Below are 144,179 nucleotides of genomic sequence, written 5' to 3'. Positions count from 1 at the left end.
ATGAAACTAAGAGATGGCGTTGGGTGGTGATGGTTCGGTGGTCATAGTGGGTAGCCCTGGGTAAGATCTCTATAGCTGGTACTTGATTATTGGGTGGCGAGAGTGGTGGTGGTAGTGGGTGGTTGAGTGGGTAGGTGGCAGGTCGTTTTGGTCTTGGGCGAATGGGTGGTGATGGGTGGTGATGGTGGAATGGGTGCATGTTTGTGATTACCAGAGAGGATATACCGATGCAAGCAACTACAGTACCAGGGGGGAATGGAGGCCTTGAGGGAAGCATTGATGCATGGGTCTACCAATAATATATATTTGAAAGGAAACTGCTTTAAATTGTAATGCAACATTTGCAAATGTTCCGCAGACTATTTCTCTCGGCCTTGCAGGACTTCTTGTGGTGCACAGACCATGGGTTGTGATCCACTGCTCGAGAGGGAAGCACTGAAACACGAGTCATTCCGTGTATCGATACACATCGATGCATATTGGCTTCTGGAGGGAAGCGCTGATGCATGGGACCTCTGGTGGGAATTAATGATGCAATAAGAAGCCACGAGAAATAAATAATACGTGGGTCCTCAGCCACGTTTTAAATATTTACACGAATTAACTTTGTTTAAGATTTATTTACGTAATACACACACGCATGCACCATGTTGTGTCTTATTGTCTGTGGCCAATGTTCACTCGCTTGAAAACGAATCAAGCCGTAATTACATGCTGGAGATGTTTTAAATGGTAGACTTTCTTTGTTCATATTTTTTTCAATCAATGTTCACTCCAATAGGCCATTACCAATTTAATCATAATTTTAAAAATGGGCAAAAACTCCAATCCGCCCTCGTAGAGGCAGAATCCGAAGACATTTCAGCAACACATCTCCAGTTTGACCCGTGTGAGCATACATGGTCAAATAATCCCGGTGACTAATGCGGCTTGAAGATGGCTTTGTCCAGGAGTCGTTTGGAAAAGATCTCTCAAGCATTCGTTACTTTTATTGTCCCGATGGGATAAGTATAGCGCCTCAGGTGGACATGCACATGGTGATCCATTAATAGATGTGCCAATGATTTGTAATGACCCTAGACCTTCTCAACAGGTGACTGCAAAGTATTAAAGGGATGTCTTCATAGCTTATGGGGGAAGAGGAATCAAATATGTAATGAGTGCCTTGAGATTGGTGAAATGCAATGCAGCGGCTTTAAACTAAAAAAAAGATTCCATATTGTTTGTGGGGCACCGAAAAATATATCACCCGTTGAAAACATGAGCATCGAATTGGCAGCAACCTGCAAAATGTAATTATCCAAATGCTGCATCAGCATTCATCATCCAACCTGTCTCACCTCTCGTTGAGTGTGCGGAGAGTCTGCCGCTCCGTCTCTCGGGTCATCATCGGTGGTATGGCTCTCCCTCCTCCCAGGGAGCCCACGGTGCCGCGCATCCCACCCGACACCACGGAGCGTCCCACCTGGAACGAGGCGCTATTTCCGATGTTGCCACCTCCAAACCCGAGCCCACCGCCGCCTCCTCCTCCTCCCAACCCGTAGCCTCCAAACCCGAGCCCACCGCCGCCTCCTCCTCCTCCCAAACCGTATCCTCCAAACCCGAGGCCACCGCCACCTCCTCCCAGAGACAAGCTGCCCAGCCCCAAGCCTCCACCGCCCAGTGCTGCTCCACCTCCGTAGCCGTAGCCTCCTCCACCACCCAGGGCCGCTCCACCTCCACAGCTGAACCCTCCACCGAAGCTGCTGGAGGAGCGCGACATCCCGCCGCCACCTCCGCCTCCGCCCGAGCGCACGCCGCCCAGCCTGGAAACGGTGCTGTAGGTCGTGACGTGCGGGCCCTGGCTCAAGTTGAGACGCGACGCCGTGAATGGCGTGGACGTGGAATGCTCCACGAAGCTCGAATGTACCTTGCTGGTCGACATCGCAATCTATAAGCCCACGCTGCCAATGAGAACTATAAAGATGATGAAGATTACGCTAAGGATGAGACGGCGGAAGACTTGGTACCGTGGAGAGGTCGGTGCTCTCTGGCACGCAGGGTGTGCCTTTTATGCGCGGCTGGATGCGCCGCGGTTGGTGGGTGGAGGAGGAGGAACGATATTTGGCACCGGATTGATGGAAATTTAGGAGGGTGGATGCCGTTTGTAGTTGACAGGCGGGCGGGGTCCGTGTTCTGTGGTGAGGACGACCCGTTCACGAGGAACGATAAATCTGTCATTCCTTCCACGTCCCCCGCAGAAAAAATATACAGAACTTTCACGGCCCAGGTATGAGTGCGCGTGCGAGCATGCTGGTATGCCCTACACCCGGTACCATCAACCCTAACATCGCAGGGATTTACCCAAGCATCACTACTTTGTTTAGCTGTTTATACAAAACTTAAATGTCAATTTCCGCAAACCGTTTAAACTTGCGTGAGACAAAGGTACTTGCGTGCGACAAAGGTACATGCGCACCCTTGTATGTAAAAAGTAAATCGATATATTAAAAAAATCCCACAAGAAGTGCGAAGGCCCTCATTCCACAATGGATTTACAAACGGGCTGTACAAGTGCATATGCCAGTAAACAAATCATCTGGTCTTTATTTACCCGTTTGTCCATCTTCAAATAAAATTCTCATTTTTTATGGGAATATTGTATTATTCAAACAATAATTGCTATGAAGTTAAATAGTTTACACTTAATGTCAGTAAACTAACGTTTGAGCAACCCCATAAAATCTCATAAGCGATTAACAGAATAAATAAGCAAATGACAGACCTCCTCCCTATCGGTCTCTCCACATAAAAAATAAACATTTGCTGAATTATTTACATTCTGTGGGTGCTTTTTCCCCCCAACAAAATTGGTTTATGCGAACAAGCTCTGGAGTTGGTTTCAGAACCAATTCTGCTCAAACTTCACAAACATCGCATCCATTTCATTCCAATAAAAACCGGATTAGAGTCGAGCTATACACGCACGTGGGTGTCGTGGGACCGAAGGAGGATATTCATAGACGAGACAGTCAGAATAGCAATACATCCTCCAGTATAATTTGTGTATACACATATTGATAGTAGTATCACACTTGTTAACCCAGCCTCAGTGAGTTTCAGAAGTCTCCTGTTAGGTTTTCGCAGTAGGGGGGGGGGGGTGAAGTTACTTTGTGTAATCCAGAATTTAGTGAATTGCAGGTATTTTTCAGCATTGCAATACTTAGCAAACACCAGTTACTGTTTTAACTATGGGAGGAAAGTCATGCAGAACAGCGGGAGAACAAATAAACTCCATCACCATACAGAAAGGCACGCAAGAAGGGAATCGAACCCAGGTACTTCTTGTTGTAAGATAAAAGTGTTCCCACTGCGCCACCATTTCGCCCATAATGAACCCATTATTTATATATTTTTGTTGCACGCAAAGACTTTACCGTAAACTTCCAATGCCCGTGTGGAATCAGGCCCCGTGGCAAGGGTGAAATAAACCCTTCACATGTCAAGCGCAATGCAAACAAAACCGCAAATATGCAGGGTCCATTATGGATCGAAACACTCTCCTCCTATGTGGCGCCTGTGGAAACGCAAACGCTGTCGGTGACTGAGTGTAGCCTCCAGCGTAGTTGTGTTGCATTTATTGTGCCGGTTATGCAGCCGCACCCGGGGCCCACGGGTCTAAGGGACCCAGACGCCGGCCTACAGAGAGTAGTGGGGGTGGGATAATTGAACAGGGGGGCCCAACTCAGGGCCCATGCCAACCACGCACGCTACGCCACTGCTGTAGTGATATACGAATGAGAAACGCATGCGGATAGGTCAGCAACCTAATTTATCTACTGCCAAAAACTGACCATCTCATGGTCCTTAAGGTTGGGAGTCTCGCAGCACGTGATGTTTTACTCGATCCACCAAGCATGCATTGAAAGCGTATGGCATATGGCACGTTACATAGTGCTATATTATAGCAACACCTAATATACAGGAAAGCCTCACATCACTGTGAAACTTACATTACTAGTGCAGCCCACATTATCCAATATAAGTATATCCAGTATAAATCTAAATAAGGGCCCATCCCAACTCTACATAAACATGACTGCATCTCAGCATGACATCTAGGGGACATTCCGCATGAACCTGCGATGTGCTTCATTCATTTTGCTTGCTTACACTCCGGTGCAATTCTTACATCGAGGGTAGGGTGCAGTACGATGTCTAAGTGGGGAAAAGTAAAAAAATTTTGTCCTGGTACTAACGAAGTGATGTGATAAGTTCGAGGGGCAGATTGGCACCCTCCACTAGAGGCACTTGCTGCTTGCGTTTGCAGTTCAACAAAGCGACCACGTGTGAGCACAAGGATAAAAAAGCTTTTAGCTCACGTAAGCCTCTTACCCAACTCGACTATAAATAGTGTTTGATTTCTTATGAATGTATACTGTGCGAGTTATAGATTTTTATGTTGACATCTGTGCGATTCCGTATTTGCGATGTATGTGTCACTTGACACCCTGGACACCCTTGCAAACGAGATGTTACGTTAAATGGGATTTTTCCAGGAAACAAAATGCAATTAGTTACTATTAACTCGGCATCGCTGTATCTGAAACATCGCAGTGAAACTCACATCACTGTTCTACAGTTCACACCGGCCACCAAGGCCGTAGCCATGGAGTCAACATTGGGGGGGACCAAATCTATTTTATAGCAATATATTGGGGGGGGACATTTTGAGCATATTTGAATATTGGGGAGGGGATGTGTCCCCCCTCAATATATATTATAATTACGGCCTTGGCGGCCACATAAACTGTCACACCACTCCCAAAACACATTCTCCGGCTCAGCCCAGCCTTGCGTCTCATTCTTTGAACTTGTCCGGACAGCATTTCTTTCTGTTTTTTTTTAATAAATACAGCCGCTACTCCACCTAACCACACAAAATGTCAGAATGCGACATCACTCTGCCTTCTCCATGGCATCGTCCGATGAAACTGTCAAACTACCCGGCCAACGCCCCCTCAATGAGCCAGAAACAGTTCAGCACACATTGTCGTATTCCCCTAATAATAATTATCTTATTATAATAAGATGCATTTTGCCCCCTGTATTTTAAAGCAAAAGTCAGCATTGCGTATTGTCGTTCGGTCGGTGTATGTGTGTGTCTTTGCGACTAGAGTTGTATAACTTGATTAACACAACACAAGTTTGGGGTACGTCTTACTTCCTGGAGCCCCTTGTAAGAGTTCACATTTGTTTATAATGGCATGATTTTTTTTTACATTTAAGAGATTCTTGAAGCGGCCTAGTGGCTCAGCAATCAGAGATAAAAGTGCTGAGTTGGTCCCCCAAGATCCTAAGTTAAAATTTGGACATAAAGAATAGTTGATGGTCTTAGCTCGGTCACAAATACCTGTACAAAAAACATTATTCAATGTTATGTTGCACTTAATTTGGTTAAATTAAGTTTTGAGAATTGCAATCTGTTGATTGTCATGCGATGAACATGTTTCCCTTTAGCAGGACGTGAGGTGAAGCGCTTTCTGCTTGCGTGAATAAGGAGTATCTTGAATATAACACAGAAGCAAGCTCTGTGAAATCGCTTTTGCAGACAGTTCTCTAACACGGGGTCCCGCACTGCTCTGAGATTTCCTAATGGATTCTTCCATCTCATCACGTGACGCCGATGGCATAATTGAGATAGACATTGTGGAAATACATTTCTTTTACACCAAACGCATTCTTAAATGCGAGGTTTGGGGTGATCACAATTTAACTATCATGCGATTGCTCTAGACGTGGAATTGGCAAGCAAGTGGTGGGAGACACGTGAGTTTTCTAAGCCACATTAGTGAACCTGATTAATTGAAAACCATCGATACTGAGCACACGCCCAAAAGGCCAAAAACGCCAAGCATCCAGAAACAAACAACACTATTTAATGTGTAACGATTAGGTAATGTGCTTCTTGCAATGAGCAAGATTATAAGAAATTGTAAAAAAAATTGAAAAGTGCGAAGAAAAAAGTGGCCAGAATGGCCACATTTTTATTGGTGAGACAAAACGGTCAGTTTATTACACCGATCTCTCCACATCAGTGGATGTCTACTACCTCGCCTGGTATGCAGAAGGTCGTGGGTTTGATCCGGATCCTTTGTTTCGTGTTTTTTTGTCATCCTCCCGCACCTCCGATTAGCACGGTTGGCTCCATATGGTGCGAAATAAGTTATACATACAGACCCTGATGCCTGGCGTGGATTTTTCTATAGGTTCTCCCATTTTTCCCTCCACGTTTAGAAACGTGCGTTTCGAGTATTTGACTGCTATACATTTCCACATGATAAGCCACTTCGTTGAGCTATATCATTTGGGGCCGGGTCGCTTCTGAAAAAGAGCTGTATAATTCAGTGAGCCGTACCTAGTGAAATAACCATTTTTATATCCGTATTAGTGAAGTTCACGGGGAACAGAAACCATAATAGTAGCGATAGATGAGCGATGAGGAACCGACTGGCTCTCGGTGAGCGAGCGAGTGTTAAGTGAATCTGTGAGCGCGTGAACACTGCGGCGCCGTGTCGACATAGCTCATGGCCAGGCCCGCCCTGCACGCAGTCGCACCAACAGGCACTCGCAAACACTCTACCCCTGCCTTCACGTAAGCCACACCGTAGCCGGCAGGCAGACGCTACTCACTATCAGACGGGGAGTGGGGAGATCTTGAGTTGTTTTACGCCCGGTTCGAAGGTAGAGATAGAGCGCGCAACGCAATGCAATCCCATCACGCAGCTGCATTGACACTATCCGTGCATGTTTGTGTGCATACGTGCAGATATGTACATACATAGTTACCAACATGCGTGCTTACATCCATGACGACATACGAGACCTGGATAGCTAGTTATATACGGATACATCCACACACATGCACAGACACATACGCATATATGTATACAAACTTGGTTACAAACATACATGTATAGATATTTGGATGCATAATCGATTTTCTGTGGTGTTTCATTTGTTGTCCTTCCCCCGAACCTCCAATTAGCACGGTTGGCTGCATACGGTGCGAAAGAAGTTCAACATACATTTATTCACACATATACATAACTGCATACGTTATTTACTTAATGTACTGTGCGTGCATAGTTACATACGTGCGTGGTAACATATACAGTATTAATTTTTACTTCCATAGATACAACTTGTGAACTTTCGGATCAAGTGCGGTAAGGGGCCATCCATTCAGTAAGTACGCATGGAGGGGAGAGGGGGGGTTAACCCAAATGCGTACGCTTGCGTATGGGGGTCTACTGACAATGTGCGTACGCATAGGAAACGGGGGGGGATGAAGCCTCGAAAATAATTTGTCTACATTGGCGTTAAAATGAGTTATCGGCGGTGGACTATCTGTTTGCTTAAACACGTTAATATTATTAATCCTTGATTGTCTCTGCGTGGATTAAATATCGGCCGTTCTTTAGGATTCGGGGGGGGGGGAGTGCGTCAATCGTCCGTACGCAGGTGGGGGTAAAAAGTACGCGTGCGTACAGGGAGGAGAAGAGGGGTCAAGTTTTGACAGATTTTTGCGTACGTACTCAATGGATGATCCCTAATAGCGTCGGTGCGTGTTGCAGTGGCTACAGCACCACGTCCAGCTGCCATTGTCACGTCTCTCTCAACGAAAATGTACAGCGTATTCCCAATCATGCATGAATACAAATATCCCACCCGCATATCCTTAGCAGACTGTTGAGGTAAGAGCCATGAGCAAGCACCTGTGAAGGTACACCCAGTAAGGCACACGATAGGCAGTAGTGTTGACACCAGAACCACGCACAGCCGCCTTTGTCTTCCCAGTGCGGATGTTTACACTCTGCACCAGGAACGTCGCACACACACATATACTCACGTGCGCATACACACGTTATAAAACCCAGAATATCCCGAGTCTGGGTTTTTTAACGTTGTGTGACCTCTCGAGGCTCAACCGAGCTCGGCACTATTAGCGAGCACCTATTGAGGCCGCCACAGCGCGTGGCTGGGTGGTGTGGCCAGCACCACGCCTGTTTGCCTTTGTCTCCTTAGTGCTGATGTTTATACAATGTACCAGGTAATTATTTGCAGTTTTGTCGGCACGGGTGAGACCTGGAATCAGATTATGACGTTATCCGTGGCCCGGAATCGAGCTCAGGTCCCATGGTTCATTGCACATTGGGTGTCCCACTTAATGCACGGCAGCTCCCCCACATTCAGTATACGCGCAAGGGTGCTGCAAACCCTCACATGCACCCTTGACAGACTGTTGGGGCAAGTGCTGTGAACAACCACCTATGAAGGTCGGCAAGCCACACGAGCAGATGAGTGGCCAGCACCACGCCCCTACATATTTGTCTCCCAAGTGGCGATGTTTACACAACGCACCAGGTACTCATTTTTAGGCTGAGTCGACCTGGATGAAGCCCATGACCGGTTCAGATAATCGCCACTCATGTTGGTGGCTTGAGTGCGACTCGAACTCGAGTCACCCGAGTGTATAGCACAGATACACGAGTGTGCATACATACATGTATGCACACGGGTGTGTGCGCCGTGCAGACACCCAAGGGCACCGCACATCGACCGCATGCCTCTCTCGGACCCACCCTGAAATAAAGGCATTCTTGTAAAACCACACACATACACCCATGGGCACATGCAGCGGCATGCATTGCAGACCCATATCCTTCATCAACACCTAGTACAGCAAACGTGGACTTGCAGCACCTGCACACAACGTCAATCAATGTCTTCACCATCATCATCAACCATCATCAATCAATCCACTGATGGTTGCAAGTATCCCTAAGCTGCCGCCACCCCCTCAGGAATCCCCCCTAGCACCGTGCACACAAGTGTATTTAATCGCTCCATCTCCTCTGTGGAACATCTCGGACGCGTCACATTCTTGGCTGCCACTCCATTATTATTCTTGAACATCGGCCAACGCCATCGCTTCTAGCGACGCGTCGTGCCCTAGCCACTTTTATTTTGTTTACAGTTTTTTTTATGATGCCCTTTAACATTCGCATGTTCTGATCCAAGTGCTCGTGTTTGTGTCTCTCAATGTAATGCCAAGCATGAACGCCGATGTACGGAGGATGATAGAACAGCTCCACCCGTTCAGCTCGCCCACACCGGCTCATCGCCCACTGCACACAATCTGACGACGACGATTATGAAGAATTACGCTATAGCAGCCGCAACGCCGAATCGACGAGGGACTGTATCAGAAACTGAATATCTATTTACACTGGAGGAATCCGACGAGCTTTCAAGCTCTTTTTCACAGATGCCCAGTAGGGCCGTGTAAGAACATTACAACAATAAACAGTACAAAAACATGATAGTTGTACAAAGTACAATAAAGATAAACAAATCATATTCTTAGATTTTTTAGGTAAAGTCACGTAGGTAAAACATCAACATTAATAAAAAAATAAAATAAAATAAAAATCACGACGTTTCGGAGGCAACACAAGTCTCCATCATCAGGTGGGTCCCACCATCATCAGGTGGGTCCCACCTGATGACGGAGACTTGTGTTGCCTCCGAAACGTCGTGATTTTTATTTTATTGTTTTAATTAATTTTGATGTTTTACCTACGTGACTTTACCGAAAAAACCTAAGAATATGAATCCTTGCAGTCACGAAAGCTTCAAATCTAGAAATAAACAAATCACCCAATCATAAATACAGCTAAACCATCTCCGTCCTACCAGGCAAAGCCCACTGAGGTATTAACTTATTATTCCAAAGCGACCTGGCCACAAATGACAGCTCAAAAAAGTATCCTATCAATTGGACCTTTATAGCACCAAAATAATCTAAAACATCTCAATCCATGTTTCTAAATGTAGAGGGGAGAACCGGAGGACCCGTAGAAAAAAATCCACACGACCACGGGGAGAACATGCAAACTCCAAATATGCAACAGGCGTCAGGGTCGGGATGGAACCCCCGACCTCCTGCATACCAGGCGAGGAAGATAACATCTCGCCACCGTGGGGCTTCTTTAATAAATAGATAAAGTATATAAGTTCAAATTGCATCGTCAAATGAGCCACGTACGACCAAGGTATGGAACGCGTCCGAGAGTCCGTATACAATACCGAGAAGATGGGGGTGGTGAGATCAGCTCATGTATAATAAGGTGCTAGAGGGAATTATTAAAGTCGCAGGATCGTGAGAGATGGCGCCAGCCTTGGGGTGACCTTCATCCAGTAGTGGAGTGATCCTGGCCGATGGTGATTCTGCGTGCTCACAATTCGTTCGCAATTTATCGTTGACTGCATTTGCACACGGCGGCCAATAGCCACATGCACGCACAACACCCACATGTTTAAGATATAAAACGCACACGAGAAGACACAATAACACCCGCACACCACTACAACATGTAGATGTACAGTGCAAGCCTTTTGGTCGATCCACTGCTGGATGAGAGCATCGCCACACCGTGCAGGTCATGGAGGTACATTTGACCATACTTTATAACGCTCGTCAGTGCGGGCCGGTGAAGGTGGGGAGCTTAGACGTGTGAGCATAGAAAGCACATTACTGTACAGTACAACGATTTATTTTGCTGCATTTGTCCCCTACTGGCTACCACGTAGCAGCAGCAGACATACACAACAACCTGACGGTGACAACCCATCATCCGAGACCTCTCGAGGCTCAACCGAGCTTAGTACAACACCTCTATCCAGACATACACCACCCCTCACCTTCAGACACACTAAGTACATTTCGATTTAAAGCTTTCGTGACTGCAGGGATTCATCTTCTTGGTTCTTTCTACGTGACTTTACCGAAAGAACCAAGAAGATGAACACTAAGTACACTTTACGACACAAAACCCGAACCCTGACACACCCAAAACCACGGAATTAATAGCCAACGCCTTTACTATCCACCAACCACAGCACATTTCAAGCGCGGCATGAAACCACATGGACCGTGCTACCCTCTTTTTCTCTCTCTCTCTCGCCACACGTCTCACGCCCATCTCTCTCCCACAAAAAGGGCCCCATTGTGAGCCCTCCTTGCCCCGAGGGTGGTGACCGTGTGGGTGCAGGAGTGACAAGGCTGTCATGCCGAGACGTCTCCAGACACGCACGGTGCAGAATTATGCCTCTGAAGACGAAGCATCATTATCACCGTCAAAAGCCTCGAAGCGACACGTTCCGAGCCCAGCTTTGTTTGGCGTGCGTGCAAGTCTGTAGGACAGTGGTTCTTAACCTTTACTGCAGCCTTTTAATCCTTTTGGTTCTCAATCGTTAAAAATGTACAATGTTAATATATACATAGGTTTGATGAAACCAAGGAGTTGTACTAATTTGTATTTTCCATTATTTACCTTCTAAACAAATCTGGCCATGTTTCGCACCCCCAGAAAGGGCATCTCGCACCCCCAGGGGTGCGTGCATCCCGGGTTAAGAACCACTTCTGTAGGAGGTGGTGAGGAGCGGGTGAGAGACGCGAGGCACAGAGGCGTAGCTAGGAAATTTTGTGCCCGGGGACGAACTATAAAATTGGCGCCCCCCCCCCCCCCCCGTTTAATCAAATTTTCCTATTACATCGAATAAGGAATAACAATTTTAATTTTAATGAAACATTGTATTTAAAGAAGCAAATTTATATAAATTATATTACATGGCTCACTCAGTCACTGTCGTAGACTGGTTGACATAGTCTACAAAAGATACATTTTTCTTGATTTCACTGTCGCAAACTGGTCAATCATGTAATCAAAATCTGTTTTTCCAATGTTTCTCTTTCAACGCTAAGAAGAGCAAGATCGCTGAGACGATCTTGTCCCATTGAAGCACGCAAATACGACAAAATAAGTTTCAATTTGCTGAACGACCGCTCACAGCTTGCAATTGAAACTGCTATTGTTAATACAATTTGCAGTGAAATTCGCAAATTCGGAAATATGTCGTCTCCATAAAACACAATAAAACCAAGAAGATCCAAAGGAGTTTCTGGTAGAACTTCATTCCGGTTGTCTGAGCAGCATTTTGCAATTTCCAATTTCTGTGAAAAGTTCGTGGCCATTGATGTCGGTGTCATAGGAATTTCTAAAATCTGTGCAATTTCGACGAATTGCATCGACATCTGTGTCGGATAGAAGAGTTTTGACGTCCAGCAGAAATCCAAATTTTGTGTTCAGGTCTTGTAGTCGTAAAAACCGTGTTGACATCTCCTGTTGAAGTCGATAAAATACGCTCTTCATAACGCGCCCAATTTCTTCTTCTGCTGAAAGTCCTGCATCTCTTGCCAGTTCTCCTAGCATCTTCCGACGTCGCCTAATTCTTTTGTCCACATCGATCCCCCAGGCTGTGCATCTTGTTTTGGCGTTTTCTACAGCAACTTGGCTCAAATCATCACGAAGCTTGACAAATTCATGCTCCAAAGATTCAAGATCAGTTGCTGCTTCCTTGAAATTCATAGTAGGATCCTGTAAGCGCTTCTGAACACGATCAATTTTTCCAAGAATGACATTCCAGAAATGTAATAAAACTATGAAGTTAAAATTTAATACGCCTGCCTGTAACTGTTCTGCATCACTTCTGGTTTCAGGCGTCATAGTTATGTCCTCCGATAATTTGTCTAGCAGCCCTACTAGTTCATCCAGTCCTTCATAGATAGCTTTAACAGCTTCTGATCGTGCACTCAAGCGTGTTTCAGGCCGTCGTAGTTTCCGCCACCAAAAAACAGGCCAGTGACTGTACCAAAATGTAATTACATGACATGTAGGCTGTGTGTGGCGGGATATATAAACTTTTAGGTTGAGGTGTAGATTTGTGCAGTAGTTTCAGGCTGCCGCGCCCGCCGCAATAAGTTATAATGTAACGTTGTAAGCCTCATTTTGGCGCCCCTTTACCTTGGCGCCCGGAGACAGATGTACTCCCCTGCCCCCCCCCCCCTAGCTACGCCTCTGTTACGCGATCTAACCCAAAAACCCATATTATGGATGATATTGGTCGCGAAAGCCTACGTGTTAAACTAACATAACAGAAGTGAAGCATTGTTTCGCTGAAGGACTACTAAACCCAACTTTATTATAATACCTTCTCCTAGATCAAGTTGACATCACGGCCAAAGCCACTGGTGCTGCTGCCATAATTTCGTCATCGCTTTCGGCCCTTTGCAAGATCCCGCCAGCTGCAATGTTATACACACCCATACATATATTTCTGTAGAAGACTAGTAATCAAATTCAACAATTACCATCTTATATAAACTGCAGCTCACGTGTTGATACTCGTTTGTGCAATTATAAATACACACTTTATGATACGAAAATTATCCGTGATTCAAATTTAATGGGCTGTCATTAAATCGTAACATTGATTTATGATATCAATCTTACGTCGCCCGATAGCGTATAATTAGCAGGCATATTGATGAATAAGGACGTTTGTTCTTTGCAAAGCCATCAGCTGCAATCACCCGGTGACGATATTGCAGCTATTGCGGGGTTTGGCTCGCAATAGCCACATCCCGCAATGAGTTACGTTAAAATGTACCTCTCGACTTAAAGCTTTCGTGACTGCAGGAATTCATATTCTTTGGGTATTTCGGTAAAGTCACGTTGATAGAAAAACTAATAACAATAAAATAAAGTTAATAAAAATAAAAATAAAGTTAATAAAAATAATAAAAAATATCACGACGTTTCGATCGCAACACAAGCAATCATCATCAGGAGAAAAAAGAGGGGGAAAGCTGCTGAGGCAGGCTGTTTTAAAGGTTTGAAATGGGTGTAGCCCAAGGGTTTTAAATGAAGTGGGCGGGGTTAGTTATGTTAAAGTGAGAAATTTGCATGTCAATGTAAGATCGGAGAGCTACCTCCACGACGAGGGCGTGGTGGTGGCCATTGTATTGTGAGAGATTAGCATGTCAATGTAATATCGCAGAGCCGCCGCCACATAGAGAACACGGGCCATGGCGGCTGTGTTAGTGTGAGACATTTAACCTGTTAATATGAAATCAGAGGATGGCAAGTTACCATTCTTGGATGTTTAAATCGAAAAGAGACCAGATGGCTCAATGGGACACTGTTTACAGGAAAGCCACCCATACGGATGCCTACCTAAAGCTTGACTCCCACCACCATCCATCCCAGAAGAATTCCCTCATCAAAGCTCTACACCATAGAGCTCGATGTATTTCCGACCATCACCACCTAGCCAGTGAGCTGGAACACATACACAAAGCACTCGATATGAATGGATATTCAGACTACACAATCCCTAAAGCTATCACCCCAACCGTTGGGAAATAACCATCTGAGGACCCAATCAAAACCATCACCTTGCCATACATAGCAGGGGTCACCAAAATCATGAGCAAACACAAGATCTGATCCCATTTGTGAAGGATCTGATCCCTGACATGTAATACCCCGGCGTCTACAAACTAAGCTGTGTCTGCGGCAGTAGTTACATGAGGGAAACTAAGCGACATGTCTCGGACCATGTTCGTGAACATAAGGCAGATCTGAAACACGCTAGGACCAATACCTCGGCCGTGGCTGATCATTGTATTAATGCGGTGGGCTCACGCGAAATTGATTTCAACAAGACGAAGGTACTCTGCAAACCCACTGGCTTTCAACAAAGATTCGTTCATGAAGCCATCCAGATATTTCGACACAGACACAATTTCAACCGAGAAGATGGGTACAAACTGAGCAATCATTGGAAGGACGTTATTAACCAGTTTAATTCATAACTGGCTGTCATGTTTCCATCCTACCTTCCGATGTTAGCAGTTATTTTCAACTCTCTGATTTTACATTAACAGGTTCACACTAACACAGCCGCCATTGTTCGTGCCCTCTATGCGGCGGCGGCTCTGCGATATTACATTGACATGCTAATCTCTCACAATACAATGGCCACCTCCACGCCCTCGTCGTGGAGGTAGCTCTCTGATCTTACATTGACATGCAAATTTCTCACTTTAACATCACTAGCCCCGCCCACTTCGTTTATGACTCTTGGGCTACACCCATTTCAAACCTTTAAAACAGCCTGCCTCAGCAGCTTTCCCCCTCTTTTTTCTCCTGATGATGATTTCTTGTGTTGCGATCGAAACGTCGTGCTATTTTTATTATTTGTATTCACTTTATTTTCATTTTTATTATTTTATTATTGTTACATTTTCTATCTATGTGACTTTACCGAAAGACCCAAAGAATAACGTACCTCTCATCACGTCCCATAGTGTCAAAGTAAAGATAGAGTGGATAAGAGTCTCCAAATCTTATCCACTCTATCTCTCTGACCTGTTATATGAAGGATCATTGCCCGAAGCGTCGGCAATTGTATACTTCTGTCCATTAAGGCAGTGCTAACGACGAATGTGATGAATAAATATTGTTTGCCCTTGTGCACCACCAAATAATTGGGTTGAATTGTTGGGAGGCTGGTGCACGTGTAACACGAGAGCAATCTGGTCGGTTTTCAATTGCTGAGTAGTTTCTTCCAATGACGGGTAGAGAGAAGTGGAAAGACCGACCACTGCAAGGATATTGCCATGTAGGAAACAGCAATGTCCCAACGGCTCAAAATTCCAACAGACTAAAATAACATGTTTCTCATTGAAATACATTGATGTTCGGTCGGATTAAATATATGTTATGTATAAACCCATATCCTTGGCCCCCAAAGTAATTATTTGCGTTGATGTGGAGAATATAAATAACATAGATTTGAAGTTTTCGTGACTACAGGGATCCATACTCTTTGGTTTTTTCGGTAAAGTCACGTAGATATAAAACATCACATGATGACGGACGCTTGTGTTGCGCCCGAAACGTCGTGATTTAATTTATTTTGTTTTATACCTACGTGACTTTTCCGAAAGAACCAAAGAGGATAAATAACATAAATAAGCTAACAATATCGCTCTTTCATATATCTGTCTCTCTATATGAAAACAACAAAGAACATATTATCCACAATAGAGGTTTTTTTTTGGGTTAGATCGCGTAAATATAAATGTGTCATTAAACCCGCCTCCACCCGACACAGACAATTAGTAAGGTTTGTCACGTAAACAAAACATGCCAATTCGTTATGAGTACATCACACCGGTGTGTTGGAGCATAAACCCACAACATTTCAATTCGAGTACTGTACTACATTACTCAATTAATTACAACTAGTATCATCAGCCGACAACCAGATTTGTGGAGAAATCCTCCTGTTTCGTTCTTAAATAGAGGGATAAATGTGATGTCGTCACTTGTGAGCCAATCTGGTGAGTAGGCCAGATGGGGGGCGGGGGTTAATGAATGCAAAAAAAATACAATGGATATCATTACCGGTCGGGTTATTCATAGGGTAATCAACATACATTGTGCGTACACAATATGCGAAGTTTTATTTTATTTTACAAGATAGCGATGTACAAATCATTATTTTAGGCTAATATGACCAAAGTACACAATCTTCCATGGGACAGCGCCACCTCGTGGTAGCGTGTGAGTGCACAACACCAGCGCGGCAAGACATGCGCTTGCCTATAACCCATCAATTCCACCACTCATATCATTCATAATATATAATAACTATATTAATAAAACGATGAAAATCAACGTCAGCGTATTTCAGAACCGTGAGTCGCTAAGCCGCCCATACTGGACATCTCTGAAAAGTTTCATAGCTCATCGGATTCTTCCAGAATAAATAAAGATTCTGATTCTGAAGTTGCCCTAGTCACACTAGAGCATGTTTAGGGATGCTGCTAAATCAGTGTAAACGCTAAACGCCCCACAAGCCAAACTGTCGTAACTCATAGAAGTTCCTAAGTTCTCTGGGAGCTACCCACAACTTATCTCTGTCACAAAGCTTGATAATCCACTCCCGCTGACGTCGCCGTGAGCACTCTCAAAAGTACAGCATATTTATCCAAGTACCACTGCCATGTTTATACAATGCGCATAAAGTCAACATTCTAATTGAATCCATCGTCAATCCATTTGTCTTGAGTTTAAAAATACTCCTTCCAGACTAGTATATCTCTTCCTTGGAAAGATAGTATTAAATTAATCTCTTTGTACAAAACTCTTTATCCATTTCATAAACAATCATTATATGAAACTACCATTCGCGCCTCATGACCTTGCCTACCAGTCTGACACCGACTCGGTGTTTATTGAATGTGTCGGTGCTGTTCGTGTATGCACCTATGCCGGTGTATGTACTCTTACATCAATCAACTTCATGATACATACCTGCTCAAAGCTTCCAGAAAATAAAAGAAAAAGTTATTTCCAAATAAAAATACCTTTCCAATAAGAATGCGATTTACTTAATTTGAGACTGTAAGATTCAGGTGAACTAAGGTTATGCAATAACTCTGTGTCATCAGCTCACTCTGCCATACCATATTGCCTGACTTAATGGGCTTGGTAATGGCCTCCAAGCCTGACGGATATTCTGTTTCAGATATTCACACACATTGTACATTTGGTCTTGCGGATCGAAAACCTGGATCTTGACAAATTCGCGGGCCGCCTCCGCACGGCTTTTTTATTTTATTTAATCACTTATGGAACCCTAAAAGTACCTGACATAGTAAAATACACGGCATGTATTCATGCAGACCAGGGTGTTTCATACTTAAGAATCTAAAAGTAAACAGTTTGTATATTGTAGATTCGTACCCAGGATATGTTCCTAGTTGCCGAACACAAATATGAAACTTTGTTATGGGAAATATATATAAGGTGACTCTAATCACTATGATTGCACTCCTGTGACTTAAATTCCAGGTTACATTGCAATGGGTAACTGTAGGCACGAAACTCGAGCTGTGACAGCACGCCTGACTGATATTAAAATCTGTGTTCTCACTAATGAAGCTTCACACTCGTGTCGGACATCCCGCGATGGCACAGCCCATGTGTGTTATCTACAAGATAATAATAACTGTTGGTTTGGGGTCTTCCTTTACAGGTTCCAGTAGGAACATGCAGTAGTGCATTGTACCTGCGATATGTGGTGATGTCACGAGACATGCAGGACATGGTAGGACACACGTGTATTTTGTTGTCGATAATTCACTCTTGGCATGGTCACAATCTGCACGCACTCTTATGATGCATTATTGATTTTCTTTTGGGTCAGATCGCGTAAATCAAATGTGATGTTAACATTGAACTGTGTCGTATTACCTTTGAATCCATATATCTCTTGAGGAACGCCAATGAAGACATTAGTTTCACGTTTTATTCCAATTTTCTGGTTTTGAGAAAAGTAACCTCCCCATAGAGGTTTGTAAATTCAACACGTTAATTAAATCGCGCGTGTAAATTTATACTCACGGGATTTGTGTGATCCAAATATCAATTACCATAGTAATGGTCAATAAAGTTTGCGTGTTAAATGTAGGCTCTCTTCTTGTGATTAATTTATTAATTCTAAAGGGTTGGAATTTGTTTATCAGCTTCATCAACCAAATTGTCATGGCTGGACGTTTACCCCGAGCGATGCAATGAATTGTCACGATTTATGTTATCAATTTCATTCAATGATATACAGTATTTTATTGATTTTGTTTTACTCATCTCATTTGTAATTGTCTCGTATGTTTTCTCTAGTGCTGTTTAGTTTAATCATGAGCATGAATTTCAGCGTATAATTATCATGAAGCTGGCGTACACTGTAAATAGTTTATTTTGGACGCATGCTTCCATGAATAAGTGGATATGGTGTGAGTGTGAAGACGTTTTCGATTGATTACAGTATTGATAGTTAGGTGCATAGCAATGCCGACCCGGGAGTGGAGACCAGACTGAGCTGGGTGGTCACGCGTTGCAGCACCACGGATAGCGCTGACACACAATAAACACAAACTCAACACAGGAAAAACAAAACACATTACAGGCAACGTTTCGGGCAATGACCCTTCTTAATAGCACATAGATGTGTACGATGTAGAAAGGTCAATTCCCGAAAGGTCGAATGCTATATCTTTTTATGCAATCTTATTAACGAACGTTGAGTATTCCTTTATTACTAGCCTTTTGCCCGTCCTAGGACGGAAGCTGTAATATTTACGAAAAAATTGAGCAGAGTATAATTGCATCTTGTGTAAATTTAATGGCAGTGAATCTTACACAAAATAATATCATCAAACACTACACTGCATTTCACTGTACTACTGTATTAATGGCAGTGATGCTTGCGCAAAACGATATCAAACACCTCACTTCATGTAACTGTAGCACTGCATTTAACTCACCTTTAATTAGTTCGATATCACTGCTCTGATACTTTATTTTCTTCTGCTTTCGCTCGCTGGGGTTGTAATCAATTTGAATTCGATACAATGTCTGGAAAATCACGGAGAAATGGAAACATTTTATAACAATTTAGAAGCCAAATTTTGACTTACCTTTTGTTTCAAGTGCTGAAGAAATTAATAAAGACACCAAATACACTTTGTTGCTGCGTATAATTATTTATTTGATTAACTTTCAATAAAGAAACGTCAAATTTAAAGCGAATTTGCGTAAAACAATTTCTTTCCGCTTGACCTGCGGGAGTGTAAAAATACACCTGCTCATGATTATTAATGAAGGGGGGGGGGGGGGGCTCATTTCCAATGACGTCACGTACGAATGTAGCACTGTGCTGCGTAGATTGATTTTTAACCGTCACTTTCTGTAAAGAAACGTTGCGTAGAATAATGTATTTGATTAACTTTCAATAAAGAAACGTCAAATTTAAAGCGAATTTGCGTTTTTTTAAATCCTTTATATTAAGTTCGCGTGCTTGCTTGCTTGCTTGCGTGCTTGCTTGCTTGCTTAGGACCGTGCAAATCTTTCGGTCGTTTTTTAACCCACTTCCCGTGATCCAATCGAGCTGACATTTTCCACACAGACTCGTTGTGCCAGACAATTATTGTTCGTGAAAAAAAATTCCCAAAATTTTACACTTTTAGGCAAAAAAAATAATTTTACATATATTCAAATAGAACGCATTCATGGCTTTGGCTGAACGTCAGAGTGTAAGAGCCCAGAGCGTAACCCCTCCACAGGCCGTGGCGGAGTAGCGCAGTTGGTAGCGCCCTTGCTTCCCATGCCAAAGGTCGCAGGATCGATCCGCGCGTCCACCACAGGCGAATATATTTTTAAATCCTTTATATTAAGTTCGCTTGCTTGCTTGCTTGCGTGCTTGCGTGCTTGCTTGCTTACGACCGTGCAAATCTTTCGGTCGTTTTTTAACCCACTTCCCGTGATCCAATCGAGCTGACATTTTCCACACAGACGCGTTGTGCGAGACAATTAATGTTCGTGAAAAAAAATTCCCAAAATTTTACACTTTTTAGGCAAAAAAAAATATTATACATATATTCAAATAGAACGCATTCATGGCTTTGGCTGAACGTCACAGTGTAAGAGGCCAGAGCGTAACCCCTCCACAGGCCGTGGCGGAGTAGCGCAGTTGGTAGCACCCTTGCTTCCCATGCCAAAGGTCGCAGGATCGATCCCCGCGTCCTCCACAGGCGAATAGATTTTTTAATCCTTTTTATTAAGTTCGCTTGCTTGCTTGCTTGCGTGCTTGCGTGCTTGCTTGCTTACGACCGTGCAAATCTTTCGGTCGTTTTTTAACCCACTTCCCGTGATCCAATCGAGCTGACATTTTCCACACAGACTCGTTGTGCGAGACAATTAATGTTCGTGAAAAAAAATTCCCAAAATTTTACACTTTTTAGGCAAGAAAAAATTATTTTACATATATTCAAATAGAACTCATTCGTGGCTTTGGCTGAACGTCACAGTGTAAGAGGCCAGAGCGTAACCCCTCCACAGGCCGTGGCGGAGTAGCGCAGTTGGTAGCGCCCTTGCTTCCCATGCCAAAGGTCGCAGGATCGATCCCCGCGTCCTCCACAGGCGAATACATTTTAAAATCCTTTATATTAAGTTCGCTGCCACGCATATAAAGGATTTATAGTGAAAAACTTTGTTTTTACGGGTTTACTTGTTTTATTTCTGCTCGACCTTGCGGGAGTGTTAAAATCCACCCGCTCATCTAACCTATATAATTCATTTTTTGTCTGTCTGTCTATCTGTCTGTCTGTCTATCTGTCTGTCTATCTATCTGTCTGTCTGTCCGTCCGTCTGCGTACGCTCCCTTGCGGGGGATGTAGCTCTCGGACCGTGGGGTTCGCCGAGATTAAATTTTGCAGGTGGGCACGCCCCCAGCCCGCGGTAAACTTAGGCATTTCCGATTTTTCGTCTCTAAACTTTAAATCGGCCCGATTATCGATTTAGTGCGATTTCTCTTTAGTTATTTATTTAAAGCTTTATTTATTTAATATCGCCGACCGGCGCGGACCACGGCGGTTGCCCCTGGCAACGGGTAGCAACAACTTCGCTGCGGGGTGGACGCCATTTTTAATTCCCGTTAAAAATATGCGCATGCATTAACACGCGACTCTGAGGTAAATTCATCAAAGTTTCACGTCCTCTTCACTCCCCTTCCACCCCAATGTGTGCAATTACTATTATAGGGTCGGTAGATAATAAAATTATAGCGATTAGACAGTATTATTGTAGCGCGGGGGGGGGGGTTAACGGCCCCAGCACCCAGCCTCAGCCGGGTGGGCAATCTAGGCGAGGCCGGAGGCTATGCACGGTACTAGGCCTCGACACGCAACTCTGTCAGGCGACGACTTTGTGGTATAAACTCGATATACCCAGCGTTGCCCGGGGGAAAAATACATTTAAAATCTTCTGAAAACTTTAAAACATAACATACCAATGAAAATACAACTGTGTAATTAAAATTCTAAACCCGACCGCGCCAAGAATCGATTCTCTGAATCGCGAAAAGGAATAGACGGTTGTAGATTCATTTAGAATCGCCTTATTTCCGTTTAATATAAGTTGGTTATAGAGTTGATATAAACTGCTACGAATGGGAAATATCCGGCGTTGACCGGGGCTAAAATATCATTAAAAACTCCTGAAAACTTTAAAACATAACATACGAATGAAAATAAAACTCTGTGATTAAAAATGGAAACCTCCTATGCGCCAGGAATCGATTCTTTGAATCGCGCAAAGGAATCATCGAAGGTTGTAGATTCCTTTAGGATCGCCCTTAACATGTGGTGAGGGGGAGAGTGGTGAGGGGGAGAGTGGTGAGGGGGAGAGTGGTGAGGGGGAGAGTGGTGAGGGGGAGAGTGGTGAGGGGGAGAGTGGTGGTGGTGTGGGTGAGTGGTGAGGGTGAGGTTGAGTGGTGAGGGTGAGTGGTGATTGGTGAGGGTGAGGGTGAGTGGGGAGGGTGAGTGGCGGTTGTTAGTGGTGATTAGTGAGGGGTGAGTGGTGAGGGTTAGTGGTGAGCATGAGTGGTGAGGGTGAGTGTTGAGCGTGAGTGGTGAGGGTGAGTGGTGATTGTTGAGGGTGTGATTGGTGAGGATGAGTGGTGAATAGTGAGGGTGAGTGGTGAGGGTGAGTGGTGAGTGGTGAGGGTGAGTGGCGGTTGTGAGTGGTGATTAGTGAGGGGTGAGTGGTGAGGGTGAGCGTGAGTGGTTAGGGTGAGTGGTGAGGGTGAGCAGTGAGGGTGAGCAGTGAGGGTGAGTGGTGATTGGTGAGGGTGTGATTGGTGAGGATGAGTGGTGAGTGGTCAGGGTGAGTGGTGAGGGTGAGTGGTGAGCGGTGAGGGTGAGTGTTGAGGGTGAGTGGTGAGTGGTTAGGGTGAGTAGTGAGGGTGAGTGGGGAGCGTGAGTGGTGAGTGGTGAGCGTGACTGGTGAGGGAGAGTGGTGAGGGAGAGTGGTGAGGGAGAGTGGTGAGGGAGAGTGGTGAGGGAGAGTGGTGAGGGAGAGTGGTGAGGGTGAGTAGTGAGCAGTGAGGGTGAGTGGTGATTGGTGAGGGTGTGATTGGTGAGGATGAGTGGTGAGGGTGAGTAGTGAGGGTGAGTGGTTGTTGTGAGGGTGAGTGGTTGTTGTGAGGGTGCGTGGTGAGGGTGAGTGGTAAGAGTGAGTGGTGAGGGTGAGTGACGGTTGTGAGAGGTGATTAGTGAGTGGTGAGGGTGAGTGGTGAGGGTTAGTGGTGAGGGTGAGTGGCGGTTGTGAGTGGTGATTAGTGAGGGGTGAGTGGTGAGGGTGAGCGTGAGTGGTGAGGGTGAGTGGTGAGGGTGAGCGGTGAGCAGTGAGGGTGAGTGGTGATTGGTGAGGATGTGATTGGTGAAGATGAGTGGTGAGTGGTCAGGGTGAGTGGTGAGCGGTGAGGGTGAGTGTTGAGGGTGAGTGGTGAGCGGTGAGGGTGAGTGTTGAGGGTGAGTGGTGAGTAGTGAGGGTGAGTGGTGAGCGTGACTGGTGAGTGGTGAGGGTGAGTGGTGAGGGAAAGTGGTGAGGGTGAATGGTGAGGGTGAGTGGTGAGGGTGAATGGTGAGGGTGAGTGGTGAGGGTGAGTGGTGATTGGTGAGGGTGAGTGGTGAGAGTGAGTGGGGAGGGTGAGTGGCAGTTGTGAGTGGTGATTAGTGAGAGGTGAGTGGTGAGGGTGAGCGTGAGCGGTGAGGGTGAGGTTGAGTGGTGAGCGGTGAGGGTGAGCAGTGAGGGTGAGTGGTGATTGGTGAGGGTGCGATTGGTGAGGATGAGTAGTGAGGGTGAGTGGTTGTTGTGAGGGTGAGTGGTGAGGGTGAGTGATGAGGGTGAGTGGTAAGAGTGAGTGGTGAGGGTGAGTGACGGTTGTGAGAGGTGATTAGTGAGTGGTGAGGGTGAGTGGTGAGGGTTAGTGGTGAGCATGAGTGGTGAGGGTGAGTGTTGAGCGTGAGTGGTGAGGGTGAGTGGTGATTGTTGAGGGTGTGATTGGTGAGGATGAGTGGTGAGTGGTCAGGGTGAGTGGTGAGGGAGAGTGGTGAGTGAGAGTGGTGAGGGTGAGTGTTGAGGGTGAGTGGTGAGTAGTGAGGGTGAGTGGTGAGCGTGACTGGTGAGTGGTGAGGGAGAGTGGTGAGGGAGAGTGGTGAGGGTGAATGGTGAGGGTGAGTGGTGAGTGGTGAGGGTGAGTGGCAAGTGGTGAGGGTGAGTGGTGATTGGTGAGGGTGTGATTGGTGAGGATTAGTGGTGAGGGTGAGTAGTGAGTGCTGAGCGGTGAGGGTGAGTGGTTGTTGTGAGGGTGAGTGGTGAGTGGTGAGGGTGAGTTGTGAGGGTGAGTGGTGATTGTTGAGGGTGTGATTGGTGAGGATGAGTGGTGAGTAGTGAGGGTGAGTGGTGACGGTGAGTGGTGAGGGTGAGTGTTGAGGGTGAGTGGTGAGGGTGAGTGGCGGTTATGAGTGGTGATTAGTGAGGGGTGAGTGGTGAGGGTGAGCGTGAGTGGTGAGGGTGAGCAGTGCGGGTGAGTGGTGATTGGTGAGGGTGTGATTGGTGAGGATGAGTGGTGAGTGGTCAGGGTGAGTGGTGAGGGTGAGTGGTTGTTGTGAGGGTGAGTGGTGAGGATGAGTGGTGAGGGTGAGTGGCGGTTGTGAGTGGTGATGGGTGAGTGGTGAGCGGTGAGGGGTGAGTGGTGAGGGTGAGTGGTGAGGGTGAGTGGTGAGGGTGAGTGCTGAGTGGTGAGGGTGAGTGGTGAGAGAATGGTTAGTTTTGAGGGTGAGTGGTGAGGTTGAGTGGTGAGGGTTAGTGGAGAGTGGTGAGTGGTGATTGGTCAGTGGTGATTGGTGAGGATGAATGGTGAGTAGTGAGGGTGAAGTTGAGTGGTGAGGGTGAGTGGTGGTTGTGACGGTGAGTGGTGAGGGTGAGTGGTGAGGGTGAGTGGTGAGGCTGAATGGTGAGGGTGAATGGTGAGAGTGAGTGGTGAGTGGTGAGGGAGAGTGGTGAGTGAGAGTGGTGAGGGTTAGTGGTGAGGGTTAGTGGTGAGAATGAGTGGTGAGGGTGAGTGGTGATTGGTGAGTGGTGAGGGTGAGTGGTGAGGGTGAGTGGTGAGGGTGAGTGGTGAGGGAGATTGGTGAGGGAGGTTGGTGAGTGGTGAGTTGTGAGAGTGAATGGTGAATAGTGAGTGGGAGTGGTGAGTGGTGAGGATGAGTGGTAAGGGTGAGTTGTGAGTGGTGAATGGTGAGGGTGAATGATGAGTACAGTCAATATGCACTGCTGGTATCATACCAGGTACCACCACCACAATATGTACTCCTCTCATCATAGCAGATACCACCACAGCAGTATGCACTGCTGTAATCATAGCAGATTCCACCACAATATGCACTGCTGTCATCATAACAGGTACCAACACAGCAGTATGCACTGCTGTAGTGATAGCAGGTACGACCTCAGTCGGTATACACTGCTGTAGCGATAGTAGATACTGCTATTGAGTTGGTAGATACCGCTATAGTAAATACTAAAACAGTCAGTATATACCGCTACAGTCAGTCAATACTGCTACAGTCAGTATATACTACTATACAGTCAGTACATACTACCACGGTGAGTAGCTACTAGAGTCAGTAGATACTATTATAGAGTGAGTAGATACTGCTATAGATGTTGTAGTTACTACTATAGTCAGTGGATACAACTATAGAGTCAGCAGATACTATACAGTTAGTCGTTACGAGTATATAGTCGGTAGATACTACTGTAGTCCCAGTAAATACTACTATCGTCAGTAGTTATTACAGTCACTAAATACTACTACACAGTCAGTAGCTACTACTGGCTCAGTAGATACTACGGTACAGTCAGTAGATACTACTACAGAGTCAATAGATACCACTTCCTCTGTTGTATGTAAGGTGTTGTTAGTATATATACCTACGAGGGGTAAAGATATTTTTTGAGGGGGGGGGGGAGACCGCAATTTTCGGAAACCTTTTGACATCAACTATTTACCCCACACTTTCTACAACTTTTTGGACTTGTGAAAGCCTCTTATATATTTGTTGGTGGAGAAATGTACAAACAGCCCACCGGGCTTTGACAATACCTTAGTATCTGTGTATATATATGTAAGGTTTTTAAGAAATATATTTTTCACCCGGGCAAAGCCGGGTACTTCCGCTAGTGATTAATAATGAGGGTGGGGGGGGGCTCTTTTGCAGTGACGTCACGTACGGATGAAGCACTGTGCTGCGTAGCTTTATTTTTGACCGTCACTTTCTGTAAAGAAACGCTCATGATTATTTTATTATTAATGACGGGGGGGGGGTGCGGCATGTGGAGTGACGTCACGCGCGTTACACACATTTCTGGGCTATTATAGTAGTAATTAATTGGACTTATGCGCCACTGCCTACGCAGTATAATGCAAAATAGCTCCGATGCAACGTAACGATTTTACGCTCACGGTATATGCATTGCACCGTTGATATGAATATATAATTTTCGATGCGTAAAAAACCGTATTTTCCCGCATATAGCCCGCATATGCATATAACCCACAGACGCATATACCCCACACAAATTGCGTTTTCTGTAAAACAAATTGCAGATAGCCCGCACCTCCATATACCCGCATGCATTCATATCTTTAACGTCGTTACCGCAGCTTAATTCCATCATATTAATACAAAGTTTACATTTGTAATACATTCCACTATCAATTGTTAACATTTAAATCATAACATGCACAAAGAAAACAAATTACCGTAACCGGAAACGAGTGAACTTAAAACAGTAAATAAGCAACAAAAGTAAATATCCAATAAATAAGCAACACATAACTGGTAGATAAGTAAGTAAGTGTACTGTTAGACTTACCAGCATTCGACCTCATCATATTACAGCTACTAGACCGGTAGTTACCCCTGTACAGTTTTAGCACTGCTAGATTGCGCACTGCGCAGACAATAGCGGCACTACGGTAACGCCATTGCCTCCTGGCAACAAAGCCATTGGAAGTTTGAAACAAAGCTCATGGTCGCGACTGTATAGTGTTCAGCCAATAGCAGCGGCCTAAGGGACTCAGCAATTATGATTGTGCGTCTGGTAGACGCTTGTTAAGGCCCTTCCCATTGTGCAATCCATAGCCTCAAGTTAAACTTTCGCACCCCCCTACAGCCACTGAAAGTATTAAGTTAAACAAAGTGCGCCCACTTCAAACATTGTCGTTTCGTTGTACAAACAATTCGAATCATTTAAAACGTGATAACATGTGCAATTTGTGTGAGTGGTTTATTCAGCAGTGCTTTAGCCAAAGGTAAGTGTTGCAGAGTGGATAGTCCTACCATGAAAAAATTTAACGAGTTATGACATGTCACACGTGTAAAATATTTTAGGGATAGCCCGCACCTCCATATACCCCGCAGGGTCTTGTTTTGTTTGTAAAAAGTGGTCTACCCCGTGGGTTATATGCGGGAAAATACGGTAGTTGTAATTGGTCTGCATAAACCCTAGGGCCTCTACATCGACCACAATGGTAACACAATGTTCAGCGAATCGTTCCGTGCCTGTTTACTTTGTGAATTTTTATACAGACTGATTGATTTTGACGGGTCAGATTGCCCACTAGGTGCGCAAAGGGGGGCAGAGGGGGGCAGAGCAGGAGGAGATGGGTGAGGAAAGGAATACGGAAGAGGAAGATAATACTGGTAGGAACCCACTGGTTCCACCAGCCCACAGGGGATTATTGTGTCCGTCTGTCTGTCGTGCAGGAAGGGGCTGGTGGGGAGGGGAGGGTGGGGAGGGACTGGGTGGGGAGGGTGGGGCTGGGTGTGGAGGGGAGAGTGGGGAAGGGATGGGTGGGGAGGAGCTGGGTGGGGAGGGTGGGGAGGGGCTGGGTGGGGGGTGGGAGGGGTGGGGCTGGGTGGGGAAGAGCTGGTCACCCCGTGGTGCCCTTATAAAACTCAACGTTTAACCTACTCACGTCGGCTTGTGCCCGCCCTCACAGTCGGGCATATTTGCGGAATACACCACGCCGCCGTTGACCCTGGCCATTGACCGAGCAACCCGACGTTCGTACCAGCTCCCTCCGTAGGAATGTGTTGTGGTGGTGGGGATGGTGGTGCAGGGGAAGCAGACAAAGGAAAAGCGAGGGTGCATGACTCACGTGGGGAAAAGCAATCCGCTCGATACTCCTCCGCATGCTGCTGTGTGGTGGCTGGTAGTGTGCGAGTTGTGGATTCGAGAGTTTCGCATATTCAAGAGTTACTAAATGTACACTAATTCCCTATTCGCGACCAGCCGGACTCCAGTATTCGCGAGTGTATGTGCCAGACCACCGACACTGGGGAGGTGCGCTCATAATTTTAAATTTGAAGCTGTTTGTGGAGATTAGGCACGTATTGTCATCAAATCATCATTGTTCTTTATGTATTTTTATTGCAGTAATTGTTATTAAACATGTACCAATTACCACCATATGTTCACTCGAAAAGGAACGTAGCCCCATTTTACCTTTTGGAACAAGGTGTCTGCAATTCGCGAATTCTGTATTTGTGAGCGGTTTAAAGAACGTAACCCTTGTGGATAGAGCGTTTAGTGTCCAGGAGACCCGTCCCTGGAAAATGCCGCGAAATCCAAAATCGCAATATTTAATACTTAAGCCTTATCTAAATAATGGGGTTAGGTACACGACAACCAAAATTATACAAATGACAATTGCAATAAGTACTGTATGCGAAATAAACTAAAAACTAAACAATTGAAATAAACGTGCAAAAACCCTATACAAAACATATTCCTGGACAATAAATAGTAGCATAAATACCGTTGATAATCCAAAGCGGGTGGGGATATCTTTATCTTTGCCCGTGAGTGGAGAGCGGTAGTGTAGAGGTCAGCGCGCTGCGCTACGAACCCAGCGACCCGAGTTCGATTCCCGTTCACGGCCAACACCAGTAACTGGTCATTAGCCTCCCCTAGGTCGACTTGGCTTAAAATGAGTACCTGGTGCGAAATGTAAATGTCGCCACTAGGGAGGCAAATGCGGCCTGGCGCGGTGCTGCAAATAGCACTTGCCCCAACGGTCTGTTAAAGCTATACGGGGGGTCTTTGTCTTTGTTCGTGAGATACTTGCACGGTTGAGGTGTCACTTTTAGGGTACGTTTTACCTGCGAAAGGCCACGATAGCTAAATTGGTATACAAAGAGGTTGCCCGCGATATGTCAAACCGCGAACGATCAACCAGCGATATTGAAGGGTCTCCCGTACTGTACAGTACAATATAATCTACGAGTTTCACCAAAATGTCATAAATTCTCGATTACAATAGAATATTATGCCCCACGGAAGAGCGTTGAATCACGCGACAGGAATGCATTATGCTCCTTTCCACGTGTATTTTATGTGAATAGTTTACACCTACAAGTATACATTCGTGCATTCACATTTTTTTTTATCTCTACTGCAATCGGCTCGTGACCTCGGTTCGTTATAGTTCATTGAATCTAGTAAAATAATACCGTGAACAAATAATAAGGCTTAGACAGGAGTCGACAACCAAAATAATGCGCCATTTTTTTCGGTAAAAAAACGATATTTAAAATCCGCAATGCATGTGAATACGAGACGGTCCTTAATAAATAAAGTCCTTAATGAGCCGCATGCAGCTACGGAACCACAGGTTCTCGAGCCCTACCCATGGTGAACTGGATTTCAATGGTGCAAGCATCGCGTCGTTATATGCTGTATGGTCTGTTCTGGATTAACACGGTCGCACACTGGACAGTTTTTATTTTTATTTTTCATTTGTGCATCAGGTATCCACATCTATTGCCATGGTTTGTGCGGAAGCGGTTTAGGGTGGACGGTGATGATAGATCGTGAATAATCATGTTGATGGTTCTTGCACTGCGCAGCCGATTTCCATGTCAGGATCCAGGGACGATGGCAAGCAATCTTCATCCGTGGGTAATTTGTCGATGCAGTAAGTACTGTAGTGACCCATCGAGTTAGAGACTAAACCCACTATTTTCACGCTCACGTTACATGCGTCGGATCGCTCGTGTGAAAATTTATTCCAGATACTGTAATTTGCCATTTGTATATACTCAACAGCACTGGATTATCTTCTTGGTTCTTTCGGTAAAGTCACGTAGAAGGGAAGTAATAAAATAATAAAAATAAAACATAATAAAACAATTCTCACGACGTTTCGGCCACAACGCAAGCAGCCGTCCTCAGGTGAAAACCAGGTCTGTCGAGGCGACAGCGTCTGAATGAAACAGCACACGTGCTTGGAGCATATATATAAGCTGGGTTGGAATGGGGGAAAAGAGCGCCTTGACAAAAGAATGTTTCATTTTTATTATTTTATTACTTCCCTTCTACGTGACTTTACCGAAAGAACCAAGAAGATGAATCCCTGCAGTCACGAAAGCTTTAAATCGAAAAGCACTGGATTAATTGCTTAATATGACCCATGCAGCCAATAGAGGCGCTAGATGCCCCAAATGAACAGATAACACTGTAACACATGTTTTTGTTCCTGGGTAGTAAATGTTATTTCCGAATTGCTTATGCCTCAAAAGTACATCAAATGGCTATTATTCCCCACAAACTTTGCTTTTGTGACCAGGACAGTGATATTTTGAAATTTACCTATTTTGCAGAACATTTCAGATAGATTCAGTGCTGAGTAAACTTGGACTAACTTCTAGAACATTCAATAACTTTCCAGTAATATAAATAGTATAAATACAGGGGCCTTAAGCCCACCAGTTCAGTTTAGTTCCAGCTGCCTCAGTGGATGCATATTTGCATTTTTCTGAAATGGCATCAAGAGGCTGCAAGCATCCGGCAGACGCATTTTTCTATGTCTGCGGCCAATTTATCAAGACAAGAGCGAAAAAGTACTCTGTGGAAGCATCTGCTAAGATGTGTGAGGCCTACAAAGCTTATTTCGGCATGCCTGTCGGGGGTCAAGACAAACCCTGGGAACATCATTTCACCTGCGAGCAATGCAAAAAAAACTCTGGAAGATAAGATGTACAATTGTTGCTCAGAATTTTATGTTATAAAATTAGTTTCAATTTTTTAATTGTTAGATGTTTTACATTTTTTGTATGTTATTGAAAACATATATCATACGTGAAAAATGTTGCGAGAATCTCTTACACATTAGTCATGGGTGAAATACATGTATTTTTGTAGGATGGTACAGAGGGGAAAAGAGAGCCATGAAGGTTGCTATCCCAAGAATTTGGCGGGAACCCACTGACCACTCAAGCAACTGCTACTTCTGCATGGTGGACCCTTCCAAACGTCGGACTGGCAAGAATGCACCTGCTATCACGTATCTGGACCTTCCTTTATCCATCGCCCAGGTGCCACACTGCCATGAGCTCCCCGTACCCACTCCTCTGGAGAGAGAGCAGCCATCGTAAGAAGAGAGTATCAAGTCCGAGCGAGGAAGATGTTGTAGATCCAGATGACAATATCATAGGTGGAGCTGAGGAAAGAAACCCATACTACCCTAACCAAAAAGACCTCAACGACTTGATCATAGATCTTGGTCTCACCAAGTCCAATGCCGAGCTTTTGATGTCCAGGCTCAAGCAGTGGAACTTGTTGGATTAAAGTGTGCAAGTCGCAGATCAGAGGAAGCATCTCCAACCTTTTTAGATCCTTTATATGAAGTTCGCTTGCTTGCTTGCGTGCTTGCTTGCTTGCGTGCTTGCTTGCTTGCTTGCGTGCTTGCTTGCTTACGACCGTGCAAATCTTTCGGTCGTTTTTAACCCACTTCCCGTGATCCAATCGAGCTGACATTTTCCACACAGACTCGTTGTGCGAGACAATTAATGTTCGTGAAAAAAAATTCCCCAAATTTTACACTTTTTAGGCAAATTTTTTTTATTTTACATATATTCAAATAGAACTCATTCATGGCTTTGGCTGAACGTCACAGTGTAAGAGCCCAGAGCGTAACCCCTCCACAGGCCGTGGCGGAGTAGCGCAGTTGGTAGCGCCCTCGCTTCCCATGCCAACGGTCGCGGGATCGATCCCCGCGTCTTCCACAGGCGAATATATTTTTAAATCCTTTATATTAAGTTCGCTTGCTTGTTTAGGACCGTGCAAATCTTTCGCTCGTTTTTTAACCCACTTCCCGTGATCCAATCGAGCTGACATTTTCCACACAGACTCGTTGTGTGTGACAATTAATTTTCCTGAAAAAAAATTCCAAAATTTTACACTGTTTAGGGAAAACAAATTAAATATTTAATTACCAATTGCTTAATGGTGGCAGACAATCATCTGACCCATAGGTGGCAGCCATCTCAAGCCAGAGGACGAGAGGACTCTAGCCGCCACGCATATGAAGGATTTATAGTGAAAAACTTTGTTTTTACGGGTTTACTTGTTTCAGCTTCTTCACCCATCAAGATGGGCTCTGCTTCTGCCACAATATGACCAGTCTGTTCGAGGCAATCGGAATCGCCTGTAACCAGAATGAGTGGCGCCTCTTCATTGAAAGCTCATCCAGGAGCATCAAAGCCGTGATGCTCCATAATGGTAACAAGTACCCGTCTCTTCCCCTGGCTCACTCGGTGCACCTCAAAGAGGATTACAACAGCATCAAGACCTTGCTGGACGCCTTGAAGTATGATTAGTATGGTTGGGAGGTCATCGGAGACTTCAAAATTGTGGCATTCGTGATGGGTCTCCAAGGCGGTTTTACCAAATTTCCCTGCTATATTTGCCTTTGGGACAGCAGGGACACCAAGGCGCACTACCACAGGCGGGAATGGCCACAGCAGGCAAGAAGCTCACTAGTAATGAGAAAGCGGCTTGGAACAGCTTTGTCGCAGTGGTTCGTGGCTTCCTGGGCAATCACAAGGTCGAAAACTATGTGGAGAACATGGGAGCGTACTCGGAGGGGCAAGGCGAGCGCTTCCACCAGAATATACTGGACTTTGAACGCTGCTGCCAAGGACAGCATAACGAGAACATGATGGGAGACTACATTTGGGTGCTGATTCGTGAAAGTGATTTACAGTATCATCGTAAATCTCGAAAAACTACTCACTTATACTTATTTAGTAGTCATTTTGGAGTACTTTAGTATAAATACATGTTAATTTTGATTCATATGTTTTTTTCTGACTTTATGTGAACGAAAATACAAAAATTCGCCTGTTTTCTCATTTAAAATAGTTAAATTTAAAAATATCACTGTCCTGGTCGAAAAAGAAAAGTTTGTGGGGAATAATAGCCATTTTCTATGCTGTGTAGGCATAAGCAATTACGAAATAACACTTACTACCCAGGAACAAAAATTGTCTTACATAGTGTAATCAAATGTTAGATCAAATCGGGACTCCAATCGTGCTCATTCATCGAATAAGACGGTGGAAGGATGGGATGACGATGATTCTTCATCTTGATCAAGCAGCTATGATCGAATCAACCGCTGGATGAACGCCTACTCCAGCTGCCGACATCTCTAACGGTCCTGCTGTGATGCACCGATGTGTCCAGAAGGCGAGACACGGTGAATAATTTACAGACGGTACAACCCATAGACAGCCGTACCGAATGCTGTGAGCGTTCGGTATAAATAACAGCTGCCACCGATCTGAACACTCACAATATATGGAATGTGTGCAAAGCGGCTCCCACATCTGGATTTACTCGCCCGATGAATGCAATTTACGTTCAACACACGTCGGCTCTCCTCCGGTGCACAGCTCGCGTCAGCAGAGCAGCCAATGCAAGAACGCGCACACGCACAGTCATTGCGTTTCCGGTGCTGTCACACATCTGATCTCTCCCCCACACATCCGCCGCAAATGCTGCAAGCCTCCGGGAAGTCGTGTCTTCTCATTGATCTGGACCTCGGTAACGTCCCTCGTCATCGCTTGAAGTCACGCAAGCCCTTTTGGACCTATGCGCGTAACCTTAAACAATGGAAATTCAACCGCGACGAAGCTTGGAGTGCTGTATGGAGTTAAAATAACTCATAAACAAACACCTTGTGAAAGACCCAACGCATAAAATCCCTGGGTTTGAATTTTCATGAAACCGCCCAGAGTTTGTTATTTTTTAGTTATTTTTTTTTAACCTATCTACGTGACGTTACCGAAATACCCAAATAATATGAATTCCTGCAGTCACGAAAACTTTAAGTCAAGATTTCAGCGCATGGTCCTTCATAAATGGCATCCACACAAACCATAGCAGATGCGGATACATGAGGCACAAATGGAAAATATAAAATTCTCCGGTGTGCGACTGTGGTCATCTAAAACAGAACGTACAACGTATAACGACGCATTGCCCGTTCCACAAAATAAGCTGCTCCTGACACGGTTGTCTGCATTGACCACCTGAATGTGAAATTGTAGTTGCTGCTCTGCATCCACATCAGCCGTATGAAAGAGGAAGGTTAGGCGTTAGGAAACCGGCCCAGAGTTTGCTTACTGGCTTACTTGTGTAATGCGGGCGTAAGCGACCTTCCGGATGTGACGTCACGGGGGGTGGAGTCATGTGACGTGGGTGGAAGGTTCGGGTCCTTAAGCGGGTAAACCGGAAGGGGAAGTCAGTCGGGGTGTGAGCGGAAAAGAGTGAGGCCACGCGGGCGAGTGAGAAGAGGGGGGGCACCGACGGCCATCGGGAGCCAACCCCGAAGAGAAGAGGAAGCTGCGGAGTGGTGTGCAGCTGCAGAGGAGACAGCCAGAAGGGCTGCGTGTTAGAGGCAGCGGTGTGGCTGCCAGGAGGAGCTGCGGAGAGAGAGAGAGACAGCACGAGGCTGTCAGAGCTGCGGAGGGAGAGAGGGAGACAGCACGAGGCTGTCAGAGCTGTGGAGAGAGAGGAGTTGCAGCGAGTACAGCCAAGGAGGGCTGTGTGAGAGAAACAGCAGCGGGGCTGCTGTTGTGGATCGGGCCGACATTGGAGTCAGCACCGTGGAGAAGCTACAGAGTAAAGACAGCCGTGTGGGTGTACAGCACGAACCGAATAAAGGACACTGAGCCAGACATCGTGGTCCAGTCGTTTATTACACTGGTGTCGGAAGTGCAACGGCATGTCGAAACAAGTGAGGAAGAAAGTTAATCCGGCGCCTGCATCGACTTCTTCGTCCGACGACGACGAACTCCCTCCAACCACGGATCCTGTTGGGGTGGTGGAGGAGAGCCCGGCTGAGGCGACCACGGGAACGGGAGTGGAGGATGTTGGCGCGGTGGCGGGTCCGTCGACATCATCAGACGCGGATCAACGATGGCAAGCGATGGCGGTACAACTGGAGGCACTTAAGGACGTCCTGGCGCATCTATGCCATCTCGTCGCGCCAGGGACGATGGATGGTGCAATTGGTGCTCCGCGGGCCGCCACGTTGCCTGTCCTGCCGCCGCCATTGCCCACGCGGCAAGAGGCCGCCATTTTGCGCGCTCCGTGGCGCCAAACCGCCATCTTGGCCACGCCGCGGGCCGACGCCATTTTGAATTTGCCATCACAACCACCACCATTGGAAGACGGCGGGAAGAGGAGTCGGAGTCGCCACCTTACAACGGTTAAAGAATTTTCCGTCGGTGGGGACTGGAGCGCGTTCGCCTGCCGCTTCTTGGCGGCGGTACGCACAGCAAGATGGACCGATGCGGAGGCTTTGGAGGTGTTGCCGACTCTCCTGGACGACGAATCTGTCCGATTCTTCCGTTCCATAACGACCGATAAGAAGGCAACTTTATGTGGTGTTTTTCAAGAAATGGCCGATGCTTATGAGCCACCAGATGATGCGCATCGGCGATTCGCTCAACGACAACGAGCACCAGAGGAGTCGCCCGTGGCGTTCAGGGGTGCGGTGCTGGAGCTGGCCATGGCAGCTTATCCTGAGACGCCACAGGACCTGCTCGAGCCTCTCATATTAGGGAAAATGTTGGAGCTGTCTCGGGATCTAGGGATCCCCATGCCTGTGTGTGGGCATGAGAAGCTAACTTCCCGGACGGCTGCTAAGTGTCTCGATGCGCAATTCAACCTCCGTCGCTGGAAACAAGTGACGGCGTGGACGGGGGGGCCCGTCAAAGAAGGGGATGCGCTGGGGTGGAACCCTGCGCAGGCTGTCTATGTTCCGGATGACCGGGGCCCTCAACAACTGACGGCCGCCTCCGCTCCATGGACGGGACGCGGCGGGCCGAGACCGCGCGCGGCGCTACCAGAACGGGGCCGTCAGGAGGCGAGGCCTGCGCTTCGGCGCAACGAGGCCGAATGTTTCCGCTGCGGGCGTAGGGGCCACTACGCCAGAGACTGCTGGGCCTGCTTCCCGGCTCCGCCGCAGCAGGAGGCCTCGGCACCGGTCAAGTCGGCTAAAGATCCTCCGAAACAGGCATGTCGGCACGCACCAGACACTCGGCAAGGCTTTACACCTCACCCATCACCGTCGTTGCGCCATCCTAACGTTGTGGTTAAAGCATGCCCTTCGACGGGGCCTTGTCGCTCGGTCACGCAGTGGCGCAAGTTGGCACGGAGAGTCGTCGTGGCCGCTACGGGCTCGTCCACTGTACCGGGGTCTATACAAGGGGTGGACGTACGCATTTTGGTCGACTCCGGCGCGTCTGCGACTATTATTTCGGATGTCATTTTCCATCTGTTGGGCATCCCGCCGGGGGCTGTGCGTCCGGTTTATGGGTCGTGCGTCGCTGCGAACGGGGGTAGCATGGGTATCGTGGGTCAGGTGGATGCTAAGATATCTATTGGGGATGTGTCGGCCTCGGGTGTTGTGTTGATATCGAGATCTTTGGCGGTTCCTTGTTTGTTAGGCACCGATTTTTTGGCTAAGATGCCCATTTTGATCAAAATCAATGAGAATTGTATTGAACTGCCGGGGGGCCGTCAAATCTCGTTTCTGCCGTCGCCCTGGGGGCGACCTGCTTCGGCCGTACAAGTGCAGGCGCTGTCCGTCGCATCTGTGGACATCCCACCTGGTACACAGATGCTTATACCCTTGCGGTATCGGAAGCCCCTGCCTGATCGGCTAGGAGCAGTAGGGGTCTTGTTGTCACCGTCCGCCACGATAACAACCGGGTTGGCGTTAGTGGGGGCACAGACCATCGTCCGGCCGGATCAATTGCCGTTTTTACAGGTGCTTAATGCGGGGGGAGAAAACGTCCGTGTCCCGGCCGGTACGGTTGTGGCACATGCCACTACGGCGTTTGCGACCCATGATTGTCCACATAGCCGGGGAGTTGTTGCTGGGGTTTCCGAGCCAAGGAGTTCGGATGATCGTTGGGTTGCTCATTTATGTGACGGAAATTCTTCCCTGTCCATGGAGCAACGTGGTGCGCTGCGTAAATTGTTGTTGACATATTCCGATGTGTTCAGCTCCGATGATTTGGATTTGGGCCGCACTTCGTTGCTTTACCATCACATTGAGACGGGCGATGCTGCCCCTATTCGATTAAATTCGCATCGGATGAGTCCTGCGGAGCGAGAACACGTACGGGGGGCAGTGGAAGACATGTTGGCTGCGGACATTATATCGCCATCTAACAGCCCATGGGGCGCTCCAGTCGTCTTGGTTAAGAAGAAGGATGGCAAATTGCGATTTTGTGTTGATTTCCGCAAATTGAATAAGATATCGGTGGCAGATGCGTACCCCCTGCCGCGTATGGATGACTCCCTTGACGCATTGTCGGGGGCTAAGTTCTTTTCCACACTGGACCTCTCTTCGGGATTTTGGCAGCTTCCCCTTGACGAGTCCTCACGGGAGAAAACCGCATTCCGTACGCCGCAGGGGTTATTTCAATTCAACTGTCTCCCGATGGGATTGAATGCGGCCCCTGCTACATTTCAAAGATTGATGGAGCTCGTTTTGACGGGGTTGCAGTGGGAGACGTGTCTTATATATTTGGACGATATTATTGTCTTCAGCCGCACATTTGATGAACATTTGACGCGGCTGGAGACAGTGTTCACGAGGATGCGTTCTGCCAAATTGAAATTCAAACCAAAGAAATGTCACCTACTGCAACGGTCCGTCCGCTATTTGGGGCACATTGTGAGTGCTGAGGGAGTGTCCACGGATCCGGACAAGACGGCGTGCGTCCGGGATTGGCCGACTCCGGCCACCGTGGGGGATGTTCGGCGGTTTTTGGGATTTGCCTCGTATTACCGAAGATTTGTGCCGGGTTTTGCGACGATTGCGAGGCCCTTGCATCTCCTTACGGGTAAAGGACGGAAGTTTGTTTGGGGACAGCCGGAGGAGGCGGCCTTTCGGAGTCTGCGTGATCTATTGGCCACGGCCCCAACATTGGATTATCCCGATTTCGATCACCCATTCATTCTTGATACGGACGCGAGTGACACAGGTATTGGGGCGGTGTTATCACAGTCTAAAGGGGGTGTAGAGCGTGTCGTGGCGTATGGTAGCCGAGTCTTGTCTCCTGCGGAAACCCGCTACTGTGTCACTCGCAGAGAACTATTGGCGGTTGTTTTTTTCCTACGGCAATTTCGACCATACCTCTACGGTCGTTCTTTTATTGTGCGTACGGATCATGCGGCCTTGCAATATGCCCTTAAAATTGACCAGCCATCCGGACAGTTGGCACGTTGGTTGGACACGCTACAGGAATTTTCCTTCCAAATTCAACATCGGAAGGGAGTGCGCCATGCGAACGCTGACGCACTTTCCAGATTACCGCGGCGCGCCCCTTGTAAATGTGAGTCGGGGACGCATAGGTGTTCGCCGATTCCAAACCCCCCTCAGCCGCTTACGTTGGCCGTCGAGAAGTCGGACACTCCGATGGAACCGGGACCGGCTGACGGGGTTTTGAATCTGCCGCGGTCTGTCTGGATCCGGGAACAGATGATGGATGAGTCATTGGTGTCCTTGCGGAAGCGGTCTGCTAGGGACAATGGGAGTCCGAGTACGGCTATGGGGCCGCAAACCGCTCTCCGAGATGGTCTGCTTATGTGGCGGGAGGGGTTCCATGAACGTTGGCGCCTGGTGGTACCAACGTCCTTGCGATTCGAGTTGATTAGAACCCTCCATTGTGACACTCTCTTACATTTAGGGGTGCAGAAGACCTTGTTGACGTTGCAACGTCATTATTTTTGGCACGGCATGGCGACAGATGTCGTAGGGCACGTGCGCGCGTGCCCTGCGTGTGCACGACGTAAGCCGCCGAAACATCCTTACGTGCCGCCTCTCCAGTCGATTCAGGTGTCTCGAGTCAATGAATTGGTGGCACTGGACATATTGGGACCTTTTCCACCATCGGCGAGGGGTAATAAATATTTGCTGGTAGGGGTTGAGTACCTCTCCCGTTGGCCGATGGCCTGGCCGTTGCCCGATCAGTCGGCCGCGGCCATTACCGACGCCTTTTTGTTTGGGTATATTATGGATAAGGGGGCGCCTGAGAGACTCCTCACGGACCAGGGCAGGAATTTCTCTTCTAAATTATTGGCGGAAGTGTGCGCGGGCCTTGGGACTAAGAAAATACGGACATCCCCATACCATCCGCAGACGGATGGTATGGTTGAACGGCTGAACAGGACATTGTCTGCCATGCTTTGCCATACCGTGAGTGAACAACAATCAGATTGGGATCTGCACATCCCCGGGGTGCTTTCAGCGTACAGGATGACGCCTCATGCGGCTACAGGATATTCGCCGTTTTACCTTATGTATGGTCGGGAAAACGTGCCGCCGGTGGATGTGCAATTGGGAACTGGGGTGAAGGGACCTCGTAAACCACTTCCTGAATACATTCAGGACACGGTTCGCCGAGTCACGGAGGCGCGGGAGAATGCCCGCGTGGCTACGGCCAAAGCCCAGGCCCGGAACGAGCGATATGCGCGACGGTCTGAGGGGGAGTGCCCTTGGAAGGTTGGGGACCTAGCCTGGCTTCATTGTCCACAGGTACGTCCGGGGACCTCGCCGAAATTGCACAAACCCTGGCATGGTCCCGTACGCCTCATTGCGGTTCCCAACCCACAGTCAGCACGCGTCCAGATTGGGTCTCGTCGCTGGGTTGTGCATACGTCGCGCTTGAAACCATATGTTGCTCCCTTACATGATGCGTCATCCCCCAATGTTGCCTTGCCGGGGTCTGTTGCTGCTGACTCTCCCCTGCCTGCGTCCATTGATCTTGCTAGAGCGCCTGTCTTACCTGTTCCAGACAGGCCGGCCGTGACATTGCGGGGGACGAGGGGCCCTGCTCGGAGGACGCCTGCCAGGTCTGCGGGACCTTCGAGCCCTGCAGCCCTTCCGACCCAGCTGCGGGCACGGTCACAGGACAAGCCCAAGACTAACTCTTTAGGGACACGGGACGTCGGTGGACTTCCAGCTGCGACAGGGGGATTACCCCCTGTCATTCCTCGACTTTCATCGCGTTCCCGTTCTGCGAGTGGGCCGCCGACCGTCCGGGACGGGCCGGCGACCCGCACACGTTCCAAATCGCTTACGTTTCGTTGATTGTTGCTGTCTTGTTATTTTTTTTTTTCTTACAGTTGTATTTATTGCATGCTTTTTGTACGTTCGTTGATGTTAATTGCGTTGTTGTTGTTGTTCTTGCTGTTACATTGTATGCTTAGTGTCCTTTAGGGGGGGAAGCTCGGTTCGCCGCATTACGATTTGCTATTGGTCAGCCGAGGTCGGCTGGGATTTTTCTACGGGGGAGGGTGGTGTAATGCGGGCGTAAGCGACCTTCCGGATGTGACGTCACGGGGGGTGGAGTCATGTGACGTGGGTGGAAGGTTCGGGTCCTTAAGCGGGTAAACCGGAAGGGGAAGTCAGTCGGGGTGTGAGCGGAAAAGAGTGAGGCCACGCGGGCGAGTGAGAAGAGGGGGGGCACCGACGGCCATCGGGAGCCAACCCCGAAGAGAAGAGGAAGCTGCGGAGTGGTGTGCAGCTGCAGAGGAGACAGCCAGAAGGGCTGCGTGTTAGAGGCAGCGGTGTGGCTGCCAGGAGGAGCTGCGGAGAGAGAGAGAGACAGCACGAGGCTGTCAGAGCTGCGGAGGGAGAGAGGGAGACAGCACGAGGCTGTCAGAGCTGTGGAGAGAGAGGAGTTGCAGCGAGTACAGCCAAGGAGGGCTGTGTGAGAGAAACAGCAGCGGGGCTGCTGTTGTGGATCGGGCCGACATTGGAGTCAGCACCGTGGAGAAGCTACAGAGTAAAGACAGCCGTGTGGGTGTACAGCACGAACCGAATAAAGGACACTGAGCCAGACATCGTGGTCCAGTCGTTTATTACACTTGTATAAGCATATGCTGCTGGACAATATTGGTATGGAGAGCCAGTAGGCAAATGGATTAAAAACAGCATTGTATACGTATGTGGAGTCAGAACGCAGGGAGGTCTGCCTGCATTTGTAAATGCATGAGGCGACTAACAGTTCACCAAACCCCATCGATCCGATCATTTGTCACGATTATGGGAATTATAAAAAATGTATATTTTTTTTCTTGTAGACATTGCATCTATTGTATTTAGTTTGGTCTGTCTCATTTCTACTTTTATTGGCACCGTTATTACCTTTACGTAACACATATAAGTGACTTAAACGAATCGTAAAATAATCAATTACACTATGTAACACAATTTTTGTTCCTGGGTAGTGTTATTTCCTAATTGCTTATGCCTAAAAGTATAGAAAATGGCTATTATTCCCCACAAACTTTGCTTTTGTGACCAGGACTGTGATATTTTGAAATTTATCATATTTTCAATGAAAAAACAGGCGAATTTGTGTATTTTCTTTCACATAAAGTCAGAAAAACAACAAAATATGAATGTAAATTAACATGTATTTATATTAAAGTAACACAAAAATGACTACAAAAGATTTAGAAGTGAGTAGTTTTTCGAGATTTACGATTATACTGTAAATCACTTTCACGAATCAGCCCCCAAATGTAGTCTCCCATCATGTTCTCGTTATACTTTCCTTGGTAGCGGCGTTCAAAGTTCAGTATATCCTGGTGGAAGCGCTCGCCTTGCTCCTCCAAGTACGCTCCCATGTTCTCCTTGCATTTATCAAGATGTTACACAGTGTAATTATTACAAGCATGGTTATAAATGCATGAATCGTGAGAGAGGGAGGTCTATTTTAATGAATACATCGTTACATGCCCACTAAGTAACACTGTGTAACTGGGAGTAGTCTGTATGTCCCAAGTAACAACGCATTAATTCAACGATTAAAATAGATTTTTCATGCTCACAGTGCACCAGATAATGCATACATCGGATAGTCTAACAATATGATTTCACCAGCCTATGCCAAGAATACACTGCGAGGTGAAGGCCTCCCCATGCAGTGTCAGCGTGAGGGCTATCTGATTGGTGGTCATACTTCATCACCCTTCTCGGGAATCAAACTCAGATGGCTAGGTTTATATAGCACAGGGGGCTAACCACTGTGCTACCATTACACACTCATACAAACACACACTAAACAACTCCAAGTATTCAATAACCTGGGCGTGTTCTGAGCGCTTGTTTAATACACGCGTATGCAATAATCTGCTTTCATTTGCGATACATACAAAAAAATGGGGTGGAGTGGTGGGGCAATGGTTTTCGCACTGCGCTACGAAAATATTATGTTGGCTCAGGGGCCATCCATTTAGTACGCACGCATGGAGGGGGGAGGGGGGTTAACCCAAATGCATACGCTTGCATTTGAGGGGTCTACTGACAATGTACTGACGCATAGGAAACGGGTGGGGGGGTGAAACCTCGATAATAATTTGTCTACATTGGCCTTCAAATGAGTTAAGATAGTGCGGCGGTGGACTATCTGTTTGCTTAAACACGTTAATATTATTAATTCTTGAATGTTTCTGCGTGGATTAAATATCGACCGTTCTATAGGATTCGGGGGGCGGGTGTGTCAAGCATACGGACTTAGGTGGGGGGGGGGGTGTAAAAAGTACGCATGCGTACAGGGAGGGTGCCACGACTACGGAGCAACTCCGTAAATGGCGCGATCCTCTCCCGGCCCCCGCACTAAACACACGCCTGCACGCAGCGCACCCACGTAGTGTCATGGCGGGGGATTGCCTGGTACATCAGGTTTTAATCCGAAGGGCCCCTAGAGGGAGAGTCCCATGGTTTCCCGGTGCCAGGAGATTGGCCGACCCTCACAGGACAGGTTACATTGCGGTACCCCTAAATTGGCTTAAAAATGTATGGGCGCAGGAAGGTTCCCTGGGCCAACAGCAATGAGGTACAACTCGGAGGGGAGAACGGAGGACGGAACATTGAGCGGGAAAAGCGTGGGAGCCCTTCCAGATAAAGGGGCAACGGGGGGTCGTTGCCGCCCGCCGGCCGCAGCCACCTCCGCAGCACTCGAAGGGGGACAGCGGGCTGGCACGTAGACAATGGGTCGAGGCGTAATGGAAAATAACGCTCCAGGTGAGGGCGGGGCATCAGTTTAAAATTGAAAGGTAGGCGCGTGATTGGCTGCATGGCGTGACGTCCCCCTGGGCCTTTGAAGTTTAGAGCATAAAAAGAGGAACCAGAGAACGATTTAGTCAGTTGTCTACAACCACCTGCCTCTTCAAGCCGCTCTCAGCATCCGTGGGACGCCGCGAGTCCAGCTTCGAGGTACGTGGTAGGACATTTGTGTAACTGGGTTCATAGGCAGAGTTAGGCTAGGCTCTCCTCGCAAAATATTTCTCCTCCAGGTAGTGTGTATTGGCGCCATTAATAAACTTTAGTTCAGAATATCGGTGCAGTGTGATTTCTGTGTGTGTGGGTAGAACCTCGACGTGGTTTCTGCGATTTGTGTGTGGTGCGACTGCGCGGGGAGACAGTGTGGCGAGAGAGCGAGCGCTGGGCCCCAGCGTCGGCGCGGTGTTGATAATTTGAGAGTGTGTGTGGGGGCGCGTGTATTGCAACATATACGGCCACCGTCGTGTTTATGCGCGCGTGTGTGTGGAAAACGCGCGCCTGCAGCGCCGCGTGAGTAATTGGGGCAGGGTGCGATCAACCCGTTCGCCGGCGGTCACGCGCGTTTACACAGCGTGTTTGCACAGCGAATTAAGGCTTAACCACTGGGGGTATGCGTGCATATTCATATCTGACGCTGCTTCTTTCTCTTTAGCGCAGGTACGCACATATTTATACTGCCGCCATTTCTTTTGTTCAGCGCCAGCCTTTGTGAAGGAAATACGTTCCTGCAGGGGCGCGCGCGTACACGCCTCCGCGTTCGTTTTTGTGGTGGTGTAATTTGAGCGCGCGTGAGATATCCTTGATGTACAGTACCTCATTTGGCCACACGTTTCGGACTGTGAGCAAAGACTTAATGAAACATTGTGTTTATCTATTTTTTTTAGTGTGGGGAAACAGGGGTGGAAGTGTTATCTGTTAACATGCCATCCAAAAAATGTGAACTATGGTAAATTATTACTTTCCGAGAGGTGTTTTAAATTCCTTCTGCTGTAATAATTCCTGCTGTGCACCTGCAGATCGTCAATTGGTCCCCTCCTGTGTTGGTGATAGCGTGAGCAGCATTTTCAAATTTAAGCCACACAGTTACTCACATATAAGTCACTCTTTAAACTGTCAGAGCATTGGTCATTCACTCTGAACAATACAAATGCTAAATCTGGTTTAATGCAGCTCTCGGAGTTACCCCAAACGTCGGTTCGACTTTCTTTAGGTCAAATGTAAAAAAATTACTTTCTCGTTCACCCATGTAAAACGCTCTAGTGACCGCATGCTCTTTGAGTTCGCACTCCAAACACATTCGGGTGCGTTTCAGGATCTTGTTGCTAAGTAACTGGACAATGTCGCATAACTTTACGTGCGAATATAAATAACCGCTCACGTCTGCTTACTCGATAGAAAATTGTGATTTTGTCCCCGGTTTAAAATATTCTGGCCACATACTCGACCCAACATGCGAGCAAAGGGTGGGGCTACCCAAGCAGTGGGCGGTGCTGGCAGAGGAGTAGGCGGGGGCCTATGAGCAGTTGCGGGGCCGAATTCATCAAGAGCCAATCAACTCACTGTGAGCGGAGATAGTAGTTCAGTAGGTGTGCCGATGTTACTCACAATTACACTCATAAATATTATCATACAATAACAAATATTCTACATATAGCATTTTACAAACATTTGGGGGAAGTGCTGTTAACAAGCAGTTATTCAGCTGGCACAGTGACCGAAGTTACTGTGGTGGGTTAGCCAACACGATGCTCAACCGCCTTTGTTTCCTCAACACTGTTCTTCACACATGGCACCAGGCACCTAAGGCTGAACTGACCTAAGGGAGGCCCAGGACAGGTTCAGATACTGCTTGCTGCTGATTTTAGTAATGGCTGGCACAATCATACATGTATATGCATCAGTCACGCAAGTGTTTACATCACGGTGCCCCTTCCTTCTTCTGCCTGGAAAAATATTCACCATATCCTTCAGGCGTGGGAGAGTTTACAGAACAAAGAACGGGTTGTAGAACAGATGTATTCGACCAGAGTCCTATTCTCATGGCCCACAATGGCTCACTTCCACCATTAATCAATATTGTAGACATTTTTAAAGCGTTTACAGTCAAAGATGTTTTTATGGTGACCGGAAATATTTTTTTTTATGTTTAGCTTCTGTCATTTTGATTGACATCCACATGCACAAATATTTTTTTCAAACAAGTTAGGCAATTACAATGTTCATTAAATAAGCACCAGAGCCAGAGGACATACAAAACATCATCACCACCACCATCAGCCAAGATATATCCACTGCTGGATGAAAGTATCTCTATACTGACACCATCCCCGAGTCTTCCGATTACCTAATGCATCCTGCTCAGACCAGTGGTGGTTCCAGTGGGGTGGGGGCGATGGGCGCAATGAGATCCCGAAAATTGGTATATTTTTTATATTCATTTATGTTCACCGATCAATATTGTTTTGATAAATCGATAATTCTCTGCGAAAGCAATAATATATGACGTTATATAATATATTACCAGAGATTATAAATTGAATGTTTTATTTTCATGTTGGGTCTTTTTAAAGAGCTTGACATTTGGGAACAGCCCCTACTCCCTTTGGGAAAGTTTCTAGATCCTCTTCTGGCTCCGACACATGAACAGATTTCATAACGCCATCTCCGTAGTGGTCATTCTCTTGGAGGTGTTGTAAACACTTAACAGTCAACACTGTTTCTAATTTGCATTTATTTGCCAATGTGCTCCTCCTGTCTCTTCAAGTAATTCCAAACATGCACGCTTCAGACACGCATAATTATATAAACTGTTTGCGAAGATCATAGAGAACTGTATGATGTGCAGTGTAGGGACAAACCAACCACATGAGAAAACTGGATTTAGAAAAAGTTTTTCCACAGTGGACCACATACCGACAATCAATTTTTCGGATAAAACACAAATGGGTGTCAAGATACCATGGAAGCAGTTATCAAAGCTCTCAGAAACCTGAATAATACAAAGACGGCCTTGGACGGGACACAACACAAGCAGGGACGAGATTACTAGCGGAAGGGAAGCCAAAGGAGACAACGTGTCTGAGAGAACACCGAGAGAACGGTGACTACAGAAGGCATATTCAAGCGCTCGTAGAAATAATACATTCCCAAGCCCATTTAAATGCTGGGACATTACTCTCCAACAGGCAGGTGGTGCTGTCAAAGCAGTCGTAAATTTGGCCAAGTTTTATCCACACAACACTTTTATTTATTGCCTGTGTCGGGTGGGGCAGGGTTTACTACACATTTGTATGCAATATAACCAACAATAAACTAATTACGACTCAATATTGGTTGTGAAAACCTATGCATAAAATTATCATGACTATTTACAAAGGTGCAAGAATTGCCCTGATATTACATAAAGTAACAAACTACAAAACATAAGTCCGTATAGGATATACAAGGGGAACATACAGTGCAGTAAGCTCTTATTTTCATCTCATATAGCGTAATGATTCAGCCTTTTCCATATCTTCTGCAGTAATCCCTCGCTAACCACGAATTTACTGACCACGAGACGCGAGCCACATCTGGGTCTCTCAGCTGCCCCCAGTCCTCTTCTCCACGTTGCTCTACCTCCGCGATCGGTCAGACTCACGCTCTGTCTCACGAAAAAATGTTATGGATGCGATTTGCGTATTACCGTTTTGTGCTTAAATATCACATACCGTACTAATATTGCATGCCACTCAGTGATATAATTTCCCCCCGTAAATATGTTGTTTTAATAAGTTAATATAGTTTTCAAGTATAGCCCCTAAGCGTATGAGCAAGAGTGTTGGTGATGGAAGTGCCTCATCATCATCATCAAAGGTAAATGCGATTTTATTTGCTGTACTTTTCTTAATTAAACGTGTCTTAAATGTCACTGAAATTATCTTTATTTAGTGTGCTTTGTTCATTTGTTAATTTTATTGAACGTAAAAAACATTTATACGGGATTTCATAGGTTCACTCGCGAACTCGGTCCTCCTAACCCTCTTTTCCCCCATACGGTATTTAAGCTTACCAATCATGAATTTACCAACCTGAGGGTTTGCTAGGAACCTAGCCCTCGCAGTTGGCAAGGGATCACTGTACACAGCGGCTGTCAAAAAATGAAAAACAAGAACTGCACGCGCTTGCCAACTGGTAAACAAGGCGAGTTAGATCACAGAGGAAGTGGCCATAACTCGGAGGCATTTTTTAAAATATAAATAATTTAATATCCTAAGCTGCCAAAGAAAAGGGTTGCTCACGAGGTCACATCTTAATTTCCATAGCATATTTTAAAAAAAATTTAATTGTGCGAGGAAACAGCAATACACGTTGTCGAGGACATGTCGTCATGCAACTGCGCTTCGAATCTATGACGAATTAACGTACAACCCTTTGTCAAACTAACGCTGGATGAAGGCCTCCCCACACCATTTCGGTCATGGCTGTTTTACTGTACTTCAATACACTCGTCAGTGTGTGTTGGTGAAGAGGAGGGGAGGCGTTGGGCAGGACTGATTCAGATATCACTAACTACTGACGTCAGTCATGCTCTGGGAATCTGTCCATCTTCCTGTGACATTTAAAGTCCTGGTGTTTGCCAGTTGGGTAATAATGCACCACTCAATGCAGTTTCTCAAATCATGCAATTCTATTCTATTTCCTTTATTGTCAGATATTCTCCTTTCCATTATATGTCCCGTCGGTGTTTTTTTTTACCTCACAGGTGGCAACCCAGCGACCATGGCTGGGAATGAACCTCGGATCTATGGGTTTGGAGCACAGAGCATGAAGCATTGATGACATGGATATATACATTGTATGGACAATTATAAAAATGTTTGAGGAGAAACATTAATCAAATCCCCACTTCATTCTTGATGCCTTGAGTCAGTCATGCTCAGTGGATATCTACGGGGCCACCATAACCCATACATGCAGACAGGGGGCTTTTGTGATAAGCTAAGTGCTCATAAATCATCCCAAAACAAACAAACCTTCCTATATCAAAAGCTGCATCTTTTGAAGTAAGAAGGTAAACACAGCCTTGCTGAACCATCTTGCCCCAAAAGTAGTTTACGAATGTCTAGTAAACAACTGTATTTTAGAAATATACGACCTGTCTTCTCTGCAGCTAAGAAAATAACAAATGATGATGCTAACGTTTTTGCCAAGGGACAAATTTTTCAAAATTAGGCCAGCTGACTGCCAAATTAATTGTGTGTCATGCCAGGCCACTTTAACAGGGACTTTAATAGTGCACCTAGCCTAGCGCGATGACCACAGTCAAATGACTTCCACTTATTCGTGAATTGTGGCTATTGTTATTGTGGCTCTCCGATGTGTTTTCGGGCTGAACCCCGTTGTTGTTAGCTAGGTTGTCTGACGTTTTGTGTTGCTTCTTCATTGAACTTGATTTAAGTTATTCCTATTGTTATTTTGCTGACCCAGGTTACTCTTTCCAACTAAGACTATTCGTGTCTTTTGGGTTCTCACCACCTGGTTAAACAAACTTGAACTTTTCCTTGCTGGTAGTTTCTTCAGGAGCTAAGTTATTCAGTTTCGAACATATCAGAAAGCTATGCAGCACAAACCAAGGTTGAGATGTTGTGTCGAGAGAATTGGTTAACACCAAGCACATGCCAACCATTTATCTGCAACATACTCTCAATCTTTGGCGTGTGACCCACTGTGGACATATGATCTACAAGATATATGGATTTCCCACAATCTAAGCCACCACTCGCAACACGTTGGTTAATTAACTGTAACATACCATTTTGCTGCTGGGTTGAGCAGTAGAATGCATGGTTAGCGCATTACTCTATGAGCCCAATGAGAGAAGTTTGATATTCTGCCACACGACTAACACCAGTGTCAAGTAATATCTGAACTGGTTTTAGGCACCCCATTCACTAACTTACGCTGATCAGCATGGTGAAGTTTGCTCAAACAACCTCCAAGACCAAAAATGTATGTGGGAAGGCCTTCCTCCATCCATCCAGCAGTGGAGGTAATAAGGGGCTGTTTTACATTACTTTACCCGTGTTACCTCTGGGTGGAGGTAGGGAAGCAATGGTGCAAGCTATTAACATAGTCACAGCTCCCAGTCCTCATTTCTCGTTTTTTGTTTCCTGTACGATCTTTAACGCCACTCTCTCCAGATTCTGAAACGAGAATTTGAGGTTGAGAGCAGAGCGCTGGGCGCAGCTGACTGTGTTTACACGTGCTACAGGTTTGTTTAGACAGGCACTATACGAGTGCTGTCAAACGGCTAAAGCTACGCTATTCGTATTGGGTGGACATGTATTGTGGGGTCAGGCTCTTGAGCAGCACGGGTCAGTAGAATAACCGACTGCGTGAAATGGTACAACACCGCAGTTGAGCTCCCACCGTAACATGGAGAGATGCACAGACGAACAGATTAATTTGGCGCAGCAGTTTATATCAATAATACCAATAAGTACGCTTTACAAATACAATGCATTGTATGCAATAAATAAAAACCGATTCATATCAAAAAGCAAAAATAAAATATTGATATATACAAAGCATATGTTTCTATCTCTGATAGGTTAAAACACATACATCAAAGTCCTAATGAAAAGGAGTACAGAACAGCTCCCTTTGATATGTGTGTATGAGGCATACATAGAAGTGACAGCCAACACATGAATGATGATGAGGTAGGGGATAAGCCAATACAAAACACAAACAGATGAGTGCGAGAGGGTTATTAAACATCGTAAAGATGTAAATGTGTGTAAGGAACATACAGTACTGTGCATACATAACACATCACCAGGCCGGGCGGCATTGTGCAGGTTCGTAACAAAAAGGATGCAATTGAAATCCCAGTCAGTGGCTGATTGAACAAATCCTTACTCTGTGGTCGACAGTGATTGTTTTCTGCAAATAATGGGAAATTTCCATGTCTGCCTCATGGCCTTTCACTGAAGACGGGTGCTGCCAAAATGCGAAAATAAGGACATAGACACCCTGACTTTGACTTAGAATATATACAGATATACGCATACATTCACACATGGGTGGAGTAATATATAAATGATATGTACTTCAAAATAAATACATACATTCTTAAATACATTTATGGATAACAACAGCTGCCAATCACGACTAAGTGGCGGTGACGTTACCACATCGCTTGTGCCAGGTTAGGTGCTCTTTGAGGCCATGTAACGTGTCAAAGGCTTTCTGGAAGGAGGTCAGGAGACAGACCCAAGTGTTACGGGTGAAATAAGATATCTAGCATATTCACCACCTGTGCTCCACACTGCGCCAACTTGTTTAGCTTCCCAGCGCTCTGCTCGTTGTTCTGAACGTCGCACTTGCACCCTCATTTGTAACTGGAGGGCAGCTGACTCCAATTGTCCACTAGCATCTTTATCCAGCCTCCTCCACACAGTCCGATCTTGGCATCGCTGCTACCATCAACGGCACCTATGTCAATATGTATATATGCACAAATACATACATGGACCCAACCACAAAAAATAATCCCCCATTTAGCACATCGGAGACCGGCACGGCACATGAGGAGTGGGTGAGGCCTGCACCACGCTTGGCCGCTTTTGTCCTCCCAATGTTGATGTTTACACACTGCAATAGGTACTCGGTTATCGTTGAGTCAACCTAGGGGAGGCCCAGAACCCGCTCAACTAATTACCACTGAAGCTAGCTTTAGCCGGGAATTGAATTTAGGTTGTCGGGTTCGTACTGTAGTGTTCTCACTACGACGTCACCACTCAAAGACAAAGATTCACCCTCTAGCCGTAACAGACTGTTGGGGCAAGTGCTGTTAAAGAGCACCTATGTATGCCAACGCAGCGCATAATGGTGTGGCCAGCACCACGCCTGGCTGCCTTTGTCTCTCCAATGTTTATATATACACACCAGGTACAGATTTAAGGAATGAATTGATCTAGGGGATGCCCAGGACCGGTTCAGATATTCATCAGCGAGGTTATCCGTGAACTTGAATTGAATTCAGGTCATCGAGTTTGTAGCGCAGTGCGCTCACCAATACACTTCTGCTCCCCACTAATACATAGAAGTGACAGTCAAATACACACACACACGCGTACTCGACACAGCCACACTAACCCTGATCTAATCACACGCACTACAGGTTTAATCTGCACCCTCCATCTCCTCCACACACTGCTGGACACCACTGCTGTTGGTGGTTGGCGTTGATCTGGCCTTCGCGCTGTCCTCAAGCTGGCCTCGACAGAAAGGGCAGCACGAACCCCACGGCATTGCAGAGGAAGAGGAGAAGGTGGTGGCAGCGGTGGCGTCCGCAACATCAGGTGGTGCCGAGGCAGTGGATGGCACCACCGGGCGGGCACAACGGCGGATGCCGCACGAGAGCAGACGAAGCAACGACCGCTTGTACCTCCGGCGGCCTGAGATGAGGATGAGTGGCACCAGTGCCGAGGCCGTGTACGCCAGGCTCATGAGGACGATGAGCACCTCGGTGTGACGCTCCACGCCCTCCTGCTTGCCAGACCTAAAAGGTCAAATCCAGTTTATTTGTTTAACCAGGTAAGAGCTCAAGAGACCAGGATAGTCTCATTTGCAAGTGACCTGGATCACCAAAACGACAAAAGCAAAATAAATACATCCAACTACATGATTGAAACAGATAGAAATAAGTGCAAAAATAACTGCAATCGCTTGCTTAACCCACTGGTGGCAGAGGGTTTCCACAAGGGTGATTTCAAGAGAACCCCTCTAAGGGGTGATTGGCCTACTCTTCCACGAATAACTTCCTGGAAGATGTGGGAGTATCAACAAACAGTATCTCATCCCAACACTCGCAACCTGCTAATCAACTCACTGTCCTAAACCCATTTTGCTAAAATTATGCAGTTTTCAGCAACCTGTGATTAAACTAGGCATTCAAGTCTAGCGAACTGATGATGATAGCCTGGTCATACATATGTAGGCCATTGTATTAAATATGGATCTTCACTTGCAATTGTGAACATTAAAATATTAGTTTGACTGCCATACGATGAACATATATCTTTGCTAAGGTGGCTGGAAAAATACAGCAGCTGTCGTGTTTAGTTTCCCAAGTAAAAAATACGTGGTCACATCTGGCTGTATAAAGGACATACAGTATAAGGCAAACAAAACTCAAGAGGCTTGCATTGACGGTTGTGTATAAACATATCCTGAAAACACTAAATCACCACTGCTATTAACAGCTAAAACGTTAGACTTAAAAAAATCACAAGCTAATGTCTCTGTCACTGACCCTCCTCTATACTCTGAATAGAAGGTATTTTTCCATGACATTCAAAGTAATAATAGTTACTGCGTTATGTAGGGTTGTCTACACAAAGGTACAAAGAACTGGGGTATCATTGTAAAATGAATACAGTATCTCCCAATGCCCGAAGAGGGGAGAGCTACGTATAACAGGATTGTCATGAGTGGTGTATTATTATGCAACTGACAAAATCAGAGACTTTTAATGTATTAGGAAGACTTCGAAACTTTGACCTCAAACATAGACGTGACCTCATACATAGGATGAGCCTGGGAAATTCAGGAGATGGGGCAACCTTAGTTTTACATGCCAAACGAGAGTGGTGCAACACTCATTTTAAATAAGGCTTCTGAGTCAGTCGTGGGAATTCTATATTTCTATGATGAGGGCTGACATAATCCACTGGACAGCCATTGCTGACATGATACCCATTTTTTTACCACAGCGATAACTGGCTAGGCCAATCCCTAACCAATATTTAACTTTGCAATGCTCATATTGTGAGCTGAGCACTGTCAACTACAATGCAACCAAAAACTGAACCCGAAACATTCACAAATTATGAAAGGTGAAATAATCTTATCCAGCCCTGTTATCTGCTACTCCTCGTGTCAACTCTGACATTTATTCATACATCCCCAGCTCCACCTCTGATCTCGAATCCTGATGGGGTTCAACAATGATGACGTTATCCTGCACTATTTAAGACCGGAAGCAAGTGGATGGCTTCACTATTCAGGCAAATCGCCCGAAGATGCTGGATGTAATTTCCAGCGATACGTCGTACTCAAATTGTAATTGTTGTGGATCCACTCTTCAACACACCGGTGGGCTAAAGTAGTGAACTATTTGTCTTTTGTCAACGTGACACATTTTTTACTGATTGGCCATGTCGGGTGGTGGAGGGTTGCGACACATTTATAAATAACTCGATCTAACCCAAAAAACCTTTATGATGAATAATACTGGTCTCGAAAGCCTACATGTTAATCTGACATTTATTGTTACGTGCGGATTGATTCCATCATCTGTATTTTTCACGGATAACAACAATCGCCTGGATATGGACTCAAGGAAGTGCAAAATTAATGCTATTATCCGTGTGTTTTGTTCTGGATAAAAGGAGAGATCTAGAAATGGCTGCAGATTTAGCCCATTATCCACATTTATCTTTGTGCGAGTCTATCTGAGTGGACCACCCAGACTAATATGTCCATAATATGTCCATGCACACCACATCCCATTATAGAGGTTTTTTGGGTTAGATCGCGTAATATAAAAGTTTCATTAAACCGGCCACCATCCGACACAGCCAATTAGTAAGGTTTGTAACATAATCAATACATGCCAATTCGTTACTAGTTCAGCACACCGTTGTGCTTGGAGAGTTAACCCACAACATTAACAACTCGAGGGGGGGGAAATCCCATTGTCGTTTGGTAATTTAATCTCTGACCTTGCGCTCAGGCTCATGAAGAAGGAAGTCTGCACGAACACCAGGTAGGGCAGCCAGCATGCGCAGAACGCAGTCGAGGACAACACGAGGCTGCGAATCTGTCGCGCCCGCGCACGCCGCGCGCCCTCGGGCAGCTGCCCCGCGTTGGCCGAGCGCTGCAGGCGGCCGATGTTGCGGACGTGGTGCCGGGCGATGCACAGGACCCGGGCCGACAGGACCGCCATGGCCAGCACGCCAGGCACGATGAGCCCGTATATCTCCAGGTAGATGTAGGCGGGCAGAAAGTGAAGCTTGAAGCAGCATATGTGCTCGCTGCCATTCCCGGGTGGCCAGTTGTTCCAGCCCAGGGCCGGGAGAGAAGCGTACGTTAGTGGCACCACCCAAGCCGTGACGATCAGCAGTGGGCAGAGCCTGGCATGCCACGCACAGAGATTTGCAGTGGGTTTGAGAGGGCAGTGCGCAGCCATGGTGTCCAGTGCTGTGTGGGTCAATCTGCCTAACTTGTGTTTTTGTTAAAATGTATTGTTTACTGGACAAATAGATTATAGCATAGGGCTTGCGGGCAGTGGAGGGCAGTGCAGCAAACTTAAGTGTTGTACGATACATCTATGCTTGTAGGTCTATGCCCCCCGCCTTCAACTAACACTGACCAGCGTATAGCATAGTCAAACCCACACATTCGACATGACGTGGGGCTGAGGGCCTCTCCATCCCGTGTTTATGTACAAGGTGATTGTGTTGGAAGTTCTACAAATGAGGTAATATCAAAATAAAAATTTACAACTCATACTAATAATGGGGTGTAATTTTTGCATCGTTTTTGTGCTGTTTTTAGAAAATGTGGCATAAGTAAATTGTTTCACGCACACGGACCCGAGCGTGGCATGGCCCATTCGGTACACAGGCCTCGCTGACGCACAGGTCATTATGTGTGTGCTGATGAATGATGATTATAATAATTACTATTATAATGATGGTCACCACTATAATGACAAGGCTGATCATGGTGACAACCATCCTGACCACATGATCATCATCACGCTGATCGTCACACACCTGCGCATGCGGGAGCTTCTATTGGGCATGATATGGTGATCATGATTGTCATAATGATGAAAATCTAGACCGTGTTGACTATAATGATGTGTTATGCTGACAACTCCATAGGTTACACATTAGAATGCCGTTTTGCTCATGATGATAATTAATAATCATGACGAATATTGTTAATACAGATGACAGAGAGATCAGAGCGCTTTTGGAAAGCAAAACTTGGTCATGAAAAGTAGCATATCGATACAGCAAAATAATAAATTATTAAATCAGTGCGTACTACCTGAACAGGGTTCAGAAACGTGGTTATTAACAAAGGAGCAACAACTAAAAAGTGCAAAGCATGGGAAGCATGCTTGGAATCGCAGGTCGCGCTTCCAAAAGCAGCAATGTTTCATGAGTTTCAATGGATTGATTTAATCTTCCGGTTAAAAATGAAAGCATGGATTAGAGAACATGTGTCGTATAATCGCATTATTCAGTCCATTCAGGAAAGTAAGTGGGCTTGGACGGGACACGCCGCGAGCAGGCAAGATAGTACATGGCTGATAGCAAGGCGTAATTATAATATATATTGGGGGGGGGACACATCCCCCCCCCCCAATATTCAAAATGCTCAAAATGTCCGCCCTAATATATTGCTATAAAATAGATTTCTGTTTATATGATTGTGGTTATGGTTGTACTTTATACATCCCTAATCTCTGCCATTACATACAATGAAACAAAAAAAGGTAAAAAAGAAAAAAACAGAGCAATGTAATACAATACACTATTAGACATTATTGTAAAAAATAAATAAAAACCCATCCTATGTGTTATTGCATTTTAAAATATTTTATGCAGGAAATTCGCTTTCAAATTTAGATTTTTTTTTCTGGAAGGGGACTCCCTGACCCCTTGGACGATTTTGTCCCCCCCAATGTTGACTCCATGGCTACGGCCTTGGCTGATAGTACAATAATGAAGGTAGTGGCAATGATTGGAACACATCCGAGAGTACGACCACCAGGGAAACAGCTGTGAATTCATCTCCTGTGATAGGTGGACTATTATATCGCAGGATCGTGAGAGATGGCGGCGGTTTGGATAAGCCTTCATCCAGCAGTGAATTGTCCATCGCTGATAATGATCATGATCACAAGAAGAACGATGATGATCACGCTGATGTAGCTACTGCTGATAATGATGATGACAGTGATGATGCAAATCACAATGGTCATGGAAATAATGCTAAATTACCCAAAAATTGCTCAAATGAAATATATATGCAGCAATCATTGCTCCCCACTAAGATAACGTGGCATGACCATCATCGAAAAAGTGTTATGAGACTTAGTGAGGATTTCCTGGGTAAACAAGCATAATTTTACAATAAATGCTGCTGATGATAGCGATCATCACCTATTAAGGCTGACACTGCATTCGACGGGGTGGGTGGCCGCCACCTTTGCTTCCCCCGTGACATCTGTGAAAAGGAACTTCATGGCTCATCGGATTCCCCCAGGTTCAGATAATCCTCACTGGTGTTGGCGAAACAACAAACAACTACCGTTCACCACGAAGTGACGGCGACGTCACCATAACGCTTGTGCCAGGCCAGGTGCACTTTGAGGCCAGGTGAAGTGTCGAAGGCTCGCTGCTGGCAGGAGGTCACGGGACAGACCCAGGTGCCATGGGTCGACTCAGATGACTGGCAGATGGATGCACCCACACATGCCACACACCGACTGACCTGCGGATGCGCGAGTCGCCGTGGCGGAACGACCTCGCCACGCTCAGGAACCTCTCGGCGTGCACCGCCACGAGGTTCGCGAGCAGGGACAGCGCCGCGAAGTTGGGCAGCAGCTGCTGCAGCACGCACAGCGTGCGCTCGCTGCGACCGACACCCATGCGGGGAAACGTGGACAGGGTGCCACCAAGCATCAGATCGGCCACGGCCAGGCTCAGCAGTAGCAGGGAGCTAGGAGCCGGCGAAGCCCGTGAGCGACGGAGGGACGCGGCGATGCCGACCACCGTCACCAAGTTGCCGAGGAGGATGAGCGCGCTGAGCGGAGCGCAGAGCGCAACCGTGAGCACGAGAAGCCGTCGCGGGTCCCGCGTGCGGCATGGGCTCGTGTCGTCGGTCTCTGGCTGGTCCTCCTGCTGCTGCTGTTGTGGTTGCCAAGAGGGAGATGTTGCGTTGTCTGCGAGCCAGCTGTACATGGTTCTGTGGAGTTGACGGTGGTGGCGGTGGAGGCACCGTCGGGTTCTTGTTATGATGATGGTGGTGGTTGGTTGTGATGATGAAGCCGTGGGTGGGTGGGGTGAAGTCTGCTACTTTTTTATTATATGAACACGTGGAGAATTCGTCGGTGAGAAGTGGCTGCCGCCGCCAGATGAAAACGTTCAAATATAACTTTTCTACACCGTGCGTTTAGATGTGTATTTGAAGGTAACCAGTGTTTAACTTGTGACGTTGTCTGTGCATCCATACTCGAGACTTTCCTCATTTCCTCCTTTGCCTATGTATGACTTGTCATGCTCCTCCGTACAGTATCGAAACATTCACATCCGCCGTTTCTGTACAGGGTGCTCACGGGGCACCTTTGGTGAAAGATGATGTCTGTCGGGGTACGAAGGGGATATCTGTGGGGATGCGAAGGGAATACCCATGGAGGCAGTCAGAGCATACCTGTGCGGTCACAAGAAGACAAATGAATCAAATTCGTTTATTTGTATTTTATTGTATGTTCGATACGCACAAATGTATTGTGTGTGAGCTGTGTTTCTCGCTCTTCGGAATAACAAAGCTTAGTCATCTAGAGGAGGGGGGGGCGCCGTGGTTAGCGCACTGCGATATGAAGCCACCCGAGGTCGATTCCAGGTCACGGCGAACATCATTGGCGATTTGAACGCGTTGCGGCTGCACATGCACACCGGGTATGGGCAGTTGCGTGTTGAGCATTTATTCCCTTTAGATTCAGTCACGCATTTCAGTGCCGAGAAGTGTTTTTTTGTCAACTTCTGAAGATGCCCGCCAGAAGAAAGCTTGAGAGAAAAGATTATCAACACTCCTCCGAGCCCGGAGTGATGGCGAGTGGTCATTCTCCCACCCACACTGACCAGCGTGGTGAAGTATGGTCAAACACCCATGATCAGGGGCTAATCGTTACACGAATATGGGGCCGTCCATAAATGACGTCACGCAATTTTGGACGAATTTTGACCCCCCACCCCCTTCGTCATACGGCGTCACAAAATGTCAGACCCCCCACCCCTTAAATATGACGTCACAAAGCTCTGCCCCCCCCCCCCAAAATAAAACATGCTTCAAATCGCTTTAAACTATTGTCATTGTAGTGCGTATTTTGTGGCGCTACACTCTGATGTTGTAGGGAAAAAAACATGTATTAAAAAGTCTATTTAATTAAGTAGAATGTGTTGTCTATATTTATTAAAGTTGCGCATTTTGATGTGACGTCACATTTCTCAACCCCCCCCCCCCCATCGTTACACATCGTAACAAATGTCTGACCCCCCCCTAGGTACGTGACGTCATTTATGGACGGCCCCTATTAACTAAATTAATACTAACTAAATTATCTGATTACGACCTCCAAAGTGGTCTGAATCGGCGCTACATCAACTGCTTGATGCGATGTAGCCTAGCGGTAGCGCGCTCGCCAGCTTGTTGCAAAAGTTCACGGTTCCACACCGCCCTCAATAATACTGCGTCTTTCGCATGAGCAAGCCATTGCGTTCTGGCGTCATGGTCCAAATAAATAAATAAATATCCTACCCATGAACTACTCAATTGGGATAGCCCCACCTACTGGTTGACCAAATAAACTTGGGTAATTAGACATGACACACCTACTTCACATTCTCATAATGTATCGCTCCATAATTCACGGACTCATTCTAGCGCCTTCCAGCTTGTCTATAGTTTCTTGCCCAAAGGACTTAAACGGACCGAATGGCCCCCTCTCGTTAGGAACCTTCCTGAAAATTATCATGAACATTTTATGGGTTTTATTTATTGTAAGTCCAATTTTGCTTAAACCTTATTTCCCCATATTTTAAATCGAGTACCAGTGTATATGGGAGTACATCGTTGAAAAATAAATGTCACCACATTTTAATCACTGGGATTTACAGTATAACTATTTGTCAGAAAATTCCAGAGCCAGATATTTTAGGTTCTGGGAAATGCAACTGCAAAGAGCAGTGAGGCGCAGTGGGTTTGATCCCGACCCTGATGCCTGCTGTATATTTGGTGTTTGCATGTCTCTCTCCCCGTGGCCGTGTGGATTTTCCTCCGGCTCCTCCCGTTTTTCCTTCCACATTTAGAGTATTTAGCTGCTATAACTGACTACATGATACGCCACATCGTTAAAATATCTTTTGAGGCCAGGTTGATTCTGAAAAAGAGCTATATAGCTAAGTGGGCTTTACTGGTAAACTAAAAAAAGTTTCGTTTTAGTTCTATTGAGGTGTAATGTTGCGTACAAAATTGCATAGAACACGACAAAAGCACCACTATCGAGTGGTTCTAACATGCAATTTATAGTTTAATGTACGATATACATTTAATTACGTGTTTAAAGTGTATAATCAACCATTAATAATCCACTGCTGGATAAAGGCATCCACAAGCCACTGCCACCTCTAATGATCATGCGATGTAATGAGCCACATAGCACAGGACACACGAGCTCATTCCATTGATCCATCTCCTTGGTGAATGGATGTCTTGTGTGTATACAAACATACTTTATTCGAAGTACTGGTATGATATTGAACCTTTTTGAGTTTTTCCTTTAGCCTTAGTGTAAAATTAAATGATTCGAATAATAGTTATACATTTCGATTTAAAGCTTTCGTGACTGCATGGATTCATATTCTTGGTTCTTTCGGTAAAGTCACGTAGAAGGAAAATAATACAATAATAAAAATTAAACATTTTAACACGTAGGCTTTCGCGACCAATGTTATTCATAATCAACGTTTTTGGGTTTAGATCGCGTTATTTATAAATGTGTCGTAACCCTCCACCACCCGACACGGCCAATCAGTAAAAATGTGTCACGTTGACAAAAGACAAATAGTTCACTGCTTTAGCCCACCGGTGTGTTGACGCCACAACATTTACAATTTGAGTACGCCGTTTCGCTGGTAATTGCATCCAGCATCATCGGGCAATTCGCCAGAATGGTGAGGCTCTGCTGTGTCTCCCGTTCTTATATAGAGCAGCAGCAGGGTGACGTCATCATTAACTCATTAACTCATCAGGTGCAAAGATTCAAGGGGGGAGTGATTGTAATTATATACTAGATTAGTAATCAGGCTATTGTTACGATGCGAGTTGTAGATTAGTAATCATTTGGAATGTGTTTTATTGTGATTATGCTACATTAGTAATCAGTTAGTGTTTGTTTCCCTTATAAGGAATTGTAATGTATCTTATTTAATAATACACTTCCAGGCCGCACTAACGTTTCGGCCACAAAGCAAGCAGCCGTCCTCAGGTGAAGAACAGGGCTGTCGGAAAGACAGCGTCCTAATGAACACTGCTAAGCTTGGTAGCGTATTTTTAAGCTGGGTCGGAGGAGAGAGTCTTGACAAAGGAGTTTACATATCAACAGAGGAATTTAGCATATTGATGACATGCAGATATGGGATTAGTCACTACTTGTGGAATGTGTAGGTGGTGGGGGGTCTTAAAGTCATTATGTAGGATTAGCAGTAATAAAGGGAGGGAAATAGGATTAGCATTAATAAAGGGAGGTAAATTTAATAGTAAAGAGCTGCAGCAGCCAAACCACCTTCCACAAGTAGTGACTAATCCCATATTTGCATTTGTCATCAATATCAATAACGTCGTGAGAATTTTTCCTTATGTTTATTTTATTTTATTATTTCCCTTCTACGTGACTTTACCGAAAGAACCAAGAATATGAATAGTTATACAAGTGTGCTGGCGTACGGTCCAAAGGTGAACAATAAACGTACTTGCAATCTACTAAATTGGGGAAACAAAACATCAACATCGCATCCCTACTGATCAACTTAACAGAGCAACCTCAGAAAATGAGTCAAGCTTCCGTGGGTTAAGCCTTGCTCCCTTACAAACAGGACCCTGCGGGGTGGGCTGGTAGGAAGGAATAACCAAAGAATATAAACATAATGTATTATTACACTTGTTTAGCCAGGAAAGCCTCACTGAGTCTAAAGGTTTTTGTAGGGTCCTGCCAAGTGTTTGCAGTAGGGGGCGATGTTGCTACACCGAATCGGACGATACGAAGGGAGAGTGTGAGGCCTAGTTCTAGGCTTTAGGCCTAGCTGTAGGCGTTAGGCCGCTGTGAGTTAATTTGTAATTAAAATGTTAATTATTTATGTAAAAGCTTTAAATGTAAATGTTTCTATTTAAAAACATGAGGGAATGTAACATTGTAAAACATTAACTCCCTTTCACACACGCGGGGGTACGATACGAAGGGAGAGGTTGAGGCCTAATTCTAGGCTTTAGGCCTAGCTGTAGGCTTTAGGCCGCCGTGAGTTAATTTTAAAATTAAATGTTTTTATTATTTACGTAAAAGCTTTAAATTTAAATGTTTCTATTTAAAAGCATCAGGGAATGTAACATTGTTAAACATTAACTCCCTTGCACACATGCGGGGGTACGATACGAAGGGAGAGTGATAGGCGTAGTACGAGGCTTTAGGCCTAGCTGTAGGCTTTAGGGCGCTGTGAGTAAAATTTTAATTTAAAAGTTTTAATAAAAGCTATCTCAGGGAATTATAAGGGAATGTTACACTTGTTTAGCCAGGAAAGCCTCATTAATTTAAATGTTTTAATTAAAAGCTATCTGAGGGAATTATAAGGGAATGTTACACTTGTTTAGCCAGGAAAGCCTCACTGAGTCTAAAGGTTTTTGTAGGGTCATGCCAAGTGTTTGCAGTAGGGGGCGATGTTGCTACACCGAATCGGACGATACGAAGGGAGAGTGTGAGGCCTAGTTCTAGGCTTTAGGCCTAGCTGTAGGCGTTAGGCCGCTGTGAGTTAATTTGTAATTAAAATGTTAATTATTTATGTAAAAGCTTTAAATGTAAATGTTTCTATTTAAAAACATGAGGGAATGTAACATTGTAAAACATTAACTCCCTTTCACACACGCGGGGGTACGATACGAAGGGAGAGGTTGAGGCCTAGTTCTAGGCTTTAGACCTAGCTGTAGGCTTTAGGCCGCCGTGAGTTAATTTTAAAATTAAATGTTTTTATTATTTACGTAAAAGCTTTAAATTTAAATGTTTCTATTTAAAAGCATCAGGGAATGTAACATTGTTAAACATTAACTCCCTTGCACACACGCGGGGGTACGATACGAAGGGAGAGTGATAGGCGTAGTTCGAGGCTTTAGGCCTAGCTGTAGGCTTTAGGGTGCTGTGATAGCCAGATGGCTTGCAGAGAACCTCTGTCTTGGAGAAGTCAATGTCATGTGAGCCCACTGAGTTGTAACACTGATCTGCCACGGCTGAGGTGTTTGTCCTACCGTGTTTCAGGTCAGCTTTATGTTCACGGATGCGGTCCGAGACATGTCGTTTGGTTTCCCCAATGTAACTGCTACCACAGAGGCAACTTAGTTTGTAGACACCAGGGTACTGTATGTCTGGAACCACATCTTTTACAGACGGTACCAGATCACGGATTTTATGTACTGTATTGAATCGGACCTGGATCTTGTGTTTAATCAGGATTTTGGAGATTTTTTTTTTGTGACCCCAGCAATGTAGGGTAAGGTGATGGTCTTGAAAGGCTCCTCAACAGGATCCTTCTTGATGGTTGGAGTGATGGCTTTGCGGATTGTGTAGTCGGAGTAACCATTAGCCTTAAGAGCTTGGCGTACGTGTTTGAGTTCACTGGAAATGTGTTCATGGTCGGAGATGCATTGGGCTCTATGATATAGAGTCTTGATGAGAGAATTCTTCTGGGATGGATGGTGGTGGGAATCCGGTTTTAGATAAGCATCCGTATGGGTGGTTTTCCTGTAGACAGAGTGGCTCATTGAACCATCAGGTCTCCTTTTGATTAGGACATCCAAAAAGGGTAGCTTGCCATCATTTTCGACTTCCATGGTGAATCTGATGGCTGGGTGTATGGAATTGATGTGGTCGAGAAATTGGTCTAGAGCAGGCCGGCCATGTGGCCAGATGACAAAAGTGTCGTCTACGTACCTCTTCCATAAGGTCGGACGTAGAGTGGCAGTCTGGATGGCGTCCGTCTCAAATTTCTCCATGAAGATGTTGGCTACAACCGGAGATAGGGGGGAGCCCATTGGGGTGCCCTCAATTTGCTTGTAGAAAGTTTCATTCCAAGTGAAGTATGTATTGGTTAAGCAGTGTCTCACCAGGGGGGGTACCCCAGCATTCAGTCCTTGATGAACCAAGTCTTCAATGATTGCGATGGTGTCAGGTACAGGAACCTTGGTGAATAAGGAAACCACATCAAAACTGACAAGCAGGTCGTCTGGGGACAGGGCAATCCCCTTGATTGTCGATACCAGGTCAGTAGAGTTTAGTACTGCAGAGGTGGTTTTTCCAGTGAAAGGCCGTAGAATTTCAGACAAAAAACGAGCCAATTTATAGGTGGGGGAGTTGATAGTAGAAACAATGGGACGAAGAGGTGTATCTTCTTTATGTATCTTTGGCAAGCCGTATAATCTTGGTGGCCTGGCTGCAGAAGGTTTCAACGAGAACAGTTTGGTCTGATCAAATAATGCGGTTGAATCAGAAATGATTTTGTTGGTTTTAGTGACGAGGCTGTTGGTAGGGTCTCTTTTTATTTTTGTATAGCTGCCATCGTTGAGTAGTTCTTGAATTTTGTTGTTGTATTCTATTTTGTCCATGATGACAGTGGCATTGCCTTTGTCGGCTGAGAGGATGACAATGTCATCCCTCTTTTTTAATTGAGCTAATTCAAAACGCTCATCTTTGCTGATGTTGCTAGCTGGCATCTTAGCGTCTTTGAGGGTTGCAGAGATTTCGGATCTTGCTACGTCTGCAGCGATGTGACTCAAGCCCTTGAGAGCTACATCTACTCGAGCAATTATATCATTAACTGGTATGTGTCTAGGTGTGACTGCAAAGTTTAGTCCTTTAGCTAAAACGGATTTCAAACCTTCAGAAATAGAACTGTTACTGCGATTAATTACGACTTTGTTAACATCTAGCTTTTCAATGTGTGGGTCCGGTTTCTTGTTTGAGAGGCGGTTGAATTTGGAAATCAAGTTGTCCTTACATTCCATCACCTTACCCTACATTGCTGGGGTCACAAAAAAAAATCTCCAAAATCCTGATTAAACACAAGATCCAGGTCCGATTCAATACAGTACATAAAATCCGTGATCTGGTACCGTCTGTAAAAGATGTGGTTCCAGACATACAGTACCCTGGTGTCTACAAACTAAGTTGCCTCTGTGGTAGCAGTAACATTGGGGAAACCAAACGACATGTCTCGGACCGCATCCGTGAACATAAAGCTGACCTGAAACACGGTAGGACAAACACCTCAGCCGTGGCAGATCACTGTTACAACTCAGTGGGCTCACATGACATTGACTTCTCCAAGACAGAGGTTCTCTGCAAGCCATCTGGCTATCATGACAGATTCGTTCATGAGGCGATCCACATATACAAACACAGAGACAATTTTAACCGAGAAGATGGATTCTGGCTTAGCAATCATTGGAAGGACGTAATAAACCATTTCGATACACATTAGGGTGGGTAGAATAATACATAGTGTTATGTTGAAATGTATAAGGTATAGGGTGGTTTATAGTAATACAGTATATAATTTAATGTTGGGTTTATCTATGGCAGTATATAGCAGAGGTGGGACAAAGTCATTGTTATGCAAGTCCAAGTCGAGTCGCAAGTCATCAAATTCATGACTCGAGTCTGACTCGAGTCCAAGTCACATGACTCGAGTCCACATCTCATAGGTGGGACAAAGTCATTGTTATGCAAGTCCAAGTCGAGTCGCAAGTCATCAAATTCATGACTCGAGTCTGACTCGAGTCCAAGTCACATGACTCGAGTCCACACCTCTGGTATATAGTACGGTATATGCTCGTGTGATGTAAGATAATAAAGTTTAGATGGAAGCATATTATATAATTTTTACGACGTAGAATTGTAATGTATTACTTGCTGTTAGTAACTCAGCTTATTGTAGAGTATAGTAAGTATACTGATGGTGCTATGCAGTTTATACTTTAGTTTTTTATGTAGTTTATACTTTAGTTTTCTACGTGGTTGTTTAGTAACTGCAGCTACATATCAATAACATTCCTTTCCTTTGTTAATGCTACTCCCTGCACCCCCCCTTGGTGCTGTTGATCCTGCATAATGCATGGGCATAATATGCCTTTGAAACCCCCCCCCGCCCACCTCCTACGCATTTTCCATGAATATGCTAAATTCCTCTTCATATGCACATTCTTTTTTGTTAAGGCGCTCTTCCACCTCCAACCCAGTTTATATATAAGCTCCTAGCTTGGTAGTGTCTCATTCTTCACCTGAAGACGGCTGCTTGCGTTGTAGCCGAAACGTCGTGAGAATTATTTCATTTTATTATGTTTTATTTTTATTATTTTATTACTTCCCTTCTACGTGACTTTACCGAAAGAACCAAGAAAATGTTACACTTGTTTAGCCAGGAAAGCCTCATTAATTTAAATGTTTTAATTAAAAGCTATCTGAGGGAATTATAAGGGAATGTTACACTTGTTTAGCCAGGAAAGCCTCACTGAGTCTAAAGGTTTTTGTAGGGTCATGCCAAGTGTTTGCAGTAGGGGGCGATGTTGCTACACGGTCGGACGGACGGTCGGACGGACGATATAATCTATTGTAGGCTGGTCCACTTCGTTCCTACCAGTATAACCCCCACTCCTAACACTTAACTAAACTCCTAATCCTGGCACTGGCTCCGTTCCTTCTAACGTTGACGCCGCAGTCAATGGAGACACTGCCTGGGCGCGCAGGCGAAACCACGTTGCGGGCAGCTCCCGAGACCGGAACCAAATCCCTGGGTGCGGAACGCGAACGCCGCGTTTCCTCCCGGAAGCCACGAAACGCGGGACCGGAAGAGTGGCGCGCGCGCGGGCCGCGATCAGCTGAGCGGCGCGTGGAACCGCTGCTCCGGTCAACAACAACAACACAACTACAACAACACAACTCCTGTCACGATCAAAGTAATAGAACCGTGGGGAAATCAACAGCAGCTAAGGCAACATCAGCGGCTAAATAGTAACAATACGAATTATCGGCTACAGCGGCATCAGCAAACAATCACGGCGACTATAACAGCTGCTTCTATTACAGCAGCAAGGACAACAGATGAAATAGCCGCAGCAATAGCAACGGCGGCGGATATAGCATCAGCGCAGATAGCTGCAATAGCAGCTACACCACATACAACAGCGGTAGCGGCTGTCATATCAACACAGCAGCATTAACATTTAAGACGTCAGAAGCTGCTACATCAGCGGCACTGCTGTCAGCTGTTGCAGCGATTCGCAAAGGCGGCGGCGGCGCAGCGTTCATTTGACGCCGCCGGGGTGTCTTGTCTCTCGACTCGAGTCGCCGTCTCGCTGCTCATTCAACCCCTGCTGCTGCCGCTCTGCTGTCGTCGCTGCGAACGACTCCGCGGTTAAAAAGGTGGACGAGTCGGTCGTGTGCTTGCTATTTTGTAATCGCAGAAAAGGCCGAGCTTCGTGCCCGGGACGCCCCTTTCATGCGGGGTCGGGCGAGAACGCGGGGCAGGTTCACAATGGCCGACGATTTCGAGGACGACATTGTGCACTTCAGCGTGGACGACCTCGCTGTCAAGGGCTTCGGCGTCATGGAAGAGATCCGGCGGCAGGGGAAGCTATGCGACGTCACCCTCAGGGTGAGGTGACCGGGGCGAGTGGTGCGGGTGTTTAAAGAGTGTCACACGTGGTGACGGGTGGGGGTGTGTGTGTTACGCGAAATGAGGTGTGCCTGTGCCAAACGGGGTCAGGTATGTGTGTGTTTCACCTGGACCAAGGTGTGTATTTCAGATAATTTACATTCATTTGTAAGGCGCCTTCCACTAATGTATCCAAGGGGTTGAAGTATGTGTATGTGCCACGCGGGTGGGATGCGCCCGGGACGAGGTGTCTGTGGCACACGAGGTGAGGTTCGTGTCAATGTCACCCAAAGTGTGTATTAATAAGTCAATGTTCACTGTTTATCCAGCAACCTCTCATTGAGTATTAAGACACAGGAGGGTCCTCCAATGGGATATTTGGCCCATTATATTAATACGCGCTTTTGTTCGTGTGGGAGGAAAATTATCAGTCATATGGTGCAGTGTGTGTCACTGCTACACGTCGTGAGGGGTGTCACTGTCATAGTGGGCCAGATGTATACATCACGCTGAGTTAGGTGTCACATGGGGTGATATATCATTGTCACCCAGGGTGAGGTGTTTTAGTGGTTGAGGTGTGTGCATCATTCACGGTAAGGGAAATGTGCTTGTGTATTTTGTAGTGAAGGGTTTTTTCAGGCGGGTGTGTGTGCACTGGAGGGTTGAGGGGTGTTTCTTGTCAGGCCCGTGCCTGTCCATCGCAAGTGATGCCCGTGACTTACTGGTACCACGCCACTTGTGATGAGCGTGTTTAGTTGGGTTATTCCACTCAGTAGGGGACGTGAAGGGTAGGGTGGATTAGCGTTGAGAAACAACAGTGAATGGTGCACGAAGGTCAAATGGAGAGGATAATGGTTGCAAATACTGCACCAGTATTTTACCCTCATCCCGCAACCCTCCTTTGTCAAACAAAAACATCGTGTGTGCAAGATATTTGCTGGATATCTTCTGGATCTAATGGGATGGATTAACTCACACATACACTTCTCACTTACAACCCACATATGTTTACAGTCTAAAAACTGTAATGCCTGTTCCCTTACCAATTAGACCAAGTATTCCAGCACCTAATGTGGGTAATTTATTGCTATCGAATAATAATTACAGCGGATAAAGCAAACACTGATCTGTTTTTAGTGTTGATATTGATCCAAATGCTCACGTTTTTTTTTCACAACTGGTCAATCAACCACTTATACTGGCTATACGACACCGCTACTTGTTTCGCGATCACCATTAGAGCTACTCAAAATCTGCGATGGGAATGTTTAGTAGTTATGTGCTCATAGAGCCAGTTCGTGGCCAGTGTGGTTAGGTTTGGACCCGATTGAACAGCGGTCATAATAAGGCAGCTCTCGCCCTAGCGAGCTGGCTGTTGAGATGGAAAAAACTTTGTGGAAAAATTTACAGCTAAGCTTCTTAACCCTGAATGGCAACCAAAAACATGCCCTGAATCATGACCCTTTGTTTACAGCAAAAACAAACTGAAGGGGTGATGGAACGCAGATTACTTTTACGGTAGCTGACAGTGAAAATAATTATGAGATAGAGAACTAGTGCATTGATGGCCTTGCACGACGTTAGCAGGTGCTTCCACTTGCCACTTGAGTTATTTATTTAAGCTTATAAAGTTTTGCAGGCATTGACATCAATGGCAATTAACATTTACTATAATTAAATGATAACTTACGTTTTCTCTTGCAAAATCATGTCTATATGTTCACACTTATGTAGCTTAACCATCACATGGTGGCATTTGTTTTTCTGAATTCAAGTGTTTTTTTTTGTATATTAAGGAGTTCATAAATGTTTTTTTGGGTTAGATCGGGTAATTATAAATGTGTCGTAACCCTCCACCACCCGACACAGCCAGTAAGGTTTGTTATGTTAACAACTCGCCAATTAGTTACTACTTCAGCCCACCGGTGTGTTGGAGAGTAAATCCACATTTACAATTTGAATACGACGTTTCGCTGTAATTTCATCCAGTATCATCGGGCGATTCTGTATTTTCTCTCCAATACACTGGTGGGCTGAAGTAGTAACTAATTGGCGAGTTGTTTACATAACAAACCTTACTGGCTGTGTCGGGTGGTGGAGGGTTACGACACATTTATACTTACGCGATCTAACCCAAAAACCTTTATTATGACTAATATAGGTCACGAAAGTCTACGTGTTAAACTAATATAAAAATGTTTATTTCTCTTGAAAGCATTAGTTTTAAATCATGTTGGAATTTAGAAAAAAAGGACTTGCACAGTAGACCAGATGTGATTGTTTTTGCAAAAGGTTTTAGGTCAATAAAAAAGCATTTAAACGTGCATTTTAAAAGAACTGCAGATGTGCTGGAGTAATTGGACTTCAAAAGAACAAATACAAATGAAACTGATACTGTTTTACAAAAATAGACCTTGCAGAACACTGATAATTATGTAGAGCCCATGTCTTCCAGTCTATCCATATATTGTATGCTTGTACATACATCTTCAGTGTAAAATACACACTTTAATCCAGCAGTATGTGTGACTGGGTATTTATTCTACAATGTTTAAAACCATAGATGTTTAAATTCAACCCTTATATCAAGGCAGGGTCGGAAATATTACTATAATTGAGATATATGTTTCCAACATAACCTGTATGTGGCATTGTCTTGGAACGTTATTAAACATTTTAAAGTTAGTAAGCTTTTATTAAGACAACATATGTGATGCATCAAAGATATTCCAAGTGGTTCCAGTCATGGAACGAACAAACTGGCTCAGGGAAAGTTTAAATGACTCGCAGCATTCTATGCAGTTTAGTCATTAGTGTAATTTATAATCTTCCAACCACGCATAGATGCTTCACATGGAGAAGTTAATTAAAATGCAAATACTCTCTTTAACATTCAACCAAGTGGTTTTCAAACAATACACAATAGTTTGTATATTCACAGGTCGTGTTTTGTGGGGCAGCGTTTGGGTACTCATCTCTATCGAGACGTCTGGCCAGTGTGGAGGAATATACTAAAACACTCTCCAGAGGAGCTCTCTAGAGCTTTCTCTAGTGGAGGCCCTTCCAACAGCAATGGTGTGAGCAAGAAATTGCAGGGCTGCACCTTTACCTACTGCGTGTGTCCTGTGTCGCTTGCAGGTTGGGGAGCACAAGTACAGCGCTCACCGCGTGGTTCTGGCTGCCTCCATCCCCTACTTCCATGCGATGTTCACCACTGACATGGCTGAAAGCAAGCGCGAAGAGATCGTCATGCAGGGCACGGACCCCAGGTGCGGGGGCTCACGTGCCCCATCATATTACCCCACACACAGCCCATGTTCACAATCACCATTTAACTGCAATCGTTAAGCATGTCGACATTAGGGCTGCCACGATATAATGTAATATTTAATTTCCACAATGATTGTCATGATATCAGTATTTCATAACATTGTAACCAAATGTCACAACTGTATCATTTCGTTTTTGTGCTTTGCTCTACTGCCAGTACAAATAATGGCTCCTTAAATGCTCTTCAACTTCAGTCAACATAAGCCTGCCATAAGTCTTTAGTAATTGCAGCCTTAAAATTTACATTGTTTATAACACAATGTCATCAGGTACACAATATGTAATTGCAGTAAATAATTAACAAAACTACTGAAGAGGCAGGCAGGAGTGAGTCCATGAAGAATCTTAAAGATGGTGAGTGTGATGAGCATATATTGCAGGAGCAGTGGTTGACACCGACTTATGGGATAAGTGCACGTCGGTGGAGCTGGGCTGAATCTCTGCCATTGTGTGGACTGCAGTGCACTCGAAGCCCTGATTAACTTCGCTTACAATGGGCGTGTGGCCATCGACCAACACAATGTGCAGGCCCTGCTGATGGCGGCCTCCTTCCTGCAACTTCATGCCGTAAAGGATGCTTGCTGTCACTTCCTAAAGGAGAGGTGAGGGGTGCTGAGGAACGGGGATGCTATGGGGATCTGGTCCGGGACACAGTATGGGCGAGTTTGGTGTAGCACAGGTGGTCGGCAAGTGTGTTAAAGCAGTATGGTGGTAGATTGCTCTCAGTTGGTAATGATCTCCTAGCCGAGTTGTGGAGGACATTATGACTGAGTTTAAATTGTTGTATGCATGGCCATGTGGCAAGATCGCCACAAGTATGCAGATCCCAATACACTGAGGGAATTTAGCGGGGTGGTACAGATTGAATGTCGCTTTTAGAGGGAGTAAGGTCAACAGGGTTCTACGCTTTTTAGATACAGAGGACTGGCTGTTTATTTCGCTGCTGCCATCTCCTGCTGCAGGTTGCACCCAAAGAACGTTCTGGGCGTGCGCTCGTTCGCGGAGGCAATGATGTGTCCTGCGCTCTACGACACGGCCAACTCATTCCTGCAGCAGCACTTTGTGGAGGCGTCCACGGGCGAGGAGTTCCTGGGCCTCCCTGGGGAGGAGCTGCTGGAGCTGGCGGCACGAGACGAGCTGCACGTAGAGGGAGAGGAACAGGTGGGGGGTGCGCGCGCGCACGGTACCTGATGGTTCCGTGTGCAGGGGAAAAGAGGATGAGCGGGAGGTGGCGACGGCGGGGTATGGGTCCGGCAGACCTTGCCATGGTCAAACTGTGCAATCTGACCTGTCGTAGTTTACTCGAGCTCATGTCATGTGCATGTCGTGGGTTTGTGTTTGTGTGTAACTTATACGCATCATGTTTCTCAGAAGAGCCTTTTGCCAATCCAATTCTGGATAAAGGCCTACCCATGCCATGGGAGTCATGCGGGTGTTTGACCATGCTTTTCCATATCGGTCAGTGAAGGTTGTTGAAGACAGGGAGCATAGGTGTGGGAGAATTCAATTAAAGTGCAACAATGGTTATTGATGTACTACACTGCTGTCCACAACGCAGCCACCTATAACAACCAGGCATGTATGTTGGTCAGTTAACTGGGCTCTTGTTTATAGCTTCTGAGATTTGCCGAGTTGGGGTGCATTCCAGGTGATTTGGTCAAAGGTATTTGTACACACACACCGATGCATGATTGACTCTGTGTGCATATGTGGTTCATGGGTGTGTGCGCCGTGCATATTGTTTGCTGCTGGCGCGCGCAGGTGTTTGAGGCGATGCTGGCGTGGGTGCGGAGGGACCGCGAGGGCCGTGCGCCGCTACTCCCGGACCTGCTCACATGCGTGCGCCTCCCGTTGTGCCGCCCCCACTTTCTGACCGACCGTGTGCAGCAGGACGAGCTCATACGTGCCTGCCACAAGTGCAGGTACCGTGACCTTCCGCCCCCATCCCCCCCCGCGCTCGCTAAATCAGGCAACATTGCACTAATACAGCAGTGGGTCTGGGTGTTATCGCTTTACTGGCCCTCAAATCCCTTTTTTAAGAATAACAATGGAGAATCAATACCTTTCAAATTAAAGCCATCCAGATAATTATTAATATTTCTCATGAAGGGCAAACAATTATAAGCCTGGAAAATATTAGACAGAGAATCGGGGGTTCTTCGGCAGGTTAAGTACAGGAACCTACAGTATATTCAGAAACATGACCAGGATGAATGGTCACTGACTGCAAAGGGTAGTGACTTGAAGGTATTAGGTGAAAAATAACACCACAGTGATTGGATGCCAAAGTGTGGATGGGTTGGAATCTGTCTTCACTTGCAAATCGCAGGAACAGACAGAGAGAAGTGGAAAGACCACTGCAAGGAGATATCGGTCAAGTTAACAGCCATTCTCCAAAGGCCACAAGACAAAGGGAATAAAATAAAAAGACTCAGGTTACAAGCCAAATAACCTTGCTGTAGCTCCAGCTTAATTTCTTACTGAATCTTTTCCGGGTCGCTGTTAGACCGGAGTAGGCATGTGACAAGTAGCCACATCTATTTAACAAGAGGTGGGTCCAGAAATATCTCCTTGTTTTCTGACTCTATATACAGTGAGGGAAAAAAGTATTTGATCCCCTGCTGATTTTGTACGTTTGCCCACTGACAAATAAATGATCAGTCAATAATTGTAATGGTAGGTTTATTTGAACAGTGAGAGACAGAATAACAACAAAATCCAGAAAAACGCATGTCAAAAATGTTATAAATTGATTGGCATTTTAATGAGGGAAATGAGTATTTGACCCCCTCTCAATCAGAGAGATTTCTGGCTCCCAGGTGTCTTTTATACAGGTAACGAGCTGAGATTAGGAGCACACTCTTAAAGGGAGTCAAAGTTTTGAATAGCCGCCTCCCGCGCCTCAGCCAACTTGAGGATATTAAATTTAACATGGTCAGCCAATTTGGACTTAGCGTGTGGTGTGGAAATTCTCAGCTGGGTCGCGACAGGCGGGTCAACTTCGCGGCCATACATAAAAAAAAAATGGCGAGAATCCGGTCGCCGCGTGAGGAGCCATCCTGTAAGCTGCCAGAACTCCCGGGATCTGAAGATCCCAATCGGTTTGGGACTCAGATACCTGGTGTGATAGCATGGACGTAATAGTCCTATGCAGGCGTTCTACCATCCCATCTGTTTGTGGGTGGTAAGGGGAAGTACGAATTTTCTTCGTACCGAGAAGCTCACACACCTCGTGTAAAAGGGAACTAGTGAAGTTCTTTCCCTGATCGGTCAACAACCGTTCCGGAGCGCCCTTGTCGAGGACATAGCCCTGGACAAAAGCCTCCGCAACGGCTGCTGCCGACTGGTTGGCGAGGGGCCAAGCCATAGGCCATCGTGTGAAATATTCCACGCCAACCAGTAGGTACTTATTACCCCTAGGCGTGGAAGGAAACGGCCCCAAAATATCAAGAGCGACAAGCTCATTAACCCGGGAGACCGAAATAGACTGGAGCGGTGGGCTGGCTCCCCTTGCTGGCGGCTTCCGTTGAGCACACTGGGTACAAGACTGCAAGAGATCGTCCACATCCCTTGCCATGCCCGGCCAAAAGAAATTAATCTGGAGCATGGCAAGGGTTTTGTGGGTGCCCAGGTGCAGGAGCCGCTCATGAGCAGCCCATACGGCCCTACCCCTCAACGTGGAAGGCACCACCAGCCTGTGGCGGCGGATCGTCCCGTCCCAATGCATGAGGAGGCCCTGGCACAACCCCCATGAGTCAACGCCCGACCTCCCCTGACCGGATCCTCCCGCGCGACGCCGTAGCGCCAGGAGGGAAGTATCCTCCATTTGGAGGCGCCCCCACTCCGCACCTGACAACCCCAGTAGGGAATCCTTCCCTCCCATTTCAATAGGGCCAACGCCCGAAGGAGCCTCAACGGCGGCCGCAAGGACCCGATCCTGGCCGTCGCTCGCAGATTTGCAACGCCCCGAGCCCAAGAAACAAGTGCAATTTGAAGTGGCCGGCAGGCGCGACGGCATCGGCATTAGTGTGGCGAATCCCCTTGCGATATGTTGTTTCGAAATCGAAATCCTGAATGATCTCCAGCCATCGGGATAATTGCCCCGATGGCTGGTGAATACGCAGGGCATACTGCAATGCCGCATGATCTGTATGGACGGTGAAATGCCGGCCGTACAGATATGGCCGGTACTGTTGAATAAAGAAAACAATAGCCAACAGTTCACGGCGGGTGACGCAGTATCTTTGCTCGGCAGGAGACAATACTCTACTACCGTAAGCCACAACGCGCTCCACGCCACCAACAACTTGGGAAAGCACGCCCCCAATCCCTGTGTTGCTCGCGTCCGTGTCGAGCACGAAAGGTAGAGAAAAATCGGGGTAACTCAACAGCGGGGCCCCCACCAAGGCATCACGAAGAGAGTTAAAAGCGGCCTCCTCTTCCGGCCCCCAATGAAATTTCACCCCCTTTGCCGTTAAGGCATGTAACGGCTTAGCGATGGAAGCGAACTCCGCGACAAACCGCCGGTAATATGAAGCAAAACCGATGAAGCTCCTAACCTCCCCCACCGAGGTGGGAGTCGGCCAGGAGCTGACACAACGCGTTTTGGCGGGATCGGTTGAGATACCTGACCGTCCGACGATGTGACCCAAATATCTCACAGATTCGCGGAGCAAATGGCATTTTTAAATCCTTTATATTAAGTTCACTTGACCGTGCAAATCTTTCGGTCGTTTTTTAACCCACTTCCCGTGATCCAATCGAGCTGACAATTTGCACACAGACTCGTGCGTGACAATTTGTTTTCGTGAAAATTTTTTTCAAAAATTTTACACTTTTTAGGTAAAAAAATTATATTTAATTACCAGGTGCTTAATGGTGGCAGGCAATCATCTGACCCATAGGTGGCAGCCATCTCAAGCCAGAGGACGAGAGGACTCTAGCCGCCACGCATATAAAGGATTTATAGTGAAAAACTTTGTTTTTACGGGTTAATTTTTTGTGGTTTAAACTTCAAATTAGCTGCGCGCATTTTGAGAAAGACGGCCCGAAGCCTATCAAGATGTTCCTCGAATGTCCTACTAAATACGATCACGTCGTCTAGGTAAATCAAACAGACCTCCCATTGCAAGCCAGCAAGAACCAATTCCATTAGGCGCTGGAACGTTGCGGGAGCTGAGTGGAGCCCCATAGGCAAACGATTAAATTGGAAGAGGCTGTGCGGTGTTCGAAAATCCGTTTTGGGCTTCGATTTGTCATCCAAAGGAAGTTGCCAAAAGCCTGACAGCAAATCCAAGGTGGAGAAGAATCGTGATCCAGCCAGGGCATCCAGAGATTCGTCCATTCGAGGAAGCGGGTAAGCATCAGCCACCGAGATTTTATTCATCCGCCGAAAATCAACACAGAACCTTAGGGACCCATCTTGCTTTTTAACCAACACTATGGGTGCACCCCAAGGGCTGGTTGAGGGAGAAATAATGTCAGAAGCCAGCATGTCATCTACAGCCAATTTGACATGATCTTTTTCGGCGGGACTTAACCGAAAAGGATTTTGGCGGATAGGAGCGTTGTCACCGGTGTCAATATGGTGGCGCAGCAATTTTGTACATCCGATATCATATTTGTGATTACTAAAGACGTTGGAAAATTCTCGCAAAAGGGTACGCAATTTAGCATGCTGTGAGTCAGATAGGTCAGGTGTCTCAGCACAAAGCGCCTCCAGCCAACCCTCGTCATGTTCTGACTGCAGTTGCGGCTGAGAAGCGGTGGCCACCTGGCCAATGATCGGCGTTTCCGCAGGTACCGGAATCGCGTGTGCGAACACGGTTCCTTGGGAAACCACCGCCGTCCGTGTCCCGACATTGAGGACCGCGATGAACGGGTCCTCATCCCCTTTAACAATTGTCTAGGCCGCCACCAAATCTGGGCCATTCACGCCGGCCCTAGACGGCCCCAGCAAAATGCCCTGGTCTAAGACCCCTTTAGCGAACGGTCGACGCAACCGCAGGGGCACGAGCATCTGTGTCCCCGGGGATACGCGCACCGTTCGAGCAACGAGCGCCTGTACCGTTGCACAGGGTGTACGCAAGGCAGGGGTGGAGGGCAAGAACGTTATACGTCGGCCTGATGGAAGTTCGATGCATCCCTGGTCAATCAAAATTTTGACAGGCATTTTGGCCAAAAAGTCCATCCCCAACAGGCACGAAATTGCCAGAGAGGAGGAGACCAACACCGGCCCAGATAATTTAATATCCCCAATAGAAATTTGCGCTCCAATTTGGCCGATGATACCTAACGAGCCCCCGTTTGCAGCGTAACACGGTATGTCGACGGGGAGCAACGGGCGACTCTGAACGGGCAGGATATTATAAATTAAATCGGAAACGATAGTCGCCGATGCTCCCATGTCGATCAATACCCGTACTTCCACCCCATCAATGTGCCTCATGACAACGGACGACCCCGCCGACGCAGCCACAACACGGTGAGCCAACTCGGACCATTGGCCCGGTTGGAGCGCCCTCCCCATCAAGCTGCGACCCGACGCACCAGCCCCCGAACCCCGAGAATCGTGTGTCGGGGCATGTGAGAAAGAAGTGGGTGTGTGTGCAGGCCGAACATGTGGGGTGCCACGACTTGCCGGAGGATGTTGTGGAGGCTTTTGAAGAGGGCCGTCCTCAGCCCCAGTTCTTGCTCCGCGCTGTCGAGGAGCCCGGCATCCCGAAGCCACGTGGCCCCGGAGGCCACAGTTGTAGCACACGACGAGTGCTCCAGAAGACTTGGGCTGCTCTCGGTGGCTCGGTGCGTCCCGAGGCGGTCGCCCGCCAGACCGCCATCCCGCAGAACAGCCCGCAGCGAAGACCCCCTCGGATTCGGAGGTGGTTGCCGTCACGGTGTGACCCGCAGCTGCCTTGTTGGCCTTCCTCTGTTGGGAAATCAGGTTGGCATGGATGTGCCTTGCAGCCCGCAATGAAGACATGTCCGCATCATCCTGCGCCAGGATGACGAAGTTCAAGTTGTCGGCCAACAGCACAATTTTTTCGGCCACCATCGCGTCCACCCCTTCCTCGTCCATGTGCGGGAAGGCCGCCTTCGCCAACGCCAACAGGGCCGTGCGGTACGCGAGTGGTGACTCCTTGTCGCCCCTCTGCCGCTCGTAGAAAAGCTGGCGACAATCGGAAGGCGGCCCATAAGCCGTGGCCAGCACTTGCAGCGCTGACCGAAGTGTGGAGCATGCCGACCTGGGTGCAGCGGTGAGGGTGCCAAGGGCGTCGCTATCCAGCATCGCCGGAAGAGCACGCAGCGCCTCGTTGTCCGTCCACCCAGCCATCTCTTGGTGGGCAAGGAAACGGCGCTGAAACCCACCCCCATCGCCGCCGCTTGATACGAGTTCCTGCAGGGCCGGCAGGCGTTGCTGAAATGTCGGCTCCGTCTCCGACGATCGCCCAGCTCGCGTACTGTCTCCATGGACTGTATGGGGAGCAATGGCGGACCCTAATGGTGGTCGCGCCATCGGTGACGCGCTGGTTTCGGCTTGGTCGGTGCAGTTGTCCGCTGTTGATGACCTGGCGACCGCTGATAGGTAGCCACTGCGACCCTCCCCCGCCGATGACGTGGTGCTTGCTGGTTGGGCCCCGTCGCCCGCGTGACGTGCTGAGGCCCCTCCCTCGGCTCCTACTGTACCCGTGGCGGGAAGTTCAAGCCTCCGGGCCATTGCAAAGGCGGGAGTTTCTGGCGGGCGCTGTCCGTCTTCACGCTGCGCCGCTCCCCCCGGCCCCAGGTGGGTTATCTGCTCCAGCATGGCGGCCGCTGCATATAGGAGCTCCGCCAATCGGGAGTGGGCCAACGCCAACTCATCAGCCGACGTCCCGGTTCTCTCCAACTGCCCTGAAGGTGGTGGAGCCGGCAGTGGTTGGCCAGGTACGTCGGCGGCGATATCTTGCACCGCCTCTTCCAAGCTGTCGTCCTCTCCGGGGTCTTGGGTACGAGTTGTCCATCTCGTATCCATTCTTTCGACCACCTCTGACGCCAGATGTAGTGAGTTCCAGGGAGACTGACGACGGAGTCGAGGCACACTCTTTTATTAAACTCAAGGGCAGTACAATACTTGAAGGGGTAATGGCCCCTTCACCCGTACTAGATGGGAAAACACCCCTAGCACTATTCCCCCTGTCCTGTTCCCAGTCCTCCTCTAATAGTGCTATGGGGGGCTGTCTGATCCGGCCCTGGTAAAGCACGGATCCCGGCACCCAGCTAACCCAGCCTTGCTCTTACAAGAGCAGAGGTCCGGAAGCTCTTGGGACCGCGCCACTGGCTTGCCCAGCTCGGCCCTGACAAGGGCAGCGAGACAGGGAAGTCCCAGGGCCTATTCTGCCGGTCTTCAGACTTCACTGGTAAGCTTCTTCCACACTGGCCCCGAGCTCTCTGGCTCCCCGCCTTTTATAGGAATCCCCTCCGAGGGGTGGAGTTATGGGGGATCACAGAGCCCCCATGGCCCCCCAGTGGTTAACGGATGCGGACGTGGATGTAGACACCCGTGTGTGGGTGCAGACACCCTTGTGTTTCCTGTCCGCCCTTCTCCCCGTAATAACCCCTACACCTGTATAAAAGACACCTGTTCACAGAAGCAATCAATCAATCAGATTCCAAACTCTCCACCATGGCCAAGACCAAAGAGCTCTCCAATGATGTCAGGGACAAGATTGTAGACCTACACAAGGCTGGCATGGGCTACAAGACCATCGCCAAGCAGCTGGTTGAGTAGGTGACAACAGTTGGTGCGATTATTCGCAAATGGAAGAAACACAAAAGAACTGTCAATCTCCCTCGGCCTGGGGCTCCATGCAAGATCTCACCTCGTGGAGTTGCAATGATCATGAGAACGGTGAGGAATCAGCCCAGAACTACACGGGAGGATCTTGTCAATGATCTCAAGGCAGCTGGGACCATAATCACCAAGAAAACAGTTGGTAACACACTACGCCGTGAAGGACTGAAATCCTGCGGCGCCCGCAAGGTCCCCCTGCTCAAGAAAGCACATATACATGCCCGTCTGAAGTTTGCCAATGAACATCTGAATGATTCAGAGGACAACTGGGTGAAAGTGTTGTGGTCAGATGAGACCAAAATGGAGCTCTTTGGCATCAACTCAACTCGCCGTGTTTGGAGGAGGAGGAATGCTGCCTATGACCCCAAGAACACCATCCCCACCGTCTAACATGGAGGTGGAAACATTATGCTTTGGGGGTGTTTTTCTGCTAAAGGGAACAGGACAACTTCACCGCATCAAAGGGACGATGGACGGGGCCATGTACCGTCAAATCTTGGGTGAGAACCTCCTTCCCTCTGCCAGGGCATTGAAAATGGGTCGTGGATGGGTATTCCAGCATGACAATGACCCAAAACACATGGCCAAGGCAACAAAGGAGTGGCTCAAGAAGAAGCACATTAAGCTCCTGGAGTGGCCTAGCCAGTCTCCAGACCTTAATCCCATAGAAAATCTGTGGAGGGAGCTGAAGGTTCGAGTTGCCAAACGTCAGCCTCGAAACCTTAATGACTTGGAGAAGATCTGCAAAGAGGAGTGGGACAAAATCCCTCCTGAGATGTGTGCAAACCTGGTGGCTAACTACAAGAAACGTCTGACCTCTGTGATTGCCAACAATGGTTTTGCACCAAGTACTAAGTCATGTTTTGCAGAGGGGTAAAATACTTATTTCCCTCATTAAAATGCAAATCAATTTATAACATTTTTGACATGCGTTTTTCTGGATTTTATTGTTATTCTGTCTCTCACTGTTCAAATAAACCTACCATTAAAATTATAGACTGATCATTTCTTTGTCAGTGGGCAAACGTACAATATTAGCAGGGGATCAATACTTTTTTCCCTCACTGTATACATGTTCTAGGGACCTATTGGATGAAGCGAAGGACTATCACCTGATGCCGGACCGGCGGCCAGTTCTTCCGGCGTACAAGACCCGGCCGCGCTGCTGCACCTCCCTGGCTGGCCGCGTTTACGCTGTCGGGGGCCTCAACTCTGCCGGTAGAGTTAACAGCGGGCGGAGGAATGGGCAGGGAGGCTGAGATAGCTGACAAAATACAAAGAACCTTGTTTAATCTTGGGTGAGAGTCAGCGATTGGCATCCACTATCCCAGCAGTGTCACCAGCTGCCTGCTTTTAACATTTTATAACATTTTATAATATGTTGCACTTTGACCGAATTACACAGAAAGTGCACAATATTGTCAGACCTCGGAGGCTGAGTCGAGCATGGATATGGCGTGGGTGGGTGACCATCATGCACACTCAGGTTGGGCAGCATATAGTGCAGAAAAATCCATTGTTGTACTGCACTTCTATGCTGTAAGCTTCCACATCCATCCCTCCCACCTTAATTAATCCAAGCGGATCATTGTAGTGAACCATAGTCAAATAACCTCCATGATCCACATGGTGTGGAGAGGCCCTCATCCAGCAGTGGATTAACAAAAGAGCTGTGTATGTATACGTCTCGTATCACTGTGAATCTTACAGATGGGGTCTACATACGATCCCATCTCAAGACAAGAGAAATATGACTGCACCTCAACTCTAAAATAACATTCTTTATGCACCGGCAGTGAGATGTTCATATATAAATGTTTTTGACCTTGTATAAACGTGTACTGTATGAGTTGTATATTTTATAATGTGTGTTTATGTTTTTGGTATACATGTGTAGTACCGTCGAATACAGGTCGACACCCGGGGTTGAGGCACACTGAGGTTTATTACAACAACCGTCGTGACATACACACTTGAGGGGGTATCGGCCCCCTCACCCGTCTTTCTGAGGACACACCTCCTAGCTAACCCTAGCCTGCCTCAGAGTCCTCCTCTCGTGGACTAGGGGAGGCTATCTTGGCCCGACACTGGTCAGTCGGGCCCGGTACTCAGAGTCCAGACCAACACTGGCTCTGGCTCTGGCACCACGCCACTGGCTCGAGCCTGCGCGGTCCTGACAAGGACGGCGTAGCAGGGGGAGACCAGGGCTCTATCTCGGACGTCTTCCGTCTTCCCTTCTTAGCTAACCCAACTCTCCCTAGCCCCCCGATACATTCCCCTTTTATACATCCCCCTCCCTGAGGGGTGGGGCCCCGGGGGATCGTAACGTCCGAAGCGCGGACGTCGTAGAGGGCACCTGCCCGTGCACTGACGTAGCCCCGCCCACTGTGCTAGTTTCCCGTTGGATCCCATACATATCAGCTCGACACATATTTCCTCCGTAAGACCCCTACACATGTGTCACTTGACACCCTGGACACTCTTGCAAATGAGATGTTCCATCGCAAGGGATTTTCCTGGAAAAAGATTGCAATTAATAAAGCATTGCTGCAACTCACATCACATTGAATCAGACATCACGCTTACGCACGTTGCAGTGCATCACACTCCGCTGCTCCTTGCGCGGTTATCTGACTTGACCACCTGAATGAAAAATTGTAGATGTTGCTCTGCATCTACATCAGCCGTGCGACAGAAGAAGACTTCATAACAGTCGGTATAATTTATCCCTTGAAGTCCCCCTCTCGTGTATTTGCTCAGGGGATGCGGTGACCATGGTGGAGGTTTACGATCCGCTGACCAACCGCTGGGAGGCATGCTGCCCAATGGGGTCACCGCGTAGCCGTGTGGGGGTGGCCGTGCTGGGCGGACGGCTGTACGCGGTGGGGGGCTCGGATGGGCAGGAGCGGCTGTCCGGCGTGGAGGTGTACGATCCCGACACAAATACCTGGACCAAGGTCGCCAGTATGAATAGCAAGCGCAGGTGACCATGGTTTTTGTGGGAAGCGGTAATCGGTGGCGAATATCAGAATTGGTCCCGAACCTCCTCTTGGTCGACTGGGTCTCAAACGAGTAGAGTATCTGGTGTTTTGTGTAAACATTGGCACCGGGGAGACAAAGGCGGCTGGGCATGATGCTGGACACACAAACCCCCTTAATGCACTGTGCTGACCTTCATAGGTGCTCGCTAACAGCACTCGCTCTAACGGCCAGTTTAAAGATCACTCGGGATCACTATGTTTTTTTGTGGCAGACGATTCACAGCCAATGCATGAACATTTTCCGTTTGCAGCAGTGTCTACTATGGCCTTTCTAATGTTACATATACTAGTTATGAGATGACTATTAATATAGCTGTTAGTAGCAACATTGATTACTTTATGCAACAGTACAGTTGAAACTGCATATAAGTACACCCTTGGGAGTAAGTACTTATATCCAAAGTAGTATGCTTGGATCAGACATTACCTATCGCCTTCCCCCCCACCAGTATAATAAAAGGATCTGTTTCTTATCAGAATTGTGATTATATAAGGTGTGTTTACATCCAGTTTCTACTGTATTGACACAAGGTAATTGAGGTATACAAGAGACCCTTGAATATTGCGAGGGGTTACATTCTTGGAAAGTGCTGCGAAGGCCAAAACCGCGATATTCAATACTTACCTAAATAATGGGGTTAGGTACACGGCAACCAAAAATAGACACGTGACAATTTAAACAAGTACTGTACTGTATGCCAAATAAACTAAAAACTAAATAATTCAAATAACCATTTAAATACCCTATACAAAACACATTCCTGGACAATAAATTGTATAAATACTGAATAAATTACTGTACTTGCTGATGATGATCCAAAGCGGGTGTGTGTGTGTGTTTGTCTGCGAGAAGGGAGCGGTAGTGCTGCGGTAGTGCTACGGTTAGCACGCTGTGTTACGAACCCGGAGACCCAAGTTAAATTCTCGCTCACGCTAAACGCCAGTGACGATCTGAATTGATCCTGGGCCTCTGCTAGGACTCAGCCCTAAATGAATACATGTTGTGGTGTGTAAACATTGCCACTGGAGAGACAAAGGCAGCCAGGCATGGTGCTGATTATCCACCCTCTTGTATGCCGTGCCAGCCTTCATAGGCGCTTGCTAACGGCACTTGCCCCAACAGTCTTTTAATAGGCTCTACGGGGATGGGTCTTTGTCCGCGAGATGCGAGCATGGCAAAGGATGAGGTGACTGCCTCACGTCCAGCCCGCACTGCACCACTTCCATTCACAGCATACCCGCAAAATGCCAAAACTAACCCCTGCGATAGCTAAATTGGTATCCAAAGATGTTGCCCGCGATAGGTTAAAACCCCGAATGATGAACCCGCGATATTCAAGGGTCTCCTGTATTTACAAGAACAGCCTTTAGCGTTACAGAACATTACTTTTAAACAATAGTGAAAGCTGCCCCAACGATCGTCATGCTTCCCCCCTTTCTCTTCCCAGCGCGATGGGAGTGGCCGTGCTGGACGGGCAGATCTATGTGTGCGGGGGCTATGATGGGGTGTCGTCGCTCAGCTCCGTGGAGTGCTACTCCTCCGAGGCTGACAAGTGCGTGATGAGCACACACACACATCCATGTATTCAGAGCAGGAGAAAAGCAAGTACTTGCGCTTCTTAGTGCGATGGCTGGCCCATGAACATGCATCGAGGCCAGAGCGGGCATGTCAATAGAGATAGATATGAGTAGTATCTGAATAACATGTAATTGAAATAGGTAATTTCATTACTTTAATGTTTTATTGGTATCTCAATTGCACAGATCAAAGTAATTGGTAATTAGAAACAAAATTTCACAAGACCGTTAATTGGTCACTTCCATCCATCTACATTACTCCATTAATTTGTACATTTATTGTAATTTGCCCTTCTCCGTGGCACGTGTCTCAAAGCCAGAGTCGTTCATCCCATGTGAGTGAGGATGCGCATGCCCTCCTGCACAGCTCAGCTGTTAACGCCTGTGTGCTCGCACATTCAGGTGGACCATGGTGACGGCCATGAACTCGCCACGGAGTGCGACGGGCGTAGCATTCTTTGAGGGCCGGGTGTACGTCACGGGCGGGCACGACGGCCTGCAGATATTCAGCACGGTTTGTGACGCACGCACGTACGCAGAAAGCAGATAGCACACACTCGGTTCGTCTTAATTTTTTTTTATTTAACCATTAATTCAGAATCTAACATCTGCATTTGCTGAGGGCTTACTCAAAAGTGGATAATTAAAGACTTTTTCAGAGTGAAACGGTTTTGCATTTACATGTATGTCGTTGGTGTGTAGGCCTGTGTGAATGGTTCATGTGTGGGTTTGTGTATATGGGCCCATGTCTATGGATTCATGTGTATGGGTTGGTGTGCAGGGATGGGTCTGTATGTAAAATGTATGCGAGTCCATAATAATTTATTGAAATAGCCCTCTATATTCTGGAGTCTCAGATTGCTGCACATCTCATCTCTAACATTTGAAAGGGCACGTCCAGTGGCAGCTATTCCTGTGGGCTCAAGGTGACTCGGTGGGCATTAGTCTGCCACTGGGCATTAGTTTGTCAGTAGGGGGCGATGATTGGTACGTATAATGTCAATCGAGTAATTTATGGGTAATTTTCTAAATCGGCAAATTCGAACCTGGACAGCCAGCACACAATGACCTACTTTTGTGAATTACATCAGGGGATCTTTAAATTCTTCCCTGTGAAACAAACAACGCAAATTATTATATGTGGAAACATTGTTTGTATATCCATGTACACGTCTATGGATTCCTGCATATTGATTTACGACTATGGGGTTGATATGTGTTCTCATATGAGCAGATGAGGGATCCTACCTACCGCCACACTAACATTACGGTTGTGCTTGCGTGGGTGTGTGTGGTGGCGCCATGCAGGTGGAGTACTACAACCCACACACTGGCAGCTGGCACAAAGCGGCGCCCATGCAGCAGAGGCGTTGCCGACATGGTGCGGCCGCCCTCTCGGGCCGCCTGTACGCCGTGGGCGGCTACACGGGCTCGGCGTTCCTCTCGTCGGTCGAGACCTATGACACGGCGTCTGACCAGTGGTCTGCACTCATGCCAATGCTGGCACGCCGCAGCCGCGTGGCCCTTGCAGCCTGCTCGGGGCGGCTCTATGCGCTGGGCGGCTACGACGGCTACGCCAACCTCGGCACGGTTGAGTGCTTCACACCTGAGAGCAACACATGGCGGCAGGCTGCCCAAATGAGCTGGCACACGGGCGGCGTTGGGGCAGGCTGCCTTCCCTTTCTCACTATGTGACCTGCAGGCCTGCTCTCTCCCTCATAGATGTCTACTCCCATCTGTGTGTGTGTGGGGAGAGGTGGTGCATTAGTGGTGCATTAGTGGTGCCACGACACCTTGGTCATGGATAAAATTGGTGGCAATTGGTGTCTGAACCTGCATTGGGCCTCCCCCCCCCCCCCCCCTGGTTGATTTAGCCTTATATGTGAGTACTTGGTGAAGTGTACGAACATCAACATTGGCCATACCACCCCTTATGCTGTGCTGGCTGTAGTATGTACTTGCTAACAGCAATTACCCCATCAGTATAAGGCTATATTGAACATATGTTTTTGAGTGTGCACATATGCGGAAACATACATGCGTTGTAAAACTTTGCTGAGAGCAATACTGCACCTGACTTAAGATGGTGCGCGTATAGTTGTCTTGCAGCATATAGTGTACATGTGGATGTTTACAATCGTTGAAACTCATTCCAAACACTTTCAACTGCATTACATATTTAATGCTTGCATGAGTGTGCGTTGTGCATGGTCCAGTGTGTGATAGAGTAAAACCAAAAACTGCTTGAATAGGTGAAGGCTCTACAAACCATCTGAAAATATATATATCCTGTTTCTGTTCGTGCTTAACTGCAGTGTAAAAGAAAACCAGATGTTCTGTTGTGTGCTGCTTTTGCAGCAGTCTCAAAAGTTGCCAACGATGTGTTCTAGGATTTATAAGAAACAGTACAATTGATTAGGTCCCAGCTAGTACATTGCATCTATGACAAATGAGTGTCCATTCGAAATTATTCAATTGGACAATTTACAAGTACACAGCAAAATACACCAATTTTGATGAATTACCCCAAGTAAAATGCGTTCGTATCTATATGCCTCTCTGGAAAACTATAGCCACTAAGTGGTATATTCAAGTTATTACTAAAATGCGAAAGTAAACTTCTGGCACATACACCTGTTGGAGACCACACATTTGGTAACTATGACTTGAACTGACCACTGATTTAGATTGTTTTGCCAAACTAAATTTGCCAGTCCATCTGACAGGTGTAACACGTGCCAGATTACAAGGAGGCAAGGTATTTTTGTGTACAGTCTCCATGTAATCATTGTATTTGGACTCGAGAGTATAACTGCATCGTAAATAATTTCTAATGAAACTGTTTACCGACAATGGTTCTGTTTGTTAGTTAATTATGTTTTCTACAGGCTTTTGGAAGAAAAATAATCTAACATGAATAAATCGGTGTCGAATTGAATGTTAAAACTTCCAAACAATAATAGAGCCAATATTTGAATTGTTTATATAGTCTGCCTACAGTCGCTGAAACAACACAAGTCAACCCTGTTGGCTTACTGTTATCGAAGGCAATACCATATTGTGAAATAGATCTTTAGTTCTTGCATGACACTTCACCATTGTTCAGTGTAATTATTTTATTGCGATGTATACGTGTGTGATTACCACTTTACTTATAATTAAACTGCAATGCATGATACTTATCTGCTGAAGCAGATACAGGTACGAGCAAGCAGTTAGAGCACATATGTGCCATCGCACACATGAGAGGTTCAGCTGGACGAAACCATTGCAAACTATATAAATAGATAAGTCCAAGTGATGGGTCATCTTTCTGGGAGGTGCTGAGGAGGGCAGGTTCCTTCAAATTGACCATTACTAATGTTTCAAACAAAAGTCCAGAGTTGATGAGCACTTGTCAATGTGTATCTGTGGGAAACTACACTGCTGCCTGTAACCACTACATTAATTGGAGGTTCTCTATGCATAATGTACATGTGGGAAGTTTGATGTCATCAAACACCTTCACATAGAGGGACCAGCAACATGGTGGGCATGTAGAAATTGCAGATGTATTCGACATTGTCTGAATTGCCAACTGTGCACAATACCTGGCTACCTGACACATGCACCATGGCAAATGCCCAAAGGATTACACCGTGAAATGCTAACGGCAGTAGTGGAAGATGATTTTATGTTGCCGTTCCTTTTTACAGTTCCGAAAAAGAAGTTTTAAGCAGTTTCACATGACTCCGGTTTTTCCGCATCTATGATTCGTATGGTTGGCTATGTACGGTGCAAAAAAAGTTCAACATATGTGACTCGTGTCTATAAACATGAATTCCTGACAGCTTGCCAGTGGTTCAGACCGTGCAATGATCAGGTTATATTAACAATGGACAAATAAAGTATTTTCTTCCAAGCTATTTCAATATTACAGCAGAAAACGGTGCAAAGCAACAGGCTTGCAGCACTGCCAGCTGTGCATATATTTCACATGCAGCTACATGTAAAATGTTCAAGTAGGTACAGCTTTTGTTAAAAATAAGTCAATCAAATTGTTCATCATAAAGCTGCATAACTTGCATGACAATATTTGCGTTTTGTACAAATACTTGTGTTATTTTACTTGACAGGAGTGCTGCTCAAAGATAAGATTTGCTCAGCACAAGTGCAATGTGACAGCATCCTGTTTTTGCAATGGATTCTTAAGTTCGTGCTTGTCATGTTAGTTGAGATTGTATACCGTATGTACGAATTATGCATTGAATGTTGAAAAGTCCACTTGGTTGTAGGTTAAATGGACCAAACTTTGTGTAAAATTCAAGAAAGTGTAAAGTGCAAGGTACAAGTCGTGTGTAATGATTCATACTTGGATGTATTGAACTTCAGAGGCTCTGTTCAAGTATAATTTAGCAATAGGAAAAAATATAGGCTTTAAAAATTAAGATGTTGATCAAACCGTGTTTCTTTATTTGAATAACCCTTTAGTTGAATTATTGTATCGGGTTCTAATTCCATCTAATGGGTTTCATTTCAGCTTCTTAATATATGCCGTGAACACACATTCTTTGGAAGTAAAAACATCTCAGAATCAAAATTGAGTCAAATGACAAGAGTTATTCGCGATTAAGTCATCCAACAGTTTAATACACAGCATCAGTTTTGAAATAACAGTGACTTTACATAGACTCATTATTTTCATATGAGCACAGCCAATGTAAATGCAGCAAGCTGCATCATTCAGTCTCAATATAGACCCCACAACATGTATAATGGTGTGACGACTACAACAGATAACAGTTGGGCAGATCTGTCGATTAATATTCTTGGAGCCAAGTGACTGATTAAAAAATGCAGCTGCTACATTTAATTTCTACCACCAAGAATAATTTACCTGTAAAGTCATACTATACTGCAAGAAAAAAATCTCAAGTTAAATTTCACATCTGTAACAGGGCTCTGTTATATTCAATTGGAAAAAGCAACCCCATGCCTACTGATCCACACATCATTTCACATTCAACCACCTATTCATTGGGTCTTTTTGGTAAAGTCACGTAGATGGTTCATAGAAAATAACAAAACTACGACATCAGGAGGATGACGATCGTTTGTGTTTGGATCGAAACGTAGTTTTTTGTTCTATTCTTTGAACCATCTACGTGACTTTACCGAAAGACCCGATGAATATGAATTCCTGCAGTCACGAAAGCTTTAAGTCATTATTCAACCACCTGTTGATTGATGTTAAAAGTGGGACTGTGGCTCATAAGGGCCTGGAGTTGCTCATCACTGAACCTATGCCATATCTACACCAGGAACACTTTCATAATGCATTGCACAGTTTACATAGCTTATCTCGGTCTTGAGACTGGCTTTAGTGTATCAGCATGCAGTACCTCTAGAAGTGTAAATCTAGCCTCTACTGACAAAAAAAGTGCATCACGATGTAAGGAAGTTATGCATGTCTAATATCGGGTTGTGCACCCCAAACACTGGCGCGTGTGGGTGACGATCTAAGCTGAGAAGCATAATAGCATGAAGTGGTCTATTCAAACGTGGTTGTTGTCTACTGCACTTGCGAAGCCATTCACAGCAGGAAACGCTTTGCCTTAAATGCAATGGCGAAATGCCATCTCAAAAGAAATGATGCCATTGGGTTGACTAGACTGCTTCTTCTGGGTGTTTAAATTGCTTCTCATCATGCTAGTGACTGGGGAGGAATGGGCAAGGGGATTTAAGATAGGTATCGGCCATGACAAGTGTACAAGATTTGTACCATAAAGTTAGCAGCGTGTATTTCATCTGGCTGCAAAACAGATTGAGTCACACAACACTCTTGCTTTCTACGAGTCACATGATAAAAGCTTGTCCCACCCCAGCATCTTGTTAACATCCACCCACCACCAGCACATACTAGTTAACCCGTTATGCTCATTCGTCAATTAAAACCTCCGAAAAAAATCACTGGGACTTTGGATGAGCAGAGAACCCCAATATACATACGATTCATTATTACACTGCACAGCTGCTTATCTGCAGAAGTCCATGCCAAAATTACATTTGACTAGGAAAAAGTGACAGGGTATGGATCTGACGGGGTTGTCCCGAGGTCACGGATGCTAAATGAATCTCGCACGAACTTAAACAAACGTCACCTGCTTCATTGCAGTGGTCTTCGATATGGGGCGAATGAGCATATGTCTCTAAATTGACTATAAACACCACAGGAGCAACATCAGTGATCGGAAAGATTTCTGAATTTGTTCCAAGCAACCAAAATGTTTGATCAGGCTAAGATTTTTTTTTATTTTGTGAGCACACTTCAAGCTCAAGGGTATACTTCAGTTTGCATGTGTATGTATGAATTTTAAGTAAACTTAATCAATGGCACTACTACCCTCTCGCCATATACGTTCTTCAATAAGTCAAATAAAGTAATATAAACTAAATGTAACCAAGTGGACAACTGCATAAAACACAAAGCCTACAGTACCAATTCATGTCTTAAGCTACTACAAGTAGGATTTTTGAAATTATAAACATCGATAAACACACTACATGTTTTACAAATGCTGTAATGACAATGCTGGTATGTTGGAGATATATATACTTGCTTATTCCAGTTGCACGAATGATAAGCATTGCATCAATTCGCTGAACAATAATATCTCTAGAGTATAAACACTGAGACTTAAACATTAGCACTACATCCTTCAAACTATACATGTGGCTCACCACAACTCCCATCGGACAATCCCATATACTAACACATACATTTTACTACCACATCCGAATGAGGACAATTTTATACACAAGCTCCCCTCTGATGGTCGAAAGTACTGGCCAGGAACAACTGAAGTGGGTGAATGAGGGGTAGTAAGTACCGGAAATTGCTACTTATGCTTGCACATGACAACACCTGATCAACTGATGGACTGACCAGCAGGCATGCACCTTGCACGCAGGTAGCAGGGCATGGCAAGTGGAGGAGTTAAGATGACGGTCAATCGCGGGTACCGAAGAGCTGCAGCATGAAGGTGAAGATGTACACAATGTCCATGTAGAGGCTGAGCGCGCCATAAACATGCTCCTCGGGGCTGATCGAGTGTCGCCGGTTGCCCATCAACAGCTGTGTGTCGAAGGTCAGGAACTGCAAAGGCGTGTGGAAGAAAAGTAAGGAAGAGGTGACCAGCAAGAACATTTGCTGTGAATTCAATTAAGAGCTTACTGCAAAAAAAAAGTTGGGAGTAAAGAATTATTGATGAATGTGTGCCATAGCTTGTTAGAGGGAGCAACGGAAAGGAGGCAGCTCATTAAGATGCATAGCAGTTGATTGGTTGGCTGCAAATGTAGGCGCGGAACAGACGCCAGGCAGACGGGAGATTGAGACGATGAGGAGGGGTTTATATACGGGAGCGTGAGAGAAAGTGGAGTTGGTCGCAGTGAAGAGAAGAGGAAAGATAGATTAGCTATCAGAGCGTATAGTTAGCAGTAGAGAAGCTAGCAAAGTAGTATATAGTGGAAGGTTAGCAGTAGAGAAGCTAGCAGAAGATATAGTGAGATGCTAGCAGTGGAGAAGCTATCCGAGTGTATAGTAATAGGCTAGCAGTGGAGAGGCTAGCGGAGTGTACGGTGGGAAGTTATCAGTGTGTAGTGGTAGGCCAGCAGCAGAGAGAGCAAAGTGAGCGGAGCGTGACAGGCAGGCTAGCAGTGGAGAGACTAGGAGAGTGAGAGAGAGATCAGGCTAGCAGTGGAGAGACTAGGAGAGAGAGAGAACAGGCTAGCAGTGGAGACACTAGGAGAGAGAGAGAAAACAGGCTAGCAGTGGAGAGACTAGGAGAGTGAGAGACAGAACAGGCTAGCAGTGGAGAGACTAGGAGAGTAAGAGAGAGAACAGGCTAGCAGTGGAGAGACTAGGAGAGAGAGAGAGAACAGGCTAGCAGTGAAGAGACTAGGAAAGTGAGAGAGAGAACAGGCTAGCAGTGGAGAGACTAGGAAAGTGAGAGAGAGAACAGGCTAGCAGTGGAGAGACTAGGAAAGTGAGAGAGAGAACAGGCTAGCAGTGAAGAGACTAGGAAAGTGAGAGAGAGAACAGGCTAGCAGTGAAGAGACTAGGAAAGTGAGAGAGAGAACAGGCTAGCAGTGGAGAGACTAGGAAAGTGAGAGAGAGAACAGGCTAGCAGTGAAGAGACTAGGAAAGTGAGAGAGAGAACAGGCTAGCAGTGGAGAGACTAGGAAAGTGAGAGAGAGAACAGGCTAGCAGTGGAGAGACTAGGAAAGTGAGAGAGAACAGGCTAGCAGTGGAGATATTAGGAGAGAGAGAACAGGCTAGCAGTGGAGAGGCTAGGAGAGTGAGAGAGAGAACAGGCTAGCAGTGGAGAGACTAGGAAAGTGAGAGAGAGAACAGGCTAGCAGTGGAGAGACTAGGAGAGTGAGAGAGAGAACAGGCTAGCAGTGGAGAGGCGAGGAGAGTGAGAAAGAGGAAGCAAGCCGTGGACAGTTTGAGAGAGAGAGGGGGAGCAGAGCGAAGCAGGCGAGCAGCGCAAGCGGGAACAAGTGTAATGCGGGCGTAAACGACCTCCCGGAAGTGACGTCATGGGGGGAGGAGTTACGTCACGTGGGGGAGAGGGTAAGGGTCTATAAGGGGGGTAACCGGAAGCAGTCGGGAGTGATCGGGGACTGGGAAAAGTGAGAGGCCACGCAGGGCGAAGGGTGAGAGAGAGTGGCGAGGTCGCCACACACCCGAGCCACGAGGATCGGCACCGTCGGCCAACGGTGACCGACCCCGGGGCAGGAGGAGCAGCGAGGAGGCTGCAGAGAGCAGCGGGTCTGCAAGGGAGGAGTCGGCAGCAGGGGTCTGCACGACGTGACAGCGGCGGGGCTGCTAGGAGGAAGTTTGGGCTACGTGAGCGACAGCAGCCTGGGGCTGCAGAGTGGGGGCTACGTGAGCGACAGCAGCCTGGGGCTGCAGAGTGGAGAGTTTATAGGGGAGTACCGTGAGGAAAAGAGATCGAACCCAAATAAAGGACACAGGACAGAGAGAAGCGTCCGAGTCTTTTATTACACAAGTATAACCCGTAAAAACAAAGTTTTTAACTATAAATCCTTTATATGCGTAGCGGCTAGAGTCCTCTCTTCCTCTGGCTTGAGATGGCTGCCACCTATGGGTCAGATGATTGCATGGCATAATTAAGCAATTGGTAATTAAATATAATATTTTTGTCCTAAAAACTGTAAAATTTTCACGAAAATTAATTGTCAGCTCGATTGGATCACGGGAACTGGGTTAAAAAACGACCGAAAGATTTGCACGGTCGTAAGCAAGCAAGCAAACTTAATATAAAGGATTAAAAAAATATATTCGCCTGTGGAGGAAGCAGGGATCGATCCCGCGACCTTTGGCATGGGAAGCGAGGGCGCTACCAACTGCGCTACTCCGCCAGGGCCTGTGGAGGTGTCACGCTCTGGGCTCCTACACTGTGACGTTCAGCCAAAGCCATGAATGAGTTCTATTTGAATAAATCTTACCTATAAACGTCACTTTTTGTCTGTCTGTCCGTCTGCGTATGCTCGCTTCCGGGGGATTTAGCTCTCGGACCGTGGGGTTCGCCGAGATTAAATTTTGCAGGTGGGCACGCCCCCAGCCCCGCGGTAAACTTAGGCATTTCCGATTTTTCGTCTCTAAACTTTAAATCGGACCGATTATCGATTTAGTGCGATTTCTCTTAATTTATTTATTTACTACTAGCAGAAGTACCCGGCGTTGCCCGGGTGAAAAATATATTTCTTAATAACCTTACATATATACACAGCTACTAAGGCATTGTCAAAGCCCGGTGTCAAAGCCCGGTGGGCTTTGACAATACCTTTCACCACTCACCACTCACAACTCACCCTCACCACTCATCCTCACCACTCCCATTCACTACTCAACCTCACCATTCACCATCACAACTCACCACTCACCAATCTCCCTCACCAATCTCCCTCACCCTCACCACTCACCCTCACCACTCACCAATCACCAATCACCACTAACCCTCACCACTCACTCTCACCATTCACCATGACCATTCAGCCTCACCACTCACCACTCACTCTCACCATTCACCCTGACCATTCAGCCTCACCACTCACCCTTACCACTCACCCTCTCCCTCACCACTCACGCTTACCACTCACCCTCACCACCACCACTCACCCTCACCACTCACGCTCACCACTCACTCTCTCCCTCTCCACTCACCCTCACCACTCACCCTCACTACTCACTAATCACCCTCACCACTCACCACTCATCCTCACTACTTACTAATCACCTTCACCACTCACCTTCACCACTGACCCTCACCACTCACCCTCACCACTCATCCCCACCACTCACCCCTAACCACTCACCCTCACTACTCACCATCACCACTTACCCTCACCACTCACCATTCACCACTCACCCTCACCACTCACCCTCACCACTCACCTCACTACTCACCATCACCACTTACCCTCACCACTCACCCTCACCACTCATCCTCACCATCACCATAAACCCTAACTACTCACCCTCACCACTCACCCTCACCACTAAACCTCACCACTCATCCCCACCACTCACCGCTAACCACTCACCCTCACCACTCATCCTCACCACTCACCATCACCATAAACCCTAACCACTCACCCTCACCACTAACCCTCACCACTCACCCTCACCACTTACCCTCACTCTCACCACTCACCCTTACTACTCACCACTCAACGTCACCACTCTTCGTCACCACTCACCCTCACCACTCACCCCTCACCATCACCACTCACACTCACCATCACCACTCACCGTCACTACTCACCCTCACCACCACCAATCACCCCTCACCACTAACCCTCAAAACTCACCCTCACCACTCACCCTCACCACTAACCCTGACCCCTCACTACTGACCACTGACCCTCCCCACTCACCCTTCCTACTCACCACTCAACCTCACCACGAGCCCTCACCCCTGACCACTCACCCTCACCACTCACCCTTCCTACTCACCACTCAACCTCACCACTGACCACTCACCACTCACCCTTACCCTCACCACTCACTCTCACCACTCACCCTTACTATTCACCACACCTCCTCACCACTCACCCTCAACATCAACACTCACACTCACCACTCACCATCATCACAAATCCTAACCACTCACCCTCACCACTCACCCTCACCACTCACTCTCACCACACCCTCAGCACTCACCCTCCCCACTCACCCTCACCACACACCCTCACCACTTAACCTCACCACTCAACCTCACCACTCACCCTCACCACTCACCCTCACCATTCACCCTCAACACTCACCCTAACCCCTCTCCCTCACCACTCTCCCTCACCACTCACCGTCACCACTCACCACTCACCCTCACAACAACCACTCACCCTCACCGCTCACCACTCACCCTCACCACTCACCATCACCACTCACCCTGACCACTCACCCTCACCACTAACCCTCACCACTCACCCTTACCACTCACCCTCACCACTAACCCTCACCATCACCACTCACCCTTACTACTCACCACTCAACCTCACCATTCTTCGTCACCACTCAACCTCACCACTCACCCCTCACCACTCACCCCTCACCATCACCACTCACCCTCACCACTCACCCCTCACCATCACCACTCACCCTCACCACTCTCCCTCACCACTCACTCTCACCATTCACCCTCACCATTCAGCCTCACCACTCACCCTCACCACTCAACCTCACCACTCAACCACACCCTCACTACTCTCCATTCATCCTGACCAATCACCACTGACCAATCACCACTCACCACTCTCCACTAACCCTCACCACTCAACCTCACCACTCACCCTCAAAACTAACAACTCTCTCACCACTCACCCTCACCACTCAGCACTCACCCTCACCACTCACCCTCACCACTCACTCTCACCATTCACCCTCACCATTCAGCCTCACCACTCGCCCTCACCACTCACCCTCACCACTCACCGTCACAACCACCACTCACCCTCACCACTCAACCTCACCAATCAACCTCACCCTCACTACTCACCATTCATCCTGACCAATCACCACTGACCAATCACCACTCACCACTCTCCACTAACCCTCACCACTCAACCTCACCACTCACCCTCACCACTCACCCTCACCACTCAGCACTCACCCTCACCACTCACCCTCACCACTCACCCTCACCACTAACCCTCACCATCACCACTCACCCTTACTACTCACCACTCAACCTCACCACACTTCGTCATCACTCACCCTCACCACTCACCCCTCACCACTCACCCCTCACCCTCACCACTCACCCCTCACCACTCACCCTCACCACTCTCCCTCACCACTCACCACTCACTCTCACCATTCACCCTCACCACTCACCCTCACCACTCACCCTCACCACTCACCCTCACCACTCAACCTCACCCTCACTACTCACCATTCATCCTGACCAATCACCACTGACCAATCACCACTCACCACTCTCCACTAACCCTCACCACTCAACCTCACCACTCACCCTCAAAACTAACGACTCTCTCACCACTCACCCTCACCACTCAGCACTCACCCTCACCACTCACCCTCACCACTCACGCTCACCACTCACCACTCACCCATCACCACTCACAACTGCCACTCACCCTCACAACAACCACTCACCCTCACCGCTCAACACTCACCCTCACCGCTCAACACTCACCCTCACCACTCACCCTCACCACTCACCCTCACCAATCACCCTCACCACTAACCCTCACCACTCACCCTTACCACTCACCCTCACCACTAACCCTCACCATCACCACTCACCCTTACTACTCACCACTCAACCTCTCCACTCTTCGTCACCACTCACCCTCACCACTCACCACTCACCCTCACCACTCACCCCTCACCATCACCACTCACCCTCACCACTCTCCCTCACCACTCACCACTCACTCTCACCATTCACCCTCACCATTCAGCCTCACCACTCACCCTCACCACTCACCACTCACCGTCACAACCACCACTCACCCTCACCACTCACCCTCACCACTCAACCTCACCACTCAACCTCACCCTCACTACTCACCATTCATCCTGACCAATCACCACTGACCAATCACCACTCACCACTCTCCACTAACCCTCACCACTCAACCTCACCACTCACCCTCAAAACTAACAACTCTCTCACCACTCACCCTCACCACTCAGCACTCACCCTCACCACTCACCCTCACCACTCATGCTCATCACTCACCCATCACCACTCACAACTGCCACTCACCCTCACAACAACCACTCACCCTCACCGCTCACCACTCACCCTCACCACTCACCCTCACCACTCACCCTGACCACTCACCCTCACCACTAACCCTCACCATCACCACTCACCCTGACTACTCACCACTCAACCTCACCACTCTTCGTCACCACTCACCCTCACCACTCACTCTCACCATTCACCCTCACCATTCAGCCTCACCACTCACCCTCACGACTCACCCTAACCACTCACCACTCACCGTCACAACCACCACTCACCCTCACCACTCACCCTCACCACTCAACCTCACCCTCACTACTCACCATTCATCCTGACCAATCACCACTGACCAATCACCACTCACCACTCTCCACTAACCCTCACCACTCAACCTCACCACTCACCCTCAAAACTAACGACTCTCTCACCACTCACCCTCACCACTCAGCACTCACCCTCACCACTCACCCTCACCACTCACGCTCACCACTCACCACTCACCCATCACCACTCACAACTGCCACTCACCCTCACAACAACCACTCACCCTCACCGCTCAACACTCACCCTCACCGCTCAACACTCACCCTCACCACTCACCCTCACCACTCACCCTCACCAATCACCCTCACCACTAACCCTCACCACTCACCCTTACCACTCACCCTCACCACTAACCCTCACCATCACCACTCACCCTTACTACTCACCACTCAACCTCTCCACTCTTCGTCACCACTCACCCTCACCACTCACCACTCACCCTCACCACTCACCCCTCACCATCACCACTCACCCTCACCACTCTCCCTCACCACTCACCACTCACTCTCACCATTCACCCTCACCATTCAGCCTCACCACTCACCCTCACCACTCACCACTCACCGTCACAACCACCACTCACCCTCACCACTCACCCTCACCACTCAACCTCACCACTCAACCTCACCCTCACTACTCACCATTCATCCTGACCAATCACCACTGACCAATCACCACTCACCACTCTCCACTAACCCTCACCACTCAACCTCACCACTCACCCTCAAAACTAACAACTCTCTCACCACTCACCCTCACCACTCAGCACTCACCCTCACCACTCACCCTCACCACTCATGCTCATCACTCACCCATCACCACTCACAACTGCCACTCACCCTCACAACAACCACTCACCCTCACCGCTCACCACTCACCCTCACCACTCACCCTCACCACTCACCCTGACCACTCACCCTCACCACTAACCCTCACCATCACCACTCACCCTGACTACTCACCACTCAACCTCACCACTCTTCGTCACCACTCACCCTCACCACTCACTCTCACCATTCACCCTCACCATTCAGCCTCACCACTCACCCTCACGACTCACCCTAACCACTCACCACTCACCGTCACAACCACCACTCACCCTCACCACTCACCCTCACCACTCAACCTCACCCTCACTACTCACCATTCATCCTGACCAATCACCACTGACCAATCACCACTCACCACTCTCCACTAACCCTCACCACTCAACCTCACCACTCACCCTCAAAACTAACGACTCTCTCACCCTCACCACTCAGCACTCACCCTCACCACTCACCCTCACCACTCACGCTCACCACTCACCACTCACCCATCACCACTCACAACTGCCACTCACCCTCACAACAACCACTCACCCTCACCGCTCAACACTCACCCTCACCGCTCAACACTCACCCTCACCACTCACCCTCACCACTCACCCTCACCAATCACCCTCACCACTAACCCTCACCACTCACCCTTACCACTCACCCTCACCACTAACCCTCACCATCACCACTCACCCTTACTACTCACCACTCAACCTCTCCACTCTTCGTCACCACTCACCCTCACCACTCACCACTCACCCTCACCACTCACCCCTCACCATCACCACTCACCCTCACCACTCTCCCTCACCACTCACCACTCACTCTCACCATTCACCCTCACCATTCAGCCTCACCACTCACCCTCACCACTCACCACTCACCGTCACAACCACCACTCACCCTCACCACTCACCCTCACCACTCAACCTCACCACTCAACCTCACCCTCACTACTCACCATTCATCCTGACCAATCACCACTGACCAATCACCACTCACCACTCTCCACTAACCCTCACCACTCAACTTCACCACTCACCCTCAAAACTAACAACTCTCTCACCACTCACCCTCACCACTCAGCACTCACCCTCACCACTCACCCTCACCACTCATGCTCATCACTCACCCATCACCACTCACAACTGCCACTCACCCTCACAACAACCACTCACCCTCACCGCTCACCACTCACCCTCACCACTCACCCTCACCACTCACCCTGACCACTCACCCTCACCACTAACCCTCACCATCACCACTCACCCTGACTACTCACCACTCAACCTCACCACTCTTCGTCACCACTCACCCTCACCACTCACTCTCACCATTCACCCTCACCATTCAGCCTCACCACTCACCCTCACGACTCACCCTAACCACTCACCACTCACCGTCACAACCACCACTCACCCTCACCACTCACCCTCACCACTCAACCTCACCCTCACTACTCACCATTCATCCTGACCAATCACCACTGACCAATCACCACTCACCACTCTCCACTAACCCTCACCACTCAACCTCACCACTCACCCTCAAAACTAACGACTCTCTCACCACTCACCCTCACCACTCAGCACTCACCCTCACCACTCACCCTCACTACTCACCCTCACCACTCACGCTCAGCACTCACCACTCACCCATCACCACTCACAACTGCCACTCACCCTCACAACAACCACTCACCCTCACCGCTCACCACTCACCACTCACCCTCACCACTCACCCTCACCACTCACCCTGACCACTCACCCTCACCACTAACCCTCACCACTCACCCTTACCACTCACCCTCACCACTAACCCTCACCATCACCACTCACCCTTACTACTCACCACTCAACCTCATCACTCTTCGTCACCAATCACCCTCACCACTCACCCCTCACCCTCACCACTCTCCCTCACCACTCACCACTCACTCTCACCATTCAACCTCACCATTCAGCCTCACCACTCACCCTCACGACTCACCCTCACCACTCCCCACTCTCCCTCACCACTCACTCTCACCATTCAACTCACCATTCAGCCTCACCACTCACCGCTCACCCTCACAACTCACCACTCACCCTCACCACTCACTAATCACCACTCACAATCGCCACTCACAACCGCCACTCACCCTCACCACTCACCCTCACCACTCACCCTCACTACTCATCCTCACCAATAACACCCTCACCATGATATTTTTGCCCCAGTAAACGCCGGATATTTCCCATTCGTAGCAGTTTATATCAACTCTATAACCAACTTATATTAAACGGGAACAGCGCAATCCTAAAGTAATCTACAACCTTCGATTAGTCCTTTGCGCGATTCAGAGAATCGATTCTTGGCGCGTCGGGTTTAAAAGTAATTACACAGTTGTATTTGAATTGGTATGTAATGTTTTAAAGTTTTCCGAAGATTTTAAATGTATTTTCCCCCCGGGCAATGCTGGGTATATCGAGTTTATAACACAAAGTCGTCGCTTGACACGTGTGGGGTGTCGAGGCCTAGTACCCTGCAGAGCCTCCGGCCTCGCCTAGATTGCCCACTCGGCTGAGGCTGGGTACTGGGGCCGTTACCCCCCCCCCCCCCCCGCGCTACAATAATACTGGCTAATCGCTATAATTTTATTATCTACCGACCCTATAATAGTAATTGCACACATTGGGGTTGGGGGGGAGTGAAGAGGACGTGAAACTTTGATGAATTTACCTCAGAGTCGCGTGTTAATGCGTGCGCATATTTTTAACGGGAATTAAAAATGGCGTCCACCCCGCAGCGAAGGCGTTGCTACCCGTTGCCAGGGGCAACCGCCGTGGTCCGCGCCGGTCGGCAATAGTAATTAATAAATAAAGCGTTAAATAACTAAATAAAGAGAAATCGCACTAAATCGATAATCGGTCCAATTTAAAGTTTAGAGACGAAAAATCGGAAATGCCTAAGTTTACCACGGGGCCGGGTCGTGCCCACCTGCAAAATTTAATCTCGCCGAACCCCACGGTCCGAGAGCTAAATCCCCCGGTAGGGAGCGTACGCAGACGGACGGACAGACAGACAGACAGACAAAAAATGAATGATATAGGTTAGATTGCCGACCGGCACGTAACGAAGCACGCCGTTGCGCATGCGGGAAGGCGGTTGCCCCTGGCAACGGGCGGTTGGCCCCTGGCAACGGGCAGTAACGCCGTCGCTGCAGAGTGGACGCCATTTTTAATTCCCGTTAAAAATATGCGCACGCATTAACACGCGACGCTGAGGTAAATTCATCAAAGTTTCACGTCCTCTTCACTCCCCCCCCACCCCAATGTGTGCAATTACTATCATAGGGTCGGTAGATAATAAAATTATAGCGATTAGACTATTATTGTAGCACGGGAGGGGGGGGGGGTAACGGCCACAGCACCCAGCCTCGGCCGGGTGGGCAATCTAGGCGAGGCCGGAGGCTCTGCACGGTACTAGGCCTCGACACCCCACACGTCTCAGGCGACGACTTTGTGGTATAAACTCGATATACCCAGCGTTGCCCGGGGGGAAAATACATTTAAAATCTTCTGAAAACTTTCAAACATTACAAACCAATGAAAATACAACTGTGTAATTACTTTTAAACCCGACGCGCCAAGAATCGATTCTCTGAATCGCGCAAAGGAATCGAAGGTTGTAGATTCATTTAGAATCGCCCTGTTCCCGTTTAATATAAGTTGGTTATAGAGTTGATATAAACTGCTACGAATGGGAAAAACATCAGCATGTACCGCTGTCATCATAGGCAAAAATATATACACCCTCACCACTCACTCACCCTCACTACTCACCCTCACCACCACTACTCACCCATACGACCACCACTCACCCTCACCTCTCACTCACCCTCACTCACCCTCACCACTCACCCTCACCACTAACAACCTCACCACTCATCACCTCACCACTCATCACTCACCACAGACCCCTCACCACTCACACTCACCACAGACCCCTCACCACTCACACTCACCCTCACCACTCACCCTCACCACTCACGCTCACCCCTCTCCCTCACCACTCACCCTCACCATTCCTCCTCAACACTCACGCTCACCACTACCACTCACCACTCACCCTCACCACTCACCCTCACCACTCACCCTCACCTTCACCACCACCACTGAGTGGTGAGGGTGAGTGGTGAAGGAGAGTGATGAGGGTTAGTGGTGAGGGTGAGTGGTGAGGGTGAGTGGTGAGGGTGAGTGGTTGTTGTGATGGTGAGTGGTGAGGGTGAGTGGTGATTAGTGAGTGGTGAGGGTGAGTGGTAATGGTGAGTGGTGAGCGTGAGTGGTGAGGGTGAGTGATGAGCGTGAGTGGTGAGGGTGTGATTGGTGAGGATGAGTGGTGAGTAGTGAGGGTGAGTGGAGAGGGTGAGTGGCGGTTGTGAGTGGCGGTTGTGAGTGGTGATTAGTGAGTGGTCAGGGTGAGTGGTGAGGGTGAGCGGTGAGCGTGAGTGGTGCACACTTGGCGACACGTAAGCAAGTTTTTTTAAAACGGGAATAGGATGAGTGGTGGTTGTGAGGGTGAGTGAGGGTGAGTGGTGAGTGGTTAGGGTGAGTAGTGAGGGTGAGTAGTGAGGGTGAGTGGTGAGGGTGAGTGGCGAGGGTGAGTGGTGAGGGAGAGTGGTGAGGGTGAGTGGTGAGTATGGTGAGGGGTGAGTAGTGAGTGGTGAGCGTGAGTGGTGGGGGTGAGTGGTGGTTGTGAGTGGTGATTAGTTAGGGGTGAGTGGTGAGCGTGAGTGGTGTGTGGTGAGGGTGAGTGGTGAGGGTGAGTGGTGAGCAGTGAGGGTGAGCAGTGAGGGTGAGTGGTGATTGGTGAAGGTGTGATTGATGAGGATGAGTGGTGAGGGTGAGTGGTTGTTGTGAGGGTGAGTGGTGAGGGTGAGTGGTGAGGGTGAGTGGTGAGCGTGAGTGGTGGTTGTGAGTGGTGATTAGTGAGTGGTGAGGGTGAGTGGTGAGCGTGAGTGGTGAGGGTGAGCGATGATTGGTGAGGGTGTTATTGGTGAGAATGAGTGCTGAGTGGTGAGGGTGAGTGGTGAGGCTGAGTGGTGGTTGTGAGTGGTGATTAGTGAGGGGTGAGGGTGAGCGTGAGTGATGAGTGGTGAGGTTGAGTGGTGAGGGTGAGCGGTGACGGTGAGTGGTGATTGATGAGGGTGTGATTGGTGAGGATGAGTGGTGAGTGGTGAGGGTGCGTGGTAAGGGTGAGTGGTGAGCGGTGAGGGTGAGTGGTTGTTGTGAGGGTGAGTGGTGAGGGTGAGTGGTGAGGGTGAGTGGTGAGAGTGAGTGGTGAGGGTGAGTGGCGAGGGTGACTGGTGAGGGAGAGTGGTGAGGGTGAGTGGTGAGTGTGGTGAGTGGTGAGGGTGAGTGGTTGTTGTGAGGGTGAGTGGTGAGGGTGAGTGGTAAGGTTGAGTGGTGATGTTGAGTGGTGAGGGTTAGTGGAGAGTGGTGAGTAGTGCGGGTGAGTGGTGAGGGTGAGAGGTGGTTGTGACGGTGAGTGGTGAGGGTGAGTGGTGAGGCTGAATGGTGAGTTGAATGGTGAGAGTGAGTGGTGAGGGAGAGTGGGGAGGGTGAGTGGTGAGGGTGAGTGGTGAGGGTGAGTGGTGAGGGTGAGTGGCAGTTGGGAATGGTGATTAGTGAGGGGTGAGTGGTGAGGGTGAGCGTGAGTGGTGAGGGTGAGTGGTTGTTGTGAGGGTGAGTGGTGAGGGTGAGTGGTGATTAGTGAGTGGTGAGGGTGAGTGGTAATGGTTAGTGGTGAGCGTGAGTGGTGAGGGTGAGTGGTGAGCGTGAGTGGTGAGGGTGTGATTGGTGAAGATGAGAGGTGAGTAGTGAGGGTGAGTGGTGAGGGTGTGTGGCGGTTGTGAGTGGCGGTTGTGAGTGGTGATTAGTGAGTGGTCAGGGTGAGTGGTGAGCGTGAATGGTGAGTGGTGAGGGTGAGCGGTGAGCGTGAGTGGTGTGCACGTGGCGACACGTAAGCAAGTTTTTATAAAATGGGAATAGGGTGAGTGGTGGTTGTGAGGGTGATTAGTTAGGGGTGAGTGGTGAGCGTGAGTGGTGTGTGGTGAGGGTGAGTGGTGAGGGTGAGTGGTGAGCAGTGAGGGTGAGCAGTGAGGGTGAGTGGTGATTGGTGAAAGTGTGATTGATGAGGATGAGTGGTGAGGGTGAGTGGTTGTTGTGAGGGTGAGTCGTGAGGGTGAGTGGTGAGGGTGAGTGGTAGCGTGAGTGGTGGTTGTGAGTGGTGATTAGTGAGTGGTGAGGGTGAGTGGTGAGCGTGAGTGGTGAGGGTGAGCGATGATTGGTGAGGGTTTTATTGGTGAGAATGAGTGCTGAGTGGTGAGGGTGAGTGGTGAGGCTGAGTGGTGGTTGTGAGTGGTGATTAGTGAGGGGTGAGGGTGAGCTTGAGTGATGAGTGGTGAGGTTCAGTGGTGAGGGTGAGCGGTGACGGTGAGTGGTGATTGATGAGGGTGTGATTGGTGAGGATGAGTGGTGAGTGGTGAGGGTGCGTGGTAAGGGTGAGTGGTGAGCGGTGAGGGTGAGTGGTTGTTGTGAGGGTGAGTGGTGAGGGTGAGTGGTGAGGGTGAGTGGTGAGAGTGAGTGGTGAGGGTGAGTGGCGAGGGTGACTGGTGAGGGAGAGTGGTGAGGGTGAGTGGTGAGTGTGGTGAGTGGTGAGGGTGAGTGGTTGTTGTGAGGGTGAGTGGTGAGGGTGAGTGGTAAGGTTGAGTGGTGATGTTGAGTGGTGAGGGTTAGTGGAGAGTGGTGAGTAGTGCGGGTGAGTGGTGAGGGTGAGAGGTGGTTGTGACGGTGAGTGGTGAGGGTGAGTGGTGAGGCTGAATGGTGAGTTGAATGGTGAGAGTGAGTGGTGAGGGAGAGTGGGGAGGGTGAGTGGTGAGGGTGAGTGGTGAGGGTGAGTGGTGAGGGTGAGTGGCAGTTGGGAATGGTGATTAGTGAGGGGTGAGTGGTGAGGGTGAGCGTGAGTGGTGAGGGTGAGTGGTTGTTGTGAGGGTGAGTGGTGAGGGTGAGTGGTGATTAGTGAGTGGTGAGGGTGAGTGGTAATGGTTAGTGGTGAGCGTGAGTGGTGAGGGTGAGTGGTGAGCGTGAGTGGTGAGGGTGTGATTGGTGAGGATGAGAGGTGAGTAGTGAGGGTGAGTGGTGAGGGTGAGTGGCGGTTGTGAGTGGCGGTTGTGAGTGGTGATTAGTGAGTGGTCAGGGTGAGTGGTGAGCGTGAATGGTGAGTGGTGAGGGTGAGCGGTGAGCGTGAGTGGTGTGCACGTGGCGACACGTAAGCAAGTTTTTATAAAATGGGAATAGGGTGAGTGGTGGTTGTGAGGGTGAGTGAGGGTGAGTGGTGAGTAGTTAGGGTGAGTAGTGAGGGTGAGTAGTGAGGGTGAGTGGTGAGCGTGATTGGTGAGTGTGACTGGTGAGTGGTGAGGGAGAGTGGCGAGGGTGAGTGGTGAGGGAGAGTGGTGAGGGTGAGTGGTGAGTGTGGTGAGTGGTGAGGGTGAGTAGTGAGTGGTGAGCGTGAGTGGTGGGGGTGAGTGGTGAGGGTGAGCGGTGACGGTGAGTGGTGATTGATGAGGGTGTGATTGGTGAGGATGAGTGGTGAGTGGTGAGGGTGCGTGGTAAGGGTGAGTGGTGAGCGGTGAGGGTGAGTGGTTGTTGTGAGGGTGAGTGGTGAGGGTGAGTGGTGAGGGTGAGTGGTGAGAGTGAGTGGTGAGGGTGAGTGGCGAGGGTGACTGGTGAGGGAGAGTGGTGAGGGTGAGTGGTAAGTGTGGTGAATGGTGAGGGTGAATGGTTGTTGTGAGGGTGAGTGGTGAGGGTGAATGGTAAGGTTGAGTGGTGATGTTGAGTGGTGAGGGTTAGTGGAGAGTGGTGAGTAGTGTGGGTGAGTGGTGAGGGTGAGTGGTGGTTGTGACGGTGAGTGGTGAGGGTGAGTGGTGAGGCTGAATGGTGAGTTGAATGATGAGAGTGAGTGGTGAGGGAGAGTGGGGAGGGTGAGTGGTGAGGGTGAGTGGTGAGGGTGAGTGGTGAGGGTGAGTGGCAGTTGGGAATGGTGATTAGTGAGGGGTGAGTGGTGAGGGTGAGCGTGAGTGGTGAGGGTGAGTGGTTGTTGTGAGGGTGAGTGGTGATTAGTGAGTGGTGAGGGTGAGTGGTAATGGTTAGTGGTGAGCATGAGTGGTGAGGGTGAGTGGTAATGGTTAGTGGTGAGCGTGAGTGGTGAGGGTGTGATTGGTGAGGATGAGAGGTGAGTAGTGAGGGTGAGTGGTGAGGGTGAGTGGCGGTTGTGAGTGGCGGTTGTGAGTGGTGATTAGTGAGTGGTCAGGGTGAGTGGTGAGCGTGAATGGTGAGTGGTGAGGGTGAGCGGTGAGCGTGAGTGGTGTGCACGTGGCGACACGTAAGCAAGTTTTTTTAAAACGGGAATAGGGTGAGTGGTGGTTGTGAGGATGAGTGAGGGTGAGTGGTGAGTAGTTAGGGTGAGTAGTGAGGGTGAGTAGTGAGGGTGAGTGGTGAGCGTGATTGGTGAGTGTGACTGGTGAGTGGTGAGGATGAGTGGCAAGGGTGAGTGTTGAGGGAGAGTGGTGAGGGTGAGTGGTGAGTGTGGTGAGTGGTGAGGGTGAGTAGTGAGTGGTGAGCGTGAGTGGTGGGGGTGAGTGGTGAGGGTGAGTGGTGATTGGTGAGGGTGTGATTGGTGAGGATGAGTGGTGATTAGTGAGGGTGAGTGGTGAGGGTGAGTGGTGAGTGGTGAGGGTGAGTGGCGGTTGTGAGTGGTGATTAGTTAGGGGTGAGTGGTGAGGGTGAGCGTGAGTGGTGAGGGTGAGTTGTGAGGGTGAGTGGTGAGGGTGAGTGGCGGTTGTGAGTGGTGATTAGTGAGTGGTGATGGTGAGTGGTGAGCGTGAGTGGTGAGGGTGAGTGGTGATTGGTGAGGGTGTGATTGGTGAGGATGAGTGGTGAGTAGTGAGGATGAGTGGTGAGGGTGAGTGGCGGTTGTGAGTGGCGGTTGTGAGTGGTGATTAGTGAGTGGTGAGCGTGAGTGGTGAGTGGTGAGGGTGAGCGGTGATTGGTGAGGGTGTGATTGGTGAGGATGAGTGGTGAGTAGTGAGGGTGAGTGGTGAGGGTGAGTGGTGGTTGTGAGTGGTGATTAGTGAGGGGTGAGTGGTGAGGGTGAGCGTGAGTGGTGAGTGGTGAGGTTGAGTGGTGAAGGTGAGCGGTGACGGTGAGCAGTGAGGGTGAGCAGTGAGGGTGAGTGGTGATTGGTGAGGGTGTGATTGGTGAGGATGAGTGGTGAGTGGTGAGGGTGCGTGGTAAGGGTGAGTGGTGAGCGGTGAGGGTGAGTGGTTGTTGTGAGGGTGAGTGGTGAGGGTGAGTGGTGAGAGTGAGTGGTGAGGATGAGTGGTGAGGGTGAGTGACGGTTGTGAGTGGTGATTAGTGAGTGGTGAGGGTGAGTGGCGAGGGTGACTGGTGAGGGAGAGTGGTGAGGGTGAGTGGTGAGTGTGGTGAGTGGTGAGGGTGAGTAGTGAGTGGTGAGCGTGAGTGGTGGGGGTGAGTGGTGAGTGGTGATTGGTGAGGGTGTGATTGGTGAGGATGAGTGGTGATTAGTGAGGGTGAGTGGTGAGGGTGAGGGTGAGTGGCGGTTGTGAGTGGTGATTAGTGACGGGTGAGTAGTGAGGGTGAGTGGTTGTTGTGAGGGTGAGGGTGAGTGGTGAGAGTGAGTGGTTAGGGTGAGTGGTTAGGGTGAGTGGTGAGGGTGAGTGGCTTTTGTGAGTGGTGATTAGTGAGTGGTGAGGGTGAGTGGTGAGGGTGAGTTGTGAGCGTGAGTGGTGAGGGTGAGTGGTGAGCGTGAGTGCTGAGGGTGTGTGGTGAGGGTGAGTTGTGAGTGTTGAGTGGTGAGGGTGAGGGGTGAGAGAGTGGTTAGTGGTGAGGGTGAGTGGTGAGGGTGAGTGGTGACGGTTAGTGGAGAGAGGTGAGGGTGAGTGGTTAGTGGTGATTGGTCAGTGGTGATTGGTGAGGATGAGTGGTGAGTAGTGAGGGTGAGTGGTGAGAGTGAGTGGTGGTTGTGACGGTGAGTGGTGAGGGTGAGTGGTGAGGCTGAATGGTGAGTTGAATGGTGAGAGTGAGTGGTGAGGGAGAGTGGGGAGTGATGAGGGTGAGTGGTGAGGGTGAGTGGTGAGGGAGATTGGTGAGGGTGAGTGGTGAGGGTTAGTGGTGAGGGGTGATTGGTGGTGGTGAGGGTGAGTGGTGAGTGGTGAGGCTGAGTGGTGAGCGGTGAGGGTGAGTGGTTGTTGTGAGGGTGAGTGGTGAGGGTGAATGGTGAGAATGAGTGGTGAGGGTGAGTTGTCAGGGTAAGTGGTGAGGGTGAGTTGCGGTTGTGAGTGGTGATTAGTGAGTGGTGAGTGGTGAGGGTGAGTGGTGAGCGTGAGTGGTGAGTGGTGAGGGTGAGTGGTGAGCGTGAGTGGTGAGGGTGAGTGGTGAGGGTGAGTGGTGAGTGGTGAGGGTGAGTGGTGAGGTTGAGTGGTGAGGGTTAGTTGAGAGTGGTGAGGGTGAGTGGTGAGTGGTGATTGGTCAGTGGTGATTGGTTAGGATGAGTGGTGAGTAGTGAGGGTGAGTGGTGAGGGTGAGTGGTGGTTGTTACGGTGAGTGGTGAGTGGTGAGGGTGAGTGGTGAGGTTGAGTGGTGAGGTTGAGTGGTGAGGCTGAATGGTGAGTTGAATGGTGAGAGTGAGTGGTGAGGGAGAGTGGTGATTGGTCAGTGGTGATTGGTGAGGATGAGTGGTGGTTGTGACGGTGATCGGTGAGGGTGAGTGGTGAGGTTGAGTGGTGAGGCTGAATGGTGAGTTGAATGGTGAGAGTGAGTTGTGAGGGAGAGTGGTGAGGGTTAGTGGTGAGGGTGAGTGGTGATGGTGAGTGGTGAGAGTGAGTGGTGAGGGAGATTGATGAGTGGTGAGTTGTGAGGGTGAATGGTGAGGGTAAGTGGTGAGTAGTGAGTGGTGAGTGTGAGTGGTGAGGATGAGTGGTGAGGGTGAGCTGTGAGTGGTGAATGGTGAGGGTGAGTAGTGAGGGTGAGTGGTGATGGTGAGTGGTGAGGGTGAGTGGTGATGGTGAGGGGTGAGTGGTGAGGGTGAGTGGTCAGGATGAGTGGTGAGGGTTAGTGGTGAGGGTGAGTGGTGAGGGTTTGTGGTGATGGTGAGTGGTGAGGGTGAGTGGTGAAGAGTGAGTGGTGAGGGTAAGTGGTGATGGTGAGTAGTGAGGGTGAGTGGTTAGGGGTGAGTGGTGGGGATGAGTGGTGAGGGTGAGTGGTGAGGGTCAGTGGTGAAGGTGAGTGGTGAAGGTGAGTAGTGAGTTGTGAGGATGAGTGGTGAGTGGTGAGGGTGATTAGTGAGGATGAGTGGTGAGTGGTGAGGGTGATTAGTGAGTAGTGAGGGTGAGTGGTTAGGGTGAGGGTGAGTGGAGACAGAGACGGTGAGTGGTGAGCGTGAGTGGTGAGTATTGTCAAAGCCCGGTGGGCTTTGACAATACCTTAGTATCTGTATATATATGTAAGGTTATTAAGAAATATATTTTTCACCCGGGCAACGCCGGGTACTTCTGCTAGTGTAATATAAAAAAAATTGCTTAAAAAATGTAACATTTTGGAAAAAAAAATTCACGAACATTAATTGTCACGCACAACGAGTCTGTGTGGAAAATGTCAGCTCGATTGGATCACGGGAAGTGGGTTAAAAAACGACCGCAAGATTTACACGGTCGTAAGCATGCAAGCGAACTTAATATAAAGGATTTAAAAACACGACGGAATTATGGGGTGTCGAACGCGAAGAGATCTGTTAGTATTATGAAAAGATAGGTCTTTGCATATTTGGCGAAGCTGGAACAGATTATAAACATAATATTTGATTTTCTGCCTCTAGGGATATGGTAGGCCATGAGGATCAAAAGCTCACCAAAGTGAAAACCACAGCGCCCAGGCCTGTATATGCCTTCTGTATCCAGGGGATCTGCGGACACACGTGGCTCATCCCTTACAACAACTCCTGGTTTACGATATTACATAACACATTCAGCAGTTACGGCATATGCTTCACAAGCCAAAACAACATATTTTGAAAGGTAACCTATAGCTACAAAATCGTACATCCATTATTTGTCAATCAGATGCTGGATTAGAGTCTCCCCATTCCTGTGTGCGTCATGAAGACTATGTGACCACATTTCATCACACTTCAGTGTGGGTTCATAAATGAATATAGATCTGGAAGCATAAATATACAGTTCAACAACAATAGCATATGTATGACTATGTAATTACCTCTTGATTTCAAGCTTTCGTGACTGCAGGAATCCATACTCTTTGGTTCTTTCGGTAAAGTCACGTAGGTAGAAAAATAAAATAAAAAATAACATATCACGACGTTTCGATCGCAACACAAGCGGTCGTCCTCAGGCGGAAAAAAATGATCCAGCAGTGGAACTGCTGAACTGCTGAACCAGCGAGAGAGCTGTTACAACAAGAGGTTATTTACGTGGCGATTGGCAAGCAAGTGGAGTCTGAGCTGGAAAGGAATTCCATCCCCGGACGTAAGCACATCAGTTGTGTTAATGGGGTAGATTAGGGAGAGAGAGATTAACGTGAAATGAGCTTCCGTCGCAGCATAAGAGTATCATCCCAGCATATGTGCACAACAGCAGTGTTAATGGGAGATTAGCACTATGTTGATGGGAAGAGATTAGGCAGAGAGATTAGGGGGATTAGCAAGTTAATGTCATGTCTATGTGTAACACAAGCTGCGGCGCTGGCAACTGCGCTGCGAGGCAAGCGCGTCCACGCAAGAGAACCACCGCAACGGTGGTCACGCCAGTGAGACACAAAGCCCATCACACAGCCAGAACCATCGATATATCGACTCTCTGAGTTGCATTGCCGTGTTAGGTGCCTCTGCATTAACGGGCTGGGGTCTCACTAACATGGCCACTTCTGCTCCCTTCGCCTCGATGTATCGATGGTTCTGGCTGTGTGATGGGCTTTGTGACACACTGGCATGACCACCATTGCGGTGGTTCTCGTGTGTGGACGCGCTTGCCTCACAGCGCAGTTGGCAGCGCCGCAGCTTGTGTTACACAGACATAACATTAACTTACTAATCCCCCTAATCTCTACCATTAACATAGTGCTAATCTCCCATTTACTCTGCTGTTGTGCGCATATGCGGGGATGATAGCGACGGAAGCTCATTTCATGCTAATCTCTCTCTCCCTAATCCGTTAACACAACTGACGTGCTTGCGTCCAGGGATGGAATACCTTCCCAGCTCAGACCCCGCTTGCTTGCCCAATGCCACATAAATAACCTCTTGTTGTAACAGCTCTCTCGCTAGTTCAGCAGTTCCACTGCTGGATATTTTTTCCGCCTGAGGACGACCGCTTGTGTTGCGATCGAAACGTCGATATATATGAATTTTCGTTTTTTTTTCCTACGTGACTTTACCTAAAGAACCAAAGAGTATGTAATTACCTGCATAGTTTTGCTACACTTTAAAATGTTAATCATAATAAAAGCAAGTGATATTTAATATCAACTACTGTATGAGTCAGGAAGAATGTCAATATTTGTTATGAAAACAGCATTTTTATTATATGAATGACACTAAGACAGGCTACCCTTGAAATGGAATGACAACCCTACCATTAGAGATAACTTCTTGTTAGACATTGTTCTCGAAACTAAACTACGTGTAGATGTGTTAGAGGACAATATTGGACACATCAGTCAGTCCCTATGGTATAAAATGCATGCTATGTGTTGGACTCACGTATCCAAATTGCACAGTGAAGACAACCACCAGCCCAGTCAGGAAGAGAGCCATGGACAATACGAACATGAGGCCGTGGCATGATGTGAAGTCAAACTGTGGAAACGCATGCACACACGCACAATCTCAAACCAATGTGCTGCGATGCAGTGACAAGATTTAAGATGCGTATCAACATCTAATAAACTGTATATCAATCTTAACCTACAACTTGGAGATATCTAGAATTAAAATATTATCAGAATTTAATGCTGTGGACTTAATTTTCAGCACTTTGCCAAGGCAATGCTGGATGCAGACCTCCCCATGTCATGGGTGTTGTTTGACTATATTTCACCACGTTGGTCAGTGCGGGTTGGCACCTCGGAACTGGTACAGATATCACTCTCCACTGATGACAGCCACGGTCGGGAATACAAATTCAAGTTGCCAGGTTCATAGCACATTGTGTGAACCCACCGTGCAACTGTTCAATCCCAGTTGCGAACTTATGGGAACACAAATTTAAAAAAAAGGCCAAACTGTACCTTGGTCTGGAAGCAGAAGAGGGTGACTGCTGCACACACCATTGCCGTGATGCCCAGACACATGAGAACCGACTTGGTACTGTAGTGACTGCTCACACCCAGCATGACAGATTTACAACATCAGTACCTTTGTCTTCAAAAATAGGGCTTGTGATAAAAGATAAGCGTGTGTAGTACATCATACAATGTTGACAATAATTTATATTTAGTCTTTTTTTATATGAGAATTATGCTGCAAGAGTGTGAGTATAGAGCAATGCAATTTAATTGGGGGTATGCATGAGTGTTCCGATTCTGAGCACCTGGCTAGCATCCCCGTCATGTAAGCCATGGCCAGCGTCTGTCAAGGGGTGGGGGAGGTACATTGATACAGGACTCTTTAATGCGTTCAACAAAAGCCTTGGTCTCTCAGGGCCCACTGTGGTCATCTGAATATGCATCCAGTCATCACCGTGTGCTATTCAGCAGACATAAACCGCATATGTAATACATTTTCAATACACAAATTTGATTATTACACTTGTTTACCCAGGAAAGCTTCACCGAGTCTCAAAATTATTGTTCAGGAGGGTCCTACTAAGTAGGAGGTGATATTACAATTTAATTAGTAAAAAGTATCATCTTTATAAACCATGAAGATTGCTTGTGTTGTGATCGAAACGTAGTGATTTGTTTTATTTTATTTCTTTACCGAAAGAACCAAAGAGTATGGATTCCTGGAGTCACGAAAGCTTCAAATCAAGATTTATAAACCAATTTTTTTTATTTAAAATGAATAAAGCAGCATATAAACAAATGCAAAGTCAACTATTAACGTTATGTAAACACTTTATCAAATACTTATTAAATATTCACAACACATTAAGGCCAATTTGTATAACAAACAATATTTTCACGCAAAATTTGTAATCTTGGTTTATAAATTAACTAGATCATATAACTGACATTTTTTGCAACCATTTTTCATCACCTGGTGTTTGATATAACAGATGTTTAAATAAAATAATACAATTTATTAATTCATTAACTGTCTTGATAAATAATCTCAAAGTATCCCGAATATCGTGAATTAAAATAATAAAACTGAAGTACTTACAAACACAGACAGCAAGATGTAGTTGAGAGGAAACATTCTCCTGTCAAAATATAAAACGATCATATATTTTAATGTTTTACAAATATAGTTTTTGTATATTTTCTCCATACTTTATTACAACTGTGCTTTTAGAATTATGTAATGAGACAAAGACTCTATTCAGAAGGCATGCAGAGCAGAACACAGTGTGCGTCAGAGTACACGCGTGGAAAACGTTTACAGGACTTTGCCAAAAATGCCTTTAATTGGCCATATCAGAAGGGGTTACACTTTCCCATACAACCTGAGGTTACTTGTCACTCAATCTCATATTGTTCTCACAGCCAGAATAACCAAATAATGTTTATCAAGAGCTGCGATTTCACCAAATTAAGGGCAAAACATTTTACATGGCATTTTTGTGCAGTCATTGGTGACAATGCTGAGCCTACACTTGAGAACCCAGTTTAACCACTGATGGCTGCCTATATTTCAAACCCAGAATCTCAGCAGCATCCAGCATATTTTTACACGTTCAAATTATGAAACGCTCCCAGGTGTTAATATTGCAGAATGTGCAAAATCTAAATTCTTACCTTGCCTCGGTACAGCAAATGAGCACCAGGTACGTGACGAAGAACACGCCACTAGGGAGAAGACACGGGGAACAGTCACTGACACACGCTGATCGCGCGAACATAAATCACCTCCCAGACTGCTTGATCGTGAGTGCTAGTGACATGAGGCAATGACAAAAGATGATCTCACCGACTTCGTCACGACAACTTATCTGACACTGTATTAACCTTTTTTACTTAGCAATGTTCAAATTTGTATTCATATATTTAGACTACATTTGTTCTTATAATTGTATATAGTTATATTCGACATCACCTGATGTAATCCAGGTCTCCTTTGCTAAAAGAGGGAATTTATCACGTCTCAACAGACCTAAATTTCATCTGATTAAATAAAGGAAATGCATGATACAATACATTATGGTAAATTGCAGACACAAGAATTATGATTATTAAAAGTATCCTCTGAATATTCACACCGTTTCTCAGCTAAATTTTCATAGCATCAGTGTTCACTCTCTTACTTAAACGTAATAACATTTTAAAACATACCTGTATATAAAATGTCAGTGTATGTCATTAGCTCACTGAAAATAGCAACTTACTATGAGGTCCAGTAAATGGCTGGTGTCCGTCTCACAAACCTTTCCACTGATTCACTGGAGAAAAGCACAGTAGATTATATCAGGTTAATGTCTCAGACAATGTAAATATATTTTTTATCACACAACAACGCAAAGTGTGCTTTGTTCGCAATTGTTTTAATGTCAACTGGAATGTGTGTGATATTGTCTACTCTGATGAGCAGTGATTTCAACTAAATACATTTGTTTACGTAATTTTTATGTTAATTGCAGGTACATTATAGTAGTTGCAACATGTGTTCCTCAACATTATTTGATATGTATTAACAAGGCATGAAATTAGTTTGAAATTTTCATAATGTTCAATGCTTTTGTCAAGCCACTGCTGGAACGTCACCCCACACTCTGTGCCGGTCCTGATAATTTTATAAAACTGCAAATGCAATGTTTTGCTATTAAAATAACTTTACGAGTAACATTAATGTTGTAACCGATATATAAACCACAAATATGAGATCAAAGAGTCTTTAAGTGACATTTTAAGCATATGAACAAGGGACAATAACATATTTGAATATTAACTTATATAACCATAATAGTAAATGGCATATGATCTGTAAAAAAAGATTTGGTTAGATCGTGTGAATAAAATGTAAATCAGAGCTCTAACTCGACCAACTAACATAGCCAAACAAATCAAGTTGTCATGTGGACAAATGTGCCTTGCGAATATTTTTTTTTTTACAAAAAAACACGATGTTAAAAAAAAGTTTGACAATGGCATATACTGATCACTTCGGAAACGATGCATAAGTCTAGATCTAATGGGGGCAAGCAACTGTCAGCAGCTGCTTAAGACAAAACTGTCGAACAAAGGAAGCACCTACTGCCACCAGTGCAGAGATACACGTGATTGCTATGCAAAGACTCACTTGAAAGTGAACACAGCCACGATGCCAAAAGTGCTGCAGATTGCACCCAAAGAACGTGCTGGGCGTGCGCTCGTTCGCGGAGGCCATGATGTGTCCTGCGCTCTACGACACGGCCAACTCGTTCCTGCAGCAGCACTTTGTGGAGGCGTCCACGGGCGAGGAGTTCCTGGGCCTCCCTGGGGAGGAGCTGCTGGAGCTGGCGGCACGAGACGAGCTGCACGTAGAGGGAGAGGAACAGGTGGGGGGTGCGCGCGCGCACGGTACCTGATGGTTCCGTGTGCAGGGGAAAATAGGATGAGCGGGAGGTGGCGACGGCAGGGTATGGGTCCGGCAGACCTTGCCACGGTCAAACTGTGCAATCTGACCTGTCGTAGTTTACTCGAGCTCATGTCATGTGCATGTCGTGGATTTGTGTTTGTGTGTAACTTATTTATACGCATCATGTTTCTCAGAAGAGCCTTTTGACAATCCAATTCTGGATAAAGGCCTACCCATGCCATGGGAGTCATGCATGTGTTTGACCATGCTTTTCCATATCGGTCAGTGAAGGTTGTTGAAGACAGGGAGCATAGGTGTGGGAGAATTCAATTAAAGTGCAACAATGGTTATTGATGTACTACACTGCTGTCCACAACGCAGCCACCTATAACAACCAGGCATGTATGTTGGTCAGTTAACTGGGCTCTTGCTTATAGCTTCTGAGATTTGCCGAGTTGGGGTGCATTCCAGGTGATTTGGTCAAAGGTATTTGTACACACACACCGATGCATGATTGACTCTGTGTGCATATGTGGTTCATGGGTGTGTGCGCCGTGCATATTGTTTGCTGCTGGCGCGCGCAGGTGTTCGAGGCGATGCTGGCGTGGGTGCGGAGGGACCGCGAGGGCCGTGCGCCGCTACTCCCGGACCTGCTCACATGCGTGCGCCTCCCGTTGTGCCGCCCCCACTTTCTGACCGACCGTGTGCAGCAGGACGAGCTCATACGTGCCTGCCACAAGTGCAGGTACCGTGACCTTCCGCCCCCATCCCCCCCGCGCTCGCTAAATCAGGCAACATTGCACTAATACAGCAGTGGGTCTGGGTGTTATCGCTTTACTGGCCCTCAAATCCCTTTTTTAAGAATGGAGAATCAATACCTTTCAAATTAAAGCCATTCAGATAATTATTAATATTTCTCATGAAGGGCAAACAATTATAAGCCTGGAAAAGATTAGACAGAGAATCGGGGGTTCTTAGGCAGGTTAAGTACAGGAACCTACAGTATATTCAGAAACATGACCAGGATGAATGGTCACTGACTGCAAAGGGTAGTGACTTGAAGGTATTAGGTGAAAAATAACACCACAGTGATTGGATGCCACCAAAGTGTGGATGGGTTGGAATCTGTCTTCACTTGCAAATCGCAGGAACAGACAGAGAGAAGTGGAAAGACCACTGCAAGGAGATATCGGTCAAGTTAACAGCCATGCTCCAAAGGCCACAAGACAAAGGGAATAAAATAAAAAGACTCAGGTTACAAGCCAAATAACCTTGCTGTAGCTCCAGCTTAATTTCTTACTGAATCTTTTCTGGGTCGCTGTTAGACCGGAGTAGGCATGTGACAAGTAGCCACATCTATTTAACAAGAGGTGGGTCCAGAAATATCTCCTTGTTTTCTCACTCTGACTAAAATTAAGCCCTATATACAGTGAGGGAAAAAAGTATTTGATCCCCTGCTGATTTTGTACGTTTGCCCACTGACAAATAAATGATCAGTCAATAATTGTAATGGTAGGTTTATTTGAACAGTGAGAGACAGAATAACAACAACAAAATCCAGAAAAACGCATGTCAAAAATGATTGGCATTTTAATGAGGGAAATAAGTATTTGACCCCCTCTCAATCAGAGAGATTTCTGGTTCCCAGGTGTCTTTTATACAGATAACGAGCTGAGATTAGGAGCACACTCTTAAAGGGAGTGCTCCTAATCTCAGCTTGTTACCTGTGTAGTGAGTTCCAGGGAGACTGACGACGGAGTCGAGGCACACTCTTTTATTGAACTCAAGGGCAGTACAATACTAGATGGGAAAACACCCCTAGCACTATTCCCCCTGTCCTGTTCCCAGTCCTCCTCTAATAGTGCTATGGGAGGCTGTCTGATCCGGCCCTGGTAAAGCACGGATCCCGGCACCCAGCTAACCCCGCCTTGCTCTTACAAGAGCAGAGGTCCGGAAGCTCTTGGGGCCGCGCCACTGGCTTGCCCAGCTCGGCCCTGACAAGGGCAGCGAGACAGGGAAGTCCCAGGGCCTATTCTGCCGGTCTTCAGACTTCACTGGTAAGCTTCTTCCACACTGGCCCCGAGCTCTCTGGCTCCCCGCCTTTTATAGGAATCCCCTCCGAGGGGTGGAGTTATGGGGGATCACAGAGCCCCCATGGCCCCCCAGTGGTTAACGGATGCGGACGTGGATGTAGACACCCGTGTGTGGGTGCAGACAGCCTTGTGTTTCCTGTCCGCCCTTCTCCCCGTAATAACCCCTACACCTGTATAAAAGACACCTGTTCACAGAAGCAATCAATCAATCAGATTCCAAACTCTCCACCATGGCCAAGACCAAAGAGCTCTCCAAGGATGTCAGGGACAAGATTGTAGACCTACACAAGGCTGGCATGGGCTACAAGACCATCGCCAATCAGCTGGTTGAGAAGGTGACAACAGTTGGTGCGATTATTCGCAAATGGAAGAAACACAAAAGAACTGTCAATCTCCCTCGGCCTGGGACTCCATGCAAGATCTCACCTCGTGGAGTTGCAATGATCACGAGAACGGTGAGGAATCAGCCCAGAACTACACGGGAGGATCTTGTCAATTATTTCAAGGCAGCTGGGACCATAGTCACCAAGAAAACAGTTGGTAACACACTACGCCGTGAAGGACTGAAATCCTGCAGCGCCCGCAAGGTCCCCCTGCTCAAGAAAGCACATATACATGCCCGTCTGAAGTTTGCCAATGAACATCTGAATGATTCAGAGGACAACTGGGTGAAAGTGTTGTGGTCAGATGAGACCAAAATGGAGCTCTTTGGCATCAACTCAACTCGCCGTGTTTGGAGGAGGAATGCTGCCTATGACCCCAAGAACACCATCCCCACCGTCTAACATGGAGGTGGAAACATTATGCTTTGGGGGTGTTTTTCTGCTAAAGGGAACAGGACAACTTCACCGCATCAAAGGGACGATGGACGGGGCCATGTACCATCAAATATTGGGTGAGAACCTCCTTCCCTCCACCAGGGCATTGAAAATGGGTCGTGGATGGGCATTCCAGCATGACAATGACCCAAAACACACGGCCAAGGCAACAAAGGAGTGGCTCAAGAAGAAGCACATTAAGGTCCTGGAGTGGCCTAGCCAGTCTTCAGACCTTAATCCCATAGAAAATCTGTGGAGGGAACTGAAGGTTCGAGTTGCCAAACGTCAGCCTCGAAACCTTAATGACTTGGAGAAGATCTGCAAAGAGGAGTGGGACAAAATCCCTCCTGAGATGTGTGCAAACCTGGTGGCCAACTACAAGAAACGTCTGACCTCTGTGATTGCCAACAAGGGTTTTGCCACCAAGTACTAAGTCATGTTTTGCAGAGGGGTCAAATACTTATTTCCCTCATTAAAATGCAAATCAATTTATAACATTTTTGGCATGCGTTTTTTTAGATTTTGTTGTTATTCTGTCTCTCACTGTTCAAATAAACCTACCATTAAAGTTATAGACTGATCATTTGTCAGTGGGCAAACGTACAATATCAGCAGGGGATCAAATACTTTATTCCCTCACTGTATACATGTGTAATAAAAGACTCGGACGCTTCTCTCTGTCCTGTGTCCTTTATTTGGGTTCGATCTCGTTTCCCTCACGGTACTCCCCTATAAACTCTCCACTCTGCAGCCCCAGGCTGCTGTCGCTCACGTAGCCCAAACTCCCTCCTAGCAGCCCCGCCGCTGTCACGTCGTGCAGACCCCTGCTGCCGACTCCTCCCTTGCAGACCCGCTGCTCTCTGCAGCCTCCTCGCTGCTCCTCCTGCCCCGGGGTCGGTCACCGTTGGCCGACGGTGCCGATCCTCGTGGCTCGGGTGTGTGGCGACCTCGCCACTCTCTCTCACCCTTCGCCCTGCGTGGCCTCTCACTTTTCCCAGTCCCCGATCACTCACGACTGCTTCCGGTTACCCCCCTTATAGACCCTTACCCTCTCCCCCACGTGACGTAACTCCTCCCCCCATGACGTCACTTCCGGGAGGTCGTTTACGCCCGCATTACACATGTTCTAGGGACCTATTGGATGAAGCGAAGGACTATCACCTGATGCCGGACCGGCGGCCAGTTCTTCCGGCGTACAAGACCCGGCCGCGCTGCTGCACCTCCCTGGCTGGCCGCGTTTACGCTGTCGGGGGCCTCAACTCTGCCGGTAGAGTTAACAGCGGGCGGAGGAATGGGCAGGGAGGCTGAGATAGCTGACAAAATGCAAAGAACCCTGTTTAATCTTGGGTGAGAGTCAGCGATTGGCATCCACTATCCCAGCAGTGTCAACAGCTGCCTGCTTTTAACATTTTATAACATTTTATAATATGTTGCACTTTGACCGAATTACACGGAAAGTGCACAATATTGTCAGACCTCGGAGGCTGAGTCGAGCATAGATATGGCGTGGGTGGGTGACCATCATGCACACTCAGGTTGGGCAGCATATAGTGCAGAAAAATCCATTGTTGTACTGCACTTCTGTGCTGTAAGCTTCCACATCCATCCCTCCCACCTTCATTAATCCAAGTGGATCATTGTAGTGAACCATAGTCAAATAACCTCCATGATCCACATGGTGTGGAGAGGCCCTCATCCAGCAGTGGATTAACAAAAGAGCTGTGCATGTATACGTCTCGTATCACTGTGAATCTTACAGATGGGGTCTACATACGATCCCATCTCAAGACAAGAGAAATATGACTGCACCTCAACTCTAAAAGAACATTCTGTATGCACCGGCAGTGAGATGTTCATATATAAATGTTTTTGACCTTGTATAAACGTGTACTGTATGAGTTGTATATTTTATAATGTGTGTTAATGTTTTTGGTATACATGTGTCACTTGACACCCTGGACACTCTTGCAAATGAGATGTTCCATCGCAAGGGATTTTCCTGGAAAAATATTGCAATTAATAAAGCATTGCTGCAACTCACATCACATTGAATCAGACATCATGCTTACGCACGTTGCAGTGCATCGCACTCCGCTGCTCCTTGCGCGGTTATCTGACTTGACCACCTGAATGAAAAATTGTAGATGTTGCTCTGCATCTACATCAGCCGTGCGACAGAAGAAGACTTCATAACAGTCGGTATAATTTATCCCTTGAAGTCCCCCTCTCGTGTATTTGCTCAGGGGATGCGGTGACCATGGTGGAGGTTTACGACCCGCTGACCAACCGCTGGGAGGCATGCTGCCCAATGGGGTCACCGCGTAGCCGTGTGGGGGTGGCCGTGCTGTGCGGACGGCTGTAAGCGGTGGGGGGCTCGGATGGGCAGGAGCGGCTGTCAAGCGTGGAGGTGTACGATCCCGACACAAATACTTGGACCAAGGTCGCCAGTATGAATAGCAAGCGCAGGTGACCATGGTTTTTGTGGGAAGCGGTAATCGGTGGCGAATATCAGAATTGGTCGACTGGGTCTCAAACGAGTAGAGTATCTGGTGTTTTGTGTAAACATTGGCACCCGGGAGACAAATGCGGCTGGGCATGATGCTGGACACACAAACCCCCTTAATGCACTGTGCTGACCTTCATAGGTGCTCGCTAACAGCACTCGCTCTAACGGCCAGTTTAAAGATCACTCGGGATCACTATGTTTTTTTGTGGCAGACGATTCACAGCCAATGCATGAACATTTTCCGTTTGCAGCAGTGTCTACTATGGCCTTTCTAATGTTACATATACTAGTTATGAGATGACTATTAATATAGCTGTTAGCAGCAACATTTATTACTTTATGCAACAGTACAGTTGAAACTGCATATAAGTACACCCTTGGGAGTAAGTACTTATATCCAAAGTAGTATGCTTGGATCAGACATTACCTATCGCCTTCCCCCCCACCAGTATAATAAAAGGATCTGTTTCTTTATCAGAATTGTGATTATATAAGGTGTGTTTACATCCAGTTTCTACTGTATCGACACAAGGTAATTGAGGTATACAAGAGTCCCTTGAATATTGCGAGGGGTTACATTCTTGGAAAGTGCTGCGAAGGCCAAAACCGCGATATTCAATACTTACCTAAATAATGGGGTTAGGTACACGGCAACCAAAAATAGACACATGACAATTGATATAAGTACTGTACTGCAGAGGTGGGACAAAGTCATTGTTATGCAAGTCCAAGTCGAGTCGCAAGTCATCAAATTCATGACTCGAGTCTGACTCGAGTCCAAGTCACATGACTCGAGTCCACATCTCATAGGTGGGACAAAGTCATTGTTATGCAAGTCCAAGTCGAGTCGCAAGTCATCAAATTCATGACTCGAGTCTGACTCGAGTCCAAGTCACATGACTCGAGTCCACACCTCTGCTGTACTGTATGCCAAATAAACTAAAAACAAAATAATTAAAATAACCATTTAAATACCCTATACAAAACACATTCCTGGACAATAAGTTGTATAAATACTGAATAATTTACTGTACTTACTGATGATGATCCAAAGCGGGTGTGTGTGTGTTTGTCTACGAGAAGGGAGCTGTAGTGCTGCGGTAGTGCTACGGTTAGCACGCTGTGTTACGAACCCGGAGACCCAAGTTAAATTCTCGCTCACGCTAAACGCCAGTGACGATCTGAATTGATCCTGGGCCTCCCCTAGGACTCAGCCCTAAATGAATATATGTTGTGGTGTGTAAACATCGCCACTGGAGAGACAAAGGCAGCCAGGCATGGTTCTGGTTATCCACCCTCTTGTATGCCGTGCCAGCCTTCATAGGCGCTTGCTAACGGCACTTGCCCCAACAGTCTTTTAATAGGCTCTACGGGGGTGGGTTTTGTCCGCGAGATGCGAGCATGACGTCCAGCCCGCACTGCACCACTTCCATTTACAGCATACCCGCAAAAGGCCAAAACTAACCCCTGCGATAACTAAATTGGTATCCAAAGATGTTGCCCGCGATAGGTTAATACCCCAAATGATGAACCCGCGATATTCAAGGGTCTCCTGTATTTACAAGAACAGCCTTTAGCGTTACAGAACATTACTTTTAAACAATAGTGAAAGCTGCCCCAACGATCGTCATGCTTCCACCCCTTTCTCTTCCCAGCGCGATGGGAGTGGCCGTGCTGGACGGGCAGATCTATGTGTGCGGGGGCTACGATGGGGTGTCGTCGCTCAGCTCCGTGGAGTGCTACTCTGAGGCTGACAAGTGCGTGATGAGCACACACACATCCATGTATTCAGAGCAGGAGAAAAGCAAGTACTTGCGCGTTGTTTGCGCTTCTTAGTGCGATGGCTGGCCCATGAACATGCATCGAGGCCAGAGCGGGCATGTCAATAGAGATATGAGTAGTATCTGAATAACATGTAATTGAAATAGGTAATTTCATTACTTTTGTTTTATTGGTATCTCAATTGCACAGATCAAAGTAATTGGTAATTAGAAACAAAATTTCACAAGACTGTTAATTGGTCACTTCCATCCATCTACATTACTCCATTAATTTGTAAATTTATTGTAATTTGCCCTTCTCTGTGGCACGTGTCTCAAAGCCAGAGACGTTCATCCCATGCGAGTGAGGATGAGCATGCCCTCCCGCACAGCTCAGCTGTTAACGCCTGTGTGCTCGCACATTCAGGTGGACCATGGTGACGGCCATGAACTCGCCACGGAGTGCGACGGGTGTGGCGTTCTTTGAGGGCCTGGTGTACGTCACGGGCGGGCACGACGGCCTGCAGATATTCAGCACGGTTTGTGACGCACGCACGTACGCAGAAAGCAGATAGCACACACTCGGTTCGTCTTAATTAATTCGTTTTTTATTTATATACATAACCATTAATTCAGAATCTAACATCTCCATTTGCTGAGGGCTTACTCAAAAGAAGTGGATAATTAAGGACTTTTTCAGAGTGAAACGGTTTTGTATTTACATGTGTAATGCGAGCAAGGATTGAGGGGGGCGGAGTCTGGGTCACGTGAGGAGAGGGAGGAGTTAGGGTCACGTGGGGGAGAGGATTTAGGGAGAGAACCGGAAGGGGATCGGGGAGTTGAGACGGAGTGAAACGGGAGGAGGCCACGCTGGGCAGTACGGGGAGAGTGGCGCGATCGCCACGCGTCGGGAGACGTCGGCACCGTCAGCCATCGGTGTCAGGACGCAGAGGGCTAGCGGGCTGTGGAAGGCTAGCTGCAGAGCGGAGCAGCGGTGAGGCTGCAGAGCGGAGCAGCAGTGTGGCTGCAGGGCGGAGCAGCAGTGAGGCTGCAGAACGGAGCAGCAGGGTGGCTGTGGAGTGATCGTCGGAGGAGACGCGGGCCTGAGCGAGGACGCCGTGTGAGCGAGATTTATACGAACCCAAATAAAGGACAACGGAGATCGACACTGAGAAAGAGTACTTTATTACACATGTATGTCGTTGGTGTGTAGGCCTGTGTGAATGGTTCATGTGTGTGGGTTTGTGTATATGGGCCCATGTCTATGGATTAATGTGTATGGGTTGGTGTGCAGGGCTGGGTTTGTATGTAAAATGTATGCGAGTCCATAATAATTTATTGAAATAGCCCTCTATATTCTGGGGTCTCAGATTGCTGCACATCTCATCTCTAACATTTGAAAGGGCACGTCGAGTGGCAGCTATTCCTGTGGGCTCAAGGTGACTCTGTGGGCATTAGTCTGCCACTGGGCATTAGTCTGTCAGAAGGAGACAAAGATTGGTATGTATAATGTAAATCGAGTAATTTCTGGGTAATTTTCTAAATCGGCAAATTCGAACCTGGACGCCAGCACACAATTACTTACTTTTGTGAATTATAACAGGGGATCTTTAAATTCTTCGCTGTGAAACAGACAACGCAAATTATTACATGTGGAAACATTGTTTATATATCCATGTAAACGTCTATGGATTCCTGCATATTGATTTATGACTATGGGGTTGATATGTGTTCTCATATGAGCAGATGAGGGATCCTACCTACTGCCACACTAACATTACGGTTGTACCTTGTGTGGGTGTGTGCGGTGGCGCCATGCAGGTGGAGTACTACAACCCACACACTGGCAGCTGGCACAAAGCGGCGCCCATGCAGCAGAGGCGTTGCCGACATGGTGCGGCCGCCCTCTCGGGCCGCCTGTACGCCGTGGGCGGCTACACGGGCTCGGCGTTCCTCTCGTCGGTCGAGACCTATGACACGGCGTCTGACCAGTGGTCTGCACTCATGCCAATGCTGGCACGCCGCAGCCGCGTGGCCCTTGCAGCCTGCTCGGGGCGGCTCTATGCGCTGGGCGGCTACGACAGCTACGCCAACCTCGGCACGGTTGAGTGCTTCACGCCTGAGTGCAATACATGGCGGCAGGCTGCCCAAATGAGCTGGCACACGGGCGGCGTTGGGGCAGGCTGCCTTCCCTTTCTCACTATGTGACCGGCAGGCCTGCTCTCTCCCTCATAGATGTCTACTCCCATCTGTGGGTGTGGGGAGAGGTGGTGCATTAGTGGTGCCACAACACCTTGGTCATGGATAAAATTGGTGGCAATTGGTGTCTGAACCTGCCCTGGGCCTCCCCTCCCCCCCCTGGTTGATTTAGCCTTATATGTGAGTACTTGGTGAAGTGTACGAACATCACCATCGGCCATACCACCCCTTATGCTGTGCTGGCTGTAGTATGTACTTGCTAACAGCAATTACCCCATCAGTATAAGGCTATATTGAACATATTTTTTTGAGTGTGCACATATGCGGAAACATACATGCGTTGTAAAACTTTGCTGAGAGCAATACTGCACCTGACTTAAGATGGTGCGCGTATAGTTGTCTTGCAGCATATAGTGTACATGTGGATGTTTACAATCGTTGAAACTCATTTCAAACACTTTCAACTGCATTACATATTTAATGCTTGCATGAGTGCGTTGTGCATGGTCCAGTGTGTGATAGATTAAAACCAAAAACTGCTTGAATAGGTGAAGGCTCTACAAACCATCTGAAAATATATATATCCTGTTTCTGTTCGTGCTTAACTGCAGTGTAAAAGAAAACCAGATGTTCTGTTGTGTGCTGCTTTGGCAGCAGTCTCAAAAGTTGCCAACGATGTGTTCTAGGATTTATAAGAAACAGTACAAATGATTAGGTCCCAGCTAGTACATTGCATCTATGATAAATGAGTGTCCATTCAAAATTATTCAATTGGACATGACAATTTACAAGTACACAGCAAAATACACCAATTTTAAATAAAATGCGTTTGTATCTAAAAGCCTCTTTGGAAAACTATAGCCACTAAGCGGCCTATTCAAGTTATTACTAAAATGCGAAAGTAAACCTCTGGCACATACACCTGTTGGAGACCACACAGTTGGTAACTATGACTTGAACTGACCACTGATTTAGATTGTTTTGCCAAACTAACTTTGCCAGTCCATCTGACAGGTTTAACACCTGCCAGATTACAAGGAGGCAAGGTATTTTTGTGTACAGTCTCCATGTAATCATTGTATTTGGACTCGAGAGTATAACTGCATCGTAAATAATTTCTAATGAAACTGTTTACCGACAATGGTTCTGTTTGTTAGTTAATTATGTTTTCTACAGGCTTATGTAAGAAAAATAATCAAACATGAATAAATCGGTGTCGAATTGACTGTTAAAACTGCCAAACAATAATAGAGCCAATATTTGAATTGTTTATATAGTCTGCCTACAGAGTCGCTGAAACAACACAATAGTCAACCCTGTTGGCTTACTGTTATCGAAGGCAATACCATATTGTGAAATAGATATTTAGTTCTTGCATGACACTTCACCATAGTTCAGTGAAATTATTTGATTGCGATGTATACGTGCGTGATTACCACTTTACTTATAATTGAACTGCAATGCATGATACTTATCTGCTGAAGCAGATATAGGTACGAGCAAGCAATCAGAGCACATTTGTGCCATCGCACACATGAGAGGTTCAGCTGGACGAAACCATTGCAAACTATATAAATAGACTAGCGGTAAGTACCCGGCGTTGCTCGGGCAAAAAAGGAAGATACACACATGGACTTACACACAGACATTGACCCACACACATAGAAACACATCAACTTAGACGTACACACACACATATATGGTTACATCCAGAAAAGGATCGTTAGCAGGCCAACCTAAATGTTTCTAACCGGTGAAGATGTTCCATTAGGGGGGTGCACGTTTCGCAAGCGTAGAGAAGGGAGGGAATTACCGTGCCCGAGAAGACCTGGAGCTTCATGGAGCGAAAGACCAGGTAGCTTCCACACAGCGTAACACAGCCGATGAAAAGATAATGGCGCTCGACTGATTTGGAGTGAGACCTCTGCTGTTAAACCGGAGCCGGTCATGAGCACATTGGCCAGGTATGGGAATCTCGGCAATCTCTCCACAACTACCACATCACCAATTGTGAGTTGTGGGGGTGGATTGTTCGATGGTACAAAATACCCAGGCAGGTGCTTAGTTTTGGTGGGGCTGATAGTAAGGCTCCACCTCTTAGTGGCAAGCTCCAGGTTCAACCGCAGTGAGCAGCAATCACCAGAGCATCGGCATACATAACATGGTTGAGCAATAGGGAGGCATCCCTTGACCGCACCCGGGCATCGATCAGCCTCCCATTGTATCTGTACCATATGGTAATTCCTCGGGAACAGCCATTGAAGGCTTCACGAACTACGTGGTCAAAATATGTTAAATAATGTGGAGCCAGAGGACATCCCTGTTACACCCTAAGGTGTAGAGGGAATGGCTCTGACTGACGGCCATGTAGTTTTACGCGGGGCCGCTCACCATCATGAAGGTCCTTAAGGATCATGAGCAAAGTTTGAGGGACTCCGAAAGCATGAAGAACAACCCAGAGGCCAGGCCTACTGATGGTATCATAGGCCTTGAGCAGGTCAATAAAGCACATACATTCACTCACTCACATGCACACATGGAGCTACAGACACGCAAAGAAATGGACTTACACTGACTGACATGGAGCCATGCACACAAAGCGACTATCACAGACAGCCATGGACTGACACACACAGACATCGACTCACACACACAAACACATGGACTTCCACACACATACATAGACTGACACACATTGCCCTACACACACATAGACATATGGACTGTGACACACAGACATCTACTTTAGATACACACACATGGATTAACAAACACACATCGACACACATAGACACACAAACGCACATTGACTTACACACTCAGATGGAGCCATGCACACACATCGACTCACACACACGCATTGACGTACACACATCGAGTGAAACACAGACGTATGAACTAACACACACATGTGGACTAACACACACACAGCGACAGAAACGCACACAATTGGACTGACACACACACACAAACACTTGTACGTACACACACACGGGGCGTTGTCCATTTGAAAAAGACAGATACACACATGGACCCACACACATAGAAACCCATCGACTTACACGCACACAAACATGGACTCACACACAGACATCGACTTTAGGCACACGCATCTAGTTTCTGCACACGAACATTATAATAGTAATAGAGTATTAGGCAACTTATTAGTTTCATAATAGTAAAGAATGAAGCAGAGTTGTTATGTGCACACAAACATTATCATTGTAATGTTTGTAAACGTATTTGTTTAATAATAGTAAACAATAAACCTGAGTTTTTAGCGAAAGATTGAATAAAATTGTACTTTACATTGGCGTGGTGACGCCTCGTCCCGTGCAGAGCCTGCGGCCTCGCCTAGATTGGCAAGCCGGAGGTGAGACATTGCCAGGCTGCGAGCTGGGCCGCTACCCCCGCCCCCCCACCATCCCCCCGCCCTCGCCATAATAATACTATGTAACCGCTTTAATAATATAAAATTAATATCTAAGGACTTTATATGAGTAACTGCACGCATTGGGGTGGGGGGGGGAAGAGGACATCACACTGTGAAGATAAATCGGCAGCGTAATGTGTATATCTATTCAATGTTAAACACGTAAAATAAAATGTCTCCCGTGAGCTGGAGCGAACGCGCATGACTTGGCAGAGTTCCCCCCCCCCCCACGCAATTGGCGTCACTTGGTACGGTCGATGTCGCGCAATAAGTAAATAATGAATAATAGAAACGGCACAAATGTGTTAATTAAACTACTTTAAAGTTTACGGACGGGAAAACGGAATAGCCTAAACCCACCACGGGGCTTAGGGCGTGCCGCCTGGAAAATTATTTCGGTCTTAAACCCCACCGTCCGAGAGCCAAATCCCCCGCAAGCGCGAGCGTGCGGAGACTTTTATATATAAGACTAGCGGAAGTACCCGGCTTTGCCCGGGTGAAAAATATATTTCTTAAAAACTTTACAAATATATACACAGATACTAAGGTATTGTCAAAGCCCGGTGGGCTGTTTGTACATTTCTCCACCAACAAATATATGAGGCTTTCACAAGTCCAAAAAGTTGTAGAAAGTGTGGGGTAAATAGTTGATGTCAAAAGGTTTCCGAAAATTGTGGTCTCCACCCCCCCTCAAAAAATATCTTTACCCCTCGTAGGTATATATACTAACAACACCTTACATACAACAGAGGAAGTGGTATCTATTGACTCTGTAGTAGTATCTACTGACTGTACCGTAGTATCTACTGAGCCAGTAGTAGCTACTGACTGTGTAGTAGTATTTAGTGACTGTAATAACTACTGACCATAGTAGTATTTACTGGGCCTACAGTAGTATCTACCGACTATATACTCGTAACGACTAACTGTATAGTATCTGCTGACTCTATAGTTGTATCCACTGACTATAGTAGTAACTACAAAATCTATAGCAGTATCTACTCACTCTATAATAGTATCTACTGACTCTAGTAGCTACTCACCGTGGTAGTATGTACTGACTGTATAGTAGTATATACTGACTGTAGCAGTATTGACTGACTGTAGCGGTATATACTGACTGTTTTAGTATTTACTATAGCGGTATCTACCAACTCGATAGCAGTATCTACTATCGCTACAGCAGTGTATACCGACTGAGGTCGTACCTGCTATCACTACAGCAGTGCATACTGCTGTGTTGGTACCTGTTATGATGACAGCAGTGCATATTGTGGTGGAACCTGCTATGATTACAGCAGTGCATACTGCTGTGGTGGTATCTGCTATGATGAGAGTACATATTGTGGTGGTAGTACCTGGTATGATAACAGCAGTACATACCGAGTGTGGTGGCACCTGCTATGACGACAGCAGTACATACTGTGGTGGTACCTGCTATGATGACAGCAGTACATTCTGTGGTGGTGGTACCTGCTATGATTACAGCAGTGCATATTGACTGTACTCATCATTCACCCTCACCATTCACCACTCACAACTCACCCTTACCACTCATCCTCATGACTCACCACTCCCAATCACTATTCACCATTCACCCTCACAACTCACCACTCACCAATCTCCCTCACCAATCTCCCTCACCAATCTCCCTCACCACTCACCCTCACCACTCACCGTCACAACCACCACTCACCCTCACCACACAACCTCACCCTCACTACTCACCATTCATCCTCACCAATCACCACTGACCAATCACCACTCACCACTCTCCACTAACCCTCACCACTCAACCTCAACACTCACCCTCAAAACTAACCACTCTCACCACTCACCCTCACCACTCACCCTCACCAATCACACCCTCACCAATCACCACTCACCCGCGCTGCTCACCGTCACCACTCACGCTCACCCTCACCCCTCACTAATCACCACTCATAACCGCCACTCACCCTCACCACTCAACACTCACCCTCACCACTCACCCTCACTACTCACCACTCATCCTCACCAATCACACCCTCAACAATCACCACTCACCCTGACCACTCACGCTCACCACTCACTCTCACCACGCACCACTCATCCTCACAACAACCACTCACCCTCACCGCTCACCACTCACCCTCACTACTCACCTCACCACTCACCCTCACCAATCACACCCTCACCAATTACCACTCACCCTCACTGCTCACCCTCACCGCTCACCACTCACCCTCACCACTCAACCTCACCCTCACCCCTCACTAATCACCACTCACAACCGCCACTCACCCTCCCCACTCACCCTCACTACTCACCACTCATCCTCACCAATCACACCCTCACCAATCACCACTCACCCTCACCACTTGCCACTCACCCTCACCACTCACCCTCACCATTCACCCTCACCACTCTCCCTCACCACTCTCCCTCACCACTCATCCTCACCAATCACACCCTCACCACTCACCCTCACCACTCACCCTCACCATTCACCCTCACCACTCTCCCTCACCGCTCTCCCTCACCACTACCCGTTGCCAGGGGCAACCGCCGTGGTCCGCGCCGGTCGGCAATAGCAAATAAATAAATAAAGCGTTAAATAAATAGAAATCGCACTAAATCGATAATCGGTCCGATTTAACGTTTAGAGACGAAAAATCGGAAATGCCTAAGTTTACCGCGGGGCCGGGGGCGTGCCCACCTGCAAAATTTAATCTCGGCGAACCCCACGGTCCGAGAGCTACATCCCCCGCAAGGGAGCGTATGCAGACGGACGGACAGACAGACAGACAGATAGACAGACAGACAAAAAATGAATTATATAGGTTAGAAGAAGAAAGAAGATAAGTCCAAGTGATGGGTCATCTTTCTGGGAGGTGCTGAGGAGGGCAGGTTCCTCCAAATTGACCATTAATAATGTTTAAAACAAAAGTCCAGAGTTGATGAGCACTTGTCAATGTGTATCTGTGGGAAACTACACTGCTGCCTGTAACCACTCTACATTAATTGGAGGTTCTCTATGCATAATGTACATGTGGGAAGTTTGATGTCATCAAACACCTTCACATAGAGGGACCAGCAACATGGTGGGTATGTAGAAATTACAGATGTATTCGACATTGTCTGAATTGCCAACTGTGCACAATACCTGGCTACCTGACACATGCACCATGGCAAGTGCCCAAAGGATTACACCGTGAAATGCTAACGGCAGTAGTGGAAGATGATTTTATGTTGCCGTTCCTTTTTACAGTTCCGAAAAAGAAGTTTTAAGCAGTTTCACATGACTCCGGTTTTTCCGCATCTATGATTCATATGGTTGGCTATGTACGGTGCAAAAAAAGTTCAATATATGTGACTCGTGTCTATAAACATGAATTCCTGACAGCTTGCCAGTGGTTCAGACCGAGCAATGATCAGGTTATATTAACAATGGACAAATAAAGTATTTTCTTCCAAGCTATTTCAATATTACAGCAGAAAACGGTGCAAAGCAACAGGCTTGCAGCACTGCCAGCTGTGCATATATTTCACATGCAGCTACATGTAAAATGTTCAAGTAGGTACAGCTTTTGTTAAAAATAAGTCAATCAAATTGTTCATCATAAAGCTGCATAACTTGCATGACAATATTTGCGTTTTGTCCAAATACGTGTGTTATTTTACTTGACAGGAGTGCTGTTCCAAGATATAAGATTTTCTCAGCACAAGTGCAATGTGACAGCATCCTGTTTTTGCAATGGATTCTTAAGTTCGTGCTTGTCATGTTAGTTGAGATTGTATACCGTATGTACGAATTATGCATTGAATGTTGAAAAGTCCACTTGGTTGTAGGTTAAATGGACCAAACTTTGTGTAAAATTCAAGAAAGTGTAAAGTGCAAGGTACAAGTCGTGTGTAATGATTCATACTTGGATGTATTGAACTTCAGAAGCTCTGTTCAAGTATAATTTAGCAATAGGAAAAATATAGGCTTTAAAAATTAAGATGTTGATCAAACCGTGTTTCTTTATTTGAATAACCCTTTAGTTATTATAATTATTGTAACGGGTTCTAATTCCATATAATGGGTTTCATTTCAGCTTCTTAATATATGCCGTGAACACACATTCTTTGGAAGTAAAAACATCTCAGAATCAAAATTGAGCCAAATGACAAGAGTTATTCGCGATTAAGTCATCCAACAGTTTAATACACAACATCAGTTTTGAAATAACAGTGACTTTACATTGACTCATTATTTTCATATGAGCACAGCCAATGTAAATGCAGCAAGCTGCATCATTCAGTCTCAATATAGACCCCACAACATGTATAATGGTGTGACGACTACAACAGATAACAGTTGGGCAGATCTGTCGATTGATATTCTTGGAGCCAAGTGACTGATTAAAAAATGCAGCTGCTACATTTAATTTCTACCACCAAGAATAATTTACCTGTAAAGTCATACTATACGGCAAGAAAAAAATCTCAAGTTAAATTTCACATCTTTAACAGGGCTCTGTTATATTCAATTGGAAAAAGCAACCCCATGCCTACTGATCCACACATCATTTCACATTCAACCACCTATTCATTGGGTCTTTTTGGTAAAGTCACATAGATGGTTCATAGAAAATAACAAAACTACGACATCAGGAGGATGACGATCGTTTGTGTTTGGATCGAAACGTAGTTTTTTGTTCTACTCTTCGAACCATCTACGTGACTTTACCGAAAGACCCGATGAATATGAATTCCTGCAGTCACGAAAGCTTTAAGTCATTATTCAACCACCTGTTGATTGATGTTAAAAGTGGGACTGTGGCTCATAAGGGCCTGGAGTTGCTCATCACTGAACCTATGCCATATCTACACCAGGAACACTTTCATAATGCATTGCACAGTTTACATAGCTTATCTCGGTCTTGAGACTGGCTTTAGTGTATCAGCATGCAGTACCTGTAGAAGTGTAAATCTAGCCTCTACTGACAAAATAAGTGCATCACGATGCAAGGAAGTTATGCATGTCTAATATCGGGTTGTGCACCCCAAACACTGGTGCGTGTGGGTGACGATCTAAGCTGAGAAGCATAATAGCATGAAGTGGTCTATTCAAACGTGGTTGTTGTCTACTGCACTTGTGAAGCCATTCACAGCAGGAAACGCTCTGCCTTAAATGCAATGGCAAAATGCCATCTCAAAAGAAATTATGCCTTTGGGTTGACTAGACTGCTTCTTCTGGGTGTTTAAATTACTTCTCATCATGCTAGGGACTGGGGAGGAATGGGCAAGGGGATTTAAGATAGGTATCGGCCATGACAAGTGTACAAGATTTGTACCATAAAGTTAGCAGTGTGTATTTCATCTGGCTGCAAAACAGATTGATTCACACAACACTCTTGCTTTCTACGAGGCACGTAATAAAAGCTTGTCCCACCCCAGCATCTTGTTAACATCCACCCACCACCAGCACATACTAGTTAACCCGTTGTGCTCATTTGTCAATTAAAACCTCCGAAAAAAATCACTGGGACTTTGGATAAGCAGAGAACCCCAATATACATAAGATTCATTATTACACTGCACAGCTGCTTATCTGCAGAAGTCCATGCCAAAATTACATTTGACTAGGAAAAAGTGACAGGGTATGGATCTGACGGGGTTGTCCCGAGGTCTCGGATGCTAAATGAATCTCGCACGAACTAAAACAAACGTCACCTGCTTCATTGAAGTGGTCTTCGATATGGGGTGAATGAGCATATTTCTCTAAATTGACAATAAACACCACAGAGCAACATCAGTGATCGGAAAGATTTCTGAATTTGTTCCAAGCAACCAAAATGTTTGATCAGGCTAAGATTTGTTTTTTTTATTTTGTGAGCACACTTCAAGCTCAAGGGTATACTTCAGTTTGCATGTGTATGTATGAATTTTAAGTAAACTTAATCAATGGCACTACTACCCTCTCGACATATACGTTCTTCAGTAAGTCAAACAAATAAAGTAATATAAATTAAATGTAACCAAGTGGACAACTGCATAAAACACAAGGCCTACAGTACCAATTCATGTCTTAAGCTACTACAAGTAGGATTTTTGAAATTATAAACATCGATAAACACGCTGCATGTTTTACAAATGCTGTAATGACAATGCTGGTATGTTGGAGATATATATATTTGCTTATTCCAGTTGCACGAATGATAAGCCTTGCATTAATTCGCTGAACAATAATATCTCTAGAGTATAAACACTGAGACTTAAACATTAGCACTACATCCTTCAAACTACACATGTGGCTCACCACAACTCCCATCGGACAATCCCATATACTAACAGATACATTTTACTACCACATCCGAATGAGGACAATTTTATACACAAGCTCCCCTCTGGTGGTCGAAAGTACTGGCCAGGAACAACTGGAGTGGGTGAATGAGGGGTAGTAAGTACCGGAAATTGCTACTTATGCTTGTACATGACAACACCTGATCAACTGATGGACTGACCAGCAGGCATGCACCTTGCACGCAGGTAGTAGGGCATGGCAAGTGGAGGAGCTAAGATGGCGGTCAATCGCGAGTACCGAAGAGCTGCAGCATGAAGGTGAAGATGTACACAATGTCCATGTAGAGGCTGAGCGCGCCATAAACATGCTCCTCGGGGCTGATCGAGTGTCGCCGGTTGCCCAGCAACAGCTGTGTGTCGAAGGCCAGGAACTGCAAAGGCGTGTGGAAGAAAAGTAAGGAAGAGGTGACCAGCAAGAACATTTGCTGTGAATTCAATTAAGAGCTTATTGCAAAAAAAAAGTTGGGAGTAAAGAATTATTGATGAATGTGTGCCATAGCTTGTTAGAGGGAGCAACTGAAAGGAGACAGCTCATTAAGATGCATAGCAGTGATTGACTGGCTGCAAATGTAGGTGCGGAACAGACGCCAGGCAGACCGGAGATTGAGACGATGAGGAGGGGGTTATATACGGGAGAGTGAGAGAAAGTGGAGTTTGTCGCAGTGAAGAGAAGAGGAAAGATAGAGAAGCTAGCAGAGCGTATAGCTAGCAGTGGAGAAGCTAGCAGAGTATATAGTGGAAGGTTAGCAGTAGAGAAGCTAGCAGAAGATATAGTGAGATGCTAGCAGTGGAGAAGCTATCCGAGTGTATAGTAATAGGCTAGCAGTGGAGAGGCTAGCGGAGTGTACGGTGGGAAGTTATCAGTGTGTAGTGGTAGGCCAGCAGCAGAGAGAGCAAAGTGAGCGGAGCGTGACAGGCAGGATAGCAGTGGAGAGACTAGGAGAGTGAGAGAGAGAACCGGCTAGCAGTGGAGAGGCTAGGAGAGTGAGAGAGAGGAAGCAAGCCGTGGAGAGTCTGAGAGAGAAAGGGGGGGGGGGGCGGAGTGAGCTAAGTGAGCGGAGCGTGACAGGCAGGCTAGCAGTGGAGAGACTAGGAGAGTGAGAGACAGAACAGGCTAGCAGTGGAGAGACTAGGAAAGTGAGAGAGAGAACAGGCTAGCAGTGGAGAGACTAAGTGAGTGAGAGACAGAACATGCTAGCAGTGGAGAGACTAGGAAAGTGAGAGAGAGAACAGGCTAGCAGTGGAGAGACTAGGAAAGTGAGAGAGAACAGGCTAGCAGTGGAGAGATTAGGAGAGAGAGAGAACAGGCTAGCAGTGAAGAGGCTAGGAGAGTGAGAGAGAGAACAGGCTAGCAGTGGAGAGACTAGGAAAGTGAGATAGAAAACAGGCTAGCAGTGGAGAGGCAACGAGAGTGAGAAAGAGGAAGCAAGCTGTGGAGAGTCTGAGAGAAAGAGGGGGAGCAGAGCGAAGCAGGCGAGCAGCGCAAGTGGGAAAACAAGACGAAATTATGGGGTGTTGAACGCGAAGAGATCTGTTAAATAAAAGTGACACAGGAGAAAAAGAACAAGTGGTCCACGTGAAATAAAAACACTGCACTTGTAATCGGTAACCTTCAACATCAATGGATTGCATGAAATGGCACAACATGCAGTCCATGTAGCAGGTGTAAATATGCTCAAAACTGAAAAAAGTGCACCCCGATGCCATGAAGTTACACAACGTTCTACTCCAGCCCAAAGGTATGCACGTCTATTATCACATTCTATTCCCCAACACTTGTACGTGTGGGTGGCTCTCATGAAATTTTACTTTTAGTTTTCATGCGGCACAATAACCAACATCAATACAAAAAATAAAAGCAATGCAACGTAATATATCTAATGGGCACATTCACAATGCAATCACCGTGCAAAATCTGCAGATTAGTAATTTTGCATATCAAGTTAGACAAGAAAGTATTATGAGAAGATAGGTCTTTGCATATTTGGCGAAGCTGGAACAGATTATAAACATAATATTTGATTTTCTGCCTCTAGGGATATGGCAGGACATGAGGATCAAAAGCTCACCAAAGTGAAAACCACAGCGCCCAGGCCTGCATATACCGTCTGTATCCAGGGGATCTGCGGACACACGTGGCTCATCCCTTACAACAACTCCTGGTTTACGATATTATATAACACATTCCGCAGTTACGGCATATGCTTCACAAGCCAAAACAACATATTTTGAAAGGTAACCTATAGCTACAAAATCGTACATCCTTTATTTGTCAATCAGATGCTGGATAAGAGTCTCCCCATTCCTGTGTGGGTCATGAAGACTATGTGACCACATTTCATCACACTTCAGTGTGGGTTCATAAACGTGGTGAATATAGATCTGGAAGCATAAACATACAGTTCAACAACAATAGCATATGTATGACTATGTAATTACCTCTTGATTTGAAGCTTTCGTGACTGCAGGAATCCATACTCTTTGGTTCTTTCGGTAAAGTCACGTAGGTAGAAAAATAAAATAAAAAATAATATCACGACGTATCGATCGCAACACAAGTGGTCGTCCTCAGGCGGAAAAAAATGAACCAGCAGTGGAACTGCTGAACCAGCGAGAGAGCTGTTACAACAAGAGGTTATTTACGTGGCGATTGGCAAGCAAGCGGAGTCTGAGCTGGAAAGGAATTTTATCCCCGGACGTAAGCACATCAGTTGTGTTAATGGGGTAGATTAGGGAGAGAGAGATTAACATGAAATAAGCTTCCGTCGCAGCATAAGAGTATCATCCCAGCATATGTGCACAACAGCAGTTTTAATGGGAGATTAGCACTATGTTGATGGGAGAGATTAGGCAGAGAGATTAGGGGGATTAGCAAGTTAATGTCATGTCTATGTGTAACACAAGCTGCGGCGCTGCCAACTGCGCTGCGAGGCAAGCGCATCCACGCAAGAGAACCACCGCAACGGTGGTCACGCCAGTGAGACACAAAGCCCATCACACAGCCAGAACCATCGATATATCGACTCTCTGAGTTGCATTGCCGTGTTAGGTGCCTCTGCATTAACGGGCTGGGGTCTCACTAACATGGCCACTTCTGTTCCCTTCGCCTCGATGTATCGATGGTTCTGGCTGTGTGATGGGCTTTGTGACACACTGGCATGACCACCATTGCGGTGGTTCTCGTGTGTGGACGCGCTTGCCTCACAGCGCAGTTGGCAGCGCCGCAGCTTGTGTTACACAGACATAACATTAACTTACTAATCCCCCTAATCTCTACCATTAACATAGTGCTAATCTCCCATTTACTCTGCTGTTGTGCGCATATGCGGGGATGATACTCATATGCGGCGACGGAAGCTCATTTCATGCTAATCTCTCTCTCCCTAATCCGTTAACACAACTGACGTGCTTGCGTCCAGGGATGGAATACCTTCCCAGCTCAGACCCCGCTTGCTTGCCCAATGCCACATAAATAACCTCTTGTTGTAACAGCTCTCTCGCTAGTTCAGCAATTCCACTGCTGGATATTTTTTCCGCCTGAGGACGACCGCTTGTGTTGCGATCGAAACGTCGAAATATATGAATTTTCGTTTTTTTTTCCTACGTGACTTTACCTAAAGAACCAAAGAGTATGTAATTACCTGCATAGTTTTGCTACACTTTAAAATGTTATTCATAATAAAAGCAAGTGATATTTAATATCAACTACTGTATGAGTCAGGAAGAATGTCAATATTTGTTATGAAAACAGCATTTTTATTATATGAATGACACTAAGACAGGCTAACCTTGAAATGGAATGACAACCCTACCATTAGAGATAACTTCTTGTTTGACATTGTTCTCGAAACTAAACTACGTGTAGATGTGTTAGAGGACAATATTGGCCACATCAGTCAGTCCCTATGGTATAGAATGCATGCTATGTGTTGGACTCACGTATCCAAATGGCACAGTGAAGACAGCCACCAGCCCAGTCAGGAGGAGAGCCATGGACAATACGAACATGAGGCCGTGGCATGATGTGAAGTCAAACTGTAGAAACGCATGCACACACGCATAATCTCAAACCAATGTGCTGCGATGCAGTGACAAGATTTAAGATGCGTATCAACATCTAATAAACTGTATATTAATCTTAACCTACAACTTGGAGATATCTATAATTAAAATATTCTCAGAATTTAATGCTGTGGACTTAATTTTCAGCCCTTTGCCAAGGCAATGCTGGATGCAGACCTCCCCATGTCATGGGTGTTGTTTGACTATATTTCACCACGTTGGTCAGTGCGGGTTGGCACCTCGGAACTGGTACAGATATCACTCTCCACTGATGACAGCCACGGTCGGGAATACAAATTCAAGTTGCCAGGTTCATAGCACATTGTGTGAGCCCACCGTGCAACTGTTCAATCCCAGTTGCGAACTTATGGGAACACAAATTAAAAAAAAGGCCAAACTGTACCTTGGTCTGGAAGCAGAAGAGGGTGACTGCTGCACACACCATTGCCGTGATGCCCAGACACATGAGAACCGACTTGGTACTGTAGTAACTGCTCACACCCAGCATGACAGATTTACAACATCAGTACCTTTGTCTTCAAAAATAGGGCTTGTGAAAAAAGATAAGCGTGTGTAGTACATCATACAATGTTGACAATTTATATTTAGTCTTTTTTTATATGAGAATTATGCTGCAAGAGTGTGAGTATAGAGCAATGCAATTTAATTGGGGGTATGCATGAGTGTTCAGATTCTGAGCACCTGGCTAGCATCCCCGTCATGTAAGCCATGGCCAGCGTCTGTTAAGGGGTGGGGGAGGTACATTGATACAGGACTCTTTAATGCGTTCAACAAAAGCCTTGGTCTCTCAGGGCCCACTGTGGTCATCTGGATATGCATCCAGTCATCACCGTGTGCTATTCAGCAGACATAAACAGCATATTTAATACATTTTCAATACACAAATTTGATTATTACGCCTGTTTACCCAGGAAAGCCTCACCGAATCTCAAAATTATTTTTCAGGAGGGTCCTACTAAGTAGGAGGTGATATTACAATTTAATTAGTAAAAAGTATCATCTTTATAAACCATGAAGATTGCTTGTGTTGCGATCGAAACGTCGTGATTTGTTTTATATTATTTCTTTACCGAAAGAACCAAAGAGTATGGATTCCTGGAGTCACGAAAGCTTTAAATCAAGATTTATAAACCATTTTTTTTCCCCAAATGAATAAAGCAGCATATAAACAAATGCAAAGTCAACTATTAACGTTATGTAAACACTTTCTGAAATACTTATTAAATATTCACAACACATTCAGGCCAATTTGTATAACAAACAATATTTTCACACGAAATTTGTAATCTTGGTTTATAAATTAACTAAATCATATAACTGACATTTTTTGCAACCATTTTTCATCACCTGGTGTTTGATATAACATGTTTAAATAAAATAATACACTTTATTAATTCATTAACTGTCTTGATAAAAAATCTCAAAGTATCCCGAATATCATGAATTAAAATAATAAAACCAAAGTACTTACAAACACAGACAGCAAGATGTAGTTGAGAGGAAACATTCTCCTGTCAAAATATAAAACGATCATATATTTTAATGCTTTACAAATAAGGTTTTGTATATTTTCTCCATACTTTATTTCAACTGTGCTTTTAGAATTATGTAATGAGACAAAGACTATATTCAGAAGGCATGCAGAGCAGAACATAGTGTGCGTCAGAGTACACGTGTGGAAAACGTTAACAGGACTTTGCCAGAAATGCTTTTAATTGGCCATATCAGAAGGGGTTACACTTTCCCATACAACCTGAGGCTACTTGTCACTTTTCAGTCAATCTCATATTGTTCTCACAGCCAGAATAACCAAATTAATTTTCTCAAGAGCTGCGATTTCACCAAATTAAGGGCAAAACATTTTACATGGCATTTTTGTGCAGTCATTGGTGACGATGCTGAGCCTACACTTGAGAACCCAATTTAACCACTGGTGGCTGTCTATAATTCAAACCCAGAATCTCAGCAGCATCCAGCATATTTTTACACGTTCAAATTATGAAACGCTCCCCGAATATGCAAAATCTAAATTCTAACCTTGCCTTGGTACAGCAAATGAGCACCAGGTACGTGACGAAGAACACGCCACTAGGGAGAAGACACGGGGAACAGTCATTGACACACACTGATCACGCAAACATAAATTCACCTCCCAGACTGCTTGATAGTGAGTGCTAGTGACATGAGGCAATGACAAAAGATGATCTCACCGACACTTTATTAACCTTTTTTACTTAGCTATGTTCAAATTAGTATTCATATATTAAATTTAGTCTACATTTGTTCTTATAATTGTATTTAGTTATATTCGACATCACCTGATGTAATCCAGGTCTCCTTTGCTAAAAGAGGGAATTTATCACGTCTCAACAGACCGAAATTTCATCCGATTAAATAAAGGAAATGCATGATACAATACATGATGGTAAATTACATACACAATAATTATGATTATTAAAAGTATCCTCTCAATATTCACACCTTTCTCAGCTAAATTTTCATAGCATCAGTGTTCACTCTCTTACTTAAACATAATAACATTTTAAAACATACCTGTGTATAAAATGTCAGTGTATGTTATTAGCTCACTGAAAATAGCAACTTACTATGAGGTCCAGTAAATAGCTGGCGTCCGTCTCACAAACCTCTCCACTGATTCACTGGAGAAAAGCACAGTAGATTCTATCAGGTTAATGTCTCAGACAATGTAAATATATTTTTTATCACACAACAACGCAAAGTGTGCTTTGTTCGCAATTGTTTTAATGTCAACTGGAATGTGTGTGATATTGTCTACGCTTATGTGCAGTGATTTCAACTAAATACATTTGTTCACGTAATTTTTATGTTAATTGCAGGTACATTATAATAGTTGCAACATGTGTTCCTCAACATTATTTGATATGTATTAACAAGGCATGAAATTAGTTTGAAATTTTCATAATGTTCAATGCTTTTGTCAAGCCACTGGTGGAATGTCGCTCCACACTCTGTACCAGTCCTGGGGGGTTGTGTGACCCCACTTTACAGATAATTTTATAAAACTGCTAATGCAATGTTTTGCTATTAAATTAACTTTACGAGTAACATTAATGTTGGAACCGATATATAAACCACAAATATGAGATCAAAGAGTATTTAAGTGACATTTTAAGCATATGAACAAGGGATGATAACATATTTGAATATTAACTTATATCACCATAATAGTGAATGGCATATGATACGTGAAAAAATGTTGGTTAGATCGTGTGAATAAAATGTAAATCAGAGCTCTAACTCGACAAACTAACATAGCCAAACAAATCAAGTTGTCACGTGCACAAATGTGCCATATGAATTAGTTTTTTTAACAAAAAAACACGATGTTAAAAGAAAGTTTGACAATGGCATATACTGATCACTTGGGAAACGATGCATCAGTCTAGACCTAATGGGGGCAAGCAACTGTCAGCGGCTGCTTAAGACAAAACTGTCAAACAAAGGAAGCACCTCCTGCCACCAGGGCAGAGATACAGGTGATTGCTATGCAAAGGCTCACTTGAAAGTGAACACAGCCACGATGCCAAAAGTGACCAGCAGCTGTAGCATCAGGATGGTGTACACCTGCACACATGCACACAAATGTTTTTTTTTACGACTGAGGCACAATACGAAAATGTAAACGTAAATCCTGCCAGCAAGAATACACGCGAGTACTTAGCGACACATTTGTGGGAAGTGTGTTGCATTATACAAGTGTACACACGCAAACATACATACCTTACGGACGAACACACGGCGCACATTGCGATCATCCCAGGTGCCCATATCCCCATCCTCCTCACCCTCAATGGTAACCCCACCATACCCTAATGGGGTGTTTTTGAATAAGGGATGTAGGGTTGGGGTAAGGTAGACATATAACAGAGAATTGTAGATATAATTTGATATTAAGAGAGGACTCATTGAGGACTACCTTACATTTCTCTCACAATCCAATCTTTAAAGTACATTAGAGCATGGGCACTTATGCCACTATTATAACATATATACACTATACCAAATTAAAAGTGATAAAGCATGTGATAAAAAATAAGAACATGTCATAAACACACATTTTTCCACTTTTTTCCAAATACAAGCAGTGTAAAAAAAATAATGACAGTTTGGCTGGTTAAACCAGCAGGGGCTCCACACTCACCAGGACTCTGCATGCCTCCAAAGGACGGGTGCAGTGGTATGGTGGGGGGTACGAACGGTGGCTGCGGCTGTCCAGGATACCCTCCCTGCTGCTGTGGCGATGGCAGAAAGAACCCAGGGTAGACCCCCTGCTGGGGTGGTGGATAACCTCCTCCCTGGGGGGACGACAACCCTTCAGGCTGCGATTGATGGTATCTCCCAGACTGTGGTGGTGGGTATCCCCCCGGCTGGGGGGAGGGATATCCCCCGGGCTGTGGGACCGGGTACACCCATGGCTGGCCTGCTGGTGGCTGAAAGTTTCCAGGCTGGACGCCAGGGTTGGAGTACGCGCCCGGCTGATAAGGAGGAGGGTATCCCGGCTGGTTGTTGCCGTAATATTCGGGTGGAGGTGCACTGGGTGTGGCCATTGCTAGGTAACAATGGTTTGAATGTGCAGAAACCAGCAACACTGTCTGCAGAGACCAACACACAAACAAAAACACATTAATAGGTCGAACATTGGTGGTAAGAATGTACATTTCATGGTGGCCAAAGTGGCCCTCACCTCCTTACTCCCTGTAAAAGTCAATACAATGGGAGTTGAGTAGTACCCTCTCCATATACAAAGATAGTGTCATACTATATTCGAAACAAAAATTCTGGCTGGCATCCGGCTGATGTCACCGAGGACATCTCTGAGATTGAGATGTTACCCACATCCTACAGCGTTAAGCCTCCCCCTCC

At 46.9% G+C, this 144,179-nt stretch overlaps 5 protein-coding genes and 1 pseudogene across 9 annotated transcripts in view; 2 read left to right on the top strand and 4 right to left on the bottom strand.

Moving 5' to 3' along the window:
- Window positions 1-2,013, bottom strand: part of LOC144935403 (keratin, type I cytoskeletal 19-like) — an 8,743-nt gene extending 6,730 nt beyond the window's left edge. Inside the window, exon 1 of the mRNA XM_078862043.1 lies at window positions 1,341-2,013. Coding sequence (XP_078718169.1) covers window positions 1,341-1,924 — 584 coding nt within the window. The 5' untranslated portion in view covers window positions 1,925-2,013. The remainder of the gene's footprint in view (window positions 1-1,340) is intronic.
- A 49,461-nt stretch (window positions 2,014-51,474) lies between these two features.
- GPBAR1 (G protein-coupled bile acid receptor 1) lies at window positions 51,475-57,335 on the bottom strand. The gene is made up of 3 exons (XM_078861913.1): window positions 56,866-57,335; window positions 54,078-54,488; window positions 51,475-51,853 (listed from the first exon to the last, which is right to left on the bottom strand). The coding sequence occupies exons 1-3, from the start codon at window positions 57,333-57,335 to the stop codon at window positions 51,475-51,477; spliced, it is 1,260 nt and encodes a 419-aa protein (XP_078718039.1).
- Window positions 57,336-66,253: 8,918 nt separating this feature from the next.
- KLHL18 (kelch like family member 18) lies at window positions 66,254-88,399 on the top strand. 4 transcript variants are annotated; one of them, XM_078857389.1, is made up of 11 exons: window positions 66,254-66,366; window positions 66,874-67,064; window positions 70,203-70,333; window positions 70,856-70,996; window positions 71,357-71,555; window positions 72,156-72,316; window positions 80,303-80,439; window positions 81,982-82,204; window positions 83,711-83,815; window positions 84,243-84,354; window positions 85,149-88,396. In XM_078857389.1, exons 2-11 carry the CDS (start codon window positions 66,909-66,911, stop codon window positions 85,533-85,535), a joined length of 1,752 nt encoding a protein of 583 aa, XP_078713515.1. In that variant the 5' UTR covers window positions 66,254-66,366; window positions 66,874-66,908; the 3' UTR covers window positions 85,536-88,396. The 4 variants fall into 4 exon arrangements, with proteins under 4 accessions (XP_078713515.1, XP_078713507.1, XP_078713524.1 ...); XM_078857381.1 differs by having other exon boundaries at window positions 66,254-67,064; XM_078857398.1 differs by lacking the exon at window positions 70,856-70,996 and having other exon boundaries at window positions 66,254-67,064; window positions 85,149-88,397.
- Window positions 88,400-90,828: 2,429 nt separating this feature from the next.
- On the bottom strand, window positions 90,829-114,906 carry LOC144936545 (protein lifeguard 2-like). The gene is made up of 8 exons (XM_078863740.1): window positions 114,884-114,906; window positions 114,297-114,347; window positions 113,722-113,761; window positions 112,928-112,965; window positions 112,626-112,713; window positions 112,099-112,194; window positions 110,233-110,286; window positions 90,829-90,975 (listed from the first exon to the last, which is right to left on the bottom strand). The coding sequence occupies exons 3-8, from the start codon at window positions 113,755-113,757 to the stop codon at window positions 90,829-90,831; spliced, it is 459 nt and encodes a 152-aa protein (XP_078719866.1). The 5' UTR covers window positions 113,758-113,761; window positions 114,297-114,347; window positions 114,884-114,906.
- A 931-nt stretch (window positions 114,907-115,837) lies between these two features.
- LOC144932996 (uncharacterized) lies at window positions 115,838-125,458 on the top strand (annotated as a pseudogene). The gene is made up of 7 exons (XR_013636966.1): window positions 115,838-116,032; window positions 116,637-116,797; window positions 120,094-120,230; window positions 121,207-121,429; window positions 123,125-123,226; window positions 123,657-123,768; window positions 125,051-125,458. The product of XR_013636966.1 is annotated as an uncharacterized LOC144932996 (transcript).
- A 7,571-nt stretch (window positions 125,459-133,029) lies between these two features.
- The window catches only part of LOC144932965 (protein lifeguard 2-like), a 14,811-nt gene continuing 3,661 nt past the window's right edge, over window positions 133,030-144,179 (bottom strand). The window contains exons 2-12 of the mRNA XM_078857369.1: window positions 143,458-143,908; window positions 143,037-143,125; window positions 142,816-142,880; window positions 141,881-141,934; window positions 141,312-141,362; window positions 140,746-140,785; window positions 139,956-139,993; window positions 139,657-139,744; window positions 139,131-139,226; window positions 137,261-137,314; window positions 133,030-135,562 (exon numbers count right to left, since the gene is read on the bottom strand). Coding sequence (XP_078713495.1) covers window positions 135,416-135,562; window positions 137,261-137,314; window positions 139,131-139,226; window positions 139,657-139,744; window positions 139,956-139,993; window positions 140,746-140,785; window positions 141,312-141,362; window positions 141,881-141,934; window positions 142,816-142,880; window positions 143,037-143,125; window positions 143,458-143,863 — 1,128 coding nt within the window. The 5' untranslated portion in view covers window positions 143,864-143,908 and the 3' untranslated portion in view covers window positions 133,030-135,415. The remainder of the gene's footprint in view (window positions 135,563-137,260; window positions 137,315-139,130; window positions 139,227-139,656; window positions 139,745-139,955; window positions 139,994-140,745; window positions 140,786-141,311; window positions 141,363-141,880; window positions 141,935-142,815; window positions 142,881-143,036; window positions 143,126-143,457; window positions 143,909-144,179) is intronic.

Source organism: Lampetra fluviatilis, chromosome 1 (assembly GCF_964198595.1).
Source record: "Lampetra fluviatilis chromosome 1, kcLamFluv1.1, whole genome shotgun sequence".
Taxonomy (NCBI): domain Eukaryota; kingdom Metazoa; phylum Chordata; class Hyperoartia; order Petromyzontiformes; family Petromyzontidae; genus Lampetra; species Lampetra fluviatilis.
Note: the sequence above shows the minus strand (reverse complement) of the source record. Positions and strands in the feature narration are given on the sequence as shown.

Excerpts from the sequence above, each read along its gene's own strand:
- GPBAR1 (XM_078861913.1), bottom strand. The coding sequence starts at position 57,335 with ATGTACAGCTGGCTCGCAGACAACGCAACATCTCCCTCTTGGCAACCA. Across the intron at positions 54,489-56,865 it reads GGCGACTCGCGCATCCGCAG|GCTCTGCCCACTGCTGATCG; the intron begins GTCAGTCGGTGT and ends GTGGCATGCCAG. Across the intron at positions 51,854-54,077 it reads TTCATGAGCCTGAGCGCAAG|GTCTGGCAAGCAGGAGGGCG; the intron begins GTCAGAGATTAA and ends TTGACCTTTTAG.
- LOC144936545 (XM_078863740.1), bottom strand. The coding sequence starts at position 113,757 with ATGTTTCCTCTCAACTACATCTTGCTGTCTGTGTTT. Across the intron at positions 112,966-113,721 it reads ACATCTTGCTGTCTGTGTTT|ACGCTGGCCATGGCTTACAT; the intron begins GTAAGTACTTCA and ends ACCCCTTGACAG. Across the intron at positions 110,287-112,098 it reads TCACTGTGCAATTTGGATAC|ATCCCCTGGATACAGAAGGC; the intron begins GTGAGTCCAACA and ends GTGTGTCCGCAG.
- KLHL18 (XM_078857389.1), top strand. The coding sequence starts at position 66,909 with ATGCGGGGTCGGGCGAGAACGCGGGGCAGGTTCACAATGGCCGACGAT. Across the intron at positions 67,065-70,202 it reads TATGCGACGTCACCCTCAGG|GTTGGGGAGCACAAGTACAG; the intron begins GTGAGGTGACCG and ends TGTCGCTTGCAG. Across the intron at positions 83,816-84,242 it reads TACTCCTCCGAGGCTGACAA|GTGGACCATGGTGACGGCCA; the intron begins GTGCGTGATGAG and ends TCGCACATTCAG.